The sequence below is a fragment of the Stenella coeruleoalba genome (assembly GCF_951394435.1).
Source record: "Stenella coeruleoalba genome assembly, chromosome: 4".
NCBI lineage: Eukaryota > Metazoa > Chordata > Mammalia > Artiodactyla > Delphinidae > Stenella > Stenella coeruleoalba.
In genome coordinates, this window is record NC_137149.1 from 73,221,654 (window position 1) to 73,332,604 (window position 110,951).

Consider the following 110,951-nt stretch of genomic DNA (forward strand, 5'->3'; position numbering starts at 1 on the left):
GGGGGCTACCTTATTTTTGCTCCTCCTATTTCACGCTTCTTTTTCCTGTTCTGAAAACCCTGTCACAGCCAGCAAAAGGGTGTAGGACCTGGGAACAAGGGCGAGAGGGTAAAGGGAAGATGAGTCAAACATTTCCCTGATGATGGTTGACATCATAATCCCAAACTCCATTTCCAGCCCTCCAGGGTCCAGCTTCCTGTCACACTCCTTTTCCAGTCTCTTCCTGGGGACAAATCTCCCTTCTCAGTATCTTTTCCCTCAGCTTTCAGGTGCTCTCCTGCGCTCTGCAGTATGGACTCCCCTCCATTTGAGCTCCCCTTTACATTCCTGCTTCACACACTTTCACATGTACCCTCACACCAAAAGGCTCAAAACCAAACAGGAAGATGCCTCAGAGGCCTCATGAGGCAGCAAATCTACAGTTGCTTTTAAGGCAAATATCCCTAGATTTGAAAACTTCCAAGTTCTGTCATTACCTAGCTGAGTGGCCTTGGGTAGTTTCAACTTTCTAAGCTTCCTTTTCTTCATCCTGAAATGGGACCTATGTCATGGGGTTATCAAGGGTCAAATGAGATAATGCATGTGCTATGAGGTGAGTCGTGTCTCCCCAAAATTTATATACAGAAGCCCTAACCCCCAAGGGGACGGTATTTGGAGATAGGGCCTTTGGGAGGTAATTAGGTTTAGATGAGATCATGAGGCTGGGGTCCTCAGGACAGGGTTAGTGTCCTTATAAGAAGTCACCAGAGAGCTTACTCTCCCCAACACCCTTGCCTTGGTGTGAGGACACAGAAGGAAGACTTCCACCTGCAAGCCAGGCAGCTGGTTCTCACCAGGAACCAAACTGGCAAGCACTTTGATCTTTCTGCAGACTTCCAGTGTCTCCAGAACTTGTGAGAAATACATTTCTGTTGTTTAAGCCAACCATTCTATGGTATTTTGTTACAGCAGCCCGAGCTAAGACAGCATGTAAACCCTCATTTGTTCACTCATTCATTCATTAAACAAATATGCACTGAATTACTCCCGTGTGCCGTACTCTGCACCAGGAACTAGGGTTTAGCAATAAGGTAGTGAATGAAACACAGTCCCTGCCTTCATGAAGCATAAAGTCCATGGGGGAAGGGTGACAGACAACTATAAAAATAATTAACTATCAGAGTTGTGATCAATCCTGTGGAGAAGTACAGGGGACCATGAGGGCTAATGGACCTAACTTATCCTGAGAAATCAGGAATTCTCCTCTGGGGAAATGACATTTAAGACAATGAGCTAAGCAAAAGTATGAGGGTGGGGAAATAGAAAAGAGGAGAAAGTTCTAAGGCAGTGAAAATGGCATGTTTGTCTTAGTTTGGGCTGCTGTCACAGAATACCACAGACTAGGTGGCTTATGAACAACAGAGATTTATCCGCCCTCATGACCTAATCGTCTACCAAAGGCCCCACCTCCTGATACCATCACATTGGGGGGTAAGATTTCAACATAGGAATTTGAGGAGAACACAAACATTCAGTCTATTGCAATACTTAAAGACTCTGAGGCAGAAAAGCACATGATCCAAATCAGGTAAAAACCAAAGTGTGGTTGAACCATAGGAAGGAAGGCAGAGCCAAAATGCAATGGGATAAAAGAGGCTGAGAGAAACTTGAAGGCCTTGATAAAGAGCCAGAAGTTCATCCTAAAAGTAAGGAAGATACACTGAGGATGTGAAGCCAAGCCATGACATTATCAGATGTGCATTTTAAAATCTGCAAATGGGAGACCAGTAGTCCAACTTACCCAGCATGTATACCCTACTTCTTCTGGAAACAGCACTCATCCTCCCCTCCCTGGACAGTTTGTGGTAAACCATATCTCCCCTACTCTCAGTACAGATGATTGGGTTAAGCTGGGCACATCCCCAATTCCAAGAGTGTGCATATGACCTAGGGTGTCAAGTCAGAGAGCATGGGATACCTTGGGGCAGAGTGATTGGTTTGAACAGATACATGATTCAGACAGAACCAATGAGATTCAATACCAGAACTTTTAACATAACTATTGGGAAGAGGGGGATCTCTTTTTCTATGAATCTACTAGGAACCATGTCGCTCTTACAGTAGTAGAAACAGTCTAAGAATGATGCCAACACTGGGGGAAGCAGAACCAAGGAATGAAGCAGACATGACTTTTCCTGATGACCATGTCCTGAGTCCCCTGAGTTCAGCTACTCCTAAAAATTTCCCTGGTTTGTAGGCGAGAATAATGGATTTAGTGGACACCCAGTGGAGATGCCCAGTAGAACATAGTTAGATAGACACGGATATTAGACAGACAGATGGATAGATATGTGGGTAGATGAATGAAGAGATAGATAAGACAGGGAGAAGAGAGAATGAGGAGAGGGAGAGGCTCAAAAGATAAGTCTTGGCAGGAAATAAAAACATTTGGGACCCATCAACTCATAGATGGTAAAGGTAGCCATAGAAGTGCCCTAGATGGCTCAAAAGTCAAGAGGTGAGGTCCCCGGGAGAGAGTGAGAAGATAAGATGATGTAGGGTGAGGAATTACAGTGAGTAGGGATGGAGACAGGAGGAAGGACTGACAAAGGAAATTGAGAGAAACTAGTCAAAGTGGTGAGAGGCAAACTCAGAGAGTGTGGTGTTACAAGTAAAGGGAGAGAAAAAAGTAAAAGAAGGAGGTAGTAGCTGTTCAAGTGAGATGCTGCAGAGATAATGTAAGAAACCAGTGTCCACTGTATTAAGGAGAACAGCAAATCCTGAGGAAGGACTCAATTTCTACAACCAGCAATTTGATAGAGCCAACACAGAACCCCTTGATTAAATATAACCATTAAAAAAAACAGTAATAAAGGGGAGCATAACTCCCCACTCCTTAAGTGTGGACCATACATAGAGACTTCCTTCCAAAGCAAAGGGGGGAAGACTAACTTTACAGTGGTGACACCTGACAAACACTGCAGCCAGCTAATCAAAGTCAACATCATGCTGACCATAAATTATGTTGATAGTATGTACCTTTGTTATGATATGATGACAATGGCACTTAACCTTTCTGATCTTCCTCCCCAAAACCCATAAGCCCATTCTAATCATAAGAAAAACATTAGACAAATTCCAGTAGTGATGCATCCTACAAAATACCTTAACAGTACTCCTGAAGACTGCCTAAGTCATCAAGAACAAGGAAACTCTGAGAAACTGTCACAGCCAAGAGGAGCCTAAGAAGACGTAACAACTAAAGGTAATGTGGCATCCTGGATGGGATTTTGGAACAGAAAACGGAACTTAGGTAAAAACTAAGAAAATCTGAATAAACTATGGACTTCCGTTAATAATAATGTATTAATGTTGGTTCATTCATTTTAGCAAACATACTGTAACATGTTAATAACAGAAAACTTGCATGCAGTAGTGTAGGGAACATTCTGTATTATCTTCTCAATTTTCCTTAAAGTCTAAAACATCTCTTAAAAAATAAAGCCTAAGTTTTAAAAATTAGTAATATAGTAAATACTGAATTTAAAAGAGAGACAGAGAAAGCTTTTTAGTGCCAGAAGCAAAGAAGAAGCTTTAAGCTTGAGTGATAGACTCACAGACTACATCATGGGGCTGGGAGGGGAAGGGTTAGGGGGAATTACTGGACCAGAAGTAGGTCCCAGCAGCTAAAGGCAGGAGTTTCAATATGCTGTGATAGGAGACCTGGCCCTGGGCAGGTTCAAGGCAGGACCATGGCATCTAACCAGGAAGGGCAGCAAGACAGAAACCAGAAAAACTCTGCCCATGGGCAAAGGAAGCAACATGGAAAATTTTTCTCGTGGAATTCTGGGCTGAGGAGATAAAGATCTCCGGTGAAAAATCAAAGGCCCAGGCCTACACCTTGCTTAACTGCCATATGCAAATTTACACCAAACTTGTAATACAGGAATGGCTGACCTAAGACATTAGTTGAGGGAGGAATCATTTCTAGCATATGATTTTCAAAAAAGGCAAATGGGTTGGGATCTAGCATACAGTGCCTGGAACCTCACAGAAGATGTTAGCTATTTTTCTTTTCTTTTCTTTTTTTAAATAGATTTTATTTATTTATTGGCTGCGTTGTGTCTTCCGTGGCTGTGCACGGGCTTTCTCTAGTTGCAGGGGGCTTCTCATTGCGGTGGCTTGCGGAGCACAAGCTCCAGGCACGCAGGCTTCAGTAGTTGTGTCACACGGGCTCAGTAGTTGTGGTGCACGGGCTTAGTTGCTCCGCGGCATGTGGGATCTTCCCGGACCAGGGCTGGAACCCATGTCCCCTGCATTAGCAGGCGGATGCTTAACCACTGCGCCACCAGGGAAGCCCCAACTATTTTTCTTCTTATTACTCTATCTCTGTTACTATCTAAGAAGAGTGATAGGGACAATAAAACTAACGTATGATTTTGTATGTTCTAGAGCCTAATTTATTAATATTTGGATAGGGTAGATGTGGTATTAGGGAACATGGCCTTAGGAGCAGAAATGTTTGGTGCCAGCCATGAGTACCATCTTTCTAGGTGAGAGGAAGAAGTTTAAATTGCATCAGGAGAATTTTAAATTGTCTGGAGAAATTCAAATTTCTTGGTTCTCTGGGAAAACAAATAAAATGTCTTACTTAGTCTTTACTCATAGGTATAATTCCCAAAAAGAAGTTAATCTTCTCAACCCACACTGATCATTAGCACTTTTTTTTAAATTTATGTATTTTATTTATTTCTTTTTGGCTGCGTTGGGTTTTTGTTGTTGTGCGCGGGCTTTCTCTAGTTGAATTGAGCGGGGGCTACTCTTCATTGTGGTGCACAGGCTTCTCATTGCGGTGGCTTCTCTTGCTGCGGCTTCTCTTGCTGCGGAGCACAGGCTCTAGGCACGCAGGCTTCAGTAGTTGTGGCACAAGGGCTTAGTTGCTCCGCGGCATGTGGGATCTTCCTGGACCGGGGCTCGAACCCATGTCCCCTGCAATGGCAGGCGGATTCTTAACCACTGCGCCATCAGGGAAGCCCCCCCCCCACACTGATCATTTTTAAAATCTTTTTTAACATAAAATTGACACTATGTGTCCCAATCTTAGAGTCTGTGGTGCTCAGAGTATTACTAGTGAAAAATAGCACTGCTGCTCCAGTGCCCTAGGATTAAGGAAAGGTCGTGTGCAATACAAGTGTGTGAAAGGCCTTTGGGGAGCACCAGTTATCCTCTTCTGCTTCCACAGTCATCTGAACAACTGTGGTGACTGAGGAAGAGAGAAAGAAGGTGATCTAAACTAGAGTGGGAGCTTCCTGAGGGCAGACGCTATTCTACTTAGGAAAAGAAACAAATGCTTATATAGTATACAGTGCACGGGCTTTCTCTAGTTGCAGAGAAACTAGATGTGCAACTAGCTGTGCAACTAGAATAGTGCACTATTCTAAGCACTTTGCATATATCAACACATTTGCATATATCTAAGCACTTTGCATATATCAACACATTTAGCCTCACAAACATCCCTATAACATAGGTACCATTTTCATTCCTATTTTACACATATGCAAACTGAGGCAAAAGGAAATTAAAGTAACTTGGCCCAAGGCCACACAACTAGGAAATGGTAGAACCAGGATTTGAGCCTAAACAGTACGTTTCCTCACCCCATGACCTTACCACTATGCTCTCCAGTTTTAAACACCAGCAGAGAAATATTCAGATCACTTCCATCTTCCCAACACCTACAACAGTGCCTAGTATACAGTTAGTGCTTTATAAATATTAGATGACTACAGATATGAACTCATTGCTTTCATTGTTCTTTGATCATTTCACACTGTATATACATATTTAGTTCAATGTCTCCAAATATTTTTATAATAAATCTGTAAAATCCATATGGATTTTCCTAGATTACCCTAGAATAATATCTACAGCTGTTCACCTGATTTAAACCAATGCTGTAAATATGACATATAATTTGTACTGGGTTTTCCTCACTGCCATCTTTTTTTTTTTTTTTTGCGGTACGTGGACCTCTCACTGTTGTGGCCCCTCTCGTTGCGGAGCACAGGCTCCGGACGCGCAGGCTCAGCGGCCATGGCTCACGGGCCTAGTTGCTCCATGGCATGTGGGATCTTCCCGGACCAGGGCACGAAGCCGTGTCCCCTGCATCGGCAGGCGGACTCTCAACCACTGCGCCACCAGGGAAGCCCCTCACTGCCGTCTTTTAAATTCACAAATGTCTAGAGACTACTAAAATCATAGGCTCATAAGATCAGAATGAAGCCCAAAGTCATCTTATCCACACTAACCTCCAAAACCATGCTTCAGTCTAAATCATGTGGTGCTTCCTTCTCTATTGAACATCTTCGATAATTATATTAAATATCTGTAACCATACTGAGCATAGACAAAAATGCTGTATTATGTTCTTCCACAGCTCTTAAAGACTGGATTCTTTAAGGTCTGGGACTGTGTCTTTGCTATTTTTTTATTCCAAGCCCTTTAATATTGCCTGGAATTCAAGAGTCATTCAATATATCTTCATCCATTAATTCTCTTTCCAATCTCTGGGGAGACATAAATCAAGTTTACTCTTTCTTCTATATGACAGTCCTTCAAATAAGTGAAGATATCTCCACCCAAAATTTTTTCTTTGAGCTAAACATGCCCACTTACTTCAATCATTTTTCCTCCAAGAAGGTAGTTTCAAGTTCCTGACTCTTTTCAGAGGCTGTATATGCCTCTTATCAGCTTTGCTGGGTCAATAGCCATTTTATTATTTGGGGCTCAGAACCAGAAATAGTGTGATTTGACTAGTATGATAGCCAGCCCCCAGGCTGATCCCTAATGAGCCCCATCATCTGGTATTCACACCTTCCTGTAGTCCCTCCCACATTGAATAGAGTTGACCTGTGCGACCAACAGGATTGTGAAAGTGACCGTATGTGATTTCTGAGGCTAGGTTATAAAAGACATGGCAGCACCCACCTTACTCTCTTAAATCACTCGCTCTGGGGGAAGCTAGTAGCCATGTCATGAAGACACTCAAACAACTCTACGGGAAGGCTCACAAGAGAGGAACTGAGGCCTCCCACCACTCCTGTGAGTGAGCCATCCTAGTCAAGCCTTCAGATGGCGGCAACTCCAGCTAACATCCTGACTGCAACAGTATGAGAGGTATACCCTGAGAAAACCAAAATTCAAAAAGAGTCATGTACCAAAATGTTAATTGCAGCTCTATTTACAACAGCCCGGAGATGGAAACAACCTAAGCGCCCATCATTGGATGAATGGATAAAGAAGATGTGGCACATATATACAATGGAATATTACTCGGCCATAAAAAGAAATGAAATTGAGCTATTTGTAATGAGGTGGACAGACTAGAGTCTGTCATACAGAGTGAAGTAAGCCAGAAAGAGAAAGACAAATACCGTATGCTAACACATATATATGGAATTTAAGGGAAAAAAATGTCATGAATAACCTAGGGGTAAGACAGGAATAAAGACACAGACCTACTGGAGAACGGACTTGAGGATATGGGGAGGGGGAAGGGTGAGCTGTGACAGGGCGAGAGAGAGGCATGGACATGTATACACTAACAAACGTAAGGTAGATAGCTAGTGGGAAGCAGCCACATAGCACAGGGAGATCAGCTCGGTGCTTTGTGACCACCTGGAGGGGTGGGATAGGGAGGGTGGGAGGGAGGGAGATGCAAGAGGGAAGAGATATGGGAACATATGTATATGTATAACTGATTCACTTTGTTATAAAGCAGAAACTAATGCACCATTGTAAAGCAATTATACCCCAATAAAGATGTTAAAAAAAAAAAAAAGATCAGCATTTAAGAACATCTCTTTGCACTTAGACTACATAACAGTGGGTATAAAGATACTTCTTAAAACTTGGAGAGATCTTGATCAAAGGGATGCATATTTTATCCTGTCTAGGACTTTGGCTAACAGCCATCAACTGTCAAGATCAGCATTTCCCAATGTTTTACTCTGAGAAAATCTAGTCCTGTGAAATGCTTCTAGAAAAAAACAAAGAGAGAAGATAGTGTTTTTCTCTTCCTTTCTTCCTTCCTTCCTTCAAAACTGAATTCAAACTGTTTCAATAAGTAGACATTTGTTGACTTCACTGATAAAGTCTAGAGGTGGGGCAGGCAAGGTACAATGCGATCAGGCCTCAAGCTCCATTTCTGGATTCTGTTTATATCTGTGTGTTCTATTCTTCCTCTTCTCTGCAAAATGACTGCAGCAGATCCAGCCCTCACATATACACATCACACTCTCCAGAGCATGAGAGAGGATCAGTGTTCTTAAACTCCACCACCCCGCCCCCCCACCACCAAAAGTTCTGAGACTTGCTTTTATTGGATCCTCTCAGGTCACAGGCTGTTTACCAAGCCTATCATTACGCAAGGGATAACATATACTGACTGGCTTACCCTAGATCATATTTCCCTCTTTGGAGCCATAGATAGTATCAGCTTCCCTGGAATTCCAAGGCTGAAACAACAACACTACCAATGCTGTAGAAATAACTAACTGCTGTCCACTATAAATATATTTGGAAAATATTGACTTATACCTACTTCTTAATTCAAGTATAATCTTGAAAATGAAGACGACTCCAAACCTGGAGAATAAGCATTAACAAGAGACCAGTCCCATGAGATTTATCAGCATACCCCTAAAACTTAATATAAGGAACTGTTAGAACATAAGCCCCATTAGGAGAAAACTTTACCTGTTTTCTTTTCCCTGGTGCCATGAAGACTGCTTGACATACAGTAAGCGCTCAATAAATATTTGTGGAGTTAATGAAGTAACTGGTTTCTAATGAAGGGCCTTTGATCTGAACATCAGCAAACTTTGTTCTCAAAGGGAGGAAGGATCCATAAATCTCTAAGTTCCCCTTCTGAGGAAATGGGCATAAGAAGGAATGATTTTTCCAATTCTCCATGAGGTCTGGCTTTGCAGTTGCTGAGACATACCCTACTTTCCTTTACCTCCCTGTCTATCCTTACCAAAACACTCAAGTCAGCTGAGGGAAATTGGGTATCCATGTGTTCCTGCAACCTTAAAAAAGCCCATTTCATTACAATGTTCAATACACAGCCCTGTACAAGGAGGAATGCAAAGAGATAAAGAAAATACCAGGAACTATTTTTGTCCTTTAAAAAATGAACACTAAAAATATGGTGCTTTGGCAAGATTTTGAACTGCAGAGTCTCAAAGGCATGGGTTTGAATCCAGGTTCTGCTCTTTACTAATCATGTGACCTCAGGCAAATTAAGCTCTGTGAACTTCAGTTTCCTCGTCCGTAAAATGAGGATGATATCCTCTTCACTCAGCCAAATGTAATAACATGGCAAAATGCTTATTCTGGCATAGCAGACACAATAAATGATAGTTATTAGCATTATTATTCTCATCATCTAAGAAACTTCAAATTGACTTAGTTGAATAGTTCATTTAACTCAACCATCTCTCTAGATGATGCTGAGGGTTAGTCTATAAGATATTGCTCTTGAAAGATTAGCATCTGCATAAACAGATCCTGAGAAATTATGCCCCAGTATAGACTATGAAGAGATAAAACTTATAGTTACTATATATGTAAACACTGAGGAATTTTAGATTCGTGTTTTCACCATTAGGAAGAAAAAGGTAGAAAAACAGGGTAGAAGCACTTTAAGTGGGGAAAGATGTCAGTAGGAAGCCCCAGACATGGAGCTCTGTGTGCTGTGGACCACAAACAGGCCTGCCTGCTTAAAGCAGAGATGTTGGTCCAGAATGTACTAGGATGAGGGCAATTAGATAGGTAATGAGGTGATGGATGGAAAATAAATTAAAAGTTATAGCTGATGATAAATGGTGATAATGTATATGCATTGATTTACCATTTCTCCCTGCTTTTTCCATCTACCTGGGGTCTCAAAGGTGAGCAACCTTCTTTCTGGAGGTTTGCAAAATGACAGACCATTTTGCAAGCACCTGAAGTCGTTCACGAAACACAAACACCTTGTGACCCGGAGCAGTCCCTTAGGATTGTGACTCACACTGCGAATCTGAGCAATGCTGTTGCTTAGGACCAAGCCAGAAACATCTGACTGCCCTACTTGATGAGTCCTTGGCATGCTAAGTTGGCAATAGGCCCTTCAAAGTTGTATCAATCAGAAAACGTGTAAGGTCTACATGGAAAAGGAAGTCTTTTGGAAAGGAAACAAGGCGGGGTATCTGAAGACTACATTAAGATTTCCCTACTTCACTCTGTTTCTATTAGATGGGCTGGGATGAAGAAAGAGTGCTCAGGCCAACTTTCTAAGGCACCTGGTTGGCTAAAGGAGGCTATTTCGAACTTTAATCCCAAATTCCCACCAAGCCACCTTCCAACCTTGATTTGGTTTCCAAATCTACTGTATTCCAGTCCCATTGTCAACTGGCAAGGACTTGATTACCACTAGATAGACTGACCAAGAGATTATACAGTTCCTGAGAGCAGGGAAGTGAGCCTCTGGAACAGAATCAGCTTTCAACAAACATGTTAAATACTGTGTGCCAATTACTCTGGTGGGCACTATACCCATCAGACCTTGCGGCCTTTCCTGACCACCGTCCTAACCATCACCTCAACCCGCAGTAATTTCATCTTATCTTAATGCTGCAACTATTATTCGAATACAGTTTAAATACTGTAGACTGATGCCATTTATTTATTTATTTATTTATTTTTGGCTGCATTGGGTCTTCGTTGCTGCATGTGAGCTTTCTCTAGTTGCGGCGAGTGGGGGTTACGGGGGCTACTCTTGGTTGCGTGCATGGGCTTCTCATTGCGGTAGCTTCTCTTGTTGCAGAGCACGGGCTCTAGGCGCGGGGGCTTCAGTAGTTGTGGCACGTGGGCTCAGTAGTTGTGGTTCACAGGCTCTAGAGCACAGGCTCAGTAGTTGTGGCGCACAGGCTTAGTTGCTCCGTGGCACGTGGGATCTTCCCGGATCAGGGCTCGAACCCATGTCCCCTGCATTGGCAGGCGGATTCTTAACCACTGCGCCACCAGGGAAGTCCAACTGATGCCATTTTTACTTCCAGCCCCAATTTCTCTTAAGTTCAGATCCATTTTTCCAACTACTCCTATACATAAAAAATTTCTCCTTGACTGTTCCCAAAGTACTAACAACTCAAAATGTTTAAAACCAAATACTTTTTCTTCTTCCTCTTCCACCCACTCCAACCACAAGCCCACCTGAAATAACGAAAAACTGCTTATCTTCCATCTGTAACCACTATGTTTGTTAATACCATCATCATTAACACAGATACCTGAGCTAGAAATCCAAATTCCCCACTGACTCATTTCTCTTCCTGTACCCACATTCCATCTAATTAGTAACCAAGGACTGTTGGTGCTCTCTTCCAAATGACTCTTGAATTTATCCTCCCTTCTCCTTTCCTGCCACCACTGATTAATGTGACCCTCTTCATCTCAGGACTGGACTTTAAGACTTTAACTGCCTCTGGTTTCTCTCTTTTCCAATCATTCCTTTACAATGATTACAATATAATCATTGCAATTTTCTGCTTAGCACCGTCAATGACTGTCCATCTAATATGGAGGTATCTCATAGTACTTCACTTGCCACTCAGACCATTTGCTTTCTAGCGCTCAGCAGCCCTTGCTGTTTCTCCCTGCTGCGTGCAGCCATTCCACCTCCACATAACAGACATCCACCTTCTAGGCCTGTGCTCACTAGCAGACCTTTGGCCTAAAAGTCTCTTCTCTCACTGCTGTTGTGGTGATGTTGTGTTGTTTTGAAGCTGAGCATGTCCTACAAACAGTTCAAGGCCCAATCTCAGAATCCCTGATGCCAGCTAGAAGAAAGAATGGCTCTCTTCTCCATGGTTTCATAGATTGTTGCATTCCATTAGAATTCATCAAGGGTTGTGGTTAGATTCTGGCCATCTTTGTTACCCTAGCACCTAGCACAAGTAGGCACTCAGTAAATAATGGTGAATTGAACTGAACTGAATTTTAATAGCAACTGTAGCTCTACTTCCAGAAGTTCCTCCAGCAATATGGCCTAGACCTTATATTTAAAATTGGCCATTATTCTGACATGCTTTGCTTGTGTTTACAACTAAATACACCAGGAGTCCTGTCTGGGTAGGGGTCATTCTCTGGCCAATATAAATGGTATTGTGATCTTTATTAGTTACGCTGTTTGGAACTCCATTAACTTGCCTGATCTCAGGAAAAGCACAGGTAAAACGCCTTTTTTAGAACAGCAACGATGCAGTTAACTTTGGCTGCCGTTGTTCCTTTCTGAACTATGCCTTCTGCATTCATAATTAACATCTCTGTTGCCGTAGAGCACCTGGAACTGAAAAACAGTGTATAACTGAGACATGTATTAAATTCTAAATGGAGATGGCATGACGATAACCTGCGAATAACCAAACATTGAATTAACATTTCAATAAACAATTAAATTGTTCTTTTCCTTTTCTTGTCTCGAAATGTTTTAGTTTTCCCCATTCACATAAAAAAGTAACAATTTATGCCATTCGAGGGATAACAAAGAAGCAACTGTCATTCACTACACGTGAACATCTTTGAGGAAAAAGTACTATCTTTAAAAATTTGTTCAGAATTGGTAATTTTATATTTACATCTATTTTCTGAATCACATTACTTTTTCTTTTACTGATTTTAGAGTTCGATATAATTAATTGTTGCTCTAACACCAGTTATTGATGAATGGCTATTGAGGTATCAATGCTCTCAAAAGGAGATGTCAATTTTTCATAATATCTGGGAAGACAGTGGTGCTGTGTATGCCCAGAGAATGAGGGACATTGTCTTGCTAAATCAGTTTGCAGTCAATGAGCTCATCAGCTAAATCTGATGGACTGACAGAGAAACCAAACATGAGGAAGGAACTATAATACACTGACTAAGACAGTATGTTGGTTTGCCCAGAGCAAGTCAGACAAGGTAGGGCATCCAGCCAAGTCCAGGGAATCGGGGCAGACTCTAAATGAGCTCGAGCTAACAAGACAATCTCTCTTGTTTTCAACCCTGTGCAAATTATGAACACAAGAGGATGTGGCCATTGTGTTATGTTCCCCCAAGCACCACTCATTTAGCTGGGGCTTGAGCAGATACATAATACTAAAGACAGACAGTAGACAGAGGACCCCAACCTTCATCCTGGGGCCAGATTTTAGAGCGACCCACAGTGAACCAGTAACCTATTAGTTCTCCTCATTGAGCCAAGTGTCTCCCACCCAAAAAGACACTCTGATTTAGAGCCTAGTCCTGGATCTGATTTGGACAAGTCCTTTAACCTGTGAATACCTCATTGTGGAAATAACTGTTGGGAAAAAAAAAATCCTGTCTAGCTTATATTAATTGTGAGATCCAATGACACAACATATTTAAGACATATTTACAACATATTCTTTGTAAACTCCAAAATGCTATGTAGAGGTAAGATAGAGTTGTGGTTAGGCATCTACCCAGAACACTGGCATTCTTCTTTCAATCCTGTACTTAGTACTGATTAAGCACCTACTGTTCTCAGTGACCCCAACAGACATAAATATCCTCCAGGAGCTTTCAGTCTAGCAGGGAGATTCTGACAATAAACACACAAACACAGTACACATTATACATTATAGAGTATGCCGGAAAGTGATAAGTGCTATGGGAGAACAAAACAGAGCATGGTGCGGGGGTTGGGCGTACAGAGGGCACAGTAGGGGCTTTGGTATTTTTAAAATAGTGAGAAAATGACATTTGAGGGAAGACCAGAAGGTGAGGAAGTGAGCTTGTGGGGAAGAATTCTCGCCAGAGGGGAAGGCCAGTGCAAGAGAGGGCCAGACAAGCAAGGAAAGTAGAGCAAGCACGTAGGTCAACAGGAGAAGAGGGGGTCAGAGAGACAGACACGGCCAGATCATGGAGGGCCTTTCTGGCCATTGTAATATATTCGGTTTTTGCTCTGACGTGATCTGACTTCTGTTTTTAGAGGATCTTCTAGCTGCTGGGTTGAGAACAGACTATAGAGGCAAGTATAGGAGAAAAAAGCCCAGTCAGGAGACTAGACTGTGATGTGGACCAGTGTGACAGTGGTGGGAGTGTTGAGAGTGGTCAAGTTCTGGATTTTTTTCTTTTTTTTTTTTTTTTGCGGTACGTGGGTCTCTCAGAGTTGTGGCCTCTCCCGTTGCGGAGCACAGGCTCCGGACGCGCAGGCTCAGCGGCCATGGCTCACGGGCCCAGCCGCTCCGCGGCACGTGGGATCTTCCCGGACCGGGGCACGAACCCGTGTCCCCTGCATCGGCAGGCAGACGCTCAACCACTGCGCCACCAGGGAAGCCCAAGTTCTGGATATTTTTAAAGGTAGAGCCATCAGGACTTCCAATGGAGTAAATGTACAGAGGGAAAGAGAGGAGTCAGGAAGAGTCCAAAAGTTTGGTTCTGACCCACCAGAAGATAGAGCTGCCAGCAACAGAGATGTGTCCAAATGGAAGGGAGCTGGAACTCCCTTTTTCCCTCCTAGTTGCAGGAATTCTTCCTGTAAATGTAAAATTGTGGATAAAATTGTGACTAATTGGTGACTGCTAAAGGGACTGACCATTCATCTCCCGGGACGTCAGTTTCTCTGGCTATAATATGAGATGGGCCAGCAGGATAATGGCAAAATTCCTTTTCAGCTGCTAAATTCAAGAACCTAGATGTTGCAAACAATTCTCGCACTTTTCAAGAGTTCTTTGTGTTTTATTTTCTCTTGAAAAAAGTAAGGAAATTAAATCTTTGAACATGATCTTTTTGGTTTAAAATAAAATTATTTTGTGATCCTAGTTAGAACATCAAAAAAAATAAATAAAAGAATCTTAATAAGACAGCCTTCTTTAAAAAGAAAAATTATGTCCTGCAATTGTTTATACAGTATCTTGTTCCAGGGAGGCACATGGCTAATCAGGAAACAGATTTCCTATGTCATATTTCATCGGAAACCTTGCTCACAAGTTTAAATTACAGCACGCATTTTGTGTCACTGTGAAAATATTCCCTTTCACTTTAATGGTACCTGAGTGGACTCAAAATGCTTCTAAGGCTGCCTGAAAGAACATTTGGCTCCTGTAGATTCTCGCTGTCTTCCCTCAATACTTTTCCATTTCCTCTTGACAACAGCACTATTGATACCATTGGTTCAGGAGAAGTCACTAGAGAAGAATGAAGACCAAGTATCTGATACTCACAGCCTGATTCTAGAGAGGAATGCAGTATAAACATACACAGATTCATTTAATTTAATTTAAATCCATGGATAATCTCTTAAACTTGTAGCCCACAAACACAGCATCTCCCCTTCTCCCACATTCCATCAGGCCTGGGGAACACCATCATCGCCATCATCATGGTTTGTATATATTGAGGGCTAACCATGCACCAGGCATTTTCCCACGGTTGTCATAGCAACTCATTTAACACCCACAGCCACCCTATGAGAAGAGTCATTATTAGTTTCATTGTCAAAGGAGAGGAGATTCACACCCAGGACCTCCTAACCCTATGCCCAAGCTCAATAGTGCAGTGAAAGGGTTGAGGCTGGGATGGAGCAGAATGCACACACACTTACTACAGTGCATTGTCTCATTGCTATCATTGTCTGTCTTATAAGCCCTTCTGCTGGAGGGCACAGGCCAAAATTTATGTTTGTATCATCACCATTTGGCAAAGTAGTTACCCATGAACAGAAAGCCCTGTGAAAACTCCACGATGAGTGAGACCTAAGCTATCTTGTTCTCCTGGTTTCCCCAGCGGCCTAAAGCAGAGCCTGGCATACTGTAGGCACTCCATAAATGCTCACTGAGAAAATGGATGGAAAGACGATCCAGATGGGAGTGAAAAGAACCGGCGGCAGAAAAGAAGGGGACTCCAGGAGCCATTGCTCCAGAGCCCCGCCCGCTTAGCACGTCCACCTTTAAACGTGAGGTTCCCTCCTCCCCCACCCCCCCTCCCTCCCTCTGAGGTCGCAGGTTCCAAGGCTCCATGCAGACAGAGGAGCTTGCCCTGCGGTGGATGCCCACTGCGTAAGCAGGAGCGAGCAGCCAAGAGGCCCGGCCCGCGGGAGGAGCCACGCCCCGCGCACCCACCCCACGCACGCACGCGCTCTCAAATGCCAACTTCTCTCTCTCTCACACACACACACATATATACACGCGCACACACGCCCTCTTCCACGTCCACACTCGTACTCAAACGTGCACACTCCCCAGTCACACTCTTCACAGACACCCTGGCAGGCCCGCACACACACCAGCTTCCACAAACGCACACACTCATGGGACCCCACGCTTCTCACACACTCACATTCACACGTCCTCTCACACACTCAGCCTCTCTAATTCTCACATTCATATATCCACACACTCCTATAGTCACACGCACACTGATGCTTACAACCCCCCAAACTTCTAAACACCTACTCTTCACTTTTACACTTACACACACGCTACTCATATTCACTCTTCACCTCTTCACACACTTGCTGATATACACATTTACATCATACACACCCTCCAGCACGCACTCATTCTCACGCTCACGCACGCTCACCCCCTCACTGTCTCACACGCTCTTGCGCACATACAGAATCGCACTCAGTTCCCCCGCCCTGCACTCACGCTCGCGCTTGCGCATCTGCCACGGCGAGGCCGCTGAGCGGAGCGTGAATGCCGCCGGTGTGCTTGGAGTTTGGGGGCTGCTGCTGATGGAACCGTTTTCAGGCTGTGGGTTCAATGAGCTCTCTTAGAGCCGCTGCGTTTTCCAGTAAGAAATGCTAGGCAGGGACAGGGGGAGACCGAGACGCAGAGAGGGCGACAGACACAGGCAGGTGTAGGTTGCAGTTCTCCCGCGGTGGCAGCCAGAACGCCGGGAAGGGGCAAGGCACGCGGTGAGCGCGGCAAAATCTCAGAGCCTATTTACCCCCAACTAGGGATTGGCCTCGCAGGCCTCTTGCAACTTCTGCCTCCCTCGGCTTCACCCAGACCTGGAGAGAGGAGTGACTGAGCACGGATTTCGGACAGCCCCTGGCAGAGCAGCCCTGTTCCCGTGCTCAGTCCCTGTGACCTACAGGACATAGCTCAGGAAGCTGTGGGCTAGGGTGAAAAGGGGGACAGGGTCAGCATTAGAAAGTCCTCAGTTTGAATTCGCCCTCTGCCATTTCTAAGCTGTGTGGCCTTGAACAAGTTGCATAACCTCTCTGAGCCTCATTTTTCCTATCTGTAAAATGAGGGATTACTCATTCAATAAATACTTATTCCACTCCTAATATATGTCACCTCTGAGCTGGATGTTTTATATACACTGGCGAATAAACGAAACAGACCCAGTTTCTGCCCAGTGCAGCTTGCAGTCAACTGGGGGAGGTACTCAACCAGCACTGAAATAAACCTGCAGACATACATATTGATTATGAGGAAGGCTTTTGAAGTAAAAGAGTAAGATTTTTTTACACCTGCCCAAATGTCTTTCAACACTTACTATGTTCTGGGAGCAACTGAATAAAAATAGTCACATTCCCTATCTCATCCCAATTCCAGTCTGCCTTTTCCGTCATATGGGCCACATTAGACTGGCCTTTGTTATCTTTGATATATAGGAAAACCACATTAACCAAGGAGTGGACAATAGACAAATGAGAAATAATAAAAGTACCTACCTCACAGGGTCATTGCTAGAAATAAATGATGCATTAAAGGCTTAACTCATAGCTGGGCACATGGTAGGTGCTCCACTACTATATATAAAATAGATAACTAATAAGGACCTACTGTGTAGCACAGGGAACTCTACTCAATACTCTGTAATGACTTATATGGGAAAAGAATCTAAAAAAGAGTGGATATATATATACACACACATATATATATAACTGATTCACTTTGCTGTACACCTGAAACTAACACAACATTGTAAATCGACTATACTCCAGTAAAAATTGTTTCTAAAAAACATAGTAGGTGCTCAATAAATGCTAGATATTATTAGGAGACAGTATCGCCTAGTGCCTAAAACTTCAGGCTTCCGCATTCTACAGACAGGATCTGAATCCTGGCTGTGTCATCTCTAGCTCTGTGACCTCGGATAAGCCTTTGAACTTCCATAAGACTCGGGATTCTCATCAGAGAAACAACCATAAAAATAGTGCTTTATCCGGTAGGGCAGTTATGCAAATTAAATGAGGTTTTGTGGGCAAAGGCTCCTGGTTAAGGGCAAGGCGCACAATGAGAGCTCGGGAAATGATGGCTATGAGGATTCTCATACCCTCCTGTTGCCTCCCCTGTAAAACAAGTCAGCAAAGCTGGAAGGTTTCTCCGGGCCAAAGGAGCCTTGAAATTTGGAGCTCAGTCCCAAGTGGGGACTAGCAGGATGGAGCTCCAGGCCTTTGACGTGGATGGGGAACAGGAGGTGGCGAGGCTCTCCAGCCAGGCCCAGGTTGACGGTACGCCCAGAAACCAAGGGCCAGAGAAACGCCCGGATGGGTGGCTCTAGGGTGCGGACGCCAGGCTGCGGAGGAGCCTTTGCCGGGGGCGGAGAAGGGATTGGGCAGAGGCTCCGGCTCCCTGGTTACTCATTAGGAAACCTGGGGCTCTGGTACCTCATTCCCAAGCCTCAGGACCCATGGAGCTGCAGGTCGCAGATAATAACAAAGAGACGCCACGAGCTCTTACCAAGCACCAGGCCAGGTGCTAGGCAGTGCTTAATTCTTCTACCCTCATTTATCTAGATTCGAGAGCTGTGTGCATTTTTCCTAGTTCGCAGATGCGGAAACTGAGATTCTTCTACCAGTCTCCCTGGCCTCGCTTCAGTTTTTGCAGTTAGCCAAGAGAAACTCTTCTCGGCTTTTGTGCGCATCCTTCGGTGTCCCGACACATTCCCCATCCCCTCTCCCCAACCCCGTCCCAGGCCGAGGCTACCCGGCAGGTCACTTCAGCCTTCGGCTTTATCCACTCCCAGAGCCTTGAGGGCTTTACTTTCATATTCACGCGACTTTTTGGGATTCACCAGATCTGAGTTGATTTGTCGATTCTTTTGATGTACAGGAAGCACCCAGGGGGACGGGTCTTGTGCAAGGGAACTCCCTGGCACCAAACTTGACATATAGTAGGCGCTCATTACACACTTTCAACAACTATCAATTGTTGAATGAGGCTCAGAGGGGTTATTACCTTGGATAAATGAGGGTAGAATTTATCTGTTATTTCTCAACTCTCACCACCTTCAGGACCACACAGAAAGTGACCCATGCTTTTTGTTTTTAAGTTGTGTTCTGGCCACACACCATTAAATCAAAATCTCTAGGGCATCCGTACTCTCCAGGAGATTTTTGTAGATGACCAAGGTTGAACACCAGAAAGGCCAGATTGCTAAAAATTATAAAGGTTCGCTCTCTTTTTTGTAACAATTTTTTTATATATAAAAAACTGTCTTGAATCCCATTACTAAGCAGCTATTTAGGCCCAGTGCTTTTAGCAAACTTAGGCCAAGGGAAGTGGAGAATTGGTGCTAATTCAGCCCTCCCCTTACACTCCCAGCTACCCGATTCTAACTCAAAACCACCAACTTTGAAAAACGTAGATTTTTTAAAAAATGGTAAGCGCCGAGAGAGAACGGGAGAAGGAGGGCGGTGCAGCATTTGCTTCAATTATCCGGATAATTGTTCCCCACCTCAGACCATTGTTAGTAAAGTGAAACAATATTCTATTGGATACAGTCTCGGCCTTTTCAGGCTTGCTCCCTGCAGCGCCTAGCGCACGCTGGGCACTGAGTTGGTGCTCAATAAATTTTATTCTGATGACAGAGAGGAGCTTTAAGGGTGGGGGAGGGATGCCTCGTTAGGCTTAAGGATTGGGGCTGGGCGAATATTAATTCAGGGGAGGGGGGAGCAGAAAGGCTGTGTGGTGGGGACGGGGTGCCATCAAAACTCTGCTCAGAGGCTGTTCCTGAGATTCTCAGCCAAGCTCCTCGCTTCTTTCCCAGAACCTTCCCCCCCTTCCTCTCTGAGGGCCGAATTGAACTCTTGTGCCTGTGGTGAGCACAAAGGCGAATTCAGGTTTCTCAAAGGCCCGTCGGTTCTGAGTAAACACTGGGGAGAAGCAAGATCATTTCTCGGTAGTGGCTGAGCCCAAGGCCCGCAGCCTGCCCTCTCCATGGACCGGCCTCCCCCGACCATGGATTAAAAGTAACAGTAGTGGGGCAGCTGAAGGGGAAGCCAGGACCTGAGTCCCTCACCGCTCAGCCAGCGCAGAATTGTGAGGGCTGACTCCCAACTGCCCCTCTTTCATCCCGACTCGCGCTTTTTCAAGAGGAGCTTGGGTTCCCTAAGAGTGTGTATTTGCTAATTGCAGCCTCGGCTTTAATGAGAGTCTTTTAACTCCCCCAAGCCCGTTTGTAGGTTACAGCCTTATCTGGGGACCCCCGTTTTCCACCCTGGCTACACATCCTGTGAACAATTGCCTCTCTGGCTCCTGAAAAGAGAGCGAGCACCCCATTTCTGCTGAATGCACGTCTTGGTTCATCCAAAGCTGGCGGGCTTTTGATGGCCACAATGCAAGTTACGCCCAAAGAGTGTCTCTTTGGTCATATCGACAACGCTTGGCTTCACGTTTGCAAGTTAAACAGGCAGAACCCCGGCTGAAACTCCCACGCCAGACGCCGGGACATTTCCCTCCACCCTGATCTGACCAGAACTGGGGAATGGGTCTGAGCAGCGGGAGGAAAGAAGGGGGAGCAGGAAAACAGTCCTGATTCTCAGCCACCATCTAGAGGAAGGGAGGGGCTGGAGGGGAAGGACCATTTTCTCTGGTATTTTTCTCTCTTACTTAAATATTCTTTTCATTTTGCTTTGTTGGCAGCTTTACCCAAACAACAACAAAAATCAAATGAGAGCATTTTCTCCTTGTCCTCACCTAGGTAGCTGCTTTCCTCTAGCCTCTGAAAATGTGACTCCTTCATAAAATCAAAATTTATGATTATTCAAATGTTGGGGACTGTGAAAAAAGAGGAAGAAAGAGAGAAAATTAATATTGCAGCTGTTCTTCTGATTAATGAGAGATAATTGCTCATGAAAAGTCACCCCTGTGGCATTTTGTTGTCTCCTGGATCTTTGTTCTTTTCCACTATTATTGAGGACTTTCTTGAAGACTAAGCAGTTCTTTTCAATTTTTGGGTATTCAGAAAGGGTTGCCTGGTTACAGAGAATGGGGAAATCTCTGGCTATATCGGGTAAGATGTGCCACAGACAGCAATATCACAATGCCACTCAGAGAAAAGGATGGATACAAGTTAACGATGCGCTTTCAATAAAACATTCATAGACTTGTTCACGCTTTGATAATGACCTCATTAAAGGGAGCTGGGGGCAAGTAAGTCCTGTCTCCTGTTTGTGTTCGGCTAACAAAACCCAGCTTTGAGATCATTCATTGCTTTGGAAACTAATATGAAATCAATGTAAGAGGAGCAAATAAATCCAAGGCGGCCCCGCCAACTCCCGGCTGTCCCGCCCTGCTCGCGGCCTCCTCTGTTTGGGGCGGGAGAACCGTGTGGGCAAATGCTGCAACTGAGAGGGAAAAAACGGACTTGGGGTGGAGGGGGCGAAGCTTTAGGGGGAGCAGAGGGAGGGGCAAAGTAAGACTTCCAGCCGGAGAAGAACAGTAAGCACATCAATGGGTCAGAACGCTAGGGTTGCGGAATAAGTAAGGTTTAGTCCACGCCCTTTATTTCCCTGTTTTTGCCTGTGAAAAGAAACAGGAAGAGAGAGAAGGAAGAGGAAAATGTGCGGTTCAGATCCGGTGTGATCCCAGATGGGGGAAAGTACTGGGAGACTTTCTGAAAGGTATATCCAAGAATTCGAATCTCAGGGTTGGGCTGCGAGGAGACTGCTCATCCAGACTCAAGCTGGAGAGTCCAGAGGCAAGAAGGTGGTGCCTCTGAACTGCTTTGATTTTTTTTTTCCTCAGTTGAGGGTAAGGGTGGGGTGTCCTGACTGGGCAAGGCTGCGGGATGGTGGGGACAATTTCTGTTACCTTCGCATTTGTGACATCATAAAAGACAAAGCAAAGCCATCTCTGTCATCCCCAGCAAAAGGGGGAAAAAAATCAAAGGATTCCCCCCCCTTTAAAAGAGCTAATTTTCTCCTTGAATTATGAAAGTAATGGCTTAGGTAACAGCCTGTACTCTGTACCCAACTGCTTAATACCGAATAAATCCTTCCACGTGGCTCCCCGAGTCGTGGCAATTAGAGCTCATTATAGGCTCATAAGAGCTCTCATTTCAGGGATTACTTAATGGACGATGAAATTTTATCGGACAGAATCACTGAGAAATAAAATTGGGTGTTAGCGAGGGCACCATGGGGGCACGCCGATGGTGTGCCCAGGGTCCCTTTCTGCTCCGAATGGGTTGGAGGCGCTGCAGTCCTGGGGGAGGGCAGGTCTGGGCAGGGCCAGCCGCAAAGCTGTCCACAGGGTCATTGGGCAGGGGAACGATGGCAAGGCACACGGGGTTGGGAAGCTTCTGAAGACGGGGCTGGAGTGGAGGAAAGGGGGAGGGGGTGGGGAGAGAGACTGAGAGATCCAAAGAGAACTGAAGAGAAGAGTCTGAGAAAAGAGACTCCAATGTGGAACGTGACCCCAAAATACTTGCTCTTGGTGGGCTCAAGCAGTTAACCGAGTATCCTAATAGACAAATTTCTTGGTCGTGGTCTGCTTTCAGCCTCAGTCTGGCCCCAAGCCGCTACTCCCCTCGCAGCCCTAAGTAACTCTATGGGCCTCTCACTTTTCTCAAAATTCACCAGCACACCAACCGGAGGTTTCTGTAGGCAGACATAAATCGAGTTAGATGCTGAAGCATCATAATTAGGATTCTCTAAAATAAAATGATCCTCACGTAAGCACAACTCCCAGCACATTAGAAGTTCTTCCCAAGAGCAGAACTAGAACCACTGCAGATCAAAGTGAATAGATACATATAAATATATATTATACAAAATTTTAAGTGAAATGTATATATACACTTGCAAAGTCAACAGGGAAATCACGTCACCTGTTTGGACAATTTAGGCCTATACAAACATCCTGCCATTAAGCACCTCCCAATGGTTGAGCTCCCAGTTTTCTTTCTGAGGCTGGAATGATTCGGGAACTTCCCGGATTCTCCCATTGTGAGCGAGGGCAGGCTGGGCCAGGCAGGCTGGGTTGAGGCTGAGCGCCTGCGATGGCTGCAGCAGCAAACCTTGTGGTACAAAAGTAGTTACAGCTGAGCTGCCCTGAGTTAAGCCCTGAGACTCCTTAATTGTTGTCACAAGATGTTGGATTAGCACATTTCTGGAATAGCTGTCTGTTTACACTCTGGAGACCCACCGTCCACTAACCGCTTTCTAATTGAATTCTAATCACATTCAAATAGCTCAATAACCAGCCTCAGCTGCAATTCATAAAACTTTAATTGCCATCCATAAATCCTGGGCTCCCCAGAGCGGGTCGTCCCTACAACCCAATTACACTTCTCTAGCAGGCAAGAGAGACGGTCACAGAGATGGAAAGGGGGAAGGAGAGAGGACAGAGAGACAGCCATGTCACCAGCTGAGAAGCTGATGCTCCCCTAGCATTTGGGCCCTTGGTTCTCACAGGTGGAGGGAGTCCCGTCCCCAAGTTTCTTAGCACCTTTGTTATCTCAGGCCTGAAGTTTGCTGTTTGGGGGAAAGGATTGGACTTGTAGCTGTTGCTCACCCTCCCTGCTCCAGCCAGATTTTCCACAAGGAAAAAGAAGAGAAAGCTGTCACTTCTGCAGCCTTGCTTCCCCAGAAAGATCAATAGCCCTTAGGTGAGCAGCCACCCTCTCTCACCAGCCACTGGTGCACCAGTCTTCCACCGCCACTCAGAGAGGTTTCCTTTACCAAGCCACTTCTCCCATCCTGAGGCAGGATTCACAGAGTGACTCAATTCCCTTCAAAACCTTTATGGGCTTTAAAAGGCGTGCATAGGGGAGAGAACTTCCTGGTTAGCTGCCTAAGCAGTAGATAGCAGGACTCAGAACGAAGGCTTCCCTCAACCCCTGCCCAGTCTCTAGAAGGGCCGGGATTTGGTCCTCTCCCCAAAGTCCTTGAGATGGAGTTTGTAGGATTGGTCTGCAAATGCAGCAGTGGGACCACTCGGAGAAAAACAAGAGCGTATCTTCAATGTCTCTCTTTGCCAAGGGGGGTGGTTTCAGGTTAGAAAGAGGCACAAGGAAGGGCCGTTGATCTGAGTGGCCCCAGAAGGCCCCAAGTGCAAAGGCATTTTAGAACTTCCCAAGCATCAGAATGAAAAGCTCCACTTCTGAGCTGGGAGGCCTCTCTGCTATGCCCCCCGGATCCCTCACCAGCCAACCACCTGAATGACCTTGGCCAGTTCCAAAAGCTAGGGGACTCTGTGTGAGTGTGTGAGTGTGTGTGTGTGTGTGTGTGTGTGTGTGTGTGTGTGTCCGTCCGTGTCCCAAGCTGCGCTCCGGGACTGGGTCCCTGCCAGTCCACCGCCACACAATCCTGTTCTAAACCGTAGGCTTCACACTATGCCGTGACTTATCCGCGGCTGGCACAGAAGAGCAAGGAGCACTAGGCATTCCTATTAGAAAGGCCTCAAAGTCCCCACCTGGTGCGATCTCTGACCGGAAGCGAGGAAGAGTTGGGCCGGGGCCCAGGCTAGGGAGAGGGGTGGGATGGAGGATGCAGCTCTGTGATTTCTCGGGAAAGCGTGGAGAAAGAAGGGGAGGAGGCCGGCCTCCCCGCGAAATTAACAAAACCTACACTTTGCAAAGTCTCCCCCATCCCCCTCCTCCGAATTCTTCCCCGCCGCGCACCCGCCCCTCCTCGCCGCTTCTGTTGTGACTCGGGCAGCCTATCCCGAGGGTGGGGAGCTGCTGAGGAGCCTGAGCCGAGCGGTACTCCGCAGCATCACGTGTCGGGGTGGGGGCTATAAAATCCCGGAGCCTGGGCGTCGGGCGGGGGACGTGAGGACCAGCCCTCTCCAGGGACCCCTTTGTTCGCAGCCCAGACGCCGACACCTCCGCGTCCCCAAGGGCTTGACCGCCTGCGTTCGCGCCGCGCCCGGGGCAGAGCTCAGGACAGGAGAGGGGAGGGGGCGCCACGGCCGGCCGGGCCCTCCAGCCACCCACCCCTCGCGACATGTCGCGCTCCTTCTATGTCGACTCGCTCATCATCAAGGACTCCTCACGGCCCGCGCCCTCGCTTCCTGAGCCGCACCCCGGGCCAGATTTCTTCATCCCGCTGGGCATGCCATCCCCGTTGGTGATGTCCGTGTCCGGGACGGGCTGCCCGTCCCGCAAGAGCGGTGCGTTCTGTGTTTGCCCGCTCTGCGTCACTTCGCACCTGCACTCCCCTCGGGGGCCCGCGAGCTCCAACTGCGGGAGCGCAGGGACCGGGAGTGCCGGGGCCGGGGGTGGCGGGGCGGCGGCAGCCGCCGGGGCGTTGCCCCTGCTCAAGAGTCAGTTCTCTTCGGGTCCTGGGGACGCACAATTTTGCCCGCGTGTGAGCCACGCGCACCATCACCACCACCCTCCGCAGCACCACCATCACCACCACCAGCCCCAGCAACCCGGCGCTGCAGCGGCGGCGGCTGCGGCGGCTGCGGCGGCGGCGGCCGCGGCGGCCTTGGGGCACCCGCAGCACCACGCACCTGTCTGCACCGCCACCACCTACAACGTGGCGGACCCGCGGAGATTCCACTGCCTCACCATGGGTAGGGCCGGGTTTCTGGGCACCTGCGCGCTGTGCCTTGCCGGCTCCCGGGAGCAAACTTTCCGCCTTCAGTGGATGAAGTGGGAGCCTGGGGGCGGGATAGGGAGGGAGGAGGGGCTTTTAGTATAACTGTGGAGTCGTCCCCAGAAGTTCCACGAAGGTGGGAGTTAGCCTTCTCAGCCTCTCCAAGCAGCCTGGTGAGCTTCACTCCCGGTATCTGGTGCCCGAGTCTTGCATAACATCGGGGCCTTTAGGACTTCGAACTTGAGGGCTGAGAAATCGGAGGTTAACTGACTGAGGTCCGGGGTGGGTGTATTTGTATTTAAGTGTGGCATTCCGGCGTCGAGGCTGGCTGGGTTTCGTTGCTTTGGGCTAAGCCTGCCTGCCTTTCCGCTAGGCTTGAAGGGAGACGACCGGACAATGCAACCCCTCCCCCGCCCCCCACTTTAATCCTCTGACTTTACGTCCCGAACATCAAAGGCCTTCACTTGCTTTGGGCGTCCCTGTCCTTCCCGGTTAAGTAACGATGTGTCTTGAAATGAGAAAGAGTGAGAGATGGATACAGGTATTTAGTTGAGCTTCACGGGTGAGTCCCTGCGAGGCATCCTTTCCAAGGGATGGCACGTGGGGTGGGAGCGCCTCCCCACACCCACCCCCGAGAATTACCTCTCTGCCCTCTCTTGGCCCGTCTGCAGGGGGTTCGGAGGCCAGCCAGGTACCCAATGGCAAGAGGATGAGGACGGCGTTCACTAGCACGCAGCTCCTGGAGCTGGAGCGGGAATTCTCTTCCAATATGTACTTGTCTCGACTCCGGAGGATCGAGATCGCCACGTACCTGAACCTGTCAGAGAAGCAGGTGAAAATCTGGTTTCAGAACCGCAGGGTGAAGCATAAGAAAGAAGGGAAGGGCACACAGAGGAACAGCCACACGGGCTGTAAGTGCGTCGGCAGCCAGGCGCACTACGCGCGCTCAGAGGATGAGGACTCCTTGTCGCCGGTCTCGGCCAACGATGACAAGGAGATTTCCCCATTATGAGGGAGGGCTGCCCCACCTCTCCCTACACGCTCCCGTAATCCCCCCCCCCACACACACACACACAACGCGACGCGGCAGGCACCCAGGGGCCAAAATCCTTGGCCTTTCGGTTGTTCTGCCTGGAGAAGGTGGAGACAGGTATTCCCGGGGGCTTACATGACGGGCCTGTCACTTCCGTCTCCTACTTGATCTATTTGTTTGGGACTCCACTCGCAGTTATAGATCATTTTTTTAAAATGTAAATAATCTAGATTCAACTAAGTCTCGTCATATAACAAAGAAAAAAGGGTTGGTTTAAGTTTAAAACTGTATGTGGGTTTTTGAAAGCGCATGTCATTTCCCTTTCCCTGTCTTTCAGAACCTGATAAGAACACGGGGTTTCTTGATTCTTTTTGTTTTGTTTTGTTTTTAATGAAAGTATTGAATTGCAAATAACTTAGAAAATTAAACCCTGTAGGTCTTGCTTTCTGAAAATTTGCCTGGGGAGAGTTTAAAATCCAAGTCACTGGAAGTCTCCTTGTGAATAGTTTTATATAAAATTTATATTTATATTTATTTAAATAAATGAAACAAAATCAAGGTTTTAAATTTGTGATGTTTGCTTTCTCCATCTTCCCCCGTCTTTCTCTCCCCCTTATGGACAGGGAATAAAAGTGTCTGAGAATTTAGAGCAAAGTAATGACTATAACTTGGTAATGTGGGTCTCTTGGTTGAGGGAGTTTGTGGCTCTATAGGATTTCTGTGTCACTGAAACTTCTGCCAAGAAGACACCTTCCATCATGATGCTGCCTACCAGGTAGTACTCCCCATTCTTAAAATAGCTCAATTCCTCACAATTGACAGGATACATCACTCCATTTAGAGTGACACTGACAATTAATGACAGGCAAACCTTTAAATTTATTTAGCAGGAGAGGGTGAAAATCCCTTACCTAGTATTTATTTTCTGTATCAGTCCCTCCTCCCTTTCTTTCCTTCTTCATCTCTCTCAGTACTAAAACCTGAATTATGTAAAGGAATCTGAATAGTAGGAATTGTTTTAGGAAGGGCAACAATTCATCAAACAGGTTTGAAGCAAACACATGCAAAGTTACAAATGATGCTACAAGTGACTAGAAACAATACCGTTTTTCCGAGTTTGTCTAGCTAAGAAATTAGCTGGTTTCCACCACTGCTGAGAAAACAAAAGTTCAGGAATAGGGAATTATTTTGTCCAAAGACTTACATTCTCACTTTTCCAAAATAGCTCACAGGTGCCTTCGGACTTCTGGTTTTTTTCTCTGGTCTCCCTAACTTTAACCTAAATTAGTTCCTTTCTAGTCCCTCTCTTCCCACCACCTTGCAGAGTGCATTCGCGCAATCCTGGCCCTGGAGAAGACTTACTTTGGCTTTGCCCTCAGCAAGGCAACCTGGCTCTCTCTTCAGCACAGCCAGGTTCTGTTCTTTAAGGGAGAGAGTGAAGCTGGAAACATGGAAACTAGGAGATCTCATTCCCTGCAATCTCATTCCCTGCAAGCTGAGTTCCACAAACACCCGCTGGGGTTGTTTTTGATTATTTTCTCTAAAGATGCCACCTAAAAAGTCCAAGCCATAGGAACTGTTTACAACACACATACTCACACTTCTTTAGGTCTGATTTACTTTAGGTCTGTAGGAACTGAAACCTCACCAGGTGGGGCTGGGCTCTAGTATGGGTTTCCCCGCCCAGACACTCCCTCACTCTCACTCCCTCTCTCTCTCTCTCTCTCTCTCTCTCTCTCTCTCTCTCTGATCTCTCCTCTCTCTCTCTCTCTCTCTCTCTCTCTCTCTCTCTCTCTCTCTCTCTCTCACACACACACACACACACACACACACACACACACACACACACTCCTGAGGCCCGTCGTCATCTCTCATTCTAGTGCTGGCCAGGGCAGGCAGGGGAGAAGAGAGGCTGGACGGTGCGTACTGAATGGGGAGCTGCCGCCGCTTTGTGCAGTGACCTGGGCCCGATCCTGCGCAGCAGTCACAGGCATCTGACTCGCTCCTGGCCCGGGCCTGGGAGGCTCAGGCTCTGGATTGCCCTCTCTCTTTCACACACAAGCAAAGCTTTGGGCCCCCTCGCCCTGCCCACCGCGAAGGAGGAGGGGCGCTGACCCACTGCCTTTTCCAAAGATTCCGTCTCCCTCCTTCCCAATGAACAGGCGTCTCCGGGCACCGGTACAGGGCTGGGAGGAAGGGAGTTTCGTAGCGCAAAAAACTGGCAGCTAAGGAAGAATTCCTTCACAGGAAATAACAAGAAGGCCAAAGAGCCCCGGCCGCACCTCTTTGCGCTCCTGCCCAAAGCGAAGCCTCATCTGAGAGGTGGACAGGCAACCCCATCCCCTACCCATCCACTCTCAGCCCGGCCTCTCTGTTGTCCCGCACTCGGGCCTGGCCCTCCCCAAGTCCCTGCCCAGTAGGGACCAGAGCATCTGCACTTCTCCTCGCTACCCGCACCCAGGCCCTGCGCCCAGAGTGCTGAGCCGCCCGCTTGCCACACCGATGCTGCACTCGCCCAGCTCTACGACCCGGCAACGGAGACGCGGGGCCAGCCCTCCGTGCCTGGTTTGGGGTTGGCTGCTCGGTACCTTTCCTTCCTGTCTTCAGGGATATTCCTTAGGGAAGAGAGGAGAAACAGTGAATCCTGCACCAGAGGCAAAAAGATTCAGGCAAAGACGCTGGACATTCTCCAAAGAAACGTTCTCCGGTGAATCTTCTTGTCACTTTCAGAGTGAACCATGAAGTCTCCTTGTCTCCTATTTTACACGTCCCCAACGCCCGCCCCCCCCAAAAAAAATCAGTTGATGTTTTTGAAGATTGGGAATAAGGGTTTGGGAATCTGTCTGATTTTAAAGGCCTACAGTTTCATCTTAGGGTAAGAACACCTAAGCCAACACTCAGATGTACAAATATTCTGTTAAACAATCTTGATATCAAACACTCTAAGAGAAGTGTCCCCAGATTTATTAAAAGAGGAATGTTTAAGATGTGTGGAGTCACGCTTGACTATTTCTATCTGGGAAGCACTAGATGCTAGTTTTTCAATACGCCCCACTTGAAACACAGAACTCTGTTCCTCCAAAACATGGCCTCTTAGGGGCCTATAACCACATGATGGAAAGAAAGAGAATAAAAATGAGAATTAAAAATCAGGACCTTGCTCCATTAGGAGAAAAGAAGTGAGCAGCAGGAACCATTAGCATGGATGAATCCACCTCTTTAAACAGGAAAAGAGCTGGGGGCTGGGGAGGATGGACAGTGGGAAGAATAACCTCCTGCCATTGTGCCCTGACCCAGTCCAGAATTCCCAGCAAAGAGGAGGAGCAGAGACCTTTCCCCTTCACCCTCCCACTCAGTGACCAAACCAAGCCCAAGGCCAAGGGTCTAACAATGACGGTGGCACACAGCAAGGCTTTTTTTTTTTTTGGCGGTACGCGGGCCTCCCACTGCTGTGGCCTCTCCTGTTGCAGAGCACAGGCTCCGGACGCGCAGGCTCAGTGGCCATGGCTCACAGGCCCAGCCACTCCGCGGCATGTGGTACCTCCCCGGACCGGGGCACGAACCGGTGTCCCCTGCATCGGCAGGTGGACTCTCAACCACTGCGCCACCAGGGAAGCCCCAGCAAGGCTTCTTGATTGCAAACCATGCCCAGGGCAGAAAGGACCCAGCAGCCCATCCCTGGGGTGTTCATGGCCCCAGGTGATAGAGACACTGGTGATGGTAGATCCCACCTCCTCTCCTAATTCTGAAGTGGCCATCATAGTTTACTGCCCCCTCCCAACCCCCCACCATATCCCCCCCAAGGATATCCATAGATATTTTAGGAGAAACAAAAAGTTGGGGCTGTGAAGTCTTTGACTTTCTGGCTTCCTCCTCCCTCCCCTCACCCCCACTCCTCACCACTGCTGCCCAGTTACATCTAATCAGGATTAGAAATGCAGTTTGCTTGGCCCACCCTGACTGTGGTCAGGGAATTGCCAGAAGGGTGATTGTTCTAACTCAAAGTGGTCACAGAGGGCAACAGGGTCTGTGTGTGTGTGTGCATGTACACAAGTGTGTGTGGACTCTTGGTGGTGTTAATGTATGTGGGAAGAAGAGAGTTATTTTCACTAGAATTTTTTTTCTTATTTTTTTGCTTCGCACTTCTATCTTTCGTGCAGTTTCCACTCATTTTTCATGGCACTGCTTGGGAGATTTCTTTGAGGGAGGTAGGAAGAGGCTCAGAGTTGGGCTAGGGGAAGGAGCAAAAGGCTGAACCTCAGGGAAGACTGTAGTGAGCTCTGGGTAAGATCTCAGGTCCAGGCTTAAGGGTGTGAGAGAGAGGGAGAATGACACTTCCAATAGAACCTATTTGCTAGAGGAAATTGGGTTTAAAGGAGCAATCACTGCTTTAAAAGGAGCTCCTCCCATCCTCTCCAAACACAGCCTGAAGCTGTCCTAGACATGAATGCAGCTCAGTGCATCAAAGCAATTGTTCCTATTTTCATTATTCACAGGGAATCTTTGAATGTACCTGTTAAGGTAACAGACCTCTTAAAAGGGAACATTTTTTTCCATGCAATTAAATGGTGCATTTACTAGGCTTCTATTAACATAATTTAATATAAATCTATTTTATAAATCTTTAGGCTCACATTACCGAAAACTGAGCATCTCTGAAAAAAAACCTATGTCTCTTCCCTAAATTAGATGGAATAGAATCCAAAAACTTGCTATTCTAAGCCAGCTGGAAATATTAAAAGTAGAAGAATTTTTTGTATTATCTTTTGTTAATGGTGGAGGTATGAAGAAAAGAGTCAGCTTGTCTCACAGAAGATGAGGGCTTCTCACCCAAGGGCCTGGCACTTGGAGTGGTTAACACAGGCTAGAACTGGAACAGGAGGTTAAAGAGATCTCTTAGGAACAGAGATGAATCAGAGCTCAGATGAAAAAACAACAGCCAACCCTGACTCATATGTGGAAGCAAGTTTCTTCTGTTTGGGGAGAGAAAAATCCAAAGCCTGTGAGCTCTCACAGTCCCATAAGCTATTCTACATGGAGGTAGATATCCTTGTCTGCTCCCATAGCTGGACTCCTTGTTCTCAAGTGCACCCTCCAAAAGCTTGGGCATCCCATTGTCTCTGAAAAGGTGTTTTGTCTGCCCTTATATTGATGTCGCTGCCTGCCCTTCTGCACCAGGCATTGCATTTCTTCAAGCAGAGCCCTATGTTTTCCTGAACCCTTGTCCTACCTTTGTTGAGTCTTCCAAATCCTAAACCCAGGAAGGCCCCAGGGGCTCCTCTGAGTGAATCCTGACAGATCGGAAGTGTGTGCTGTGTGCTTAGGAAAGTAACTAGTTTCAGATTAATGAAGCAGTGACAATTTCAATCTGCTTAAAGGCGGAGGTTGGCACTGCCCAGGCCTGAGCGTGGGGAGCTCGCCAGGCTGGGCTTTATATTGTCCGCTTTTCTGAAGAGCAGACAAAGATGGATAGAGAGACATTGAAAAGCAGGGGGCGTATTTCAAACAGCCCCATAAAGAGGGCTGTCACTTTAAGACAAGAACCATAGTGCTTTGATGACTTTGTATTAGCTGCCCCATTTCAAATAAGGAACTCAAGTCTCTAGTGAGAGGGAGGAAAAAGAAGACTGTGAGAGGGAGAGGGAGAGGGAGAAGGAGGGGGGTGGAGGGAGAGAGGGAGAGAGAGAGAGAGAGAGAGAACAGAGAATGTGGTGATATTTAGCCTGTGTGAGCACTGCAGCGGGACTAATTCTTAGGCAACTATTTGGTTTCTGAAGTTCAGGGAGAAACAACCCACAGCAGGTGCAGAGAAAAAAGGCAGGTGGGAGCTGCTCCTTATGGGAAAGAGCTCCCTGCCCCGTGCGCAGCAGCCGGCTCCGAGGAGTTAAAGCCAGCTTGGCCTCAGTTGGCTGGGAAGGGCTGGAGAGGGATGCACAGCTCTACCGGCCCCAGGCCGCTGAGGATTATAATGGAAATTTTTGAGAGCTTGAAAGAGAAATAATAGGAAGGAGGGGGACGGCAGGCTTTTGGAGTCCACCTTCACAAAGCCTAATTTAAATTGTTTGGGGTCAAGCAGCAGCAAGCCACCTCCCCCCTTTCCTCCTTAATTAATTAATGACCACGATTAATTATTAGGGTCTTGCATCTCAAGACTTCAAATCACCTCCCCCCCCGGGGTGATGAGTTGCTTGAGCCAGGCACGTGGTTCTAACTTGAGAAGAAAGTTGAAAGTTGGCAGTGTAGTCTGTGTCTCTATTATCTGCTTCCCTCTAGGTCTCTGCCTCTGCTTTTTTTCTGTCTCTCCTACTCTTCCTGCCTTGGTGTGTCTCTGTCTCTGTCTCTCTAATGTTTCCCCTCTTTGTTCTCCAGGCTGATCTCCCCATCCTCCTCCAATATCCCTTGGCCCTGGCTCAACCCTCCCAACTCTAGGACCCCAGCTGTCCCGGGAGAGGGGAGGATGCCCATGAGGCCCTCACCCAGGGCACCGGCCAGCAGCTCCGAATCTCACCGCATCCTCAGTGGCGGGAAGTGAGTGGGCAGCAGTGTTCACCGGCTGGATGAGGAGTTATTGACAGTTTAGATTTTTTTTTCCTGCCAAAGAAATTTTTTTTTTTTTTTTTTTTTTTAAGGGACCGGAGGACCGGGAGCGGGAAAGCGCTTCGGCTTTGAAGGCCGGCGGAAGGGCTCCCCCGACGGTGGCGCTGGAGGAAGAAGCGTGTAGTCAGTTTCATTAGGCACTATTTGAACCTTGCAACGTGTGGTAATTTCTGGGGCAAGCTGAAGAGGGGGGATTATGTAGGAGGGACACAAGGAAATTAGCGAACGGTTAATTTAACTCGTTTTCTGCTAGACTTTTCGATACATTCCTAATTGACTGAGGGGCAGGTGAAGCTCCCGCCCCATGCAGGCTCATTCACGGTGGGAATAAATGGTTCTTTTTCAACTCACACTGCTCACAATATATCATCAGGGAAAAGACATGCAATGAATATGTTGATTTTTTTATTATTATTAATGGACTTACACCCTGCCACGCAGGTGTGAGGGTAAAAACCTATACTGCAATGAGATAAGATTAACAATGGAATTAGAATTTTATTAGCTTTATATGTCACATAGACCTGGATCCGAACTGTCAAAACAAGCAACAAGAAAAGATATTCTGAAGGCAGCCCTGCCACTCAACCAGGAGAAATGGAACAGCGCCGATCCAAATCACGATCAGCTCCAGTTCCTTCAGTACCTCCCTTGGGCCTTCTGCCGGAGGCAAGAGGCGGGAGGGCCTCGCTTAGGTGAACGCCTCGGTTCCCGACCCGCAGGTAGTAGCTGAAAACACCACTTGAGCTCGGAGGCCCGGCCTAGAGCAGGCCCCAGCCCAGGGTAGGGGGCCCGTGATGACCCGAGGCTGCCGAGAGGTCAGCGGAGGGGCCGGGCCACCGCGGCCTGCGGGCCGCAGGCTTCGCATCCTCTAAATCAGCTGCAGGCGCTGGCCGCGACCCGAGGGAATGGAGAAGAGTCGGAATGCGGGACTGGAGGTGGAGTGGGGCGTCCCTTGAAAGCCGCACTGAGTTTTGTTACCCGGGGGCCACTGCTACCTGGGTCTCGCAGGCGCAGAGGTGCCCTATGCAAATGGTTCACTATTAGGCGAGAAAGAAATACTTCAAATGGCCCTTTGTAACCTTCTATAGAAAATCGAGGTACTCTGCATGACAAAGCACAATTAAGCTTTCTATTCAGGAGTTCTGCAGCTGGTAGCCCATTGGGAAAGTGGGAGGAAACGCGAATATATTAATAGTGTGGCAAAAGTTTTTTGTGTGCGTGTCCTTTTCTGGGTCGGGGCTGGGGAGGGGCGGTGGGTGGACCCAGAGGGGAAGGAAGCTCCGCCTTGGATCCTTGCCACCTGTCCAACCTCGTCTCTGCCCAAGTGGAGAGCCCTGCTTGTCTGGCAGCCCGGACATTCTGAATGGTCTCGGCGACCCCCGCGAGCAGACCAGGGCTGGGCGGACCCTGCAGGCACCAGCACCTGGACGGGACGGGACGCCTGCCCCAGCCTAGCCTCCTCGTTCCCGGAAAGCTGAGCTGAGACCCGGCGCCCGGCTGTCCTTGGTCCCCCGCGCAGGAGGGAGGCTCCCAGACCAAGTGCTTCGCCCAGACGCCAGGGTGGGTGGTGCACCCGGGAGCACAGCAGGAGGATGTTGGAGCTGGGAAAGAGACACGGGAAGAGCAGAGCCGGATTTTCCGTTCAGCTCTAATTTTCTCCCATAGTTGAGGTTCACTTCCTAATCGTTCACTTTTACAGACCTCGAGGAGAATTTCTTGCTTCTTAGTAAAGAAGGGCTCTTAACCAACTGTGCTGGTTATTCTCCATATGCCGGTCTAGATCCATCTCCACCTTCCTCTGGCCTCGTGGTTGCCAGAAGACACTGGCCACTGTGGATTGTACTACATCTTCTATTAACTGCATCACCTGCAGTCTCTTGCCTCTGGCTTGCATTTGGGTTTGGTGAATGAGTGGCACTGCAAATAACCGAACAACCTGATGAGAGAATCTGAGGTACACTGATTGTTTCTGGGGATGTTGCATTGTCCCAGTTCTGGCAGTTGCTGCTCCTTTCCAGAAATTCCCTTTCTCTCTGAGAGCCTCTCTTCCAAGGCTCCAGCTCTCAGTCAGGCTCCTCCTGCACCTTCATGGAAAAAGGTGAAAATGCCTTCTGGCTTCTACTAGTCCCCTCTACTAGTCCCATCAAATTCTTGTTGGTTCTCTCAGCCCGGCACACATCTCTGCAAGTAGTCATTTTGTTGAAAACTTTCTTTAAAAATCCCCACTCGGGCTTCCCTGGTGGCGCAGTGGTTGAGAGTCCGCCTGCTGATGCAAGGGACACGGGTTCGTGCCCCGGTCCGGGAAGATCCCACATGCCGCGGAGCAGCTGGGCCCGTGAGCCATGGCCGCTGAGCCTGCGCGTCCGGAGCCTGTGCTCCGCAACGGGAGAGGCCACAACAATGAGAGGCCCGCGTACCGCAAAAAAAAAAAAAAAAAAAAAAAAATCCCCGCTCAGATCAGTTGCCGAGTGGCTGACCAGCCATGTTATGCTTGAGCCAGTCTCTTCTGTAACAGTCAGGTCAACTGTCTCCTCACTTTTGCTGGGATGTCTCCCATGAGAGAAGTTGTCCCAGCCCATTCCATTTTCAACAGCTTGGACCACTAGGAATACTTACTTGTGTTGTATCTTCCTTTGTAATTTCTATCCATGAGTTCTACCTAGTTCTTCCCTCATGGACTTCTAGGTGTCTGCCTTCTTCCCTATTCTCAACTGTGATGTCCTTGATGACAGCAACTGCATCTGTCATCTCTGCATCCTCAGCACTCATCACAATACCTAGTACATAGTAGATGCCCAGTAAACTAGCTAGATCAATGCATCATTCTGCTTCCAAGACTCCACCAGTTGCCTCAAACATGGAGGCTAGAAACAACTATACTTCATTGTAGCTGTATATAAATATATGTAATAAACATATATTCCCTGGTGGCACAGTGGTGAAGAATCCGCCTGCCAATGCAGGGGACACGGGTTTGAGCCCTGGTCCGGGAAGATCCCACGTGCCACGGAGCAACTAAGCCCGTGCGCTACTACTACTGAGCCTGTGCTCTAGAGCCCGTGCACCACAACTACTGAGCCTGCGTGCTGCAACTACTGAAGCCCGCGCGCCTATAGCCCGTGCTCCACAACAAGAGAAGCCACCGCAATGAGGAGCCTGCGCACCGCAACAAAGAGTAGTCCCCGCTCACCGCAACTAGAGAAAGCCTGTGTGCAGCAACGAAGACCCAATGCAGCCAAAAATTAAAATAAAATTTTAAAAATGTATATATACATAGGCTAAATATCCTATGTACAGAATAAATATCCTATATAGAGGATAATTATAGATAGGATATAGAGAAGGTTCTGGAATCAGTCTGCATGCTCTACCATTTACTAGCAGTGTGACCTTGAGCAACCCACTTAACCTCTCTAACTTCTATTTTCCTCATTTGTAAAATGGGGATAATTAATAGTACTTCCCTCATAGGGTGATGACGACTAAATAAGGAAATATACATGAAGATATACAGATATTTAGTTAACTCAGATAAGGTCTAACTGAAAAAGTAACTTTTAAATAAAGACCTGAAGAGAATACGAAGAACTGACCCTGTGCTTGCTGGGTCAAGAGAATTCTAGTGGTAAAGAATTCCAAGCAAAGGCCAAGGTGTGAAGATGCCTGAAATAGTTGGGAAACAGTGAAGAGGCAGAGTGACTAGAGTACAGTGAGTGAGTGTGTGTGAGGGGGGAAGAGGGATGATGGGGTAGGGCTTGTAGGTCAGAGTAAGGGCTTTGGCTTTTATTTTTAGTTAACTGGGAAGCTCTTGCGGGATTTTGAGCAGAGAAGTGATATGCTGTAACTTATGACTAATCTGGATGAATTTGGCTGCTATGTTGAGAGAAGCCAGGAAGATAAGATACTATTAAATACAGCCAGGTAAGAGATGACACTGGCCTGGACCAGGGTGGAAGTAATGGGAGTGGGGAGAAGTGTTGAATTCTTGGGTTTGATTTGGTAGAGTTGCCAGGATTTGCTAACAAACTGAAACTGAGGAGTAAGAGTAAGAAAAGGGTCAAGGATGACACCAAGGTCTTTATCCCAAGCATTGAAAAGAAAAATGTTGCCGTTAAGAAGACTATAGGGGACTTCCCTGGTGGCACAGTGGTTAAGAATCCACCTGCCAATGCAGGAGACACGGGTTCGAGCCCTGGTCCAGGAAGATCCCACATGCCGCAGAGCAACTAAGCCTGTGCGCCACAACTACTGAGCCCGCGAGCCACAACTACTGAAGCCTGCACGCCTAGAGCCCGTGCTCTGCAGAAAGAGAAGCCACCGCAATGAGAAGCCCACACACCGCAACGAAGAGTAGCCCCCACTCGCCGCAACTAGAGAAAGCCCGCGTGCAGCAACAAAGACCCAATGCAGCCAAAAATAAATAAATAATAAATAAATAAATTTATTTATTTTAAAAAAAGAAGACTGTAGGAGGAGCAATTTTAGTATATATTAAGTTTGAGATGACAATTACACATCAAAGTGGGGATATCATGAAGGCAATTGAAAAAATAATTCTGAAGTGAGAGCAAGCCTCGAGAAGTAAATAAAGGAGTCATGAATGTAACGATGGTATTAAAATCATGTGACAAGGTGAGCGCATAAGGGAGTGGTACATAGTAAAAGGGGAAGGAACCCAAGGACTTAGCACTGGAGAACTCTAAAATTTAAAAGCATTGAAAACAAGTCTTGGAGATGAGAAAGAATGAACATAGAGGAAAACAATGAGGTGAGTAGTATGACTGACCCACCATATGGCCTGGAGAGGATTTCCTGAATTCAGGGAGGGTAACCCAAGCAAAGGCCAGCAGTCTCCCTGAGTTGAGGAGACAGAATTGAGAAGCAGAGGAAACCAAGGTGCCTAGAATTCATAGGACACAGTACTTATTCAATAGCAACTGCTCAGAACGAAAGCTCTAGAAATCTACAGAGATTTCCCCTCTAGTTTTCAGCTGAGTATTCATCAGTACTTACACATGAAGAACCTACCTGGGGCTAGAGAAAGAACACCACAAAGAAGCAGGCTGAAAAATTTATGACCTCACACATGCCTGGTAAGACTTTGTGTCCTCTCTGGCCAGAAAGAAAAGACCTCCTAACATACACGGGGCTTTTCATTCAAATAGACTACTCAGAAAGGTATTGCCTCAGTGGTAGAGCAAAATTAGCTCTAAAGACTACTCAGGCTCCACCTAACAAAGCTTAAAAGCAAGCTTCAAAAGGATCAAACTGTTTCCAAGTAACCTAACTGCATCCAAAACAGCTCAAAAATATTTAAAGGAATTAAAAAAAAACTCTAGCATCCTAGAAGGTATAATTCATAATAATAAATTATGAGGTATGCAATCAAAACACACCGGGCATGAAAAGAAGCAGCAAAGTATGACAATGAGAAGAAAAATCAATCAATATAAAGACACAGAAATGACACATATGGCAGAATTCTGACAAAGACTTTCAAACAATTATTATATTTTTAAATCCCCTCCATTTATTCATGAAGGCAGAGGAAAGTATGAACATAATAAGGAGAGATCTGCAAGTTATTTAAAAAAAAAAAGATCTGAATCAATTAAGAAATACAGTGTGTGAGATGAAAAACACCAGATGTGATTAACGACAGTTAGACACTGCAAATAAAAGATTAGTGACCTTACATGATGCAGAGCAACTAAGCCCATGAGCCACAGCTACTGATCCTGTGCTCTAGAGCCCGCGAGACACAACTACTGAGCCCGTGTGCCACAACTACTGAAGCCCCGCGCCTAGAGCCCATGCTCCACAACAAGAGAAGCCACCACAATGAGAAGCCCGTGCACCACAACGAAGAGTAGCCCCTGCTCGACACAACTAGAGAAAGCCCGCGCAGCAACAGAGACCCAACACAGCCAAAGATAAAAATTTTTTAAATTAAAAAAGAGTTTGCATGCCACAACTAAGACCCAGCGCAACCCAGTAAATAAATATTTTAAAAAAAGATTAGTGACCTTAAAGACATAGCCATAGAAACTATCCGAAACAAAATATAGTGAGATAAGAGACTGAAAAGAAAAGAATAGAGCATCAGTGAGCTGTAACACAACATTGAGTGACCTATACACAAATGTTCCTGGAGTTCCAGAAGGAGAAGAAAGACAGATGAAGGGACAGAGAAATCACTGCCAATTTTTTTTCAAATTTGATGTAAACTATAAACCTACATATCCAAGGAGTTCAACAAACTCCAAACAGCAGAAACATGTGCCCCAAGGCACATCATAATTATAATGATAAGAAGAAAATCTTAAAAACATCTAGAGAAAAAAGATACTATGTGCAAAGGAACAAAGATGAGGATGATAGTAGATTTGTCATCAGAAAGAATGCAAGCCAGGGACTTCCCTGGCGATCCACTGGTTAAGACTCCCTGCCTGCTTCCACTGCAGGGAGCACAGGTTCGCATGCCACAAGGCCAAAAAAAAAAAAAAAAGCAAGCCAGAAGACAGTGACTTCTGTCTTTAAAGTACTGAAAGAATAAAACAGTCAATCAGAATTCTAAACTCAGCAAAAATAGTAATTTTTTTCTTTGGTTGCCTATGCTTTTGGCACCATATGCAAAAAATCATTGCCAAATCCAATGTTATGGAGCTTTCCTCCCACGTTTTTTTCTAAGAGTTTTACAGTTTAAGCTCCTATGTTTGGGTCTTTAATCCATTTTGAGTTTATTTATTTTAAAAATAATTTTTTTGGAGTATAATTGCTCTACAATCGTGTGTTATCTTCTGCTTTCCAACAAAATGAATCAACCATACACACACATATGTTCCCACATCTCTTCCTTCCTGTGTCTCCCTCCCTCCCACCCTCCCTATCCCACCCCTCCAGGCGGTCACAAAGCACCGAGCTGACGTTTGGTAGTGTATATATGTCCATGCCTCTCTCTCGCTTTGTCACAGCTTACCCTTCCCCCTCCCCGTATCCTCAAGTCCATTCTCTAGTAGGTCTGTGTCTTTATTCCTGTTTTACCCATAGGTTCTTCATGACATTTTTTTCCTTAAATTCCATATATATGTGTTAGCATACAGTATTTGTCTCTCTCTTTCTGACTTACTTCACTCTGTATGACAGACTCTAGGTCTATCCACCTCATTACAAATAGCTCAATTTCATTTCTTTTTATGGCTGAGTAATATTCCATTGTATATATGTGCCACATCTTTATCCATTCATCCGATGATGGGCACTTAGGTTGTTTCCATCTCCGGGCTATTGTAAATAGAGCTGCAATGAACATTTTGGTACATTACTCTTTTTGAATTATGGTTTTCTCAGGGTATATGCCCAGTAGTGGGATTGCTGGGTCATATGGTAGTTCTATTTGTAGTTTTTTAAGGAACCTCCATACTGTTCTCCACAGTGGCTGTATCAATTTACATTCCCACCAACAGTGCAAGAGGGTTCCCTTTTCTGCACACTCTCTCCAGCATTTATTGTTTCTAGATTTTTTGATGATGGCCATTCTGACTGGTGTGAGATGATATCTCATTGTAGTTTTGATTTGCATTTCTCTAATGATTGAAAGTTTAATTTTTTTTTTTTTTTCGGTATGCGGGCCTCTCACTGTTGTGGCCTCTCCCATTGCGGAGCAGAGGCTCCAGACGCGCAGGCTCAGCGGCCATGGCTCACGGGCCCAGCTGCTCCGCGGCATGTGGGATCTTCCCGGACCGGGGCACGAACCTGTGTCCCCTGCATCGGCAGGCGGACTCTCAACCACTGCGCCACCAGGGAAGCCCAGAAAGTTTAATTTTTATGATTTTAATGATTGTAAGTTTTAATGATTGAAAGTTTTAATTGAAAAAACACATCTCATGGGCTTCCCTGGTGGGAAGGGAAGAGGTTAAGAATCTGGGAAGAGGTTAAGAATCTGCCTGCCAATGCAGGGGACACAGGTTTGTGCCCTGGCCCAGGAAGATCCCACATGCTTTGGAGCAACTAAATCTGTGTGCAATAACTACTGAGCCTGCGCTCTAGAGCCTGCGAGCCACAACTACTGAAGCTCACACGCCACAACTACTGAAGCCCGCACGCCTAGAGCCCGTGCTCCACAACAAGAGAAGCCACCACAATGAGAAGCCCGCGCACCACAATGAAGAATATCTCCCGCTCACCTCAACTAGAGAAAGCCTGTGTGCAGCAACGAAGACCCAACACAGCCAAAAATAATTAAATTTATTAAAAAAAAAAGAAAAAACACATCTCATAAAATGTACTCTCTTAACTATTTTAAAGTATGCAGTTCAGTAGTGTAAAATATATTTGCATTATTGTGAAACAGATCTCCAGAATTTTTTGTCTTGCAGAACTTGGTAACCACCATTCAACTTTCTATTTCAGTGAATTTGACTACTTTAGACAACTCATGTGAGTGGAATCACAGAGTATTGTTGTTTTGTGTCTGGCTTATTTCACGGGGCATAATGATTTCTAGGTTCATCCACGTTGTAGCATGTGACCGCACTTCCTTTTTTAAAAGGTTGCATAGTATTTCATTGTGCTTATATACCACATTTTATTTCATCCATTGATGGACATTTGGGTGGCTTCCACATCTTTGCTATTGTGAATAGTACTGCTATGAATGTGGGTGTAAAAATATCTCTTTGAGATCCTGCTTTCAATTATTTTGGATTATACCCAGGAGTGGGATTGCTGGATCATACGGTAGTTCTATTTTTAATTTTTTGAGGAACCACTGTACTGTTTTCTGTAATGGTTGTACCATTTTACAGTCCCACCAACAATGCACAAGGTCCAACTTCTCCACATCCCTGCCAACACTTGTTAGTTTCGGTGGCTTTTTTTTTTTTTGGTAGTAGCTATCATAATAGTGTAAAGTAATATCTCAGTGTGATTTTGATTTGCATTTCTCTGGTGATTAGTAATGTTGAGCATCTTTTCATATTCTTTTTTTTTTTTCCATATTCTTTTTGGCCATTTGTATATCTTCTTTGGAGAAGTATCTACTCAAGTCCTTTGACCATTTATTTTCTAATTGGGCTATTTGATTTTTTTGTTGTTTAGTTGTAGGAGTTCTTTATATATTCTGGATATTAACCCCTTATCAGATATATGATTTGTAAATATTTTCTCCCATTCCTTAGGTTGTCTTTCACTCTGTTGATTCTGTCCTTTGATGCACAAAAGTTTTAAAATCTGATTTGTCCCATCTGTATTTTTTTCTTTTGTTGCTTGTGCTTTTGGTGTCATATCCAAGAAATCATTGCCAAATTCAATGTCATGAAGATTTTCCTCTATGGTTTCCTCTAGGAGTTTTATATTTTTAGGTCATACATTTAAGTCTTTATTCCATTTAGAGTTAATGTTTGTTTATGGTGTAAGGTAAGGGTTTAATTTTGTTCTTTTGCATATGAATATCCAGTTTTCTGAACTGGATATCCTGTTGAAGAGACTATCCTTTCCCCATTGAATATTCTTGGCACCCTTGTTGAAAATCATTTGAAATTTGTTTCTGGGTCATCTATTTTATTCCACTGGTCTATATGTCTGTCTGTATGCCACTACCACTCTTCTGAGTACCATAGATTTGTAGTTGTTTTGCAATCAGGAAGTGTGAGACCTCCAACTTTATTTTTCACTTTCAATATTGTTTTCGCTATCTGGGTCTATTCATATGAATTCTAGGATAAATTTTCTGTTTCTGTAAAAAACATCATTGGGATTTTGATAGGGGTCACATTGAATCTGTAGATTGTTTTGATTAGTATAGACATCTTAACAATACTAAGTCTTCCAATCCAGGAACATGGGATGTTGCTCCATTTATTTGTATTGTTAATTTCTTTCAGCAACATTTTGTAGTTTGCAGTACACAAGCTTTTTGGGAGGCTGTGTTAAACAGCAAAATCACCAATCCTGCTTGAATTCCCTGGAGGTTCAGTGGTTAGGACTCCACGCTTTCACTGTGGAGTCCCTGATGGGGGACTCAGTCCCTGGTGGGGGAACTAAGATCCCACAAGCCACATGTTACAGCCAAAAAAGAAAAGTTTAAAATAAATAAATAAATAAATAGATAAGGATTATGTTAGTAAATGTGAAAGTGCAGCTCAAAGAGTCCAGAAACGTATCTTTAAAGAAATCATGTTTTTTTAAATGCCTGGAAATACAGTCGCCCAAATATTGAGATAATGCTTACTGAGATGGAGTTTTAGAAATGTGAATTAATATGTGTAAAACTGCTTTCTAAAACAGTAAAGAACTACAAAACTAATTGCAAAGAATAAGAATAATTACAAAATAATTTCGGCTCTTATGACCTGTTCGGAATGATTAGTCTAAAAGACACCAGAAGAAAAATTGTTTTTTTTAACCGAAGTATAGTTGATATACAATGTTGTGTTAATTTCTGCTGTACAGCAGTGATTGTTACACATACATATACATTATTTTTTATATTCTTTTCCTATATGGTTTATCACAGATATTGAATATAGTTCCCTGTGCTGTACAGTAGGACTTTGATGTTTATCCATTCTATATATAATAGTTTGCATCTGCTAATCCTCAAATCCCAGTCCATCCCTCCCCCACCCCCTTGACAACCACAAGTCTGTTCTCTATGTCTGTGAGTCTGTTTCTGTTTCATAGATAAGTTCATTTGTGTCATATTTTAGATTCCACATATAAGGATATCGTATGGTATTTGTCTTTCTCTTTCTGACTTACTTCACTTAGTGTGATAATCTCTAGGTCCATCCATGTTGCTGCAAATGGCATTATTTCATTCTTTTTTATGGTTGAGTAGTATTCCACTGTATATATGTATCACATCTTCTTTATGCATTCATCTGTTGATGGACATTTAGGTTGTTTTCATGTCTTGGCTACTATGAATAGTGCTGCTATGAACATAGGGGTGCATGTATCTTTTCGAATTATAGTTTTGTCCAGATGTACACCCAGGAGTGGGATTGCTGGATCATATGGCAACTTCATCTTTAGTTTTTTGAGCAACCTCCACACTGTTTCCCACAGTGGCTGCACCAACTTACATTCCCACAAATACTGTAGGAGGGTTCCCTTTTCTCTACACCCTCCCCAGCACTTGTTATTTGTGGACTCTTTAATGATGGCCATTCTGACCAGTGTGAGGTGGTACCTCATTGTATTTTTGATTTGCATTTCTCTAATAATTAGTGATTTTGAGCATCTTTTCATGTGCCTGTTGGCTATCAGTATGTCTTCTTTGGAGAAATGTCTGTTTAGGTCTTCTTCCCATTTTCTGATTGGGTTGTTTTTGTTTTGTTTTGTTTTGTGGCCTCTCCTGTTGCGGAGCACAGGCTCCTGACGCGCAGGCTCAGCGGCCATGGCTCACAGGCCCAGCCGCTCCATGGCATGTGGGATCATCCCGGACCGGGGCACGAACCCGTGTCCCTTGCATCGGCAGGCGGACTCTCAACCACTGCGCCACCAGGGAAGCCCGGGTTGTTTGTTTTTTGAGTGTTAAGTTGTATGAGCTGTTTGTATATTTTGGAAATTAAGCCCTTGTCAGTCTCATTATTTGCAAATAGAAAAATTGTTATTTGATTAGGTTTTGAGTAGCATAAGAACTAGTTCACATTCAGAATGCATTCTTGGTCAGTGTCAGGATTACTTTTAATAACTATTTTTGAATTTAAGCTTCCTTCTCCAGGGCATATGGAGACATTCAGGACATGGATATATACAAAATGCTTGAATGTTTTTGTTTTTTAAAAACACTTTCCTCCATGTTTTAAGCTTTATAGCACCAAACAATTTCTTTTTAATTGTTTTGATTTCCTAGGCTTTCTTTATGAAGTTGAAGTTGGTAAATCTCTTTCTCAATAGCCCAAAGCACACTGGATCAGGTCTGATCTTAGAAATAGCCATGTCTTAGCCAAAATTCCTTTCTAAACTTCTGTGCCTAATAAAAAAATTTTAGTATGCTAGAAACAGAAAGAAATTGTTTAACATTAATAAACATTTGTCAGAAACTAATGGCAAATGTCTTACTAATTTGTGAAACTGTCACACTATCCCCATTAAAATAGGGAACAAGAAAATCTGCCCACTCTAATCATTTTACTTAATGATCTTTTTGTTGGTTCTAGCAAGCTGTAAGGAAAGAAATGAATCAAGAGCTATCTGTGTGGGACTTCTCTGGTGGTGCAGTGGTTAAGAATCTGCCTGCCAATGCAGGGAACACGGGTTCAAGCCCTGGTCGGGGAAGATCCCACATGCCCGAGCAACTAAGCCCATGCGCCACAACTACTGAGCCTGCACTCTAGAGCCCACGAACCACAACTGCTGAGCCCACGTGCCACAAGTACTGGCCTGCCTGCTGCAACTACTGAAACCCGTGCACCTAGAGCCAGTGCTCCACAACGAGAAGCGACTGCAATAAGAAGCCCATGCACCACAACGAAGAGTAACCCCCGCTTGCTGCAACTAGAGAAAGCCTGCGTGCAGCAACGAAAACCCAACATAGCCACAAAAAAAAAGAAAAGAAAAAAAAGAAAATAGCTGGGGCTTCCCTGGTGGCTCAGTGGTTGAGAGTCCGCCTGCCGATGCAGGGGACACGGGTTCGTGCCCCGGTCCGGGAACATCCCACATGCCGCGGAGCGGCTGGGCCCGTGAGCGATGGCCGCTGAGCCTGCGCGTCCGGAGCCTGTGCTCCGCAAGGGTAGAGGCCACAACAGTGAGAGGCCCACGTACCGCAAAAAAAAAAGAAAATAGCTAATTGCATATTATAATTTATATTAGAATATAAATATACAACATAATACAATGTAATTAATTGTATTATTGATTTACATTTTATTAATTATATAATATAGTATAATTATATGTAATAATGATATATTATGTTTATTATATATGTGTGTACGTATACACACACACACACACACACATACACATAAAGAGCTAAACTGTTACTCAGAAACATAGGAAAGGTTTCTAAACTTTTGAACTTATGAAGTTCAGCAGCCCAATAGCATTTCTCAAAAAATCCTATTCAATACGCAGAGTATGTACTTTCAGTCTACCGAGAAATTCACAAACCTGTAGGAAATTGTACACATGAAACCTAAATCACAGGAAGTACACAGTCACAATGTGTAAAATGTGTAGCTTAAAAGATTATACATTTTATTTTAATTGTTCTTTGGGAAATAGTTCACTCTCAATAATGTATGAATTTTTGTTTTAATCTGTCAGCTTCTGAGGAAGGGAGTGTAAGAGGACATAGTTTTTAAAGTGTATTATATAACCCCTAGAAATTTTTGATCATAGGGCTTAAAAACAGACCATATTTATAGAACTGAAATGCAGAATTAAAAAAAATAAAAGTGGTTTATGTGGGCCTAAGTGGATTTTGAATTTACAGACTATTTTGTTCTTTAATAGAAGTTGAATTTAAAAATGAAAAAATAGAATACTATCTTTTTTCTTTGTATTGCTTTTGAAGCAATCAAATGAAGTTGTATCTTCCTCAGACCTCTCCTAAAGCTATATATACAATTTTATAGGCTGTATTTGAAAATAAGCCTCACTTTCAGTATTATCAAGAACTCCAAAGCTTTCCCCCTTCTTTGAGATGGAACTGGTGCATGAAAAGAGTGCTGAACTAGAAGATAAGGGCCTACCTGGGTTTTAGCTCTGACTCCTTTTTTCTATGAGCTGTGTGCCAATTGTTTAACCTCTCTGATCTGTAAAGAAATCTCTGTTTTCTTTATCTGTAAAGTTGAGAGTGGTGGAGATTAAATGAGATAACATATGTACAGTGTTTGCAAGCTATAAAACACTGCAAACATTGAATTATGAGGCAGTTTTTCCAAATCCTAATAGCTGTGAGAAGAATGAAAATAGAAGACAAAATTTTTACATTATCTGTTTTATGCAATGAACAGGAAGATGGCCAGTATGGTGAAGGACGTCGAGCTCTTAGTCTTCAGAGGTGTGGTTGAAGGAACCAAGGCTATTAATCTGAAGAGCCAAATACTCAGGGTGTAGGGAAGAATTAGTATTTATAGCCTGCCTCGTGGAAGTCCTGCTGTAGTATTTGCCTTTCAACAGCATCATATTTTTTTAATATCTGTTTCATCCAGACATGAGTTATCACCTCTCCTCACCCATTTTCCTCTCATCATAACATTCCCTTAATCTAAAACTCAGAAAAGGCAAATGAGCTTCAGATGAGCTCTTCGCTGACTTCCCTGTGCTTATAGAATCCTTTCAATCCAGAAGAGGGGTAGGTAGCATTTGGACGTAGTCTCGAAACAAAAGTCAACACGCATATCGTGGGGGAAATCTGAAGAAAATGGAAATGCAACAGGAGGACAACAGACAGAAGTTTAACCTTTGAGGCACATGTGGACTGGAAGGTATTGAGTGGCAGGTCTGGATGTCCAGAAGACGATGCCTCACCACAAGAGATATGGGAAGCTGATGTCTACTTAGAAAATTGCTCAGGAATGCACAAATTAAGATTGATGTTTGGAGCTCCAATTTCCATACTTCCTATTGTTTCTCTTTTCTCATAATAACCATTCTATCTTTCTACCTCTTTTATTCAATCAAGTAAGACATAGAGAGTTTAATGAGTTTTGATTTTTACCAGTCAGGAAGACCTGTCAATATTTCATAGGTAAACAGAAAGAGGCAGTAAAAGAGCCCTATTAGAATGTTTTAGTCACTTCTGAAGATCCAAAGACAGGTTCTATTTTGCAAAGCTTTATTCTCTTTTTATGAATTCCTCTCTGCTGATTTGTTTTTTGTGATTACTCAGAGATCAAGCAGCTCATACAATGTATGTGAGTCAGATTTATTGAGACAGCAGGGTAGCCTGTTGGCTTGTCTTTTTTTTTTTTTTTTGCGGTACATGGGCCTCTCACCGCTGTGGCCTCTATCGTTGCGGAGCACAGGCTCCGGACACGCAGGCTCAGCGGCCATGGCTCACGGGCCCAGCCGCTCCGTGGCATGTGGGATCTTCCCAGACCGGGGCACGAACCCGTGTTCCCTGCATCGGCAGGCGGACTCTCAACCACTGCGCCACCAGGGAAGCCCTTGGCTTGTCTTCATAGCTGCCAAGCTGCAATTAAATTGCCAAAAATTTTCAGCTGGCTACCTATTTACAGTATAACCAAGTGGTTGCTGGTATCAAACTATTTGTGAATACAGGATTTTTGCACACTTCTTTGGCTAAAACGGCATCATTAAAAAAAAAGGAAACCTACAAAATAGTTGAGGTTTTCTCAGAGACATGAAGATTTAATTTGGGTTGTGATTTTTTGGCATAATAAAGAGTGAAGCAAAGTTTGTGAGAGATTTGAGCTATTTCATTGTGTTAATCAACAGCTATGTATATGATTATAGTAACATCACCATCTCGATGGCTGTGGCTTACACTAAACAGAAAATACTACATTTAATTTGTATAATTAAGAGTTTGCTGTTCTAAGTGCTCCTTTTTAAAAAGAAATTATTTTTTTCAGCTTTATTAAAGTATAATTGACAAAACTGCGTATACTTAAAGTGAGCAACGTGATGATTTCCTCCCTCTTTCATCTATTTATACTCACAAGTGTACCAGGGAAAGGCTTTGCTCTGAATGCAGTGGGGTAGATGTGAACAACTGGGTGAGTGAATTGTTATCTTGTCTACATGTTCTAAATTGAGTAACTATGGTTCCTAGTCCTCACAGCCAGTGGTGAGAAAGCCATCCTCAGTTATGTTTTGAAGAATTTCCCCCTCTTCTTTGGGTCTTCTAAAAATCCAGGTTGGAGGAGTGGTCTCTTCCCTGTCTAGCAAATGGGGAGAGGCCAAGGCTTTAGCTGAAAGTGTTGGGCTTCATGGCTGCAGCTGTTTTCTGCTCCGTGATTCTGCTACCCAGACCAGTTCCTCCTGTCTGTTGGACACAAATGCTTTGGGCAGGCTCAGAGACACCACTCCTGTGGACCTCTCCACTCTGCCTCAGCCACAGTGACCCTCACTGCTGTTCCCAAGGCTGGGATGGTCAAGGAACACCTTACTGAGATGTAGTCATTAAAATATGTCCTGGGACTTCCCTGGTGGCACAGTGGTTAAGCATCCACCTGCCAATGCAGGCGACACGGGTTCGAGCTCTGGTCCGGGAAGATCTCACATGTCAGGAGCAACTAAGCCGGTGAGCCACAACTACTGAGCCTGCACTCTAGAGCCCGCGATCCACAACTACTGAGCCTGCGTGCCACAACTACTGAAGCCCTCGCGCCTAGAGCCTGTGCTCCACAACAAGAGAAGCCACCGCAGTGAGAAGCCTGCGCACCGCAACGAAGAGCAGCCCCCGCTCACCACAACTAGAGAAAGCCCATGTGCAGCAACGAAGACCCAACGCAGCCATAAATTAATTAATTAATTAAAGGTTAAAAAAAAAAAAAAAGAATATGTCCTGAAGGAGGTCTGATAGAAAAGCATTCCAGGCAGGGGGTAGAGCCAGAGGCCATGAGGCAGGAGCTTGCCCGGAGTGTTTGAAGAGCAGCAAGGAGGCCAGGGTGGGCACATCAGAGAAGTGCTGGGGTCGGGGGAGTAGTAAAGGTGAGATCAGAGCAGTGTAGGGCCCTGGAGGCCACTGTAAGGACTTCAGTGTTTATTCTGAGTAAGATGGGGAACCACTGAAGTGTTTTGAGGATCAGTCCGGCCGTGTGGAGAACAGCTTGTTTGGCTTCCTAATGTCCACTTCCAATCTTGCCTCCACACACCTGTTTGGGGATTGTAGCACTTGTATTGTGCACAGAGGACTGTTTCCGTTGGATGCTGCTTCAGTTATATTCCTTGTAACTATGCCTCAAATGATGTGTCACTTGGAAAGTGAATGAAGATGGCACTACTGATTCACCTACCGATCAGTCAAATAAACATACAATTATAAACTTTGGAAAGTTTCTATCAAGAAAAACCAAATGACTGAGAGCCCAGAATTGCCAGCAACCATCAGGCTACCAGGAGCTGGGAGAGGCAACAAATGATTCCTCCCTCAAGACTTTGGAGGGAGCAAGATCCTGCCAACACCTTTCAGATTTCTGGCCTCCAGAAGTGTGATTCTCTCTCTCTCTCTCTCTCTCTCTCTGTGTGTGTGTGTCTCTCACGCACACACACACACAGACACACACACAAAGTGTGATGCTTTGACAGTATACGATGGGAAAAGAGACCTTGGGTTAATACTGTGTGGAAGTACCTTTGAACAAGATCTGAAAGATGTGAGGAGTTAAACACTGTGAATGGGGACAGGAGAGTAGGTTTTGCAGATAGAACAGTATATATAAAGGCTCTAGAAAGGGAGAAGCAAGGTGTATTCCATTAAATGAAGGAAGGTCAGTGTGGGGAACACCAGGGTGGGGAGAGTGACAGGAGTTGAGTATGAAGTACACCATGTAAGCAATTTTGGTTTTAAGATTTGGACTTAACTCTTTGAACACTATCTTAGTCTATTCAGGCTGCTATAACAAAAATACCACAGACGGGCTTATAAACAACCAAAATTTATTTCTCATGGTTCTGGAGGCTGGAAATCTGAGATCAGGGTGTTGGCATGCTCATGTGAGGGTCCTCTTCTGGGTTGCGGACTTCTTGTATCCTCACAGGGCGGAAGGGGCCAGGGACTCTCTGGGGCCTCTTTCGAAAGAATATTAATTCCATTTATGAGAGTTTTACTCTCATGACCTAACCACTTCCCAAAGATCCTACCTGCTAATTACCATCACCTTGGAAGTTAAGATTTCAACATATGAATTTTGGGGTTGGGGGCCACAAACATTCAGACAATAACAGAGTGGAACAGAACAGAGTGTCTAGAAATAAGCCATGCATATATGGTTAATTACTTTACAACAAAGGAGCCAAGAATATACACTGGGGAAAGGATAGTCTCTTCAACAAATGGTGTTGGGAAAACTGGACAGCCACATGCAAAAGAATGAAACTGGACCACAATCTTAAACTATACACAAAAGTTAACTCAAAATAGGTTAAAGGCTTGCATGTCAGACCTGAAACTGTAAAACTCTTAGAAAAAAACACAGCGGATAATAAGCTCCTTGACATTAGTCTTTGCACTGATTTTTTGGATTTGATACCAAAGCAAAAGCAACAAAAGCAAAAATAAATAAGGAGTACCACATCAAGCTAAAAAGCTCTGCACAGCAAAGGAAACAATCAACAAAATGCAAAGATAACCTACCAAATGTGAGAAAATATTTGCAAATCATATAACTGATAAGGGGTTAATATCCAAAATATATAAAGAACTCATACAACACAATAGCATAAAACTAAACAATCCACTTTAAAAATGGGCAGAGGATCTGAATAGACCTTTTTTCCAAAGAAGACAAACAGATGACCAACAGGTACATTGTAAAAGGTACACTGAAATTATACCTTTTAATGGACCAACAGGTACATTAATTAAAAAGGTGCTCAAACCACTAGTCATCAGGGAAATGCAAATCAAAATCACAATAAGATATCACCTCACACCTTTAGAATGGCTATTATCAAAAAGAGAAGAAATAACAAGCATGGGACAGGATGTGGAGAAAAGGAGAACTTCGTGTACTGCTGGTGGGAATGGAAATTGGTGCAGCCACTATGGAAAATAATACGGCAATTCCTCAAAAAATTAAAAATGGAACTACCATATGATCTAGCAATTCCCCTCCTGGGTATTTCTCTGAAAAAAAAATGAGAACACTAACTTGAAAAGATATTTGCACTCCCATGTACATTGCTGCATTATTTACAAGAGCCAAGGTATGGAAACAAGCTAACTGTCCATGGATGGATGTGTGGATACAGGTTGATACACATACACACATACACACACACACACACACACACACACACACACACACACACACACACACACACAGAGGAATATTATTCAGCCATGAAGAAGAAGGAAATCCAACCAGTTGGGACCACATGGATGGACCTTGAGGGCATTATGCTAACTGAAATAAGTCAGACAGAGAAAGAAAAATACCTATGATCTCACTTACAAGTAGAATCTAAAATAAACAAACAACAAAAACACAACAATAACAATTGAGCTCCAAGATAAAATAACACATTGGTGGTTGCTAGAGGTGAGGAATGGGGTGGTGAGCAAAATGGGTCAAAATGTATAAACTTCCAGTTATAAAATAAATATAAACTTGGGAATGTAATGTACAGCATGGTGACTATAGTTAATAATATTGTATTGCATATTTGAAAGTTGCTAAGACAGTAAATCTTTAAAAAGTTCTCATCACAACAAATTTTGTAACTATATATGGTGACAGGTGTTGACTTATGGTTATGATTTTGCATATATACAAATATCAAATCATTCTGCTGTACACCTGTAACTAATATAATGTTAAATGTCAAATATACCTCTATTTTAAAAAAGAAGAAGAAAGAAATTCTTTAGCCTCATAGATTGGTCAGGATTGCACCAATCAGAGGGAGGTGCAAGGGTTTGCTACTGAAGAGGGGCCTCTAGAGAGAAGACCTCTGTAATCACTTTGCTTCCATGAGGGATGTAAGCCTGAGAATGAGCTGTGAAAATCAGAGAAATACAAAGTTGGAACCCTGATCAAAATTAGTCTGACATGTTCCCTGGGCTTTTTCAGTTACATAAGTCAATAAATTATCTTTATCATTTAAGTCAGTTTGAATTAGATTTTCTGTTACTACAATACAACCCAAATTATCCTAATCAATACACATATATCTCAACTCTTTTTTCAAAGACTCAAATCTCATCACCTCTAAGTTTTCTATAATTGACCCTCTTGTTGACACTTGTTTTCTGACAGTTCAGCATTACCTAGTGTATACTATAATTTTTGCACTTACTTATAACATTATTAGTGTTTTCATCATATATTCTTTTATTATTTTTTTCTTTCAATCTATTTGCATCCTTATATTTAAAGTGTGTTTCTTATGAACAGCATATAGTTGGGTCTTTGTTTTGTTAAAATCTAGTCTGACAATTTCTACCGCAGTGTTAGGCCATTTATATTGAATTAGCAACTGGTATGATTGGTTCAATCGTTGCTATTTTGTTTTTTAAATCTCATCTGTGGAGTTCCCTGGTGGTCTAGTGCAGGGGTCCCCAACCCCTGGGCTGAGGACCGTACTGGTCCACGGCCTACTAGGAAATGGGCTGCATAGCAGGAGGTGAGCGGCAGGCAAGTGAGCAAAGCTTCATCTGCCGCTCCCCATCGCTCGCATTACCGCCTGAACCATCCCCCCCATCCCCCCAGTCCGTGGAAAAATTGTCTTCCACGAAACCGGTCCCTCGTGCCAAAAATGTTGGGGACCACCAGCCTAGTGGTTAGGATTTGGCACTTTCACTGCCATGGCCTGGGTTCAGACCCTGGTCAAGGAACTGAGATCCACGCAGTATGGCCAAAAAAACCAGAAACCAAAACCCACCCCACCCCCCAAAAAAAACCCCAAAAACAACCCTCCTTGTTCTTTGTTCTTCTTATTCTACCTTTTAAAAAATAATTATTTCATTTTATTTCCCCTATTGGCTTTCTAGTAATACCTCTTGGCATTTTGTTTTTAGTGGTTACTAAAGTTTGCAATACTCATCCTTAACTTATCCTTATTACACTATTTCATAAGCAATGTAAGAACCTTACTATAGTATAGTTCCACTTCTTACCCTTCTGCCATTGTGCTATTGTTTTTATGTATTTTTCTCATCTATTATAACACATTTCATTATATTTGCTTTTAACAGTCAATAGTCTTCTAAAGAAAAAAATTAAAAATATATTTTATATTTGTTCACATCTGTGCCCTTTCTGATGGCCTTCATTATTTTCTACAGATCCAGGCTTCTATCTGGAGTCATTTCCCTTCAGCATGAAAAACTTTCTTTAGTGTTTCTCCATAGTGCAGGTTTTCAAGGGACAAATTCTCTGTTTCTGTTTTTATTCTGCTCTCACTTTAAAAGGATTTTTCACAGGGTATAGAATTCTAGCTTGACAGGTTTTTGGGTTTGTTGATGCTGTTGTTGTTTTCCAGATGTCCTTCTATTGTTTTCTGGCTTCCATTTTTTTTCTGATGAGAAGTCAACCAACATTCATAGTTCTGTCTTCATAAACATCATTGCTCCTTTGGCCCAACCTGGCTGCTTTTAATATGTGTCTAGGTATAATTTTCTTTTTATTTATCTAGCTTAGTGTTTACTAAGATTCTTGGATATACGGGTTGATTTATTTCACCAATTTTGGAAAATTCTTGGCTGTTATCTCTTCAAATATTTCTTTTGCCCCAGTCTCTCCTCTATTCTTAGATTCCAGCTACATATATGCTTAGATTACTAAATAGATTACTAAATTACTAAATTAGATTACATAGATTACTAAATATTGTCCCATAGGTTTCTCTTTGTTCTGTTTTTCTTTTTCCCTCAATATTTTATTCTTTATTCAGTTTGTATAATTCCTTTTGACCTATCTTGGGGTTCACTAATTCCTTTGTTCTGTGATATATGTCTGTCATTAAGCTCATCCAATGAATTCTGCATTTTAGATATTGTATTTTTTCTTTTTAGAGTTTTCATTTTTCTGCTGAAATTCTCCATCTATTTGCTCATTTTGTTTATCTTTTATCCAAATATTCTAACATATTTGTAATAGTTATTTTAAAATTCTTGTCTGCTAATTCTAACACCTGGGTTACCTGTGGGTAATATTTTTCTCGATTATGAGTCATATTTTCTTCCTTTTTCACATATCTTGTCACTTTTTAGACACTTTGTGTGTATTTGTTTACAACTAATATTTGCTCCCAGAAAAGGCAATCCCCTTTCCTCTATCAGGAAGCTAGGTTAAGAGGCTGATTTCTTCAGTCTAATCAAAGTTTGGGGTTGCCTCTTCAGTTAGTTTCAGTTCAATTCACCTCTGATATTAAATACCTTTTTTAAAATTGAGGTATATTGACATACAACATTATATTAGCTTCACGCGTACAACATAATGATTTGATATTTGCATACACTGCAAAATGATCACTACAATAAGTCTAGTTAACATCTGTCACCATACATAGTTATAGTTTTTTTTTTCTCTTGTGGTATTAAATATCTTGAGCATGATCAGTCCTTCTTCTTCTTCTCCTTTTCCTGAAAGAATCCTGAAATTCAGATCCTTCTGTAAAATTTCCCAATATTTCATTTTAGCAAATAATTCGAAATTCTTTTAAAGTGTAGTACAGTCCTAACAAGATATCTGTTAGGTTAATTCAGCCCATGGGCCAACAGTTCTGTCTGCAATGTGGTCCAACTTCCCCATATTAGATAAAAAAGCTAAGGTCCAAAGCACTTAACCTTAGATCAGCAAAGACGACTTTCTGAAGTAAAAATTTAAAAAAAAATTTTTAATTCTTAGAAGTTAAAATTTTAAAAATTTGGTTGCCGGTTTATTATGAGGCCTTTTCATCAGAGATTTTGCAGATATAAAATATAAAAACTATTCATCCAACCACATGTGGCACAGTGGATTAGCTTTGCAGGGGAGTTATTTTAAGTGTAGATTTTCCACTGTGAAGACAATATATTAATAGTAGTTCCAGATAGTTAAGGAGAGATAAATAAAACTCTCAAATATACCAGTTTTTATCCCACAGCCATATATCCATTTTGCCTTGTATTCCCTGAGAAACATAACTATTTTGCCCCTACAACTGACATCTGTGGGCATGGGATCTGCCAGAGAATAAGATTATTAGTATATATTCCTAGAAAAAATTTGTTGTATTTCAAATGGACTTAATCCGCCTGCCAATACAGGGGGCATGGGTTCGGTCCCTGGTCTGGGAAGATCCCACATGTCGCAACGAAGAGTGGCCCCGCTCGCCACAACTAGAGAGAGTCTGCACTCAGCAAGGAAGACCCAATGCAGCCAAAAATAAATAAATTAAATTTAGAAAAGACTTTGATATGAAGAGATTTTTTAAAATTTATTTTATTTATTTATTTTTGGCTGCATTGGGTCTTCCTTGCTGAGCAACGGGTTGCGGCGAGCGGGAGCCACTCTTCGTTGCGGTGCGTGGGCTTCTCATTGCGGTGGCTTCTCTTGTTGCGGAGCATGGGCTCTAGGCACACGGGCTTCAGTAATTGTGGAGTGTGGGCTCAGCTGCTCTGCGGCATGTGGGATCTTTCTGGAACTGGGCTTGAACCCGTGTTCCCTGAATCGGCAGGTGGATTCACAAGGGAAGTCCTCAAAGTCTTATTTGCTATTTAGAGACCTATTTGTTCAGCTGCCTACCTGAATGGCATGGCAAAGAAAGGACAATCAGTAGCTCTCCCTGCAAACCGTTTTAATATTCCTGTTTCTCTAGATAAAGTTTCTTTAAGTAAACATGATTATGCGTTCTGGGGTGCTGTAATTTGTAAGTCTTATATTCCTTACATATATTCTTCATATTCCTCTACACATACGTATGTACACTCATCCCTTCCTTACATCCCACATGCACAGAACCACAATTATGTTACTAACCGAAATGAATGTATTTTATGATGTATTTATTTCTCTCTCCAAGCTCTGAGAGAAAAACTAGAAGCCAGTGGCCACTAAGAACTCATTTCTTGCCAAGCAGCTACTGGCATTTGTTCAAAACATATTCATAGAGTTGCCAGGATATCAACTTGGAAAGTAGATTAAAATCAGTACCATCTTTTTTATCCCCCAGCAATTTTACATTTCAATGCCTCCACTGAATTCTTCAGGAATAATCCACCTGACTCAGATTTTTCAAATTTAACTTGCAGGCTAGAAGTTTGAATGTTAGGGGTGTCAAACTATTGGAAGGTTTGACTAAATCCCTTTTCCTTCAGGCATTCCCTAAGATTCTGTCCTTTTCTTGTTCTTCACTCTTCCTCAGAGCTCTCACTTCTCCCATGGGATCAGTCATCCCTTTTATAAGGACAATTTGCAGATCTAAGATCTTTTTTTGTGTGTGGTAAAATATACACAACATAAATTCACCACGTTAACCATTTTTTCAGTGTTTCATTCAGTGGTATTACACACATCCAAACTGTTGTGCAATCATCACCGCCATTCATCTGCAGAACTTTTTTGTCTTCCCAAATTGAAACTCTTTACCCATTAAATAATCATTCTTCGTTCTCCCCTCCCCCCAGCCCCTGGCAACCACCATTCTACTTTCCACCTCTATGACTTTGATTGCTCTAGGAACCTCATGTATGTGGAATCATACGGTATTTGTCCTTTTGTGACTAGCTTATTTCACTTAGCATAATGTCTCCAAGGTTCATTCATGCTGTAATATATATCAGAATTTTATTCCTTTTTAAAGCTGAATAATATATACATATATATATATATATATGTTTGGCTACTCCACGCGGCATACAAGATCTTAGTTCCCCGACCAAGGATCAAACCCGTGTCCCCTGCAGTAGTCCTAACTCCCCTGAACGGAGTTCTAACCACTGGACCACCAGGGAATTCCCAACTTTTCATCCATTTTTAGCATTACTACCTAAACTTAGGCCCTTAATATTTCTAATTATATAGTAATATCTTTAATTAAATAATCAATTAGCAAACTCCATTAAATATGCTATAGTGTTTTCCTGCCCCAATGTCTTAACTCTGCCATTGTCTATGCTTGGGGAACCCTTCTTTCCTCTGCATCTCTCACCATCTGCTCTAGACACCTTCTGCATGCTCCAGCACACACTAACTTCTCCCTTTCCTGGATCCTTTTAGCAATTATTAGAAAGCTCTCTTTTAGTCCTTAGCAAATAGCTGTTTTGGGAATTATTTGTCCATCTTGGAGATTGTCCACCTTGGAGGGCAAGGACTACATTGTTACTTATCCATTCTATAGTGACCGAGTATCTATTATATTTTTGGCTCTGGGCAAGGGTTACAAACTAGCATGCGGCATGTTCCCTGCTTTTAAGATGCTCACATTTTAGTGGAGATGTAACGCAAAAGCAAATCATTATAATTCAACATGAAAAAGGCTTTAGAAAAACCATGGGCAGGAAAGGAATGGCTAACTTTACCTAGAGGAACTAAAAAGAAGGCTTATATTTCTTGACATTTCCACAATGACAAATGACCCGCTAAAAATCACAGAAGTTCCTCATAGGTGATAGATAATTCACGATTTTCACAACTGATTTTTCTGTCTCTCTAGAATCCACTAGCTTTTTCATACATTTGCCTAGAGGGTCTAGATGTGTATATTTTAAACTACTAATTGTTAGGGAAAATAGTCTGGACCTAAGGAATTGGAATGGGAACTCTCACTCACAATTCCACTTCACGATGGATACAAATAACTGCCCCTCCACTGAAGACAGTGCTCCAGGGGGCAGGGAAGTATCAGAATACAGGGTCTTCTTCTCAGAAGCCTGGATGGTTGACGGGAGAGGGGTGATTTGGAGAGAGTAATACAGGTGGCGGCACTCAGTTCTCAAGAGAAGGCAGGGTAAAAATTTGAAAGATTGTCTTTTTTTTTTTCCTTCAGGAATTCCAAGAATATTTTCTGGAGACAAAGATGTAATAATAGCAGATAACCTTATCCACTTGCTGACTGTTTTTTCGTTTGTTTGTTTTATCCTTAGCACCTATCAGGCATCTGGCACATAACAGACCCTCAAATGCTGCTGTAGAAATTCCAAAAATCATACTGCTTGAGTTCACTACAAATTCAGAGAATCTAACCCAATCTTTTAGCTCTACTGTTTATTATCTTTTTCCATTTTCCTAAGTTACCTAATTAAGTGCTGTTGAGTTCAGATTCTCAACTATAATATACTCCATATAAAATTATAAAGTACTGATCTAACTTTGCCCTGATTCCAGGGCCTGCTTTAGCTGTGATGGATTATGTCATTTCTGATTGGGGTAGGAAACTGATAAAGAGCAATCGTCACCTCACTTCTCATGAGGCTCATACCCCAAAGCCTACTCAGTACAGCTGGTTTCATGACTTAAAGAAGGAAAAACCCTTTCCTGCCTCTGAGGGAAAAAGTAGGCTTGAAGATCTGCCCCTGTTGGGATGCCATCCCAGCTCATTAATGTTGTGCCTCCTGATGGTCCTCACCTATAAGTTCTATTAAATGTGAGGTTGTTCATGTCTTCATCCATCCATCCATCCAACAATCACTTGTTGAAAGTCTACATGAGGGGCTCTGGATAAATCACACAAATGGTGTTTACCTTTATGGAGCTGATAATCCAGTGGAGGACACAGACAAAATGAAGTCAAAAAAATATATATTAGAATCTGTGATAAGTTCTATGAAGAAAGCACAGATGTCAGTGATAGAGAAAATTTTTTAAAAAGGATCCTCTGAGTTTGCTCAAAGAAGGGCTTTCCAAGGAGGTGACTTTTCAGTTGATAGAAAAATGAGACATTTAAGTTGATGGAAAGATTTCAGTTGATAGAAGATGGAAATCTTCCTTCGAGTAGAGGGAAGATTGTCCCAGGGAAGACAGAGCAGTGTGTGTGTGAGGGTCCTGGGGTGGAGGGGCTGATAGAGAGGGGAGCTACAGAGCACAAACCCCATCTAAGGGGCAGTATGCCATGGTAGTTAAACAGTACAGACTCTAGCACCAGACGGCCTGGCTTCAAGTTCCAATTTGGCCTCTGACTAACGTTGTGACCTCATGTAAGTTGAAAGTTCCATGCCTCAGTTTCCTTATCTCTAAGATGGAGATTTAAAATACTATCTATCTGGCAGGATTTCAAGAGAAGTCATACATGCAGATTTTTATATAAAACTTCCCAATTTTTAAATTTTGTCCATCATTTCAGGCAGCTTCGTCATCCCAGCTTCCCTTCAACCTGGAACTCAGGGTTTGTGATGGGCCCACTTTGTTGCCTTCTCTTCCTTTTCCCCACTGTCTCTCCAATAGACAATTTGGGTACTGAGTTCCCTTACATTTACTTATGGGATTATTCAGATTGAAGTCTGTCTTCCTTGCTTACCATAAACTGTGCAAAGTCAGGGTCCAAAACTGGTTTTGCATAGCATTATATCCCAGAGTCTAACACAATACCAGGCACTCAGCAGGTTCTCAACATATATTTATTGGATAAATGGATGATACTGAGATGCTTTTTCTATTCTGCCTTGTCCTCCTTTGTCTCTTCTCCTTTCCATTTTCTCCCAGTTCCTCTTCTTTCCTGTCTTCCTCAAATTCTTAATCTAATCTCTTTACCTGGCAAGAGATATTTTCCCTTTCCTTGATAATGTATTTTGAAGCAAAGGACTACTGTTTTTCCCCTCTAAATTTTTGTCCTCATTTTCAAATGTGTGGTCATATAATGCTGTTCCCCCCCACCCCCAAAAAAACAGCTTCAGCAAATGGAGTCATGAGGGAGATGTATAACACTTTGAAACACAGTAATATTGAAAAAAATTATCAGGGTAAAAAGAGAAGAACTCTACTTTCATCTGGAAAAAAGATAGTGGGAAATAGTTTTCAAATGTCTTGATATTCTGTCTCTCAATAGTTGATAAATATATTTTCCTTTGGAGACTGTTTGCCTGTGAAATATTTTCATGTTTCAAATTTGTTTTGGTTGTTCAGCTTATGTAACCTACTGAAGCAGAAATTAAGTTAGAAAATTCTTGTCAGGGTTAGATATGGCAGTATGAACACCAAGAAGTAAAGTGATCTGACAACATTTGTTAGAGAAACAAAAAAACAAATGAAACTATGGAAAACTCTAGAAAAGCCCAGACTTCCCTTCTGGGGATCATTAACCCTGAGGAATTAACGTAAGTGAAAGCTTGCTTTGTCCCACATTGCCAAGTTTTTTAACCTTTTACCTTACCTATAATACTGGACTACTCCCCACTCTTTTATACTGCTAGGGCATACATTTAAAGCAGTTTCCTGGCATTTTCTGCCTGTCAAAATATGGAGAAAGCAGAATGTAGCAGAAGCAGTAGTCATCTGAGCTCCCTTGAGTTTTGGCCCCACCAACAACTATAGTGTGTGCCCTTGGGCATGTCACTCACTGCTCCAGCCTCAGCTCCTCAACCAGCAAGAAGAAATAGAACAAATGATCATGAAGCCATTGTTCAGTTGTAATAGTCAACTCCATGATTCTTTTCCTTTATTTCCTTTTCAGTTTTGTTCTTTATGATGGGCTTACAAAAGACACCGCAAAAGAGAAGATGTGAAGTCACAGTTGATAAACACGACTTTCTCCTTTCTGGATTTGTTGGGCATCTAATGATTCCTTGGTTCAAAAAAAAATTCTCTGCTTTTTGTGTTTCCTCGCAACAAAAGAGCAGTTAACAACCAGGCTGGGTCATAAAAGTGCCCATCCTGCTCGGCGGAGGGAAATCCTTTTGTGCAGCAGGGACAGAATTGCTGGCTGACAGGCAAAGGCACTGCAGGGGATGCCTGGACATTGCTGCCCATATTAACCAACTGCCTAGACCTTTACTGCATACTACATGGGCAGCAAGTGGCTGCCTTTCACTCTGTTTTGCTGTTAAATCACATCAATGTATGTGTACCAAACTTCTAGAAAATAGCTTGTACAGTATGGGGAATATAGTGACGTCAAAGGCACTGTCCCTAACCTAGTGAGATTTGGATGGGCATAGAGAAATGTGCTCTTCCTCTTTGGGGTGTGCAGCTTGTCCTCCCTTTTTTTTCTCTTGTTTCTTTTTTGGTTGGACCCCCAGAAAACTCTAACTAAAATTTAAAATTGCCCTTAGCAAAATGGGGAACTCCACTGGTTTTTAACACTGACGAGTTCAGGCATAGCTGGATTTCAGGTCCCAAATGATATCACCAGAGTCTAGTCCTTCTCTTGGCTAGACTTTTCCCTATGTTGACCTTGCTGTCAAACAGGCTCTTATTGGAAAGGTGAAGGCCAGCAGAGCAGCCAGCCTAATCTTCACTGCTTGCGTTTAGCAGCAGAGAGAGAGAGTACCCATTGGCTGGTCCCTTCAACAAAAGTTGTGGGATTGGCTCAGAGTCAAGCTGATGGGTGGAGTGCCAACCCTGAACCAGTCACAGTGGCTGGGGAGCGAGGTGGAGGGCAGGGTTGCTTTGGTTGGCCGTGTGTTTCTTAAAGGTCAACCCCATCCATCTCAGTTGCAGGGACTGAGAGTAGTGGGGGAAAGATAGTACGTCCAGAGAGAAAGAAGGGACACTGTCACTCCAAGAAGAGTGAAATAATGCTGGACAGGCTAAGAGAACCAATATTCACATTATCCCACAATATGAACCTCTTCATTGAGAATAATAAATGAGGGAATTCCCTGGCCGTTCAGTGGTTAGGACTCTACGCTCTCACTGCCTAGGGCCCAGGTTCACTCCCTGGTGGGTGAACTAAGATCCCACAAGCTATGTAGCATGGCCAATAAAAAAATAAAAACATCTTTAAAAAAAGAATAATATGTGAAGAAGGACTAGGCAAGCAGAGGGGACTAGGAGGTCAACCAGGTATAGGTTGGATACTCAACTAACCCAGGATTGTCTTGTTCTAAGTATTGATTGGACCAAGTGCCACATCTACTGTCCACTTCTCTCGTTATTGTCGTCATATCACAAGTTAGAATTCTTACAAATCCTTAGGAAAGCTGCTCCTTACATGAGTACACAGAGCTTTAGTACACTATTGTTTAAATGTTGAAAAGGGTTTCTTTCTTTCTTCTTTCATTGCATTTTGGCTTTTCATAGTGTGCAATTTTGCTGCATTTATAATCATTATGTGCTTTGTTTTGGGAGAATGCATTTTGTCATAAAAGCTTTTCATACAACTAGAGGAATGATCAGCCTCACTATCAATATTCCAGCACAACCTGTTTTTTTCCCCCCGGGAATATTTAAAATAAGTTGCAAAACTCAGATGTATAGCAATTGAAAAAGAAAACTGAAACCAATTTGATTCTCTTAATTGAGAAATAATTAATTTCTGCATGACAATATTAGATTCTATAAAAGAGACTCCATGTATTCCTCTCCCTTTTCCTTTCACAAAGTTATCATTTAACTCTAGCTTTGTTTGTGATATAATAATGTAGAGCCTGTGCACAAAGTGAGACTAAACTAACACAGAGGCTTCTCTTATAAATAGAAAAAAATGAATGCTTTTTTTAATTTAAAGGAAACTGTGTTTAAAATGCAATTTTTGGAAAATATAATAAAGTCAAATATAAATATTGTGAACAGATGTTTCTTAAGAAACTTCTGAAATGAATAGTCACCATCTGGAACCATTTACAATGAGAAGAAGGTAAGCATGCACCTGTTCCTTCTTTAAAAAGATGTAATCTGCGTACCAAATTATAAACAAGTATGGCAGTCTCCGTAAAAAGGCAATATTCAATTTGCCAAACTGTTTAGAAAAATATTGATAAGAATGTAGATGGTGCTTCTAAAAAGCTTAGTCTGTTTTCAGATTTCTTTGCTTACTTGTAATTTTTAAAAGATAAAACTCTTCAAAAGTGGGTGCATATTCTACATTTTTTTTCATATTCTACATTTTTAAAGACATGCACAAAACCTGAATGGACACTGCTACTTTCGCTACCACCACCATCACTCAAGATGTCTATTTGCCCCAGACCACAATTTAGATACTCCACAACATGAATTGAACCTATAATCCTTGCAGCCTTGATAGACTGATTGCATTAGTGGCTCCCTTAATGGTTTTCTATATCCACATCCTTCACAAGGTGCTACTGCAGCAACTTGCACCAAGAGGTGGAGTCTTTTTCCCCATCCTTTGAAGCAGAGCTGAACTTGTGACTTGCTTTGGCCAACAGAACGCAGAAGGGACAGCATACTAGTTCCAAGCCTAGACCTCCAGAGCCTTTGTATAATTTGATCTTCTCTCCCAGAGCCCTGCCACAGCCTTGTGAATAAGCCTGAGTTAGCCTGTTGGAGGACGAGAGACCACATGGAGGAGAGTCCGGTTATCCCTGTGAAGGCCATTCTAGAACAGCTTTCAGCCAACCAACTCCCCAACATGTGAGAAAGCCAGCCAAGATCAGCAGAGTTGCCTATGTCACATGTCCTTCGCCTTTTGCCTATGTGAGAGTTTTGATTTCTCCATGACTAATGAATGACAGGGGGTGATGCGAGTTGCTAAAGGATTTTAAGAGCTTCTGGCTGCTGTCCTTTTATCTCCTTGAACTACAGGGAGGTAGGTACAAGTTGCAGGGATATGTTCAAAAAAGAAGATGTTGGAACTTATAGGTAGATTTTGATATGCAGATTGGAGGCTCCAAATAAATGAAATAGGAAAAACACACTGAGTGAATGTAAGAATATGGTTAACTTACCGAAGAGAATAATCTACTTTTAATAATTTCAGCATATTTTTGAATATAATTATAAATGAAGCTAATCTCTGTTGAAATCCATTCTTCCTACAAGTGAATTCTTCTTATTTCAGCAGTTGGTTCCACATGCTATATGCTCTTTTAAAATATTTAATTAATGGGAATTCCCTGGCAGTCCTGTGGTTGGGACTCGGCACTTTCACTGCTGTGGGCCTGGGTTTGATCCCTGGTCGGGGAACTAAGATCCCACAGCCAAAAAACCTCCAAAAAGCAATCAAAGGTTATTTTTTGTATTTGTGATGATTATTTATTGGTTACTTCCCTGGCATTCATCTTCCACTTTTCCTCTAACCTTACTCCGAAATTTCATTCTCCCAGTCATGTGATTTAGGTGGGAATAACCTTACTACAAATTCCAGAGAGTGGCTGATTGTCTTATGTCCCATGGTCACTTGTGATGGTTTTGGGGTGAAGAACACAGACAAAGCCAACAAAATGCAAGGACTTCTGATGTGGAGAAGCTTCCCTATTTCCCTGCTTGGTGTGAGATCTGGAATTATGGAAATTATTTTTCTATAAGGAGAGGAATTTTAGAGTTGCCACAAAAAGGAGCCTAAGGATGAAAGCTACACCATAGAAAGCAGATAAGAGAGATAGAGAGGAAAAAATGGGTCCTTGGAAACATTGTTTGAGGGGCTGGATACAGCTTTGCCTGAAGTTAACATTGCCTCTGGAGATTTGTCCCTGGCAAAGCCCGTTAACATTTCCCAGGGAATAAAAATAGAATCTGAGTAAAAAAGTCGAAACTTTTTTCTCTTTGCACCTTGTCTAGTTTCACTTACTCATAGGGGGCCACACGCAGAGGCTTCGCACATGGCACTTTAGACCAGAGTTCTTAGTGTGAAACAGCTGCACCAGACACCTCAGCTTGGGGACTGTGTCCAAAAGCACCAAATGAAACCTTGAATAAAGATGGCAGCGGCCGACCATGTGCAGAGACACTGCACCCGATCTGGAGCCTGAGCTGCACAGCTGCGCCTGCCCTACAAGAACTCCGCCCCCTCCCCTCCCCGCTAATGAGATCCCCATAAAGCAGCCCTGCCGGCAGCCTGTTGGGGAGCATGGACTCTATAGAGTTCAAGCTCACACCTCTTTATCCTCTGATCAAAGAATAACGCTTTCCTTTGCTTCTGAACCACAACTGCCACCACCGCACCAGGGCTTCTGCCCTCCTCACAACTCCAGGGGTCAACAGTAGCCTTCTCCATAGTCACTTCTGGTTTGGTAAAGGGGAGTGGGCAGCCCCGTAAGCCTATAGGCGAGATTGGGAAAAGGTCCAGGTAATGAGGCTGCCTGACAAAGGGAATGAGGACACTCATTCAGCAAGTTCAGGAAAGGACACTGGGGACGCCTGAGTGCAGAACTGTCCCAAGGTAGGTAAGTGAACAGTGACTGAATTTCTCTTCCAGTTAGCACTATTCTATCTGAAGTGAGCTAGGGAGCCCTGTGAGCCACTTGTGAGACCAGGAATCCCTGCTGTCAGGAAGCCCCCTGAGCTGCTGGCAAGAAGAGGAAACACCATACTGCCCGACTCCTATTCTTAATCCTCCAAGCTCCTTCCCCCTCTGCTTGTGAGGTGAACCTTGGGCAATTCTTCATCCACCTAAGTCCCCCCGGGCTCTCCTCCCAATGTTGGCACAAAACATCAACTGCTCCAGCAATCTGGTGACTACCCCGTGGAAATCTCTCATATTCTTGCCCTCACCCTGTGGGAGATCTGAAAATTCCCCCTTTTGGTCAAAAGGAGGAGAGGCCCCTGCCTTAAACAGCTGTGCCACTCCATAATAGACCAAATGGGCAAGGAACCACAGTGGCTCAGCTGCTCTGGCCCTAAGGCATCCATCTAACCTCCTGTGGGACATTCTGACTGAGGAAGGACTAACTGTCTCAAGCAGGGGCCGTAGAAATTCAAAGGGGGACCCCCAGTTATATCAGAGTCCACACCACTTGGACACCTCAGATTTGGATCTTTTGAGAAATCCATGAACAGTTTGGTGCTGGTTCCAAATTTCCCCAACTGGAAATCTTATTTGGATCAAATCTTGTGGCATTTGCATGCCAACAAATCACTACAACTGCTCCCCTTGGTACTTGAAAACAAATCCAAAACAGAACATCTAAGGTATGGGGAACCCATTAGGGTGCGTCCTGTAGAACTGGAAGTTTTTCGGGTATCATTCCCTGACCCCCAAACATTTAATCTTCCTATGTAATGCAGCCTGGCCCCAATACCAGCTGGGAGATGGGGGAAGTTGGCCCATCAGTTGGTCTCTAAATTACACTATTTTACAATCGGACCTGCTATGCCAGAGACAAAAGAAATGGGATGAAATTCCCTATACCCAGTTTTTTATGGCCTTATATCCAAACAAAGGCCTTCATAAGTGATGTGGGCTCTCTTCCACTGAGGTGATACTAGTCCCTGACCCTCCCCCTGAGGACATTGATCTCTTCCCTAACCTTCCTCCTACTTCTCCCTCCCTACCCTTTTCCTTCATATGTCCAGATTTGGGCCATAAAACAGAGGGACACCCTCCATACCAGGCCCCTCCCCCAGAACCCAGTCCAGCACGTACAGGAAGCAGGACTAATAACCAGCCAAGGTCCAACACCTGCTCGAAAAAGCATTCCCTTTGAGTCAGGTTCCCAATGGAGGAGAGCTCATCCAAGTATATGTCCCATTTACCACTTTTGATCTGTATAACTGGAAAAATCATAGTAAGGGGTTGAAGGAAGATCCAGAAGCGTTCCTGAATCTGATTAGGGGAATCTTTCAGATCCATGACCCCACCTGGAATGACAGCCAGAGTCTCTTCAATGTACCCCTAACAGGGGAAGAAAAGGCAAAAGAGAACAGAACAATGCAGGTCATGCTATTTTCAAACCAGGGAATCAAGCAGTCTCAGATAATGAACCCAACTTGGACCACTGAGACAATGGAGAATGGGGTGGAAGACAAAGGCTGACCCATTATAAAAATATGATCCTAAAGGGAATCCAGGCAGAAGGAAAGAAACCTGTCAATTGGGATAAGAGAAAGGAAGTCAATCAGATGTCAACGGAAAACCCTTCAGCATTCCAAGAGCACTTCAGGGACTGCCCCAGAATCTATATAACCACAGACCCCGAGTCATTGGAAGGGAATGCAATCCTGAGGTCATAGTTCATTTCCCAAAGTGCCCCTGACATTAGGTATAAACTTCAGAAACTGTAAATAGAACTGCTGTTGAAACCAAGTTTGTGTGCCCCATGCACAGTGAGACCAAACTATCTGAAATATCAGAGTTTGGAGCAGAGACAGGTTTATTACAAGGGGCAAGCAAGGAGAACGGGTGACTCATGCTCAAAAAGCCTGAACTCCCTGATGGTTTTGGAGGGAGAGTTGGCAAAATTGGGGGGAGGGGGGAGGCTACAGGGGGTGTGACCTTCCTCTGACTTGGTAGTGAGATAATAGGGTGGCGCTCCAGGAATCTCAATCATCAGGCTTCTAGTTCCAACCAGTCTGGGGTCCATGTGCTTATGCTTTGCCTGAAGTTACCTTCCTCCACCTGGGTGGGGGGGGTCTTAGATCCTATAGAATAAGTCAGAGATTTGTATCATATTGTTATATATATCCCTTGAGGAGGAACCAGGACCCTGCCCCATCACTGCACTATTGTTTCTTGACTGCCTTTCCTTTGTTTCTGTATTCTTTCACTCCTCTAATTAGTACACTGCTTGAATCTGCCCTTTGGAACTCAGGGAAGGAAGCCTTTTTCCACCACAAGGAATGGGGGACACAGAAAGGCTTTTATACCTGGGAGGGCCCCACAGGGTCCTGCTTGGTTTCAGAACCAGATACCCCTAACTCTCACCTACCTACTAGGTGTTTAACAACCGAGATAGAAAGGAGGAAATGTCAGAGGATAAAAAGGTCTGAAGGCAAGCCCTCCTACTGGCTGTTGCCCTCCAATATCAACTGGTCAGTACGGGAATCTGGACTAACTGTCTGCCCACAGAGACTCAACTCTAGTGGGTGATCCCCAGCACCCACCAAGGGATAATAAGCCCAGGAAACTAGGACTCAATCAGTGCACCGTATGTAAATAAGAGGGACACTAGAAGAGAGAATGCCCTCATACATAGCACCTGTCATGGGAATGGAAATGGCAGATCTTGGCCATTACCCTTGAAGGAAGATGGTCCAAATAGATGAAGAATGACAGGGCCAGAGGGCTCTTAAGCTGGCACTCCAGCTGACCCCTGAGGAGCCCTGGCTGACATTGGATATAAGGGGAAAGCCTGTCAAATTCTTAGTTGACACCAGTGCCACCTACTCGGTTCTGAACACCAGATCAGACAAACTTGGTCACAAGAGTTGTAAAATTATGTTGGTATCAGGGAAGGCCCAAGAACAGGCATTCACAGAGCCATCAGAATGCAAACTGGATGAACACACTCTCACCCATTCCTTCCTCTACAGTCCTGAATGCACTATGCCCCCGTCAGGAAGGGATATCTTAGATAAATTGAGATCTACTATCCACCTAATGGGAGACAAACTGGAGATTGGTGACCCCCTAGACAAAGGGCACAAGATGATAATGTTAACCTCCCCAGACAGAGCAAATCAACCTCTCTGGAATAAATGCCAAGGTTTGGGCCCGGAGACAGGTGGGATGAGCAATAGGAGCCAGTTCTGTGATAGTCCCTCTAAAACCCTGACATACATGGCCCAATAGAAAATAGCACCCTTGGGGACTTCCCTGGTGGTGCAGTGGTTAAGAATCTGCCTGCCAATGCAGGGAACACAGGTTCGAGCCCTGGTCCGGGAAGATCTCACATGCTGCGGAGCAACTAAGCCTGTGCGCCACAGCTACTGAGCCTGCGCTCTAGAGCCCATGAGCCACAACTACTGAGCCCATGTGCCACAACTACTGAAGCCCCTGTGCCTAGAGCCTGTGCTCCACAACAAGAGAAGGCACAGCAATGAGAAGCCTGTGCACTGCAATGAAGAGTAGCCCCCACTGGCTGCAACTAGAGAAAGCTGCGTGCAGCAACGAAGATCCAACGCAGCCAATAAATAAATAAATTAATTAATTAATTAAATTTATTTAAAATAAATTTATTTAAAAATTTATTTATTAAAAAAACAAATTTATTTAAAAAGAAAATAGTACCCTCTCCACTGGGAGACCTTATTGGGCATTGCCCCTGTTATACAGGGCCTAATCAACCAGGGTCTTATTAGACCATGCCAATCAGCCTGTAATACCCCATTCTCCTCATAAACCCAATGGAGAATATCAGATAGTACAGGACCTTAGAGCAGTCAATGAAGCTGTTAGGGAACTGTTGACTGAAACCGCCTGCCTTGGCCAGGCATGATGATAACCACTTGCATGAGTTGTCTCACAACAGGATGTCCTGATAAGGAACACGGTGCTGCTGCTGAAAACTAACCAGGAGAATTCAGGAGGGGCCAGAAAGAGGGAGGAGACGCCAGACCATAATATGTCCTACCAACCTCCCAAAATCCTTTGCGCTGGAATCCATCTTGGCTGAGAGATGCACGCGCCATCAGGAAGGACACTGAGTCAGACCAAATACGGGCCAAGCAAGATGACTGCCAGAGACAACCCGGAAACTAGCCCCATTACCATAAAACCTGAGACTGCGAGCCATGTGGCAGAGCAGCTCTCCTGGGTTCCCTTACCCTACTACTCCATACCCTACTACGCCCAGGCACTCCTTCCCAATAAAGTCTTTGGCTCTGTCAGTACGTGTGTCTCCTTGGACAATTCATTTCCAATTGTTAGACAAGAGCCTGCTCTAGGGCCCTGGAAGGGGCCCCCTCCCTGCAAAAAAAGCCACCAAGCATATACAGTCAGTGGTTTCTAATCCCTACACCCTGCTGGCCACTCTACTGTCTATCAGGACCTGGTATTCTGTATTAAATTTAAAAGATGCCTTCTTCTGTATTCCATTAGCCCCAGAGTCACAAGAAATTTTTGCTTTTGAGTGGCAGGATCCAAACACGCAATAAACACAACAAAAATTCCTGCCCCAAGTGTTCAAAAATTCCCTCACCATCTTTGGGGAAACTTTAGCTAAAGACCTGAAAGATCTGTATCTGAGGGAGAGAACCTTCCTCCATTATGTAGACAACATTCTGATTGCCAGCCCTACTAAGGTGGCCTCTGATAAAAATACTGCAGCCACCCTGAACCTCTTAGCTGATAAAGGATATAAGGTGTCCAAGAAAAAGGCTCGAATATCAGAAACTAGGGTGATCTACCTAGATTTCATTCTCACAGGTCAGAGAAGCCTACCTCAGGAAAGGAAAGAAGGGAGGCTGGCTCATCAAGGAACTCACTATGGTTAGGAAGCCCTATATAACTGGTTAGTTGAGGTCATGGTAACTCCTAGCATGAAAAGTATAGTCAGCTGGGTAGTTGAGCCCTGCCCCATCTGCAATGAATGACCCCAACACCAAACCCCCCAGAGGTCCCCAAATAAGGCCCATTCAGGCCAGAGGGACATATCCTGGGGAAGACTGACTAGCTGATTTCACTGTCACACTGAGAGTACCAGGCAATTTCAGATACCTCTTGGTGCTAGCGGACACATTTTCAGGGTAGGTAGACGTGTTCCCTGCTAGAACTGAAACGGCAGCTGAAAAGGCTGAAGTACTACTAAAAGAGATAATCCCCAGGTTTAGGCTTTCAGGATTCTACAAAGTGATAATGCATTCATGTCTCAAGTGAATAAAAAGGGATAACAAGTGCACTGGGCATAAAATGGATCTTGCACTCAGCCTGGAGATTCCTATCATTGGGGGAAAGTAGAGAGATTCGATAAGAACTTAGCCAAGCTATGCCTGGAGACTCAAGAAAATTGGATAAGGTTACTCCCTGCTCAGCAGTTAGCCCCAAGGGATAAGTCAAAGTTAAGTGCGTTTGAACTTCTGTATGGTAGACCCATCCCCCAAGCCTGAGAAAAGGGACACCTCGGCCCCCTTGAAATAGAACAACTCAAGTATCCCCTCCAGGTAGGAGAAACCGTGAAGGCTCTTACGGAATATGGTAACCAGGTGCTGCCACCCCTTCTGGCCAGGAGATTGGGTGAACCTACAACCTGGAAAACCAGCAGCTGGCAAGATAGGCTCACTCCTAAGTGGAACGGAGCTCACTTGCTGACCCAAACCACCTACTCTGCCCTGAAGTTGTAGGGGATCACTCCGTGGGTAGATCACATTCGAGTGAGAAGGGCCCCCGAGCCCCAAACTCTGGAAAGACAACCTGGGGCAACAGACCCCCTTGACTACTTGTGTGAACCTCTCTCTGACCTAAAGCTTCTCTTCTGAAAAGCAAGAAAAGTTGGTCCCAGAAGACCAATTGCAGGAATCATTGCACTCAAAGGGATGCTAGTAACCTTGGCTGGGGGAGCAATGTCACCATAAAAAAAGGTAACAGCCACCATGATGACAGCGGCCAATGTGACCAGTCTCAACTTGAAGCTATGACAAAAGTCCACTGACTCATTGACCAGTAAGATCCTGGATAACCAAATTGCCGTAGATTATCCGTTAGCTCAGGGGTCCCCAACCCCCGGGCCTCAGACCAGCACCACTCTGTGACACAGCAGAAGGTGAGCGGCGGACGAGCAAGCTTCATCTGCCACTCCCCATCTCTCCCCATCGCTCGCATTACCGCCTGAACTGTCCCTCCCACCCACCCCCCGACCCACCCCCAGACCCCCATCAGTGAAAAAACTGTCTTCCATGAAACCGGTCCCTGGTGCCAAAAAGGTTGGGGACCGCTGCGTTAGCTGACAGGAAGGGGCCTGTGCACTGGCCAAAACTTCGGGCTGTTTTAAAGTTGGTGCACGTGGCCTGCTTGGCGAAAGCGCAGACAGACTACCGGGAAAAGCAACTTGGCTGCAGAAACTAGGCAGCCCAATCTGGCCGAACAAACGTGGAGTGAGATAAAACAGGCCCTCCCCAGCATCACTCGGTTTCTCCCTTTCCTGGACCCCTCAACGACCATTATTCTCTTGTTAGTATGTGGGCCATGCATCCTAAATTGTCTGGTGTCCTTTGTCTCCAAAGGTTAGACAAGTGGTGGCTCAGGGATACAGAACAGTCAGGGCTGAGACCTACTGACAACCAAACATATCAAAGGCAACGGGGGAGAAGTTCTGCTCCTCCAACCAGGTTAAGACAGCGCCCCAAATCAGCAGGAGGCAATTACAGAAGATAGACCTGCGCCCCTCAGCGCCCCTCCGGAATGAGAGCAGGACAAAAGACACAGGAGGGATTCGTCACCGGCAAAGCCCAGTAACAATTCCCCGGAAGTACAAACAGAACGCGGATCATAAAACAAAGTCTAACCTTTTTATCCTTTCCTTTGTGCTTAGTCTAGTTTCACTTGCTCACAGGGTGCCGTGTATAGAAGCCTTGCACCTGGCACTTCGGACCAGAGTTCCTAGTGTGAAACTGTGACCCCCGCACCTCAACTCCACGGGTCTTGCGCAGCTGCACTCGACCTTGATTCAAGATGGCGGCGGGGGGACCGTGAGCAGAGATGCTGCGCCTGCCTGGCGAGAATTCCGACCCCTCCTCCTCCTCCCCGCTGACAAGATCCCTATAAAGCAGCCCCACCGCTGCCTGTTGGCGGACAGTGTGGACGCCAGAACGGGAGCTCGCATCTCTCCATTCTTTGATCCAAGAATAAAACGTTTTGTTTTCTTCTGAACCAAACTTGGTCTCGTTCTATTGGTGCCAGCAACACGGGGCAGGAGGATCCTCGTTGGGGTCCAATTCGGGAGGCTCAATAACATTTTCACTTACGTGACTAATAAATCCCTGTTCTTATTTAAGCCAAAATGAGTGTTCTCTTCACTTGCAGCTGAAAGATCATTGACTGATACAACTTTTATCTCTTATTTTCTAGCTTTGCTTCAAGCTCCCTAATTCAGAATCTTTCTTCATTCTTAGACTATTACAATAGCTTCTTAACTACCCTCCCTACTTCCACTCTGTGTCGCTGTGATCTATATATTTTGTTACTGGATTAATTAATATCTTTTAGGCATAGCTATAATTATATCCTCTTGCCCCCAAATTGCAATGATTCCCCGGTGTCTACTGCATTAAAATCAAACATCTTTTAACATTCTAGGCCTAGTCAGTGTGTGTCAACTGTACTCCTTAAGGCTTCCTGTGACCTCCGTTCCATGTTGGTAAGTACAGAAGACATTTGTTATTCTTTTTCTTATTTGACAGCTCAGTAGTGTTTAGCATCGTTTACTGCTCTCTCCTAAGACATTTCTTTTTCCCTGTTTCTGTGCTACAGCGCGCTCCTCTCTTGGTCTTCTCCAACTACTCAATCTTTAACTGTTGGAGCTTTTCCAGGTTCTTATTGTAGGATTATTGCTCTTCTCAGTACATACATATTTGCTAGTCATCTCATCAACTTCCATGACTTAAAATTCCTTTTAAATCCAATGACTCCTAAATCTAAGCCTTCGACCAGACTTCACAGTTTCAGACCCCAGCATCCACTTGCCCATTGGAATCTTCACCTCTGACCTGCCACTTTCTCCTCAAACCCGCACCTCCTCTAGGGCTCCTACCCCCATGAATAGTCATCCCCTTTGATCTAGGGGCTCAAGCCAGAAATTTGGCAGTTATGCTTGGCTATTCCATCTCCTTAATCCTTCAAATGCAATCAAACACCAGATCCTGCCAGTTCTAACTGCTAAACATCTCTCTCTGTTCCCTACTCTCATCCTCTAGTACAAGCCAAAATTACCTGTCCCCTGGACTGCTAAACTAGTCTCCTAATTGGTTTCCCTTCTTTTACTCTGGGTGCTTTCTTCTCTCTCTCCACTTGAGTTGTCTTTGAAAAATACAAAATATGATCATGTCACTTCCATGCATACAACCTCTCACTGACTTCCCAATGTCCTGAGACTCAAGTCCAAATTCATATCATGGCCCGCAAGGCTCTGATGGGCCAGCCCCTGCCTACCTCTCCAACCTCATCTTGGGGCCATTCTCCTTTTCTTTCCCTCTGCTCACCACACTTTTCTTTGTCCTTAGGCTCCACTGAGGCTGTTTTCTGTACCAGCGATATCCTCATCCTTCTTTCTGCTGCCTCAACCCAAGGGCCCCAGCACAGGCATCCCTCTCTAATGACCCCAAATTGTCAGCAAACCTCTTCCTATCTCAAATTGCACTGCACCTCCCTTTTTCTAAGGATCATCACAGTTGTAAAGACCTGTTCAATAACTGTCTACTGTCCTGGGCCTTAAGCTCCATTAGAGGGGTGACTGTCTGTTTTGTAACCTTTGCCTCTAAAACTTTATTTTCCATTGAAAAGAAAATGAAAAAAAAAATAATTTCTTTTTACAATTTTCATGTTTACATAAACATAAAGAATTAGAAATAAGCTTAAAAGGAAGGTAAATGTTTTGCATAAAATAAATTTCTTAAAATATATACCTACCTTGTAAAATAAAGAAGTGTATACAGATGTCCTTTTTAAAAGAATATTTAAAACCCATTATTTAAATAAGTCTCTTACAAGGCAGTAAATTTGGGAAAGCAAAGAAGTAAAAACTCTCAAACCTCTCAAACACATTTCTATTTTTGTGCCTATCTGTTACAGTGGAGGGAATTGCAGACAAAAAAAGTTAGATAGGTGATGTAAATAGAGAGGCAATTGCTAGCTACAATGAGACAAGTTAAAAATTTGAATTATAAACGTTGACTAATTGTCATTACCTGTGGTTTCTTTTGATAAAACCTTTTTAAATGTAGTCTAAATTTTAGTTTAATGCACTTAAAAATAAAATTTATGCCACTTAGCAGAAGAAAATGTAGGCTGATTGTTAGTTCAACCTTTGTATTTGGGGTAAATGAATTAGAATCTTTCAGCACCTAAGCTTTTCTTAGGTGGTAAACTAAGATTCTTGGAAATCTTTATTAACTCTTTTTAGCCACATGAGCATTGTTCAAAAAGCTATGGTTTGAAAGCTGTGCTGTAGAGAGAATGGGAGAGATCAGAACGCAAACTGATTTTCATTCTCCTGATTCACTTGGTAAACAGTTATTCACCACGTCAGTCGGTTATCAGAGCTTTGGAATCTGTGTCAAATACAGATGATCATTTTTTAAATTAGTATATTATAACTGCATTTAAAGCCAAAAATATGCTAAACATAATTTTAGGTATTTTGTCAACTTAATGATAATAATTGAGACTATTCATAACACTATGTTAAGTGCCCTGCATACATTACATGGTTTAAGCCTCACAACAATCCTAGGTGATAGGTATTATTATTCACCATTCCCTTTTTACAGTGGAGGCATTTGAGTTTCAGAGAGGTTAAGTAACTTGCTCACAGTCACACAGCTAGGGGGAGCTAGAATTACAAGCCATGTTTTCTGACTTTAAAGACAGTAGATTTAGCCACAGTGGTGTATTGACACTCGTCAGATTACGACTTTGAATGTTACTATTGTGGTGGGCATGGCAATGATGATACCAATTTCCGATTATGCAATAATGAAAAGTTTAATTTGATACCATATTTATTTTTTTAAATTTCCCACAGCATATATTTTTTCTCATAAAGAAAAAGTTTCTGCAATCAAAAAAACATTTCTTGGGCTTCCCTGGTGGCGCAGTGGTTGAGAGCCCGCTTGCCGATGCAGGGGACGTGGGTTTGTGCCCCGGTCCGGGAAGATCCCACATGCTGCGGAGCGGCAGGGCCCGTGAGCCATGGCCGCTGAGCCTGCGCTTCCGGAGCCTGTGCTCCTGTGCTCCGCAATGGGAGAGGCCACAACAGTGAGAGGCCCGCGTACCGCAAAAAAACAAAAACAAAAACATTTCTTCCAGGAAAGGAAAGGACTTATCTCAGGATAATTGATGGCTATCAGTTTGATTTCCAAACACTTCTGTTCTAAAATAATTTGAATTCTATTTATGTAGATAAGCCCTACCCATCTATCTCCCTATCAGTTATCTCCCTATCAGATATTCTGTCCAGATATCCTGGAAGTCAGGGTGTCAGTCTGATGGGAAGAGCTCCACAGAGCACAGTGGAGATCTGCCCTGGGGAAGATAAACTAGACAATTTAAGCATAGAATTGGGAAGCCAAGAGTCCAACTGACTGCAACAGTTGTTGAGTACCTATCATGTGCCAGCCACTGTGCTCTCTACTTTTATCTGGTTTTCCATCTTCTCCCTGCCCTTTCCCTGAACCCCTAGCCTCCTGTGCTAGAGTCTGGGGTTCTGCTGAAACACATGTGAATGTCACTTTTTCCCTACCTATACCCAAAGACACATCATTAGGCTCCTACTGGCAGTGGAAATGGAGGCAGGCAGGCCAGTTTCTAGGCCCAGCTCTCAGTAGAAGGGGCATTAAATGGGTTTCCATTACCCTACTCCACCTCCACACCTTGCCCCAGGCCTGTGATCACCCTGGATTACACCTCAGGACAGAAGTAGATGGTGTGAGCGAGGGAAGAGGTATTCACAGGTTACAGAGATCCAGAGAGAAAATTCCTAAGCAGCAGCTAGGAGAAATACTAAAAGTAGTGAGTGCTTGGAAATTTGTGACCTGCCATACTCTACATTTGTAACCACCAGCCCAAGCAAGGTAATATTCCTGCATTTAACAGAGGAGGAAACTGAGACTCACACAGGTTGTCGTATCCATGGTCTTGCAAGTACTGCAGAACTGGGATTTAAGACCTAAAGTGTGTCTCACTTGGATCCCACACTCAACTGCAGATCTGTGAAGGTGCATGAAGGCTGTCATCCAGGAACTCCTTGCTTGTTAGAGACCCAGGATTAAGCAGCTGCAAGCCCAACCCTGAGTGCTGAGACAAGCATGGCATCTGACCCTCTGCCTTTCAGGAAAATATAGTCTCAATTCCTCTGGGATTCAGTCCAACAATTTTTCCTGCTCTTGGTTACATTTCTAAGTCTCTTCTTTCCACTTATTCACAGATTTGTTTTCTTTTTTTAAAAAATTTATTTATTTCATTTATTTTATTTTTGGCTGTGTTGGGTCTTTGTTGCTGCACGCAGGCTTTCTCTAGTTGCAGCGAGCAGGGGCTACTCTTCATTGTGGTGCATGGGCTTCTCACTGTGGTAGCTTCTCTTGTTGTGGAGCATGGGCTCTAGGCACGTGGGCTTCAGTAGTTGTGGCACGTGGGCTTCAGTAGTTGTGGCACATGGGCTTCAGTAGTTGTGGCTCATGGGCTTCAGTAGTTGTGGCTCATGGGCTCTAGAGCTCAGGCTCAGTAGTTGTGGCGCACAGGCTTAGTTGCTCCGCGGCATGTGGGATCTTCCTGCACCAGGGATCGAACCCATGTCCCCCGCATTGGCAGGCAGATTCTTAACCACTGCGCCACCAGGGAAGCCCAGATTTGTTTTCTTCATCTTGAAATAAAAATCAAAAATCTTTCCTTGACCTTGCTCCTCTTTCAAGCATGCACCTTATCTTTCTGTTCTTTATTGCCCAACCTCTTAAAAGTGGTCTACACCAGGGAAGGGGGAATAAGAAGTTATTGTTTAATGGGTATAGAGTTTCAGTTTTACAAGATGAAAAGAGTTATGAAGATGAGTGGTGGAGATGGCTGACAGTGTGAATATATTTAATATCACTGGACTGTGCACTTTACAATGGTTAAGATGATAAATTTTATGTTATGTGTGTTTTCCCACAAAAAGGAAAAAGTGGTCTGCACCACCTGCTACTGCCAAGACGAACAGCTGAGGTTTCCTGGGAGATAGGACTTTCAGTGCTAAAACTGGGAGAGTCCTAGGCAACCAGGACAGTTAGTGACCCTGTGCTGGCACCATTCTCATTCATTCCTCACTCTGGGCTTTGTTCACATTTAACCTTGTGAATCTGCTTTTCTCCTTCTCCATCCACTGAAATGGACACTAACAGCTTAACCCAGTGGTCTTTTTTTTTTTCTTTCTTTTTTAGTTCTGCAGCGTTTGACTGGTGAATTTCTCCTTGAAATGCCTTCTTTTTTCTTTCTTTAATCTCAGTAGCCCACTGCTTATGATTTTCTTTTTCCTAATAGCTCCTCTCCGTCTATTTCATTGACTCTTTCTTCTACTATCAAATTCAGGTCTCAGACCACGTGAGTTCAGGCAGGTCTGGGTTCAAGTTCTAGTCTTTATTTGTGAGCTCCATGAGCACAAGTTGCTTAATCCTCCTGAATCTCAGCTTTCTGTTCTGTAACATAGACCAGACCTGCCTACAAATTACTTACGGTGTAGGGGAAGGATTGGGAAAGGAATATTTAGAACGTTTAAGGAAGTTCTTGGCAGAAAGTAAGCTCTCAATAAAAGGAAGTATTTTTTTTTTAAAGGAAGTATTTTTATTACTTCATTGTCTTTTGGAGCTTTGACTTTCATTTCTACGCAGCTCACTAAACTGCAGCTTCAGTTACTCTTTCTAGTTCTATGACCATATTCCAGCTGCCACCTTTACCAGGCTGTCTTCCAGGTCTATCAATTCAAAATATTTAAGACTAAAGCCAACATCTTCCCCTCAAACCAACTGTGAGATACAGTGTCTCTTCCTGCTTCCAGGATTCCCAGGGATCCAGGTTCAAACACCTCTGGCTGTTTTTGACTCATCCTTCTCCCTCCTCACCCACATCTGTCAGTTCCAAAGCTGATTAATTCTATCTGAGACACATTTCACAAGTGTTTCTCCTTTTGATTCCCAGTGTCATCGTTGGGCCCCTACCGCCCATCTTAGTACCTCATTAGCTTTTAGCTGGACTGTTTCGGCAGCCGCTTAACTGACTCCTCAACCTACCAAGATACTTTGTGCCAGTTTCTGCCTGAATAATTTTCCTAGTGCAAAACTCTAAAAGACCTTCAGATGAAAAGAAAGTATAACCCAAGACTAAAGTTTCAAGCCTTTCCAAACTGGCAGAAGAAAAAGAGTATGAAATGACCAAAATCTACAGGTGGCCATGGGAGTGAGTGACTGAAGTAGGAGAGAGACAAAATTATTAGGGATGAAGAGATTAAGAAAATGAGAGCGTTGTAAAGCAGAAACTAACACACCATTGTAAAGCAATTATACTCCAATAAAGATGTTAAAAAAAAAAAAGAAAATGAGAGGGCAGGATATTGGCAGGAATATTGTAGATATTGAAACCAGAAAGTATCAGTATTATGACAGTACTACATAAAACCCTCAATGTGTGTATAGTCAATTAAATTGGGGAGGAAGCACTTTGCAGAGACACCCTGAGAGGAATGTTTAGACTAGAGCATTACTCTTAGAATATATTTCCATGTTGTATAGTCTAGATCAGAGGTCAGCAAACTTTTGCTGTAAAGGACTGGGTAGTAAATACCTTAGCCTTTTGGTTCACACAGTCTCTGTTGCGACTGCTCAACTCTGCCATTGCAGCCATAGACAATACAGATATGAATAAGCATGGCTGTGTTCCAATAAAACATTGTTTATGAACACAGGCTGAGGGCCTTCCCTGGTGGCGCAGTGGTTAAGAATCTGGCTGCCAATGCAGGGGACACGGGTTTGAGCCCTGGTCCTGGAAGATCCCACATACCGTGGAGCACCTAAGCCTGTGCACCACAATTACCGAGCCTGCACTGTAGAGCCTGCGAGCCACAACTACTGAAGCCCGCACGCCTGGAGCCCGTGCTCTGCAACAAGATAAGCCGCCGCGATGAAAAGCCTGCACACCTCAACAAAGAGTAGCCCCCGCTTGCCGCAACTAGAGAAAGCCCACTCGCAGCAACAAAGACCCAGTGCAGCCAAAAATAAATAAAAGTATTAAAAAAAAGAAGTTATGTTAAGTCAAAAAAATGTAAGAATTACGCAAGGTTAATTTTAATAATATATTTTATTTAACACAATATATCCAAAGTATCATTATCTGCATAATGAACACTAAAATGTCTTGCGTCGTTTTACGTTCTTGTTTTCAGACTGAGTCTTCTAAACCTCATGTATTTGCAGCACATCTCAATCCCACTAAGCCACGTTTCAAGAGCTCAATTGTTACATGTGGCTGGTGGCTACTGTACTGGACAACACAGATCTGGATTTCTTCTAGCTTACTTAAGATCTCAAACTAAACGAGAACTGGGGAGATGGCATGCAGGATCTTAGTTCCCTGATGGGGGACCAAACTCATGCCCCCTGCATTGGGAGCTCTGAGGCTTAACCACTGGACAGCCAGGAAAGTCCCAAGACTTTACTAAATTGGTATCGAACAGTTTGCTTTCAGTCTCTAAAGCCTGTTCTTTTTTGGTAGCGAGATATTATTTGTTTTTAGCAAAGTTGAGTTGGCTTTAGTGGAGTATCAGTTAAGATAGGCTATGTCATGCTATGGTAACAAGCAGTCCCAGTGGCTTAAAATGAGTGAGCAAGGTGGATTATAACACAATTTAACCAAGCATTTAAGCAAAATGTCCAACGTGGGTCAGTCATACCATGAGTCAGCTTCATGGAGCCGCCACCTTGACACTTGATTCAAGGTCTCGAGGGCAGGAAAGGAGCTTGACTTTTAAATATATATGTTTGGAAGTGTAACGTGTTACTCTTGTTCACATTTCATTCACCCAAGCAAGTCACATGGCCACTTCTAACTTCAAGGATGGTAGGAAAGTGAAATCTTACCTTGTGCTTAAAGACTGGGAACTTGTGTGATTAGCTCTAACGTCTATCACAAGCTGGCAACCTGCAGACTTCCCCAAGTGTGAAGAATTGAGAAATAATCAACATGCAATAGGTGACAACTCTATGTCAGGCACAGATGCTTCAGCATTTATGAATTTGGAAGCGGAGCGGGAGGTCATTTGACTAAACAACTCATAATCAGTTTGAAGGAAATGTGGAAAGTTTGTGCCGTATTGCCGGAGTATTCATCATGTTCCACTGGGATGGAACCTTCTGGAAAGATTTCCTTTAAAGTTTCAGTGCTGGGAGCCAGTAAGATGGCAATGGAACCCAAAACAGAAGGCAATTTAACTCTTTCCCGCACCTGATATCTGAAACTCACACTTTGGAAAACTAGGGTCAGGAACTTTTCAATAAATAATGCTGGGATAATTGGTTATTCAAATGTGTAGGGGAGGGGAAGTAGATTCCTATATCACCCCATATTCAAATGTCAGTTCTGACTACATTAAAGACCAAAGCAAAACACTAAAACTTTTACAAGAAAATATTTTAAAAAATCTTTATGAGTCCAGGGTTGGGAAGGATGTATTAAGATACAAAATGCACACACCATTTATCCATTAATTTATTTATTCATTCATTTAACAAATATTTACTGAGAAACTACTAGATGCCAGGCGCTGATCTAGGCACTGAGAACAAGAAGAGGATAAGACAGACAATTCTTCATCCCAGAGAACTTAGATTCCAGTGGGACCATAGAGGCAGAGAATAATACATTAAATCACATGAAAATGGAAATGCTTCTGAAGGACAAAAGATGTCACCAACAAAATGACAATGCTAGGAGAAGATACTTGCAATGCACATAACCAAAAAGGATTAGTATCTGGAATATACAGAAACCCTTCCTAATCAAAAAGAAAAAGACAGACAACCCAATGGAAGAATGAGCAAATGATATAGAAAAAGAGAGCTGAATAGTCAATAAACATGAAGAGATTTTCAGCATAATTTATAACAACAGAAATGCAAATTACACAATCACAAGATACCATTTAATGTATAGAAGATAGCAAAAATCACGTCTAACAATATGTGTTAGCCAGGTTTGGACCAGTAGGACTGCTTATGAGAGGCTGGAGAGAGTGCAAATAAATATGACTGTTTTGGAGAGCAATTTGGCAATTAATACGAAGGCTAAAAATATTCCTACCCTCCCACCCAGTAATTCTACTTCTTGGTACATACCCAGTGAATTTTTGCACAGGGGCTCAAGGGAACAAGCAATGTTTATTGCAGTACAGTTTATGATTGCAAAGAAACAAAGACAGATGAAATATCCACCAATAGGAAATTAAATAAAGAAATCCACTGTGAGATGTTCACACTGTGGAATAGCATTCAGCAGTGAAAATGAATGACCTTGGGCTGCCATCAAAATGGATAAATTTCAAAAACACCATTTTGAGTAAAAAAACCCAAACTGAAAATGAAACCAAACACCATGATACTGTGATTTAAGATAAGACTATGTTATAAAGTTCTAAAGTTGGCAGAACAGTACTAAATCTTGTTTATGAATATAAATTCAGATTAGAAAAGGATGAAAACATACACATACATGAAAATATTAAATCTCAGTGTAGGGGAGGGGAGACAAAGGAAATGGGAGAGAAGAGGGGTCTGCAGTTAATTACAGCTGTTTCAAAACAATCAGAATGTTACGGAAAAATACTGAAATCATAATACAAACATTTTAAAATGTGAATCATTTAAGAATAAGTGATTGATCTTGAATCTACTTTCCATGAGCCCAAGTAGGGAGCAGGCACAGGGGAATATTTGAGGGTGATGTAGAAGTTCCACAGCTCAGTTGCAGTGGCGGCATAACTGTATAACTTTACTAAAAATCTTCGGACTGTTCACTTACAATGGACGACTTTTGTGGGATGCATATCATATACCTCAAGAAAACTGTTAGAATCAACATATCTGAAAGGACTCTTTCCAGCGTGGTTCTAAGGCTGATTCTTGTTGGAATGACTTTCAATAGCTTGTTTTTCTGTGTTTCATGTAGGCTTATGTCCAAGAACGCCTTTGGAAATTCAGCTTACACTAGTTAATCATATGTATATGTGCATGATATTAGCATTTAACAGTAACTAACATGTTTGGATTTCCATGGATGTTTTGTAATAATTTCATAAAGTGAGAATTTATGGGACAGTGAGTTTCAGATCACACTTTTATTACAGTTAGTGTAAAACTTAAGAAGAGGGATGATTAAGCTTCATTGAAACTAGGACTATTAGATGATCAGCTTTTCAACCAGTAAAATCTCCATATTAATGAAAAAAATTTTACCCTTTATTGAAACTTACTAAAAATCTTTGAGATTTGGGAAACCAATAAAAATCCATTTGAAAGTTTCTTTAAAAAAAAAAAAAGTGGCTGATGACTTCTAACCCATCAGACACATATACTTCAGAGTGTACTTTCTATAAACAAGAACATTTTCCCATATAACCACAATACAATCATCAAAATTATTATTAACATTGCTACTATCTCATTCATCTTCAGACCCCATTCAGGTTTTGCCACTTATATCAAAAGGACTTGATTCAGAATCTAGCATTGTATTTAGTTGTTGTGTCTCTTTACTCAAATTCCTCAGTCTTTTGTTGACTTTTATGACGCTTTTGCAGATTTCAGGTCAGTTACACTGTAAAATGTCCTTTAATTTAAATTTTTCTGATATTTCCTTGTGATTAGATTGTACATCTTTGGCAGGAATATCACAAAAGTGATGCTGTGTTCTTCTCATTGTATATCAGATAGTGACAATTTCAATTTGTCCCATTGCTATTGATGTTCATTTTGATCACATGATTACAGTGGTGTCTGCCAGGCTTCTCCACTGTAAAGGTACTCTCTTCTTTATAATTAATAGCTGTGTAAATATACCATTTCTCTTCAAACTCTTGTTATTCATTTACTTATTTATATCTATATGGGCTCATGATTCCTGTTTCAGTAAATAGATTATAATTTGTTACTATTATTATTTAATTTTATATTCAACTCATGCTCGCACTGACCATTGGGAGCCCATTCGAGCTCACATCTGGTCTTATAACAGGTTCGCATCACTGTTTATGCACTTCATTAGTTTCTGGCCCAAGATATCCCAGGCTCATCTTGTGCTATCTTTCTTAGTCCTAGCTCTAGAATCAGCCAGTTCTCCAAGGAGCCCCCATTCTTTTTAGTGGAGAATAGTATTTAGAAGTCAAGATCTGAGCACTAGATGTGCTCATCGTTATTGAAGTGTGACTGTTCCCAGCGGACAGAGCTAGGGAATATACATATATACATGTATATACACACATTTATATCTGTATTTATTTTTTTTGTTGATCTATGCATATGGAAAAACATATGTTCTCACCAACACAACTAATTCCAGGCCGACACCACAGAATTTATTCTAGTTTTCTCCCTTTCCATAGAAACCTGGCTCCTATCATGCTTATTATATTTGTTCCTTTGATGATTTTCTTGGAATATAGCTCATCTCCCATCTCTTCCATTACACTACCCCATCCCGCCCACACTCCCCCCCCCCCCCCCCCCCCCCCCCCCCGTGCAGAAGCCGTCCTCTCCTGTTTGGGCTCTGACTTCCCATGCCAGAGGCTGCCCCTCTGCATGAATACCCTCCTCACCCCTCCTAGGCCCTGACATTCCATACCCGTCCCTTCCGGTGGGCATCCCGTGTATCTATTGTGCTCACAGGCTTGCTTCTCCATGTTGGGTCACTGTGGCTCCCTCTCTCCCAGCCATGGTCTGTCAACTTAAAAGGAGAGAGGAGGGGAGGAGAAGGGAGGGAGGGGGTAACAAGGATGGGAAGGGGAAGGAAGAGGGAGAAAAAAAGAAGGAAGGGGGCTTCCCTGGTGGCGCAGTGGTTGAGAGTCCGCCTACCGATGCAGGGGACGCGGGTTCGTGGCCCGGTCCGGGAAGATCCCACATGCTGCGGAGCGGCTGGGCCCGTGAGCCATGGCCGCTGAGCCTGCGCGTCCAGAGCCTGTGCTCTGCAACGGGAGAGGCCACAACACTGAGAGGCCCGTGTACCACAAAAAAAAAAAAAAAAAAATGGTGTCTGGGGACTGGTACGGCTGCTCTGACCTTGATGTCCTGAAATCTCTAGAGGAATGCAGAGAGAAGACCAGAATGAAATGGCAGAATGGTGGCAGACAGAGCCACTAGAAAGCCTCCTACAAAACAGGAGAACTTCTGTGTGGGGAGGAAGAGTGCAAGTGCTTGGATTCCATTAGAAAAACTACATGTGTGTTTCTGGAGTTTCCCCAAAACAGGCCGGCTCCTTTCCAGTCCTGGTCGCAGTTCCTGAGCCTGAGTCACTGGTGGGGACTGGCGGCTGCTCCAAAAACCCCGCCTTTGGCCCCTCAGGGTGCAGACCCCGCCAACTCCCTGGGAGTCCTGTCTTCTGTCATCTGTGTAGAGATTCGACAGTCCCTGGGACCTTTGTAAACTAAATCACGGTGGAAGAGGAAAGATAAGGAACAGATGTGATCATCGCAATCTGAAAAACAAAACAAAGGAAAACAAACAGTTTTCTCCACTGGCCAATACGAATAGGGCTCAAGCCAGCTTTCTATATGGAGTCTGACTTCCTGGCACAAGCACTCGGAGTGCGCAGTGAGTGTCCTCAGCACAGAAAAGACCAGGCTCTCTTCCGTGTTTCCTTTGAAGGTATATGTTTTCAGAGCAGCCATTTTGATTTGAAAATGTGTCAGGTTGACGCCCTCTCCCCAGGAGCCTCAAAGACCGTTTCTTTCAAATGTGAATTTCCCAGCAATATATTTACCAGGTTTTTTTTTTAAGTACATTTAACTTGGAATTTTCCATAATAGTTGCAAGTGGTTTTTTTTGTTTTGTTTTGTTTTTAATGAACTTCTTAGTGCAGCCATGTGGAAAATATTATTCTTTGTATTTCCTCTGCTGGAAGACTTCAGATTGCATTTTCCTTTCGGCTAATGGTGTTGCTTGCTGTTGGTGGCTGGAAAGCCACCTTGATTGGTGGCCTTGAGAATTTTCTAGAGGCCAGGGTGAGGCCTGGACACCACTCCCAGGTGGTCTGAGAACAGGGTGTTCAGAAGCCAACCCTCAGCATTCAGGTCTGGAATCATTTCTCAGCGCAGTGCAGCTTGTTACACGGGACTGTTTTCCTTCCAATGTATGAACTGGGATTTTTGGCTGCGTTGTGCTCATTAAGAAAACCCACGTCACTTGTCACAAGTGTAAAAATAATGTTTCAAATGTTCCTGGAAAACTTTCAGCTGGTTCATGTCTATTCCTAGGTCCTCCCTGCAATTTTCCCTATTCCTCCCCTCCCAAGATGTGGAGCAGAGTTATATCTGATGTAGAATGATTGCAGTGTTTCAGCCAGGTAATGGATGAAGTCATTGATGTAGATGACTAGCTGACTCTGTAAAGTTCTACAGGAATGGGTTGAGGGGGGTTCCTGGACTGGGTTTCTGTTAGTGTGGCCAAGAAATAAGATTTATAACAACCCCTCAAGGACTTAATACCCTTTTGCAGACATGTTCCCCATGGAGTTTATTAAATATAGAGGCTTATTCTAAAGCAAAGAACTCGATGGGTATAAAAGTACCCATCGGGGGCTTCCCTGGTGGCGCAGTGGTTGAGAGTCTGCCTGCCGATGCAGGGGACACGGGTTCGTGCCCCGGTCCGGGAAGATCCCACATGCCGCGGAGCGGCTGGGCCCATGAGCCATGGCCACTGAGCCTGCGCATCCGGAGCCTGTGCTCCGCAACGGGAGAGGCCACAACAGTGAGAGGCCCACGCACCGCAAAAAAATAAAAGAAAAAAAAAAAGTACCCATCGAACGTACGAGGTTTTCTGGCGGAAAAAAACTAGTCTTTATTTCCAAACATTTATCCAGGGCAGGATTTTACCTAATAAAACTCGATTCAAATGTAATTTTTCTTTTTTTTTTCTTTTTTTTTCTTTTTTATTTTTTTCAAATGTAATTTTTCTGATGCTGTTTGAGTCTATTCATTTTAATTTCTAATTACAACAGAAAATATCTAGTGAGATCCTTCTCCATATAGACAACACTGCTTATGAACACCCCCAGTTGAGGACTTTGAAACTGTTCCATGTTCCTTAAGATATTTTCATCTGTTTTTGTGTCTTCTATATTTATTTTGTGAAAAAATCTAGCACTGGTATTAAAACAATGGCACAATGACATACTAACCCTTGGGGATCAAGGAGAGTATTAACTTGCATTCAAAATAATATGACTCCTAAGAGAGTAAAAAGACAAGCCACAGATTTGGAGAAATGCTTTGCACAACACATATTTGGTAAAGGACTTGTATCCAAAATATACAGAGAAATTTTAAAACTCAGCAATAAAAAAACCCAAAACAATCCAATTAAAAAATTGGCAAGATCTGGGCAGCAACCAAAGAAGATAAGCAGATGGAATAAACATATGAAAAGGTGCTTCACATCTATGCCATTAGGGAATTACAAATGGAAACAATAATGAGATATCACTGTATACTTCTTAGCATGGTGAAAATGCAAAAAACTGAAAACACCAAATGCTAGCAAGGGTGTGGCACAACAGGAGCTCTCATTCATTGCTGGTGGGAATGCGAAATGGTACAGCCACTTTGGAAGACAGCTTGGCAGTCTCTTACGAAGCTGAACATAGTCTTAGCGTATGATCCAGCAATCATGTTCCTAGGTATTTATCCAAATGAAAACTTAGGTCCACGCAAAACCTGAACATAAATGTTTATAGCAGCTTTATTCATAATTGTTTGGAAACAGCCAAGGTATCTTTTGATAGGCAAATGAATAAACAAACTGTGGTGTATCACACAATGGAATCTTTTTCAGTGATAAAAATGAGCTAGCAACTCATGAAAAGACGTGGAAGAAACTCACATGTGTATTTCTAAGTGAAAGTAGCCAGTCTGTAAAGGCTACTCCGTCATTTCAACTATATGATATGCAGGAAGAGGCAAAACAATAGAAAGAACGGTGGCTGCCATGGGTTGGGGTGCAGGGGTAGGGAGGAATGAATAGGTGAGGCAAAAAAGGAGGATTTTTAGGCTGGTGAAACTATTCTGAATGATACTATAATGGATACTGTAATGATACTAAATGCACACATGGCACTGTGCATTTGTCAAAGCCCATAGAATTGTATAACACAAAGAGTGAATAGTAATATAAACTTTGGTCTTTATTAATAATGATATATAAATATTGGTTCATCAACCATAACAAATGTATCATGCTAATGCAAGATGTTAACGATAGGAGAAACTGTGTGTGTATGAGAGGGGTATATGGGAACTCTGTATTATCTGCTCAATTTTTCTGTAAACCTAAAACTGTTCTAAAAAGTAGTCTGTTAATTAAAAACAAAAACAGCAATAATATGACTAGAAATGATCAGTTTTCATCATAAAGGAAAACTTTGTCTTCTGCTATATCATATTTCTGTGCTGGTTACTGGAGGGCCCTTGTCTATCTTGTTTACCACTGAATCCCCATGGCACATAGTAGGTGCTCAGTAAAGACTGTTGGATGAATATGCTCACAGAAGTTTAGCTAATAAAACTCTCCTCTCATGTCTTTATGCTCTGTTTGAACAGATAAACCTTGTCCAAATGCAAACGATTGTAATAATATATACGGAACATCCAATGTGTGCTAACATTTTTCTAGACCCCTAACATGTAGTAATTAATTGATTCCTAATAACTACCCTATGAAATCGGTACTTGTTTTTACAGATGAGGAAACTGGAACACAGACAGTTTAAGTAATTCGTCCAAAGTTATAGGAGCAGTAAGTGATAGAAGCAGGATTTGAACTCTGAAAGTAGCTCTGCAGGCCACACTCTTTTGACAACTCTGCTAAAATAGGAGCTGTGGGAACAAGATGTAGCAGCAAATAATCTCCTCCCTTAAGGAGATTTCAATCCATTAGGACAGCCAGGCATGAAGACTACAAACAATAACAGAGGGCTGACCTCTTTCTTTCACAATGCTCACTCAGGCCAAGTCCTACTGGCACATCAGGCTGATGGTTTCTTGATCTATGTCCTGGGCTCAGTTTTCTTATTACACTTCATCACAGTCAACATGGAAGAACTATCGACATTACTTACTAATTGTTTCCTCTGTGTTTGTCTCCCCCCAGTTAGACTCAAACTCCTTGAGGTCAGGAATAACTTCTTATACTTTGCTCTCTACCTGCACAGTAGGTGATTAATAAATACTTTCAGATTGATTAACTGTTGGGAGAATGTTCAGTGAGTGAGGGAAGAAATTTTAAGTCCAAGTTTCAGTAAAAATAGAGCTCAAAAGTTATTGTGTGTATGCCGTGCGCCACAACTACTGAGCCTGTGCCCTAGAGCCCGCGAGCCACAGCTACTGTGCCCACGTGCCACAACTACTGAAGCCCGCGTGTCTAGAGCCCATGCTCCGCAGCAAGAGAAGTCATCGCAATCAGAAGCCTGCGCACCGCAACGAAGAGTAGCCTCTGCTGGCCGCAACTAGAGAAAGCCCAGCACGCAGCAACGAAGACCAATGCAGCCAAAAATAAATAAATAAATTTATTTTAAAAAAAAGTTATTGTGTGTGTGTGTTTGCTTGTTTTCCAGGACCTTTGGTGGCAAATTTCTACTTCATTTACATTTGATTAACTGTGATGGTCATAGTGTTTGATATTAGCCATATCTTTGATAGCCCATTAGAGGGCAAAGTGCTTCAGTAAACCATCAGCATACAGATAGAGAGGAACTCACCTTGGATCCCTGGAATTGGAGATTTTTCATTTTAGCCTGATACTGTCCCAGACTGTGTGACTGGGGCAGATCACTGAACATCTCTGAGCCTCAGTTTTCCATCCACTACATGAAGCTACTTCTACTTACCCTGCCTACCTCTCATGGTTTTTTTTTTTTATCAAATGAGGCTTTGGTAAATGAAAGAGCAGGGTATTACATAATTTGAAAGCAAGAAGGTGGTGGGAAAGAATCGTGATGAAATATTTTTGTGATTCATTTTATTATAGTCTGCATCAGAGGCTTATTGTTTGAATTAGGGCAGCATAAAAACACTTCTGCTTGCTGTTTTAGAATATATGAAAACTTATAGAAGAGGGTTTTGATCATCTGGGTCAAGCTGAAGGACATCAAGTACATACCCTTTTTTTCTTTCTTAATAAATTACCCTCTAATGGGCTTGACGTATTCACCATCATTCTGCTGTTGTGGGATTGTACCATTGTAGTGAGAATTCAGTGTATGCTTGCCACTAATGACCGTAATTTTAGTAGGATGTCTCCTACTAGGGGAAAACATTTACACAAGGACTGAACCATCATTCCTACCAAATGTCCTACCAGTTGGTCAGTGGCCAGGTAAAGACCAACAGCAAGCCAGTGTTGATTAGTCATCCGCATTCTATTTCATGTTTGTTGACAGCCATCAGAGCACCTTACAGTCATAGGTAGGTGACAGAAACAATTATCAGGTTACACAGAAAGTTTTTTCCAAGAAGCCTCAGTGCATCTCTTACAGAACTTTAAAGATACACTATGATGGGGCTTCCCTGGTGGCGCAATGGTTGAGAGTCCACCTGCCGATGCTGGGGACATGGGTTCGTGCCCCAGTCCGGGAAGATCCCACATGCTGCGGAGCGGCTGGGCCTGTGAGCCATGGCCGCTGAGCCTGCGTGTCCGGAGCCTGTGCTCCGCAACAGGAGAGGCCACAACAGTGAGAGGCCCGCGTACAGCAAAAAAAAAAAAAGATACACTATGATGGCATCCTGACTGCCCTCATCTTTGGAACCAGAAATCAGCATACAACAAAAGGCTCTGAGAGCTAGATGCGGGATTAATTAGAAGGTACGGAATGGTTGCATCAAGGAGAGAGCGCCCTGCCACCTTATGTTCTCCTCCTCCATCACCTCCCATGGATACTGCTACTGGACCCTATCTGAAGGTATGAAGGCAGCCGGGCAGAGGGCTCATCCACTGTCCAACCACCACCATTTCTTCTGTCCACATCCAGGGAACAGGAAGCAGATCAGCCTTGGCAGACGCGCCGTAGGCAAGATCCACCAGCACGTAGATGGTTGAGAATAGGCAGGTTCGAGGGACGCTTGGCCAGTCCCTTCCCTCTGTCTCCTCAGCAAGGAGAAGGAAGCCTCATACTTAGGAGCCATTCTGATGTTTAAATGTGCTTACTATCATGAAATCTTCTGGAGCAAAGCCCAGGTGGAGATTGAGCCTGTGTGTGTGTGTGTGTGTGTGTGTGTGTGTGTGTGTGTGTGTGTGTGTGCGTGTTCCCAGCCTAAGGAGAGAGGCTTCAGAAAACCCCTTTGCAGTTTGGGAGAGACACTTTGGCCCTTGGGAGACAGTTTGGCAGACAATTTAACTGTCTGAGGGTTTGGATTCAAAGCAAGCTATGGGAGCGGGGGGAGTAGGAGGGGAGAAGAAAGTGTGTGCGAGGAAGGATGTATTTCTGTGAGCTTGCAGCTGCCAGAAGCACACTGACACTAAGCTCTGGGCTCATTCTGCAGGTGGGACCATAGAGAGAAAGGAACTGCGGTGGGGACAGTACCCAGGACAGGAGCTGGAATAGCAGACTCGTCTGGGACCAAGTTCTAGGCCCCTCACCCAGGCAAGATGCCATTTCAGATCAGGCCCCCATCCATTTTTGAGCCTTTGGTTAGTTCCTTCAAGGCAGTCCAGATGTCCCCCTGGACATTTACAGCCTCAGGAGACATTTAAGGGGCAGGGGTTGGGGAGTGGGGGTCGTTGGAGACTAGGTTACTTTATCTTTCCGGGCCTCATTTTCATTATTTGAAAAAAAAAAATTCTACTTAATAATCCGTTGGGGGTTTCCCTGGTGGCACAGTGGTTAAGAATCCGCCTGCCAATTCAGGGGACATGGGTTCGAGCCCTGGTCCGGGAAGATCCCACATGCCGTGGAGCAACTAAGCCCATGCACCACAACTACTGAGCCTGCGCTCTAGAGCCCACGAGCCACAACTACTGAGCCTGTGTGCCACAACTACGGAAGCCCACGCGCTTAGAGCCCGTGCTCGGCAACAAGAGAAGCCACTGCAATGAGAAGCCCGCGCGCCGCAACGAAGAGTAGCCCCCACTCGCTGCAACTAGAGAAAGCCCGCGTGCAGCAATGAAGACCCAATGCAGCCAAAAATAAATAAATAAATTAATTAATTAATTTAAAAAATTAAAAAAATATCTGTTGTGGGGGTTTAAATAAAATAACATGTGTAAAGCATCTAGCATAGCGACTAACATGTAGTAAGAGTTCCATAATTACCGGGTTTTTATTGTTTCACATGACACTCCTAGTAGAGTAGTTTGCATATCGGCAAGTCACTCCCGTTTGATTATACGTCCCTTGGGGGCAGACTCTGAGTCTATTTATCTTTGTCTTTTTTTAGGAACTAAGAGCTCCTTGAAAGCAGGGACCTTTTCTTATTCTTGTAGATATCTGTTCCTTAGCAAAGGGCCTGGCACATGGTAAACAATGTAGAAACAATGTTTTTGAGTGAATGAGTGAATGAATGAATGCATGAGTGAGTGAATGAATGAAAACCACCATAAAGTGAAGAGAATGGACATCTGAGAGTGGGGTGTGATTCCGTGTGTCTGTTATGTTTGCTTGAAATTAATTCTCAGATCTTCTCTGCTGGGATCCTGGCTGACATACATTTGCTGGGGCTGACGGGATTATATAATTACCATTTTCTGTCTCTAACTACTGTGATTATGACTCAAGTAGTGGATATGTTTATGGTGCTACGTAAATAATAATTATTTTAATTATGGTTTGACCTGTACAATATATTCTAACAACATAGCTGACTGTGCATTTGTGTGTGTGCACTCTTGAGAGCAGTGGAAAAATCTCCTATTATGAAAGTACAAAGGAATCTCCCCTCTATGCACATGGTAATTTTAGAATTATAACATGGAGATGTACAATACCACTGTAATTATAGCAAGTTTGCAGAAAGAAATGGCTTTGAAATAGTATATAATTTGTGTTGTATTTAGATAATATAAAATTTAATGTTATTGACAATATTTTATTTTTGATGCCAGGAAAAATTAGTCATGGTGATTTTTCAGGCTCCCTTTAAGAGTAGGAAAGTGCCTTGTAGATTTAAGTGTGATTTAAGCAACATAATCTGTGTACAATGCTTAGCCAGGTGCCTGGCATGTAGTAAGTGCTCAGTATTAGGTGTCCACTTGGCAAAAGCATACATCTAAGTAAGCATTCTATGTAAATGATGAGCTGTATGCATTTTTTTTTTTTTTTTTTTGGCCATGCCACACAGCATGCAGGATCTTAGTTCTCTGACCGGGCGTCAAACCCATGCCCCCACTGCAGTCAAAGCACGGAATCCTAACCGCTGGACCGCCAGGGAAGTCCTGCATGCATTTTTTAAATGACCTACACAAAGAACTCAGGTTTTATCCACAAGGCACCTGGGAGAACTTTATCAATTGCAGCAACATTATTTTTTGCACTTGAAATGCACAAAGGACCATCTTAGACACTGGAGGGGGTGGAGAATGGTTGGGACCCATGGGTAGGGTACAAAGACGAACAGCAGAGTATTTGCTTCTGAGGAACGTACAAGGAGGAGACAAGACACTCATGGAATAATAATAGAACTCTTACTGAACCCTTACTACATGCCGGGCACTGTTCTAGGTGCTCTGCTTATACTACTCCATTTAATCTTCACACAGAAGGGGAAACTGAGGCACAGGAAAATTAAGTAAGGTGTCACAGATAGCAAGCAGCAGCTGATTCCATTCTAAGCTGTCTGACCCCAGAGTCTGCTCTCCTGACCCTACACTAAATTGCCCCCTCTAAGGGCATGCAAATAGCAGTAATACAAGTATAAGCTTTAGGGAGGGGTAAGAAAACCCACTGTGGGAAAATTCCAGCCAAGAGATTGGGAATGTTTCTCCAAGGACTGGCATTTGAGCTGAATTTTGGAAGACTGGGGGAAAGGAATGTCAAAAGAGAGAACAGCTTCCTAGAGACTTTGACAGCGACCCCCATTCTGGGGTAAACTGTTGTAACCCTTAGTACCCTTTATTGCAATAGCCTGTTTAGCTGTCTCCTCCCTTGTTAAATATAAGCTCTTTGAGGACAGAGACCTGTCTGGACATCTTTTTATCCTGAGCACCTTGGAGACCCTCAGGTTTTACTGATATGATCTCCCACCAAGTTTTTTTCCCCCTGAAATAAGATATTTTACACAACAAAATGACTACATTTAATTTAAAATACCATATACCCTACAGAAATGCCTGTTTACATAGCGCTAAGATATGTTGAACAGCAGTTCATTATTTGAAACATACTTTTGTGGGTAAATCAGTAGGATTACTGGAGCCAAAGTAAACCTTTTAAATGTACATGCCATGCAGGATAAATGCCTTCCAATTATCTGGCAAGTTAATTTTAAATGAAAATGACAATACATCCTTCTCTTGTTCTCATTTGAATACTCTGTACTTTCTATTCTACTCATATCCAGAGGGTGCTTAGCCTCTCCTGTCCAGTAGGAAATCTATAGTAGTGGTTGTCAGATGGGTGCTATTTGATGGAATAGACAATAGAGGGAAATCAGGTTAGCACAAGAGAGACTGAACATACTTAAGAAATGCACAAAATTACCAACTTATAGTAATTAATGTATTCTCAAAATTCTTGCCAGGAATACTACTTTTCACAATATCAAATTCTGTCCCCATTGTTATTGAAATGTTATTGAAATATTGGAAGGATATTCTTTCTTACACTAAAGTTATGGCTTTAGGATCTGAGCCAGCTGATCCCTAATGCTTGCACCACTCCCTAGGAATGACTGAAGCCCTTAAGAAAAGGGCATTCCCTCTTGGAAGCTATTAAGATGCTTCCTGGGGATAGGAAGGACTATTTGATTCTTTTAAAAATTTCACTTACTGGGGGACTTCCCTGCTGGCGCAGTGGTTAAGAATCCGCCTGCCAATGCAGGGGACATGGGTTCGAGCCCTGGTCCGGGCAGATCCCACATGCCACGGAGCAACTAAACCCAAGTGCCACAACTACTGAGCCTGCCCTCTGGAGCCCGTGTGCCACAACGACTGAAGGCCACGCGCCTAGAGCCCGTGGTACACAACAAGAGAAGCCACCCCAATGAGAAGCCCATGCACCTCAACGAAGGGTAGCCCCCGCTCACCGCAACTAGAGGAAACCTGCACACAGCGACGAAGACCCAACGCAGCCATAAATAAATAAATTTTTTAAAAATTTCACTTACTGGAATACCCACACCTTCCCCCAAGGACTAGGTCTTTTACCCTTCTTTATAGGTAAACTGTCTTTTTCTGGAGACTCCTCACTCGTGGACAAGCTCTGGGCTGCTTGTCTAAGTGTTGCTGGTTCATCCCTCAAACCCTCTCCCTGTCCACGTCTGGCCATGTTTTTGCCACACACCCAGGAAAATATTCCTTCTTTGAGTGGATGTCAAAACTCCACACCCAAAGACGATATTAAACATTATTTTACTTATAGTCTAAAATAGACTGGAGTCATTCACTCGTTTTTTTCAGTTAACAATTGATGAGTGCCCGGTCTGCCAGGCATAGGGGCTAGAGTGGTTTATGAAGCAGACAGACTCACAATCTTCATGGACTTTACAATCAGACCAAAACAAGGGGGCGGGGGAGAGAGAAATATGTAACTACAAACTGCTTTAATCACTATGCGATTAGTTCTGTGAAGGGAAAAACAGGAGGGAGGGGTCGGGGACCTTTTGCGGACAGACTTTAAATCTGAGATATGAAGGGTTGGAAGGAAGGCTTGTGACGAGGGCGGGGTGCAGTGAAATTCTGAAGGCTGAGGGAGCTGTATGCAGGTCCAGAGTGGGAAGCAGCTTAATAGATTTTAAGAAGGAAAAGGCTAGTGTAAAAAGAGAGAAAGAGAGCGACATGCAGTGACATTGGAGGGGTACACAGGGCCATATTTAGGAGTCTGGGTTTTGTTTTAAATCCAGGGAGAAGCCAGAGACTTCCCTGGTGGTCCAGTGGTTAGGACTCCACGTTTCCACTGCAGGGGGCACAGGTTCGATCCCTGGTTGGAGAACTAAGATCCCACATGCCGTGTGGCACAGCCAAAAAAAGAAAAAGAAAATTCAATGAGAAGCCATTAAGTAGGAAGTGACACTGGTCAGATTTATGGAAGGGTACACTGCCCATGGCTAAAATGAAAAAGACAGGTAAAATCAGGAGTTGGCAAGGATACTAGGCAAATGGAGTGCTCACATCTTGCTAGTGAGAGCATAAACTGATACAACCACTTGGAAAATCGGCAGCATCTACTAAAGTGCTCGCACCCCACCACCCAGGAATTCCACTTCTAGGTATATTCTTGACAGAAATGCGTACATAGGCTCACCAAGAAATCAGGCATGAGAATGTTCGTAGCAGTTTTATTCTTGATAGCTAAAAACTGGAAACTACTCAAGTATCCATCAACAGCAGAACGGGTAAATAAATCGTGGTGAATTCATAAAATGGAATACTTCCCAGAAATGAGAATAAACAAACGACGACAGCAAGCAACAACATGGATGAATTTCATTAACAAAATGCTGAGTGAAAGAAGCCAGACACGGAAGAGAACACACTGTATGATTCTATTTATATAAAGTTTTAGAGCAGGCAAAACCAATCTATGATGTTGGCAGTTAGGACGTGGGTACATTTGGTGGGCGGGTAGCGTGGAAAGCGTGTGAAGGGATTTCTCAGATACTGATCATAAATGTGTTTGTTTTATGAAAAATCACTGTCACACATTTTATGGAGAATCACTGAGTTATACAGTATGGTTCGTGTTCTTTTTGTATATATATTTCAACAATATATTTTTCATTTGCATAAAAAAGAATTTACATTTCAAAAGGAGCACCCTGACTGCTATGTGGGGAATGAATTGACAGTAGGCAAGAGTAGGTGTAGAGAAGCAATTGGAAGGTGATGACTGGTGAGAGGAATCTCATGGGAATAGGGGGATATGGTGGAGATAGAGAGGAATGAACAGGTTTGAGACACTCTTGGAAGGAAAAATCAATAAAACCTGCTAATGGCCTGAATATGGGGGATAAGGGAGAAGAAAGAACAAAGTAAACTCCTAGATTTGGGGCTTGGGCAACTGAATGGCTGGTGGTGTCGTTGCCTGGGACGGGAAAGACTAGGGGAGAATCAAGTTTGGGTGAAAATCTATAGTTTGTGAATCAGGACTTCCCGCCACCTCTGCTGGTGCGAGGCTGATCCCCAGGGAAATGGAGAAGGTCAAAATGACTCAGAACACCTACACCCTTGCCAGCCCTGAACTCTCAGGAAAGAAAAAGGAGGAACATTCCCATTCGGAATGAGGTACTCTCTTCCTGGGAGTCCATAGCCTCTCCCATTTCTTCCCACCTCCGTAGCTCTGGATAAACAAGCAAGCTTTTGCCACCAGGAAGGCCGCAAAGATATCTTTAACATTATTCTCTCTTGGCCAGAAAGTAGAAAATCTCCAGCTCTTCCCCTTAGGTCATAGATAGTTGAAATCAAAGAAAAATCTTTTAGTTGGAAAAAAAGGAAAGGAGCCCAAATACCAACCGGAGAACACAAGAGGGAAGAAAAAGTAAATGAGTGTTTTCTGAGTTGTCCAGGTTTGACCCAAACAACGGGATGTTGAAAGCAGCTGGGTGCAGGCAGGGGTGTCCAGGGCAGGGCTGGGAATGTGATCAAGGGCTCTATGGTGGGCTTCGTAGGCAGTGCCAAGGATTCTGGAACTGGATCTTATAGTACTGGAGGACTACTGAAAAGCTTTGCGGGGGACACAGTCAGATTTGCATTGTAAGTGGTTGTGAAGGGCATCAAATAAGCTAGCATATTCAGAAATACTTTGGGAAGGTGTAAAATGGCATTTAAAATGGGATAGAGAGAGTTCCCTGGCAGTCCAGTGGTTGGGACTTTGCCTTCCAATGCAGGGGGTGTGGGTTCGATCCCTGGCCGGGAAGCTAAGATCCCACATGCCTCGCGGCCAAAAGAACATAAAACAGAAGCAATATTGTAACAAATTCAATAAAGACTTTAAAAATGGTCCACATCGGGCTTCCCTGGTAGTGAAGTGGTTGAGAATCTGCCTGCCAATGCAGGGGACACGGGTTCGAGCCCTGGTCTGGGAAGATCCCACATGCCGCGGAGCAACTGGCCCCGTGAGCCACAACTACCGAGCCTGCGCATCTGGAGCCTGTGCTCCGCAGCAAGAAAGGCTACGATAGTGAGAGGCCCGTGCACCGCGATGAAGAGTGGCACCCGCTTGCCACAACTAGAGAAAGCCCTCGCACAGAAACGAAGACCCAACACAGTCAAAAATAAATATAAAAATAAATCAATTAATTAAAAAAAAAGTGGTCCACATCAAAAAAAAAAAAAAAAAAAAAAGGAACAAGGCTTCCCTGGTGGCGCAGTGGTTGAGAGTCCACCTGCCGATGCAGGGGACACGGGTTCGTGCCCCGGTCCGGGAAGATCCCACATGCCGCGGAGCGGCTGGGCCCGTGAGCCATGGCCGCTGAGCCTGCGCGTCCGGAGCCTGTACTCCGCAACGGGAGAGGCCACAACAGTGAGAGGCCCCGCGTACCACACACACACACACAAAAAAGGAACAGAAAAACTGAAATGAAAGAAAAGTGACCCATATTTCCAGTGGTTTGTCAGGATTTTGAAAGTTTAGGATAACTGAAATATTTATTTTTCATCCAACCTTCAGGTGTTATGTAGACTTGAGGCATTTATCCTCTGAATGGTATGTGTGGTTGTAATAAGTTTGAGCTTTAGAATGAGACTTGTACGGTCACGGCTGTGCATTTTAACCAGTCATCTTGGCAGGTCGCTGTGCTCAAACACCAAGGATTACGCAGCACCCAATCAGACAAGCTCTTTCTCTGTCTTCCAGGTACGTAGGGGCAGGGAATTCTTGAGTGGCCAATTCTACTTTCTCAAGTTTTATTGGTGGCTTAGGGGAAAGCAAACAGTACTCATGTAGATAAGATAACCACTATTTGAAGTGTAAGCCTGCAGTTTTAAATTGTCTTCTATTTGGAAATACATTCGATCTCATTTGAAGGCCAGGGTAAAACCTAAATATTCAAGCATCCAGCTATAGACAATTCCTTCATTAAGTGTGCAGAAGAAATGTTTGATGTCCATTTCTACCTGCAATAATAGACTAGTTTAGTAGGCTAGGTATTAGGTCAAACCATGTTAATTGCTGATGTCCAACCATTTTTAGACCTATAGAAACAGCAGCTACAAATGGTAGAGTTGTCAACCTAATAGCGATTCTGTCACTGGCAAATTTAGGTGACCCACAGGAAACTTCGATGAAATTTATATTAGCCATTCCTCTTGTGTGTGTGTGTGTGTGTGTGTGATAGTCTGGTGTGTCTCTAATTATCTCAAGGAGTGTTGAAATACGTCTTAAAAGAAACTTACTTTCATGTGCTTTTACAAATAAAATCATGTCATTGCACCCTTATTTCGTAGAAGATGGGTTAGTGGTAGAGAATTCAATTCAAAGATTGGAAGTCGGGTGCGGGGAGTGGTGGTGGTGGGGTGGGATGAATTGGGAGTTTAGGATTGACCTGTATACACTAATGTGTATAAAATAGGTAACTAATAAGAAGCTGCTGTATAAAAAAATAAAATAAAATTCAAAATAAAAGAAAGATTGGAAGTCATCACAACCATGCCTGAATTTGACTAGAATGGAAATAGGTATTGGATCTGAATTATTAAGATTCTTCTTAAAGATGTGTGCATGTGTCAGTCAAGTGTTATTTGTGTCTATGGTAACATGACAACATAAAAACATGAGTCTCTTAGCTGGATATATCACTGTGGTTCAATTGACCTTAATGCTCCCAAGTTACATAATGGGGCTAAACTACAGTAATAATATCAGGTTTTTCACAGGGCTGCCATGGAAAATTATTTGATAAGAAATATTTCTCATGTTGCCTGCTGATTTTAGAGTACTATCTCCATGGGAGAGCCTCAGAAAGTTACATCTCGTAGCTCCACGATGCAGGACAGTCTGTCAAAATACTGTACTGTTTTTGTGGTGATAAATGAAGAACCTACTATGACATTCCTTGCCAGCAGCTAAGGTTTTTATTTCAGTGTTTGAGAATTCTAGCAATCGATGCAGACTCAACATTACAAGGCAGTGATATTTGTTACAGGAGCCCATTTGGGACATTTTAATTTGAGTTGAACTTAAGTTCAGGTCCTGAGTTGTCTCTTTGAAGTCCCTAGGGGCTGTCAGATTTCAAATCTGCTAGAGTTGCTCACAAAAGCAAGGGGTGCCCGTCCCTGCCTCTGATGGGGTACATGGCCTCCCCTCTCCCCAGCCTCTATGCCTGTGCTTAAGCCATTCCCTCTGTAAAGAACACATCTCTCGCCTTTCTTCCCGGGTTATTTCTACTTACTCTTCAAGACTTAGCTCAGGAAAAAAAAAAAAAAAAAAAAAAGAGCTCAGACACAGCCAGGGGAAGTCTTCCCTAACGTCTGGTTTGGTAAAGCGTCCCGATTCTGTGCTTTCATGGCCTTATATTTGTACCTCTATGTTATCGCTGACCTTTTTATAGAAATTACCTGTCTACGTAGCACAGAGCCTGACACTTGGTTGGGGATGGAAACTGGCTGTAATTTTAATTGCATCGTCCTCCCCTCCCCCTTGTACTGACACACAAACCTTAGTGTTCTAGGGATGACTCCAGACAGGGTCAGTCCTTCCGGTGGAACCTTAGCTTGTTGAGGGCTGGACTGGAACTGAAGCGGTTTCTAGGGGTGACTGGGGAGTCTTGGGGGAAGGGAGAGGCCCTGACCTGGTTTCTCTCCAGAACGTTTGGGAACACTTGGCTTGGTTTCAGGCACTAATTATGAGCTCACCCAGAGTGGACTGAGATTCTGAGATGGCCTCTTGCGCCCTCTGGTGGTATCAAATCACAGCTGAGCAGAGCTAGAACTCAACCAACTGGTTGGGTTTTCTCCAAGCAGGAATCATCATTAACCATTCAGACATCTACCACGCAGTGAAGTCATTTCATAAATACGCTTAGAAAGCAATCAAATAATTAACCAAATACACACACGATCAGGAATTTGGAACCTCTTGTGGGATCCTTGAAGGGCCTTGGGTTTTTTATTTGTAGCACAAACTCTAACAGGCTGTACGCACCCAGGGGATAATCGAAAATGTGCCTTAATCAAAGGCAATCACTCTGTCATTGTCAGCCTGTGAAACATTAGCTAAGGGGGCCGGATGACAGTATAAGTGTCTCATCTCCCCAAGACAACTCCACCCCCAGGATGACTGAAGAACCAGCTTTGGGGCTGTCATGAGATCACGAGAGTCTCGATTACATTCAAATATCACGATAACCAATCCCAGGGGAAACAAATTCTCTCTCTCTCTCTCTCTCTCTCTCTCTCTCTCTCTCTCTCTCTCTCTTTGGCTGCGCGGTATGGCTTGTGGGATCTTAGTTCCCAGGCCAGGGATGGAACCCATGCCCCCCGCAGTGGAAGCACAGAGTCCTAACCACCGTACCGCCAGGGAATTCTCCAAACTGTCTCTGTTGAACAAGGACAGTTCATCAGTTGAGTGTGTTCAATCATTTTGTGATTCAGTCTCAGAATATTACAGTTCCTTTGGGGGCACTCAAAACTCATTTCTAGAAACGGGAGAGTGTGATTTGCTATCTTCGTAACTGCCCCAAACATACACTTCTTGTGGGACCTAACTTTCTGAATGACTTAAAAATAATAGCAGAATATAGCTACTTTCTTCAGAATTGCTCGCAGCTTTATTTATTTATTATTTTTGGCTGCGTCGGGTCTTCGTTGCTGCGTGCGGGCTTTCTCTAGTTGTGGCGAGCGGGGGCTGCTCTTCGTCGCGGTGCGCGGGCTTCTCATTGCGGTGGCTTCTCTTGTTGCGGAGCACGGGCTCTAGACGCCCAGGATTCAGTAGCTGTGGCTCGTGGGCTCTAGAATGCAGGCTCAGTAGTTGTGGTGCACGGGCTTAGTTGCTCCGAGGCATGTGGGATCTTCCCGGACCAGGGCTCGAACCCGTGTCGCCTGCATTGGCAGGCAGATTCTTAACCACTGCGCCACCAGGGAAGCCCTTGCATGAAGTTTTTTGTTTTTGTTTTGAATTTTATTTATTTATTTATTTATACAGCAGGTTCTTATTAGTTATCTATTTTACACATATTAGTGTATATGTGTCAATCCCAATCTCCCAATTCATCCCACCACCACCACCACCATCCACGCCCGCTTTTCCCCCTTGGTGTCCATACGTTTGTTCTCTACATCTGTGTCTCTATTTCTGCCCTGCAAACCCGTTCATCTGTACCATTTTTCTAGGTTCCACACATATGGCACGCAGGGAAGATCCTTTGAGGCACTGGACCAGCTGAGGTTTCCTAGGATAGCCTCACACAGCCCCAGATGATGGCACAGCACTTTAATCGGGGCCTGGTTTGTTTTTGGTCTGTCTCCTCCCAACAAAAGCTAAGCCCCGCAGTGCAGAGATCTTGTTTGTTTCTCCACCACGGTTCCCCAGAGTCTAGCATGGTGCCTGGCACAGGTGGGGCTGAATGAACGTTTGTCAGCTGACTGATGCAATCCAGTGGGGTAAATGCTGAGGAGACAGGCCACAGAGGAAAACTGATTTTGATTCTTATTTAAGGCTATGAAGGACTCCCTTCCCTCAAATTTTGAGCAGAAAAAGTATATGATTCAAGACTCAGTGATAGCTGGATTGGAGGCTGGAGTTAGCACCCAGAGGTCGATGTACATTTGTAGCTGTGTCAGGGCAGGGAGAGGAGAAACTCAGAGTTCTCTCATTCCATTCCTGAGTCAGTCAGGAATCGTCATCTCCTTGCCTCGTGGGGCTGCCTTTCTCTGCCAAGAGCCTGGTGGAAGTTGGCCTAAACTCTGTGGACGGTTTACCTGCAGGATCGTTTTATGACCTCGAAATGTGGGCATGAAGTTTACTCTGAAGGCATATTTTTAAAGCATGAAAAATCGAACGAGGATGTAAATATGTTGAGGATCTGAAAGCGGCAAAGAGAGGAGGCCAGAAATGTGCAGACTGTAAGAATGTATGCGGGGTAAGAACAAGGATATCACGAAAAATGAAACCACGAGACCAGGAGAAAGAAGATGAAAAGAGAGCTAATGTGTCCTTCCTTTTGTCTTCTTTGCGTTTCCTTTTGTGTCACTAACTATCTAAAGACAAATTAAGTTGAACAAGCAGCGCTTCGGAATGAGAGTTTTAAAACACACGCGCACGCGCACACACACACACACTTAGAATTCCACAGGAACGTCGTAAATGTGAGCACGTCGCAGGGAGACATCCAGTCTTGGTAGGCTTAATGGGGATGTCATGCAGCTGTGTGTACGCTTTCAGCCCTTCTCTCCCCAGACAGCTTTCATTTTTGAGTGAGGGTAGTTGTATTTGTAGTTAGAACGAGCAAACCCTTTCTGACTTCATTAGTTAGGATCAAGCTTGGCTGCAAGTCACAGAAAAATTCAAAAGAAGAGACTTAACAAGATAGAATTGTATCTCTGCTACATTTCCCAGAAGACAATAGGTAGTTTATAAGGGGTTGTTTGGAGCTTCTTGGGTCAGGGACCTTCCATTTTACTGCATTACAGGGTGTAGTTTCCATTTTCAAGGTTGCCTCATAGTCTAAAATCGCTGCTGAAGCTCCAGTCATCACCTGTTTTCCATCCAGCAAAAAGATCAGATTGAAAACGATATGCCCTTTATTATTAAGGACACTTCTTGACAGTTGCACCCACAACTTCTGCTTACATCCTATTGGCCAGAACTTTTCTTCATGACCACATCTAGCTTCAAGAGAGACTGTGAAAGGATGATTTTGTCCCAAGAAGCAAAACAAAACAAAAAAACCAAAATAACAACAACAGTGACCCAGAGGCTCAATTACTGAGTAGGAGGGGAGAATGATTACTGGAGGACAATATGCAATCTTGGTCACTGGAATCATACATATTTTTTTGTCTCTGAAAGTGAGCCCTGCCTTAAGTTCTCCAGTGCCTGCCAAAGACTGCAAGTGGGGGGTACAGAGCTAGCACTGTGTATCCTTAGGACAAGAATCTGGCTTCAACCTCACTCCGTGATCTGAAATCCAAATGTGGATACAAATATGGATATAAATATTTAAGAGTATGAAAAAAACAAAGGTTAGTTATTGTCTAAATGGAAAAGCATCTCTTCAGCTTGGGGGTAGTTTTTGCAGTTAATTTACATAATTCTGTTTGTTACTATTAAAATGTTCTGCCTATTTATTCATGTTAGAAAACCTTGTAAAATAATGATTATTATTGATTTGTATTCCAAAAATTTCAATTGCAAATAAATTCTCATACTTGTCTAAAAGAAAAGAGTGGGCTTCCCTGGTGGCGCAGTGGTGGAGAGTCCGCCTGCTGATGCAGGGAACACGGGTTCGTGCCCCGGTCCGGGAGGATCCCACGTGCCGCGGAGCGGCTGGGCCCGTGAACCATGGCCGCTGAGCCTGCGCATCTGGAGCCTGTGCTCCGCAACAGGAGAGGCCACAACAGTGAGAGGCCCCGCGTACCACAAAAAAAAAAAAAAAAAAAAAAAGAAGAAGAAGAAGAGTATGAGTGAGGGAAAAAATAATCTAGTATTGCCACTCACATAACAATTAAAGCTCTCATGTTTTCATAGAATGTTTATAATCACTCATAAGTATAAAATCACCTGATATGTCTGGCCACATTTTATAATGTTGAACTTAGATGGTAAGCATAGATAGCTCTTTAAATTTGACCAAAGCCCGTCTTATGGATTCAGAGACAAGAGCTGAACATTCGGGAGATAAAGATTCCTAGCTGTTTCTCAGCATCTTCTCTGCTCACTGGAAAATGCTAGAGTTACTCAAGATTCTGTTCTGGATTTTCTCCTCATTTTAATCCTTCCCTGCCTGAGTTGTTTTCAAATGTATCAGGTTGAAGAGCGGACTCCATTTTCCTTCCCAAATTTGTGTTCCTTTTGTCCCCCAGCTGTGTCAACAGCACCAGCTATGGCCTAAGGTAAGGACTCCACTCTCTCTCACAGCTCACATTCAACTTCCCTCTCTCCCGATTCACTTTCTCCAAATTCCCTGCCCTCAGCCCCAGGCCAGGGAAGCACCCGCTCCTGCTAGATTACAGTGGTAGCCTCCCTGCCTCTTGGCATCCTCCAGGCTAATCTTGCCTAAAATTCAACTTTGCTCCCGTCCTGCCCCTCCTTAAATCAATTCTAGTATCTCCATAGAATTCAGTCCAGATTCTTAACATGGCCTGGAAGGCCTCCAGGATCTGACTTCTTTCTAGCTCCTCCCCGTGTGGACCTTTACAAGTTCCAGTCATTCCAAACTTCTTTCACTGCTGATGGCCTCCTGCTGTCTCTCATCTCCAAGCCCATGCTTGGAGACTCACAAGAGTCTTCCTGAACTAGATTCTTATTCCTTTTAGGTTCACAGAGGAGACATCCCTTCCCTCTAAGAAGTCTTCTCCAACCTCCAAGTTGGGGTTAGGCTCCTCCTATGTGCTCTGACATCACTGGGCACCCTAACATTCGCTTACAGCACTATATCCCAACGTTATGTTTTATTGATTGTTTGTTCAGCTAACTATGCAGGCAGGGCTGTATCCTCAACCCTTGACATGGAGTCTTGGGCATTTCTGGCTCTGGAAGTATTTATTATATTGAATTGGATAAAGATAAGCTCCTCTCCAGGCAGGCTGGAGATCGCAGTTGTACACATTCTGGAGAGTTCGGGCGTGGGGGGTGTGTGTGCGTTCTGTGGCCCACGATTCAAGAGGTCTGCCTTCTCTAGTCATCTTCTTCATTACAGTCTCATGAAAAAATGAGTGTTATTCTAATGGGGGCTCTCTCATTGCAGCAGTGAGTCTGCAATGGGGAGGGGGCACTGGTGGCTAGACAAGAAAATTGTAGCAAGTCCCTCAAGGCAAGGACCATATCCATTCTGTTTACTATTGTAACCCTAATGCCTAATATAGAACCAGACACAAGGCATATGCTCAATAAATGTTTCTTGACTCAATCAACTCTCTCTCTCTCTTTTTTTTGGCTGCACGGCTTGGATTTTAGTTCCCCGAGCAGGGATTGAACCTGGGCCCACGGCAGTGAAAGTGCTGAGTCCTAACCACTGGACCACCAAAGAATTCCCTGAACCAATTCTCTCTAGCTGAGAGGAAACTCTGATTGGCACATGCCATAAGGTTTTTTTTAAACTCCTTTTAAAAAAAATTTTAATTTTATATTAGAGTATATTTACAGTGTTGTGTTAGTTTCAGGTGTGCCTTAAGTTTTTAATTAATTTATTTTTTGCGGTATTTTCTCACTGCTGTGGCCTCTCCCGCTGCGGAGCACAGGCTCCGGACGCGCAGGCTCAGCGGCCATGGCTCACGGGCCCAGCTGCTCCGCGGCATGTGGGATCTTCCTGGACCGGGGCATGAACCCACGTCCCCTGCATCGGCAGGCGGACTCTCAACCACTGCGCCACCAGGGAAGCCCTGCCTTAAGTTTTTGATGAATTGAAAAATGGGAAAAGAAACACTTCCAAAATCAAGGTTGGGGGAAGTCTGGTGGGGGAGGGTGGCTGTCCGGGAGATGCATGTATGGGACACCTTGCCCTACCAAGTGCATCCTCTCAAAGTCCGGGCATCTGGTGCACAAGACATCCCAGAGGCTCCCTCACAGGTCCCCACCCCGAGGCTAAGCCCTCAACTTCTCTTGTTCCTGACTTTCTTACAGACCCTCTTGTTGGTGATGCCAGGCCTGTCTTCTCATTTCAGTTGCTTTTTATACTCCTGCCTGGCTCCCACGCTGCGTTCTTGCCTAGGCCCCATTTTTTGAGAGGGCCTGAAACATCGGGGGTTAATAGTTGGGAACCAAGATGCCCCTGACCCACCCTTAATTGAGAATATGAACTAGAAAACTAGACTGGCCTTCACCCAGCTCTAGAGGCCAATCCAGGGGAAGCAGAGAACTGGAGGTGACTGTGACAGTGACTGTGCCTGTGGAAAGCCTGAAGAAAGATGAGAAAGAGAAATTTTATCTAGTGGCTTCCTGGGCTCTTCTACCTCATTTCATTTAACCTTCACGACAATCTGGGCGTGTGATGCAGACATTATGTCCATTCATACAGATGAGACTGAGGTTCAGAGACATGACCTATCTTCACCAGATCACACTGTACCTGGTGTCTGTTAGGCAGATCCCGGCACTGCTGTATACAAATTGCTTAACCCTCTGATTTCGTGTGCTCCTCTGTTAAACGGGGGGTAATCACGCACAACCCCCAGGGTTGTCTCGGGGATTAAATAATACCCTGATTAAATAATGTGGCTCATATTCAAACTTAGGTACTATAATTAATGTAGTTGTGGAACCCAGTTTCCACTGGCTTTCCCCTGAACAACGTTTCAGCTGGAAGCTTTTTTGCTTTGCTTTGCTTTTTTTTTTTTTTAAATAACATCACTGGGCCTTGCTGTACTCCTGGGACTTCCAGAGGACAAGGCCCTTTCTTCAGTCAAGCTGACCTAAACAGAGCCAGCCCTCCTTCCCCTCCCAAGCCACAGCTGTGTGTTGGAAAGCTGGAAGCTGGGGCCCCTAATAAAGAGCAGACCTCCCAATCTCCTCGTTCCTTCCCTCTCCCCTCACACGGGTTTCAAATTAAAAGTAACCAAAAGCTAAGGCCTAAGAGGAGGAGAGGGGAGTAGGAGGTACAGAAACATCCCTAGATTGAGGAAGTGGGGCTCTCTCCCTAGGAAAAGGGTATCCATAAATCCAGACGCAGAGGAGTCTAGTCCTACCACATCTTTCCCAACTCCACAGTCTCTGGTCCTCAGGTCGGTAAGCAGGCTGAAGTGTTAGGGACCCTAGCAGAGGGTGCCTCTGGTCTCCAGCCACGGGGAACCGCTTTCTACGTCTCTCGGGAGACGAATCTCTGCAGAGAGAGCAAGGAACCCAGAAGAGACGCTGCGCCCTTAGCCAGACACTGGGAAGAAGAGGAGGTGTGCCAGGGGCCCCAGAGAGAACTGTCACCCCAAGTTACACAGGCCGGTCTGGACCCTCTTTCTCCTCCCTTTCTGAGACTTGGGCCTCTCTGCGTTCTGAGCGTGCAGAGGCTCGCAGCAAGCTTCCAAGCCTTAGCCGGGGCAGACCCGAGGCAAGGGCGGGGTTCCCGGCGCTCTGCGGGGACTCCACACATCTGTGCACCACGTCCACAAGCCTCCTCCGGGCCTTCCCGACGAAGGTCCCTTCGGTGGGCCCACGGAGGCGTCCCTTCCAGGCCCAATCGAGAATTGAAGGGGGTGGGAAAAGGGACAGTTAGAGCCTCGTTTCCCTCCCAACCATCAAACGGCCCTTCATTTTCAATTCAGAAAGCCAGAAATGTGCCCCCCTCATCAATTTCATTTGAAAAACCAGTTGCAGGTTGGTGTAAATGTGATTTCCGTTAACTAACGGCTTTGATAACTGCTGCAACCAAAGGTCTCCTAAAGCCGAAGGACCTTCTGAATTCTCCGCGGAAAGTAGAATTGGGGGGCGGAGCCGGAGAGGAGGGGAGGAGTAAAGGAGAAACAAAAAGCCAACTCAGCGGGGAACGCCCATGAAAGCCGAAGGTGTGACGCCCCGAGCTGCGGCAGCGGTCTCCCAGGGGTGGGGTGGGGACCGAAAGCGCGAGCCCGGGAAGCAGGGCAGGGGGAGATTTTGTTTTTGTTCTCAGGAACCATTTCGATTTGGTTGTAAAAACTTTGTGGAGTCCTCTTTTTGATGGCTGGCTCTGCTACATCTTTTGCCTCCACTTTCACAGTCGCTTGAGCGCCTAGATGCGCAAGGTCACGCCAGAAACACCTCATTCCCCAAACTTCCCACTTGGCTCAACTCCCGAGTTGGGCCTCCTTCCCAGAGGGTCGCAGCTGCCCAGACTCCGGGTTTGGGGAGATAAACCCTCATTCTTAACCCCATGATGATCCCTCAAGGGAAAAGCAGAAGAGGTTGAAAATCAAAATCCGGGTGCAGGCTGAGACCTTCGCTCAGCTGCCCAAGCCGGCGAGGGTCACTCCTCGGGGCGCACAGGGGTGGCCCGGTCACCCGCGATGCCCCAGGCAGAAGCCGACGAGAAGAGACCCCTCAGTCCGCCTCGGCCAGGAGACGCTTCTTGCCCGCTGCGGCTCCAGGACCACCCAGGACACCGGGCATCGGGGGGAGCAATCTGGAGGATCTTAGAACAACACGGGGAGAGCGAAACTCGGCTCGCCCCACCTCCCAGCGACGCCCGGGCTGACTGACGGGCGCAGCCCCGACCTCTCCAAGCCTCTGGCCAGCGGCGGAGGGCGGACAGCAAGATTCAAACCCGCCTATGAGCAGTGGGAGGGGCAGCTGGGCGGGACTCGTCTTAAGGAACGAACCGCCCCTTCCCGAGGACCTCCAGCCCCGAGGTCGCTCCTGACCACTGGGTTTATTTTGCTTTTGCTGGAGAGGCAGATGTTGCCCTCTCTCCATCTTTGCTCGGCCCAGACTCGGCGAAAACTTCTCCCAACCATTTGCTTCTCTGCGCCACCCCCCACCGGTGTTCTATGCCGGGAGTCTGCTCCGCAGGCCTTTAAACCGTCTGGAATGTCACACATGGAAACCTTTAGCAAATGTTTGTTAATGATCATAACAAAGGCATCATTCAAATTAGGCAGGTAATTACTACCAGAAGGACAACTGAGTGCTTACTGGCTCATCCATTCTCTGCTTTAAACTGGCGAGGAGTTATGGTCCGAAGACACCCTCCGCCCAGTCCGTTTTTCGGGCCCCTTTAAGCTTCTCTGAAATGAACTGTGAAGTTACCATTTGTGGGCGGGGAGTGCTGGGGCCCTGCGTTCGGGAGATCCCGGCGTGACCGGTCTGGCAATCTCTTAGCAGCAAAGCAGGCCTTCCTGGGTAGGCCCTGCTCCCTGCCTCGCTTCCTACCCTCTTGGGTACTTGGTATAAAAACTTAGATCTCAGCTTGACTTTTTTAATTGCATGAAAGCCAGCACCCGCGTTCCCCCTATTATTCCGCACTCC

The 110,951-nt window shown here is 44.1% G+C and overlaps 1 protein-coding gene and 1 long non-coding RNA gene across 4 annotated transcripts; one reads left to right on the forward strand and one right to left on the reverse strand.

The window, feature by feature from the left end:
• Window positions 1-4,694: 4,694 nt before the first annotated feature.
• Window positions 4,695-73,786, reverse strand: LOC307185763. 3 transcript variants are annotated; one of them, XR_013828164.1, is made up of 4 exons: window positions 73,292-73,786; window positions 26,459-26,633; window positions 25,731-25,880; window positions 4,695-4,968 (listed from the first exon to the last, which is right to left on the reverse strand). It is a non-coding gene; the product is annotated as an uncharacterized lncRNA (long non-coding RNA). The 3 variants fall into 3 exon arrangements; XR_013828165.1 differs by lacking the exon at window positions 4,695-4,968 and adding an exon at window positions 11,990-12,370; XR_013828166.1 differs by lacking the exon at window positions 4,695-4,968 and adding an exon at window positions 20,337-21,047.
• GSX2 (GS homeobox 2) lies at window positions 24,767-26,828 on the forward strand (the record flags this gene model as incomplete). Its single annotated transcript, XM_079920250.1, has 2 exons — window positions 24,767-25,793; window positions 26,488-26,828. The coding sequence occupies exons 1-2, from the start codon at window positions 25,220-25,222 to the stop codon at window positions 26,826-26,828; spliced, it is 915 nt and encodes a 304-aa protein (XP_079776376.1). The 5' UTR covers window positions 24,767-25,219.
• Window positions 73,787-110,951: the final 37,165 nt, after the last annotated feature.